The sequence below is a fragment of the Myxine glutinosa genome, chromosome 1 (genome assembly GCF_964187855.1).
Source record: "Myxine glutinosa chromosome 1, kmMyxGlut1.1, whole genome shotgun sequence".
NCBI lineage: Eukaryota > Metazoa > Chordata > Myxini > Myxiniformes > Myxinidae > Myxine > Myxine glutinosa.
In genome coordinates, this window is record NC_136261.1 from 432,687,732 (window position 1) to 432,831,910 (window position 144,179).

Sequence of the window (144,179 nt, forward strand, 5' to 3'; positions counted from 1 at the left end):
CTGGTGAAGATTGGATCACGGCTCTGCAGACCAGGTGAACAGAACTCCACCAGGAGTGGGTAAATGGGAATCACACCAATTAAATTATTGCTCAAAGGGAGGTGATAGAGCAAAATAAAAAAGATTGTCATGTGGACCGCAAGGCTAACCCCGCTCTTGCAGGGAAATGGTTTTGGGAGGCTAGTTATTTTTCAGATAATTTTTCCAGTGGGTTTATACTGATGTGAAATTCGCGTATCTAGGAAGGAAAGGAAAAAATTGTCCAGGTATTGACAGGATAACAGTGAAATTTTGAAGTGAAGTGAAGGATAACAGTGAAGAGTTAGTGTGTTCGTTGCGATTTTTGGGAATGGCAGGGTACTGTCGTACATGGATGATGGACCGACTGCGGAAAACGCCAGTAAGGCGTCGATACAATGTTGAACACCGAACGGTCCATGTGTTGGACAACAATGAAGGGTTCATAATTAATTTGGCACCTCAAGACAGACGTTCCGACATCCGCACCTACAGAGTTCGATGTAATACAATTACAAGCCGCGGCCTCAAACGTAAAACAGCAAAAATTGGATTAAATTGGGAGCTCAGTGCCCCGCAGAAGGACAAATGTGGACGATTAATGACAAACCCGTGGCACCGCGAGCTTTATTGCCATGGTTGGCACGCATGGCGCATTCAAATGGCCATGTGTGCCATAGGGGGGTGAGGTGATGAGGCAGGTCACTTCCACCTGGGCAGCACCAGGCCTTTCGACTGTGGTTACCATGGTCTGTCGCTCGTGCGCTATATGTCAACGGCATCAGCCAACAGTGGATATGGCAGCACTTGAATTACCATTCTTGACTTGAATTACCTATCATGGATGACAGACATGTTTTTAAAGTTTTGCATAGGTGCTGGTGAAGGTGAAGGTGAAGGAGATTACGTGCTGGTGAAGCATTTCACCCGTAAGACGGGGCCATACCAAGTTCTTCTGATCACACCAACAGCGGTGTTTTGTGAGGGCAAGTCGTCCTGGGTACATGCCACACATTGTAAGTTGGCCATACCCACAAACACAGACACCTCAAACGCACCACCACAGATCGAGGATGCTGCACCACCGCCTGTTAGGGGTGGCAATCACATTTAGTTTAATATACCGCTTCAGGCTAAAACAGGTGTCTGCAACAGGTGCATGGGATGCTAAAAGAGGACATTGGATTGACTTTAAATTGAAATGAAAATTGAAAGGGTGGATTAGGAAAATGAGTTTGTTCAAATAATCGTGGCATCTGTGGGATGCAACAATTTTGTGCCAGAATGGTGTATGGGAGCCGTCATCTGGGAAGCGTCGTTAAATGGCAGTAGGTTTAGACAGGTTTTGCTGCCCTCAGTCGTTTGAAGCAAGCGATTACTACAATGTGAATTCATGACGTCACAGAGCTCCCCCTACGATTATAGGCCACCATGCATTTCACACATATTAATTCCGCACCCACGGATCGAAAGCAAGAAAAAGCCAAAGGAAAATACGTATTGGACTGTGACCCGTGCAATGGCGAAAGTACAGAACCGATCACGGTGTTGGGTGTGCATGCATTTTCCCCACACCAGTACGACAGGGATAGAAATGGTAGTGCTACCCCTGTCCCTACGAGATATGTGCTCAGGACCCTTGCGTACCCCATGTCTGACCACAACCTTGGAACTGATAGGCCCAAAATCGCAGGCAGTGTGTTCCCGGGAGTTTCGATATACCCCACCCATTAAGCAGGCTTTGTTAGACAAACCACCTGATCCAGTCTGGGTGACAGAGCAAAAGGGACGGGTGTGTCTTATAGGAAAGGGACACGTTCAGATGGGAACCTCGGAATGTACCCATACCCTGCCATCCGACACCAGATGGAGAGAAAAGGAAGGCCCCCTTGTAATAACCATAGATGACCAAGCCCAGCATAACGTAACCAAGCTAACCATATCTTGGGGGACACCAAGCGCCACCCGCGTTGAGATCAGTAAATGCATGGCCTCGGCCCTTATCCCACCCCATGGAGTAATGTTTATTTGCGGAAATAAAGCATATCCATACCTACCCGAACAGTGGGGAGGGACTTGTTATCTGGGATCCATTTTTCCCAAGGTAAATTTGGTAGATCATTTTAATGAAACAGGGTACACCCCTACCCACGAGAGGAAGAAACGATTCTCTCTTTGGAACCCGGATGGAACAGTAAGACTGGACGGACGCTGGTGGCAGGTCCTATTAGGAGCATTTTTTCCCCAAGCGGGAGTGACTATGAATGATTGGCGAATAGATAGTCTCGCATTAGTAATGGAACGAATTGGAAACGAAACCCGAATCGCGGAACTACAATTGGAAGACGAATTAGTGCATATGCGAACAATGGTGATGCAGAATCGAGTGGCTTTGGATATGTTGTTAGCAGAAAAGGGAGGAGTATGTGGGGTTATTGATGGAAAATGTTGCACATATATCCCAGATCACTCGGAAGGCATAGAGGCCTCAATCAGTCGGCTCAAGGCCGCGACCCAGGGTCTCACGGATAGCCGAAAGGAAAGGGAAGAAGCCAATAATGTATGGTCCAGCATATCAGCCTGGTTCAGAGGATGGACAGGGGTCATTGTAAAATGGCTATTGACAGGCCTGGCCATAATCGTGGGAATCGTACTCACCGTGATTATAATGAAATCGCTAATCATGATTTGTGTGAGAAAATGTTTCACAGGATGGACCCCACCCACCACCACCAATGGGATGTTACTTTCACTATACGGGAAGGATCCAAAGGCCATTGGTGAACCGGCCAACTCTATCGTCTCGGACCCCCACGATTGGGTTGATGGCCTCGACGTTTCGTGGCAGGAGGATGTGGCTTTAGGGATCTATGATTCCTGGCTTGCAATCGATGAACCTATTGATGCTTGGGATTCTGATAATGATTATGATTTTAGTTGGGATGATTTAACCTGTAATTTAGAAAGTGTAGGTTCTTTTAAAAGTTATTGCTATTATACCAGCAGTGAGGAGCGGATGGCAAACATGTATCTGGGATATCCGGAAGAACCACCCTCACCACCACTTACACCACCTGTAACAACCACTTTGGGATCGTCTCAGCTCAAAACACCCAACACTTTGAATACTGACGTTGACACAGACTATGAGGAGATGGATATTGGTGATGACGAATGTGCCTCCTTGTCTTTCACAGAGCAATCACATGTACAAAGCTTGATGGCATTGGACGTCGATTGTTTGCCCTGATTCGCGAGGACCTCACCTGCATAAAGAGGGCCCTTAATCTGGCTGGCAACCGGGTCGCACCTACGCTGCAGCGAGGGTGGATTCGGAATCTGGCGGGCGGCAGCAATCTCTTAAACCAGGCGCCGTCGTCGCGAATTATGGCTAACAATTTATGCGTTGAATGTTAGACGACCAGTTAGGGCCGGTATCTCTCTCTTTGAGTATACGTGACGCTATGTCGTGCCTGGCATGTAACTAATTGATGAATTTGGTGTCTTTCCAAGGAGGTGTCTTGTCAAGACAAAGGAAGGAACTGTCAGCCATTAGGGTTTTAGCCCCATGACTCAATTGATCATAACATCTGAGATTATATATCGTGCTTCTGGAAACTGATTTGAACTCAGCTGCAGGCAGAGGCGAGTGGACAAAAAGTGGTTTCGAGGCTCAACGTGCAGGGTGGATCCTTAGCCTAGTAAATTAGTCCTTGAATGAATGTGCCAAACAGTAGATAAAATGCTCTCGACCCACGTACAGGAAAAAAGATGTCATCCAAACGCCTCCTTCACAAAGGGAATAATTAATTATATATCTTCGTAGTGTTTAGTATGTCTCCTAAACCAAGGACGTATCCAATCTTCATCTACCATTTAGCCTAGTGTATAAGAATATTTACTTCGGCCTGCGCTCGGGTCTGATATGTTTAGATAGATAGCCAAAAAAAGCGTAGCCTATCATTATGCTTACATCTTGTTGTCTAAATTTGACCTTCTATAGGACGGGACAATGGGAGGTGTTGTCCTTATTGCCCAGTAGTGCTATGTCTTTAGCGCAGATTCTTGTCTAATATTTTGCTATAAATGAAATGCCTTTCCACTTATTTTTCAGCGAGTGTCTTGAGGAATTGTCCGCTGCGTGTAGGCGGCGCATTCTTGAGCCTCGCTCCACACGTGTGTATATAATCGATTTTATTAAACATTGTTGTTCTTCTTCCTCTGATTCTTCTTCTTCTTCCTTCCCTTGAGGTCTTCGATCTCGACAGACACACACTTGTTTCGGGCTTTGTGAAAGGAAATGAGATTTCCTTCCGTTGGATTTGCTTTCCAGGAGACGAAGGCAAGTTGTTTCTGGGCAACAGCCTCACCACAAGATTCTGTGTACCATGGACGGGAGGAAGGGTATGACAACTGAAGACGAGATGGGATAAATCTGTGCATGAGAGAGAGCAATTTACTTTGGAAGAATTCCCAGGATGAGTTGATGTCAGAGGTGGAAGAGATGGGAGACCAGTCCAGATGATTGATGGCTGCTTGAAGACCGTGCCAGTTGGCCTGAGTGAAATGCCAGACTCGTCGACGCTGAGCAGGCTCCCTGAGGATGGTCAGAGAGATGTCCACTTTAACAAGGACATGATCAAATGATCCGATCGGAGCAGAAGAAGAGCAGCAGACATTTTCAGGGAAGTTAGTCATAACCAAGTCCAGAAGAGAAGATGTTCCGTTGACTGAGATCCGGGTCGGGAAATTGACAGATTGTGTCAGTCCCAGTGAGTCGCAGAAGTCTTTTGCTGAGGTACCCACAACCAGCCAACTGGCATGATGACAGTTGAAATCACCACATATGAGGAAGAGAGAGTTGGGATGAGTAGATAGAAGTTGGTCCATATCATCAGACAGCGAGATGTAGATGGAGTCATCACTGTTTGGTGGACGGTACAACACACATATGAACAAGAGGTGGGAGCGAAGGGGAAGCCGTAGCCAGAGGTATTCCTGGGGGTGAGGTGGAGAGAGTGCAGTGCAGGGCGAGTGAGGAAGAGAGTTTTTGATAAAGATAGCAACCCTGCCTCCAGGACGAGGCTCAGGTCTATCATACCGGAGGAGGGAGTAGCCCGGGAGAGATACTATGGAATCAGAGACATCATAAAGGAGGAAAGTTTCTGTTAAGCAGATCACGTCTGGTTTGACAGAAGCAACCTGTATGGAGAGATCAGTTAAGTTTGAACGAAGGCCCCGGATGTTTGAGGTCCATACCGTTAATGAAGAGGAAGGGGGAGCATCAGATACAGAACAGGGGGGAGGAGGGGTAGGGTAAGATGTGGAAGAGGTGGAAGGGGTAGGGAGAGCTGTTGAAGGTGTGTCAGAGATTTCAGAATAGCTCGGAGAAAGGGAAGGATGGGGCGGACAAAAGGTTTGATGGTGATTGGGTGAGCCACAATGAGGTGTTATTTGAGGAGGGGAAGAGCGAGGCAGAAGGTTGGGGGAGATGGAGGTGAGAGTTTGAAGGGGGAAGAAGCGGGGAGGACGCTTTGAGGAGGGGGAGTGAGAGGGGGGAAATTGAGAAGCAATGAGGGTGGGGAGATTTGAAGGGGAGGGGTGAGGGGGGAGTTTGGGAGGGAAGGGACAAGGGGAGGGATTTGAAAGGGATGGGATATGGGGGAGATTTGGAGGGGAGGGGTGAGGCAGGAGTCTAGGAGGGGAGGGGCGAGGGGGCGTCTTGGCGGGGAGGGGTGAGGGGGTAGTTTAGGAGGGAGGGGGCAAGGGGGGAGATTTGAAAGGGATGGGTGATGGGGAAGATTTGGAGGGGAGGGGTGATGGGGAAGATTTGGAGGGGAGGGGTTATGGGGAAGATTTGGAGGGGAGGGGTGAGATTGGATTTTTGAAAGTGTATGATTTATGGGAAACGAACATTTATTGCAAAATGAGTTTCTTGTGACCTTCGAGTTAAAAATACGTTTAAGGACGTTGGATGGAGGATGGAGTGCAGGAGAGTTTAGGGAATGTAGAAAAAAGGCACTATAGGAGATGGATATTTTTTTTGGGATGAATTGATTTGGTGAGCAAGTCGAAAGCAGCCTTTTAAAGAAGAAGAAGAAAAAGGTGTTATAAAATATGACGGAATACATAACTTGAGGGGAAAGTGTAAACATTGAAGGTTAATGAGTGAAAACTATCTGGGGAAATGGGGGAGAAACACGTGGTCGAAGAACGAACGAACGAATAAGAATGAATAAACGAATGAGAACAGAGAAGGAAATGTTGTTTTGTTTTTTTTTTTGAGTTGAGATTTACACAAGGAAGTAGGCTATGGGTGAAAAGACTGGGAATACAGAGAACGAAAGTTATTGGATCACAAAAGACGGACCGCTGAGAGAAAAAACAAAGCCTCAAGGTTGTACAGTGCACACTGTACAAGGCCTCAAGACACGACACGGATTAACACGATTTTCAATACAGGTATGAAAGATTTGCACCGAAAAATCTTCGTCGGGACACAATATACGTACAACACCATAAATAAATACAGTTTTAACGAAAATACAAATGGGAACAATCACTTAACTTCGATTTCAAATCGTTCGCGACGCGGCAAAGGCCTTGCTCGCGACACGGCAAACAGACGATCAATTTATGAAAGATAAACACCGAGAAACAACCAAAGTTGCACACAATAACTTCACACACCGAAAGATAAATACAGTATCGACAAAATACAATTGTGAACAGACTTAACTTCGAAAAACGTGGAGACCGTGTGGAGCTTCGAAAATCCCTCCCACCGTCTCCGAGATCTCACGAGACCTCTCTCTCGCGAGACCTTATTGCGATTATTGTTGCATTTGCATGTATTAAACTGAGTTTTTATTTTACTTAACCTGCTTTTTCTACTTATACTAACCTCATCCCCTAATTTTGTAATAGTCCTGTCCAGGTAAACATCAGGAAAACGTTTTTTCATCGATTCATCACGTGACAGTGCTTTCTTTCCTCGAGATGGAGCACTTTGTGCTGTGTTTATCACCACTCACAAGGTCATTGTTTTGTCAGCAAGGTGAGACCTACCTTCGGTCTCATCTCGAAAGATGATAAACCACCATCCGTGATCTCTCATTATCTTCCATCTCTCCTGATGTCGGGCTGCATTGGTTGCATGACGTCATTAAATTCTGTGGCCTGGGCACGTGCGTTAATTCGCCATTGCAGTGTCAGAATGAGTGTGAGGCATTGAGTCAGTCAGTGAGTGAGTGAGTGACTCCACAAACACTTCAGTCATTATTACTTGAACCAAACACGCGATTTTGACCAACCTGACCACAAGCTGCATACCTGATACCTTGTCAAGGTGGATTGATTGACCGCATCAAAATCTGCACTCATTAGGGGCGCCTGCTATGTACTTTCTTCTCCGAAACTACACACACAACTTCGAAGAAACTTGACGAGAAATGGATAACCTTCATCACCCATGATGCACCAAAGTTTGTTCACGACAGAAAAAAAATCAATGCCTGAGGTCTTTGTGGTTTGAGTGACTGTTGCTCCTGATCCAGGAAGCTTCAGGACCCGCAGTCCCGTTTTTATTTCGACGATTATTCACTTTAAATGTTGAACTGATGCATGATTTAACCAACTCGTCCATTGTTTGGATTAAATAATGTCGATGCTCGTTCGTCTACTTCTACGGTTAACCCATAACACACTGCAAACTGAATGGCATTGAGGTTCAGGCCCTTTGGGATACCGGTTCCCAGGTAAGCAATTCAAGCAGAGACTGGCAACAAGATAACTTACCAGACACCATTGTAAGACCAGTGGAAGAAATCCTACAGGATGGATTGTGATTAAAGGCTGCAAATGGAAGCCTCATTCCATTTGAAGGATGGTTTGAAGCAGAGTTCAAGCTTAAAAACGGTGGCATAGAAGGATCCATTTTAGTCCCTGCTTTGGTCTGAAAGGAACTGGTGACAGACCCAATAATTTTCCTCAGCCTAATTTCAGAGATGATGGTTGAGAACAAAGCCAAGTCTGACGATATAGTGGTGCCACCGGAGTCATTAATTTCTTTATTTCCAGAACTGAGCTGATCACAAATACAAACAGTCAACCAGACCGTGCAAATCGGGTGGAGGGACCAGTTTCCATGCAGGCCGTCACCATACTCAAATTCTTCCTGGAAGAACAACAAATATATAATAACAAATTGCAGTCAAAACACCCACACTGAGAAACTGACCAAGAACAGTGCTGGCCAGAAGAGGAGACAGTGAAACTTTTTTTTTGCATGCGTAGTCTTGGCTCCGATGAGAGCTAACACGTGGAACATATAATAATGGAGGCAGGGGGACAACATGGGGAGAGAGAGGGCAGTACAACAGCTGGGAACAGGGACATCGGGAGATCTGTGGAAGAGAGATGGTTGAGTGGGGTATGCGGGATAAACAAGATGGACATGACAGGGTGGTTTTATTCAAGAAAGAAATCGGAATTTGAAGGAGGTGGCTTTAAGGTGGATTAACGTGGGCAGAAAAGATCAAGGTTTTGGATGGGGAAAATATGAGATGGTGGTGAACACCTTTTTTAAAGACCTGGAGGGAGGAGTGGGATTGAAGAGACTGCGGATGTTTGTTCTAGAGGCGGAAAAAGAGGAATTCAAGAGTGAAAGTCAGCAGAGAGTCTTCATTGTGGCATTTCACCAGAAGAGGTTTACTGGTAGACCTGTGCATTGTGCAGGATTATTTGTGTGAAGACTTTAACGACCTTGTCAACTCAAAGAAATTCCAGCTGCTTGTCAGTGGCAATGAGATCTTCATCATGGACAACCTGAATAATGAGATGTTCAACTTCAGGAGCAGATATATTCGGATGGTTGAAGACTTGCTCATATTTATCAGGGCTACAAGGTTGGAATCCTCACCTGTCGAGCATCCGTGCTATTCTACCTTGGTTCTTTTCGTATGACAGAATCAAGAATGCAAGGTATCTGACATGGTATTGGCTTGAGATGTGCTGCTTGAGGGAGAGTCACCCTGACATCGATGCAGAGTTTCAAGATGGGAATTTTGTTGTACAGAGACAACAGAAGCATGGATTTGCTCACATTGCTTGTGACCAAGTAATTGAGCAAACTGCAAACCGAGACGCCAAGACAAAAGGAGGACTGACTGGATTCACACTCAAGAAGGGTGCAGTGCACAGATAGACATTATCAAAACGTGAAAGAGCTGCCATTACGAGAGAGTGTCAGGGGATGGCTGGTCAGGACACTTCATGTAGGGCCCGTGTTGACTTAGACAGAACACGAATAGAGCATGATGAGAAGGACATTCAGAACATCATGGATACAATTCAAAATATGGTCAACCCTTTTGATCCTTCACTAGAACAAGACAAGCTGTATCACATAAAATCAGGTCAGCTTTCATCAGACCTGTTGCTGCAGACCTTCGTGAGGCTAAGGAAAAAGGCGAAATTGCCCTCACAACATTCTTCCAGAAGAGACTTCAATCAAATGATATTGGTTTTCATGACACCATGAAGAAGATGGAGCTGAAGACTTTCAAGTATACAGTTAAGTCCACCATAACAAAAGTGAAGGGCAAAGAAATCGCCTTGACAGCTTACCGGGATCTCTCCGCAAGGCTGATTGTTGTTAGATCAGTGAGAAAGGTCGACATCAAAGAGATGCTGGTTCATTCATTGGGTCCATTGCCTGCACCACTGGCAAACCATGGCGGCTCTCTTGTGAAAACCAACAAAGCCAAACTCATGCACTTCCTGGAGGATCAGTTGATCATCACCCACAGTTGAGGAGATCCAATTTGGCTCAATGTGGGTATGGGATTCGATGGCACTCATCAGAGTCGTCAAACCACAGGCAACATTTGGACAGTTTGCTGATGAAATGTTCAAAGTCCTTGTGAAACAGGCAAAGATGAACAAGTCCAGAGTTGTGCTCTTTCTTCTGGACAGATACATGCCGAGCAGCATAAAGAATGCTGAAAGAGGAAGACGAGCAGAGGGAGGGACTCAGATCACTGAAATATTTCCTCCTGATCAGAGGACTCCAAAACAATGGTCCAAGTTTCGATCTTGTGGTGACAACAAGGAAAATCTGCTCCAGTTTCTGTTCAAACAGTGGTGCAAGACTGGGAAGCTGATTGATGACATCACAATTATTGTTGGACAAGGCATCGCGTGTCATTCTATTCGAATGCATGGCAATGATGTGGAAGTTTTTAACCAATCCCAAGTCTGTTCTCAACACAAGAAGAAGCTGATATGAGACTTCTACTTCACTCTTTGTACGCTGCAAGTAACAGTGATCACATCATCATCATCATCATCATCATCATCAGTACAGACACCGATATCTTTGAACTATGTGTGGCATTTTGCAAGGACATAGATGCAGAGATCTACTTCCACACAGGCAGAGGAAGTAATACACACACAATTGTTGTCCGTTGCATATTTGACCATTTCAGGAAAGAAGTTTGTTCTGCTTTAATAGGATTTCATTGTTTTACTGGATGCGACACAGTGACTGCTTTGTATGGTAATAGTAAACCAAAATCTGCAAAGATCTTGACATCAAGTAAAGACCACTGATCCACGTTTGAAAAGCTTGGCATGACGTTTACAGTACCGCCATCCTTGCATGAAGACATCGAAGCATACACCTGTGAACTCTATGGGCAGAAGGGCTGTCATGATGTAAATGAAGCAAGATGCAGAATGTTCAAGACTGGGGCTGTGGAGAGAAAAGCTTGCCTCCAAACAGAGATTTCATGCACAAGCACATATAGCGAGCAAACTCCCAAGCCGCCATTCACAAAATGTGCCTTATCAGCAAACCAGAAATATCATCACCAAAGAACAATGGTTGGGATATTGATGATGGTTTGCTCACCATAGACTGAATGGGTCTTCGCCCAGCACCCTCAAGTGTAATGGAACTTGCCCATTGCTCTTGCAAGAAGACACAATGTACTCGAGGGCGGTGCTCGTGTTTGCTCAACAAGCTTCCCTGTTCTGATTTGTGTTCATGTAAAGACTGTGCAAATCAGGCGTCTGTTCCTGACTTGACAGAGATTGAGGGAGAAATTGACACTCTAGAATCAGATGAAGATGCTTCATTATTTCCTTGTACTCTGGGTTTTTGTCACTTGAGTCTATTAGTCATTAATTTATTTTCATGTTTTGCTACTGAATGCACAAATGTGATTGACAGGAATGCATTATGTTATTGTATCAACCAAAATATCTGCGTTTTGGTTCTTTTTTCTTCATTTAACAACAAAGGTTTTGCCACTTTCTATAGAATGGGGTCATTTCCATTTGAAAATGAAAGATTAATTGATACAAAATTTTGTATTTCAGATGAATGTAAGACTGGGAAATTATGCATTTCATTCCAAAGTTAAAAGATTATACCTGTGTTTTCTTTTCACCAAGAACAGTTTATACTGCGGGGTAAAACAAAACGCATGTAGTTTAAGAATGTCAACTTTTGTCCTGTAGGGACGGATTTTCATATGAAAAATTACAATCAATATGCCTGCCAAGTACAATATCTATCCTTTTCCATTTATTATTGAACCAAATTATATGTGCAGTATTTAATGTGCATGAACTTGCCGATAGTCAGAGGAACTGGAGGAGTTGGATGTTTGTGTAATGATTCAAACTATGATATCCTCATACAAACTTGTTTACATCAAGACTAGTTATACGCAATATCATATGCATGTCAAAGAGAATATGTGAAACACATGAGGCGTTTATAATCTGAACATAAATGGTTTGTTTGAGTGGCTTTTGCCATTATTTCGTGCTGTTTCAGATAGGGATGCACACAGCTTTAGAGAGAGTGAGAGAGAGAGGCGGGGGGGGGGGGGTGGGGGGGGGAAGGGAGAGAGTCAAAGAGAGAGAGGATGAATTATGATTTTGAAAAATGTGACTTTGAAAATGAGTGTGTGTGTGTGTGTGTGTCTGCATGGGTGTGCATATGTGAGGGTGTGTGTGTGTGTGTGTGGGTGTGTGTGTGTTAAATGGAGAGAAAGGGTAAGGAAACAGGAAATATTTACAAGAAAGAAGAGTGAATGAGGATCCTTTGGAATATAAAAAGAATGATATGGATGTGCACATGTCATATGTGTAAAAGTATGTGTGTTTTTGTGTGTCTGTGTGTCTATATATCTCAAGAGGACAAAAATAGAGAAAGGTAGTATGGGGATACTACACAAATATAAATACCCATTAAAGTATATGTATGATAATTATTTTGGTTTTTTTGAAATATTTGTTTCTTTAATGCTTCATTTTTGTGTTCCAAGTTATAAATATAGGGATGTGGGGTGGGATCACGAGTCCCCAAAGTATACCAGTACGTCTCGAGCCTGGCTAGTCGAATTTCCATGGCAGATTTATACTTTTAGTGAATCAATTGATGCATATAAGCAGTTTGTGAAATATTGGTTGCTAGGGATATTTTTACCATAGCAACGGACACCAATAGGAATTATGTATCTGAAATAATCCACAAAATAATATCTGATAACATCAGATGATTTGCAAGATCATACATTTGCATGATCAGAGGATTGCAATGCTCAAAATCTCGATTTAGAAGCATCTATGCAACCGTTGCTAGGGAAAAGGAGGTCCTCACCAACGGAGTTTAACTTCCTCTTTGTTTTTGGCCATTGCTCATTAATGTGCAAATTTCGAACATGGGAACATTTCATTAATGGTTCATATACACTTATTAAACATATCAAGAACATATGCAGATACTTCTCATCGTAGACCACGGATTTCGAAAACCAATCAGAATTAGTGGACTCGGCCCATGGTCTATTTGTGCGGATGCTCTCATTGGTTGTTATCTTCACAGACCAGTTTTATTTAGAAGGTGGAAGGAAGTTCTCCCAGAAATCAAAATCTCCACCTCCTTTTTCGGGAAAGGATTCTTTTTCATTAACCAGTTTGTGAAACTTCGTTCTCATAGCTTTGGTCCAGGGGCTCATTTCAGAATCCTCACTGAACCTCTGACAGCTTCCACCTGTAGATTATTTGTCATGATATTCCCCGGAATGCTTTATAAGTACTTCTTTGGGATTTTCTTGATCATCTGGATTCCCTGTTGCTCTGACTATCACTGGTACAATTTCAGATTTCTTCAATTTCCAAATCCTCTTCATCTCATTTTTCATATCCTGGTATTACAGATTTCAGCTCTCCTGTATGGATCCTCAAATGTAATTTCAAACTGCTGCTATGAGAGAAACCTTTATCACATATCGAGCATTTGTAAGGTTGCTCTCCTGTATGGATCCTCATATGTAATTTAAAACTGCTGCTATGAGAGAAAACTTTATCACATATCAAGCATTTGTAAGGTCGCTCTCCTGTATGGATCCTCATATGTAATTTCAAACTGCCGTTTCGAGAGAAACCTTTGTCACATATCGAGCATTTGTAAGTTTGCTCTCCTGTATGGATCCTCATATGTGATTTCAAATGGCTGTTATGAGAGAAAGCTTTGTCACATATCGAGCATTTGTAAGGTCGTCTCCTGTATGGATCCTCATATGTAATTTCAAATCGCTGTTTCGAGAGAAACCTTTATCACATATTGAGCATTTGTAAGGTTGCTCTCCTGTATGGATCCTCATATGTAATTTCAAATTGCGGTTATGAGAGAAAGCTTTATCACATATCGAGCATTTGTAAGGTTGCTCTCCTGTATGGATCCTCATATGTAATTTCAAATGGCTGTTTCGAGAGAAAGCTTTATCACATATCGAGCATTTGTAAGGTTGCTCTCCTGTATGGATCCTCATATGTAATTTCAAATGGCCTTTTTGAGGGAAACCTTTATCACATATCGAACATTTGTAAGGTTGCTCTCCTGTATGGATCCTCATATGTAATTTCAAATGGCTGTTTCGAAAGAAACCTTTGTCACATATCGAGCATTTGTAAGTTTGCTCTCCTGTATGGATCCTCATATGTGATTTCAAATGGCTGTTATGAGAGAAAGCTTTGTCACATATCGAGCATTTGTAAGGTCGCTCTCCTGTATGGATCCTCATATGTAATTTCAAATCGCTGTTTCGAGAGAAACCTTTATCACATATTGAGCATTTGTAAGGTTGCTCTCCTGTATGGATCCTCATATGTAATTTCAAATTGCTGTTATGAGAGAAAGCTTTATCACATATCGAGCATTTGTAAGGTTGCTCTCCTGTATGGATCCTCATATGTAATTTCAAATGGCTGTTTCGAGAGAAACCTTTATCACATATTGTGCATTTGTAAGGTTTCTCTCCTGTGTGGACCATCATATGTGATTTGAAGCTGACGTTGTGAGAGAAACCTTTGTCACATATTGAGCATTTGTAAGGTCGCTCTCCTGTATGGATCCTCATATGTAATTTCAAATGGCCATTTCGAGAGAAACCTTTATCACATATCGAGCATTTGTGTGGTCGCTCTCCTGTATGGATCTTCATATGTGATTTCAAATTGCCTTTTTGAGGAAAACCTTTATCACATATCGAGCATTTGTGAGGTCGCTCTGCGGTATGGATCTTCATATGTCTTTTCAAATGGCTGTTACTAGAGAAACCTTTATCACAGACAGAGCACTTGTGGGGGTGTTTTCCTGTATGAATCCACATGTGTATTTTGATGTTATTCGTTGAAGCAAAACCCATTCTGCACACATTACACTTATAACGTATTCCCCTTTCTACAACCTTTTTGTGTTTGTTCAATTAAATATTCATCATGGTGTTGTGAGGCCCAGACATGCACTTGTATTTTAGAGGAAGCGAGTCTTGATTTCGTGATTTTTTCTTCAAAAAAGGCTTCTTCTTCACCGTCAAGCTGCGCATGGACCTTATTTGTCCCTTATTACTACTGGATTGTTCTACAGAAAGAAAGAACACAACATTTCTCTTTTATTTTTGTCAAAATCAAAATGCTAAATATTTAACACTTTTCCAAAAACGTAATATTTTCTCAACACAAAATATCTCTTCTGCAAAAAGAATTTTTTACGTTTCCATTCACCAGTTGCAAAACAGGCAGCACTTCCGTTTGTCATGTGAATATCATCTGAACCTTTGTTTGCCGAAGCACATTTTGAATCTTCTGTGACAGATGAATCATTGTTGTGTTGTCTGCCTTCGACATTTACAGGATAGACATCACCTGTGTACAAATCAGCATCAGTAGTTTAGAGGGAAATGAGACTGAGATCCATCTTGAGAGATCATAGAACATGTTACATCATGAAATGTATACTTCCATTAAAATATAAACAGAGGGGCAATACCCCCGGGCGCTCATCTGGTAGAATAAAGCAGTATACGACACTGAATAAAGGTATTTTAAACCATATCAGGGCATTTTTAACCAATTTGAATGGATGCTGGTGGACAGGGCAGCATGTACAATCATACAAACGTCATCGTAAGACTTTAAACAAACAAAAGAAAAATCAACCTCCATCCACCCCCCATAGACTACCTTAGACCCCATTTTTGTAAATGCTGGGAAAAAACGTTGGTACATCATGGGTGATGAACAGAATGTTGTGGTCAAGTTTTATTGGAATTGGATGTGTAGTTTCTGAGAAGAAAGCAAATACCTATTTTGGAGGGCAGACCCTGCCCCATGCACAACCCCAAAGGGGCAGATTTTTTTCATTCCATGAAAAACTTTGGTACAGCACGGTTGGTGAAGGTTGTGGTCAAGTGTCATCAAAATTGTGTATGTAGTTTCAGAGCATAAAGCATATATCTAATTTGAGGGGTCAAACTTGGACACACTTGCCCCGCCCGCCTCCCATTGAGCCCCTTAGACTTCGATTTTCTACGTGCCATGAACAAACATTGTTACACCAAAGGTGATGACGGATGTGGTCGAGTTTCATCAAAACAGTGTGTGTAATTTCAGAGTCAAAAGCTAATTCTTATTTTGGGGGCGTTAAACGTGGATCCACTTTGACTCCCAGAAGACCCAATTTTTTAATACCATGAAAAACTTTAGTGACAACGCAACAAATATAATTTGTGCCAAGTTTCGTCACAATTCAATCAGCGGTTGAGGCAAAAAAGTTGCAAGTGTTTCCGGAAAAACGGACAGATAGATGGACTGATGACGCACCATCACATAAGCTCCCCAGAAAATCGTTCCAGGTGAACTAATCATGAAGATAAATATTGTTAAAAATAAAAATTCCGGATGTTAAGCGCTATTGAAGCATGCTAACCTGAAGGTTAGTGGAAATAACAAGGCGGCGATTTGTGTTCAGCAGTGTTTAAGTATTTAATTCAATTTCCATGAAAGAAAGATTGAAAAATTATTCAAAACATTTTCTGGAATTTCTCGGACTCTCCCCGACCTCTGAACTAGCTTCGCAGCCTAACGGGATGTTAAGTAACGACTGACACCAATTGAGACCGCCAAACCTGGCAAGACAATTTATCTCGGCAGGTGATCCTTCCATGGCATGAACAGGTAGGCAGCTTCTCCACGGGTGCCCAACACATTCAAACAGCAGCGATTGCTCTAGAGTTCCAGCTTTTAAACCGCTTCCGCACTAAATATTCTATCCTATGTAATTCCCCCTCTGTGGGAAAGTTCTGCGGCACATCTGGAACCTGCCAATGAATTTAAATGTTCACACTCACATTTGGCGGATTCCCAACGGGAACCCGGACGTGTTCTCCACATCCACTGCTCGCGCTGCGGAACCCCCACATACGTCACACACATATGAGCAACCCCGTAACCTTCACCACGACCACACCACTTCACCACAACATGGTACATCCCCAAATCGCCTCATGGCCCAGCGTACACAACTTACACACACCAGCCATCTCATGCACACCATTGATTCACACGATCCACTCCAGTCAATCTCACTCCATTCACACACATGGGTCTCTCCATGACAGTTCACACACAACTTTAGATATGAGCCTTTCCACAGAGATCCCGCAGCTGAATTTGCCAATTGTGCCGGATGCAGCATTTGTGCCGCGCACACTCAGCCGCACACCATTTCTTGGGAATTTTTTTCAATCATCTGCATACTGGCGTTTTTCCCGACACAGACCTTTAACACACTGACATGGAGTGCCTTGAAATGTCCCCTCCCTTGGACAGGTACGGATGACAAACCTGTTCTTTTTAATCCCCCGCGCACAGGATGAGAACATATTAACATTTAAAATATTTCCCGCTCGGTAACCTCACCCCTCCCCTCAGTCAAGCTAACGGTTACCCCCGTCTGAATCGATGCATGACCCGTACCCTCGCTCGTTCATGCACTCCACTCTGCACGCTCACGGCACACACTCCATTACTCTCAGGCTCGGCACTCCAAGGAACCCCGGCTTCTTTATTCCACCCAAGCTCGTCACACACCCTTTCACACCATGAATTTGCTCCAGTTCACACAGCCTCACTTCGTCATGATCCAGTTTGATCGCTCATATCCTCTCCACCTGCACCTGACGTGTTATCCCGATCTTTACACAATGTTTCTACATATTCCATGATCTCCTCCTCAACATTCTTTGCCCTCTCGCTTATCTTCTTGTGCTTGAGATTACTTTAGTGTCTTCCATTATTTCTTTCATGTTCCGTTCTTTCGTCTCTAATCCTTCGACCCATTTATTTTATCTTCTGTGTCCGGCCATTATGTCCCATTTTAAATTCTTTTCTTACTTGCCAACATCTCTTTTTACATCCTTCCTGCTGTTCAAGTCCAAATACAGAATCTAAGGGCATTTCTCGAGCTGCCCTTAGATCCTGTATTACTTCTGATTTGCTTCTTCTGTTCTTTTTCCTCATCCACATCCACATCCTCATCCACAGTACTCCCTGTTTAAGTCCATTAACCTCTTCTTTTATCCCAATTATCTCCATCATTCTAGTCTCACCTGCTCCCATCACATTCCGGACACCATCCACATGCTCACTCACCTCTCTCAGTACAGCCTCGAGTGTTGCGGCTACCTCATTGCCCATAGCCTTCATATCAACCTTCACCTCTACCTGCCCTGCATGCATGTCATGCCTAATGCCAGCCACCTTGTCCCTCCTGCATTTTAATTATCACCTGTGCCATTAGTTGACTAATCAACAACATCATTTAGTCAAAGGCAACGGTGCCCCACTATTCTATGTTATTGGTGCTGCCTTTTACAGGGGGTGTTGGGGAAGTGGGGAGGTGGGAGGGATGGTTTGAGAGGGGGGGAGGCTTGGGTCCTCAATCGCTATCGGCACCTCTCCTGCTTCCCCTCCTGGGCCTTATCCCACAATGTTACATTCATATACAACTTCCTGGGCCATGAGCTCCTCCATATCCTTCTCAAGTAAGGCCACCAGGACCTGCTCACCTAAGCTTGACTTTTTTTTGCATATAAGATCGGGGCTTGTGTAAGAGCGAACATTAAACGCAAAACATATCAAATAAAACATGTTGAAGGGAGTGGGAGACAAGATGGGGAGAGAGAGAGAGCGAATCAAACAAGCAAAACAACAGTAGAGAACAGGGACATCCAGAGATCTGTGGAAGAGAGAGGGCTGAGGGAGGGGAGGGGAGGGAAGGGATGATACAACGTATAAAACAAATTGACACTACTAGTCAGGTTCACTATGTTTTTTCATTCAAAATCATGGTAGATTAGCAAACCTATACATTTTTGGAAACGTTATTACATCGAAAATCTGAAAATCAATGTTTACATTTGCGGTGATACCTGTGTGGGATTTTCAAAATGGCCACCATAAAAATACATATTTTGCTCTATTTCTGCCTCTAATTACCCTAAAAACTTTTTAAAATATACTAAGCCTATGTTTTCAGGTACAAGGAATCCATTGGTGACATAATCAGACTTCTGACTGTAACAGTTCTTTCTTTTTTCAGGAAATATGCATCCAGGGAGCAGCCATTGATACAAAAAAAATTCCGTTAATATGTGTAGATGTGAATTTATACTGACTGCATGTGTATATATGATTTTGCTGACTGCCTGTGTATGTTTGGTGATATGAATTATTGTGACACATTTTGATGTTATTAACTGCCTGTACAAAATGATAACATGTATTTGATTATGCAACTTATCGTGAAAATAAAGACAGTATTTTGCAATTCAAAACCTTTGATTCGTGTCTTACCATTCCCCATAGCACTATTTTGATACTTTAATTGGATTCCTTGTCCCTGAAGATATAGGTTTAGTATATTTTAAAAAGTTTTTAGGGTAATTAGAGGCAGAAATAGAACAAAATATGTATTTTACAGTGGCCATTTTGAAAATCCAAAATGGCCGCCATACAGGTATCTCTCCAAATGTAAACATTGATTTTTAGTTTCCTTATGCTATAACCTTTCCAAAAATGTATATGTTTGCTAATCTACCATGATTTTAAACGAAATATAATTTATTGACATGGTGAACCTGACTAAAATCCAAAATGGCCGCCATACAGGAATCTCTCCAAATGTAAACATTGATTTTTAGTTTCCTTATGCTATAACCTTTCCAAAAATGTATAGGTTTGCTAATCTACCATGATTTTGAAAGAAATTTAATTTATTGACATAGTGAACCTGACTATACTAAGCATTTCAAGAATGAAGTCGGAGATTGAAAGAGGTGGATTTGGGGTGTATTAACGGGGGCAGAAAAGATCAAAGTTTTGGATGGGGGAAGATAAGAGATGGTGGTGAACAGCAGTTTTAAAGACCTGGAGGGAGGATTGGGATTGAAGAGAGTGTGGGAATTTGTTCCAGAAGTGGGGAAAAAGAGGAATAAAAGAGTGAAGGTGAGCATAGAGTCTTGATTTTGGAAGTTTCACCAGAAGGGGACTGCTGGCAGATCTTGTGCATCCTGAAGGAATATTTGGGGGACAGAGCACAGACAGTGCTGGGGGACCTAGGCCAGATAGAAGATGTTAGAAGACAGAAAGACCATCAACAGAAAGACCACCAGTCTGCGGTGAGCAACTGAAAGGCCATCAGAATCAGCTTCATCGCAGGAGAATCCAATGATTCTGAAAGCTCTGGTTTCGACAGCGTGACACCGAGCGAGGTGTTAGGAAAGGAGCACCAAACCAGAAGGGAGAGCAGTACTCCATCAAGCTGTGGATGAAAGCTTTGTATGTGGTGAGGAGATCAAATGTGCCAAGGAAGGACATCACAAGATGGAGGATGCCCAATCGGCGACAGTCTTTTGAGACCATCTTAGAAAAGTGGTTTTCCCAGGAAAGATCATGGCAGATTGTGAGACCCAAAAGCTTGAGTGACAGATCTTCTTCGAGAGGATTGTTGAGAAAGTAAATGGGAGCGTTTTCCAGATGGTCTTTTTGGAGAGACTTTGTGAGAGTGAGAGATTTGTCAGAATTAAAAGACATGTTCCACTTGTTTGACCAGTTTGTGAATTTGTCCAAGTCCGTAGAGAGTGAAGAGGATGCCACCTGCCGATCTCAGGGTTGAGATATGGAGTGGCAGAGAGTGGAGTCATCAGCAAAGAGATAGAGACTGGGCCGGATTTATGAATGGGCAAGCTGGGCAGTTGCCCAGGGGCCTCCACAACTATGGGGCCTCAACAACCAAGGGGCCTCCACATATGGACGATCAGAACAAGCTGCACTCTCACTGTCTGAAAATTTTGAGTTCAGAATTTTCTTCCAGTAATTGATCAGTTTCTGAGTTCATTGGAGCAACGATTGGAAGCCTATGAAAACACCTGTTCTCTTTTCGCTTTCTTGCATGAACTGGAATCACTGGACTGCGATGAAATCGAAGCAGCTGCAGCAAAATTGGTTGCTGAGTACAAGGATGATCTTGATCAAACACTTGGTGTTGAAGTTTTGCAGTTTTCAGCCGTCTTCACTCATTTACTGGGATACGAAGATGATAACATAGGGAGAGAACATTCCTTTGCAAACTGTTTATGGACAAGAAAGTTGCGTATACATTTCCAAATGTCGAGATAATGCTACGGATGTACAGTCACGTGAAAAAGAAAGTACACCCCATGTAAAGTTTTGACTTTTTCAACATATTTCAACATACAGCTATTTGATTTTCATTTCAACAATATTGATAGATAAAGGTGATATAATATAACAAATATCATGAAACATTTACATTTTGTAGTCCATTGTATAATTTAAATAAACATAAATGCAAATTTCGCATGTGGAAAAAGTAAGTACACCCTTGGCTCTAATAGGTGGTATTGCTCCCTTTGGCAGAAACAACCTCAAGTAGGCGTTTCTTATAACTGTCTACCAGTCTCTGACATCGACTGGGAGAAATTTTTGCCCACTCCTCCATGCAGAAGTCTTTCAGCTGTGCTATGTTTGAGGGGTTTCTTGCATGCACAGCTCATTTCAAATCCCCCCACAACATCTCGATGGGATTTAGATCTGGGCTTTGACTTGGCCATTCCAGAACCCTCCATTTCTTTCTTTTCAGCCATTCCTTGGTGGATTTACTGGTATGTTTAGGGTCATTGTCATGTTGCAAGGTCCACCTTCGGTTGAGCTTCAACTTTCTGACAGATGGCGTCATATTATCCTCAAGCATCATCTGGTACAATGAAGAATTCATAGTGGATTCTATGATGGTGAGTTGCCCAGGCCCTGTTGCTGCAAAGCTGCCCCAAACCATAATATTTCCACCACCATGCTTTACAGTTGGTATCAGGTTCTTGTGGTCAAATGCTGTCTTTGGTTTTCACCAAACATGCCTTCTGGTACTGTGGCCAAATAGCGCTACCTTTGACTCATCTGTCCAGAGCACATTGTTCCAGAAGTGCTGTTCTTTGCCTAGGTGTTCATTGGCAAACTTTTGTCTTGCCCTGATGTTCTTTCTGGACAGCAAAGGTTCCTCCTGGCACACCTCCAATGTAGATCAAATTTGTGCAGCCTCTTTCTCATGGTAGACTCATGCACTTTGCCATCAACAGTGGGAAGAGCTACCAGTAGGTCCCGTGATGACATTGTGGTGTTCTTCGAGACTTCTTTCAGCATCTTGCGGTCTGCTCTCGGGCTGAACTTGCTGGGGCGGCCTGGCCTGAACATGTTGGCAGTTGTTTGGAATCTTCTTTACTTGTCGATGATCTTCCAGACAGTTGAATTATTGATTTCAAATTGTTTGGAGATCTTTTTAAATCCCTTCCCAGACTCGTAGGCATCTATAACCTTCTTTCTGAAGGCCTCAGAGAGCTCTTTTGATCTAGGCATGGTGACGCCACACACTTCAACAACAAAGAGCAAACCAAACTAAATATCTGAGGTTTAAATAAGACAGGTTCCTCCAAGAACTTCTCCAACGATGTTCTAATCATTTGCACCTGAGCTGATGCACCTGATTCTAATTTCACGAATTTGAAGTTGTGATAAATGTAGGGGTGTACTTGTCAGGTCAGGTACGCGCAGGTACCAGATAAGCTGGACAAGAGGGTAGTGACGACTACTAGGTCAAGCCAGGAAGCTCTAGACAAAGTTCTAGACAGGAGGGCAGGAAAGGAGCTAAAACTTTAGGGACAGAGGAAATAAGCAGCAGAAATCCAGGTAGAAAGAACGGAAGTGGGTTTTGAAATATTGAAAATTGAAGCAGGAGCTGCATTGTAGGAATTTGAAGCTTCAGAGCCAAAGGAAGCAAGCAGACAAAGTTCAGGATAAAACAATCAGGGAGGTAGTTGAGCAAGCAAATAAGCGGCTGATGCCTCTGGTCCAAGATCCAGACCAAGACCCCCCACCGCCCCCAAGACCTGAGCTCAGTCCCGGGGCTCTAGGCAACACCCCAACACCCCCCGCCCTGCCATACCCTTTCCACCTCAACCCACCCCGTCCAACCCGTCCAACCCGTCCCAAAAATCATTTTTCCTTGAATGAGAGACGTAATATGAATGAACAAAGATTGTACATGGGAGTGGCTGGAGGAGGGGCATGATTTGAATTTGAGTCGATCTGGTGTACGCGCGACGTCTGGGAGACTCACTGGTATACGAATGAGGAATGTATGTTATATAGGGATATTAATACTTGTATCTCATATTGGACTTTAAATCGAATTTTTGTCATTAACGTGTGTATTTGTGTTCATTGTCATTGTGTGTGTGTTATTGAATGCGGATGTGTGTCCTTAACGTGTGTATCTCGCCAATTTATTTGTCTGTATGACATATGCAAAGCAGATGGGTTTCGGTGTGAAGCTTTGTAAATGGTCTGCTTGACGTGCGGGAAATCCAGGCCGGGAATGTCGATTTTAGCGTCTATCCGAGGGACCAGGTGATGTCCTTAACTGAGTCTGGATTTTCATTTGTTTGGGAGTGTTTGGGAGCGATTTGATATAAATCGGGTCAGGAGAGCACTCGGAGGAACGTTGATATGAAGCGGTTTCTTGGAGATGGTTACAACATGGGCTGCCTTTGCCTTTCGAGCGGCAGTCGAGCAGCAATTTGGAATTTGTTGAATTAAATTCAGAATTTGAATTGAATCGTATGTTTGACTTGAATTGAAGAGTTCATTCAATGGCAGATTGAAGAATTCAGTCAATGCAACCGAATTCAGAAGTTGAATTTAGAATACGGAGTTTGCTCAGAGTGCAGGTGATAACCTGCCTACTCAAAAGGGATGTGCCCCGCACGGTGGGAGGTCCGTGAATGGTTGGCAAAGGGTTACTTGAATTGCCTGCAGGAATTATGCGATTAACGATTATATTGTGTATTGACGACTTGTGGATTGTATGAGTATATCCCTGAGGCCGATGTGACCTTGGGAGTCAATGGGTCGTGTAATGAGAAAGATTACAGTTTTGCTGGTGTGAAAATTATGTCATGGTGTGAAATGCGGTCAGAGATGCGAAATACACACCTTGATCTGGAGAGAGAGCGGAGGTTGTGGTTTCATTGCTGTGTCTGTCTGTGGAGTTATATTTCTGAGGCATGGACTTCAAGGAGGAGGTGTGTGCCCCAAGAAGATTGTGGGTCGCGGATTGGGCACTCTGGGTGGGCACTGGGGGCTGCAGTTTTGTGGGCGCGCAGGAGAGTGCAGGGAGAGTGGGCGCGAGGAGGTGTTGATGAAGTGTGCGAACGACGAGCGTGTGCAAAGGTGTGCTGTGGTCAGGTGTGTAACGAAGCCTGAGAGGGGAATGAGTGTATTTGGTGCAAGATATTGTTCCAGGTGTTCCAGGTGCAGGATTGTTCCAGGATATTGTTCCAGGTGCAAGGGAATGTGCAATGACAAAGGGCATGGAGACCTGGATGTGTGAATAAGGAACATCGAATGGTTGATGGCTATGGGGTTTAACAATAATTGGTGTTGATATCAGTTGGAGGGATGTGCGAAAGGTGTGCACCAGGTAGTGAGGGTGCTGCATGGTAGAGCACGCCTCCCACGGAAGTTCCTGGGCGGATTGTTGATGGTTGTTTGATTCATAGGGTGTTAGCATTTTGCAATGTGGAGCCTCAATAATGGTCGTTTGTCTGTCCGGATGTGGAGTTCTTGCAGGGGCGGGATGTCGCCGGACTTGTATTATTTGTGGGATGAAAGCGCTGGTTACCCCAATTCGACATTTGTACCACCTTTCTTCGTTTGAAGTTTGACCTTTTGAAGTTTATTTGACCTTTGTTCGAGATATGCAAGGGAATGAGGTCAGAGGTAATTCGCTAACCTTGGGAGGACGACAGGCTGAGTCAATCTACTGGGTGTTGCTTCAATGGCAGGATATAGAACTAAAATCCGGAAAGAAAGGACATATATTGTTGGTTAAACTGAAATTATGTACGTAATTAGTGAACAGAGAATATTGAGTTCTGGAATTTTGTTGTTGTCGTTGTGGTTGACGACTTATTTGGTGTTGCGGGGGACTCAGGAAATAAACAGACTTCCGGCGCTGAGCGGAAGCGTCCGGTACAGTATGCTTTGAATTTAATTTAACCGGGCCGAGTACAGTGACGTGTTTGATCGGGCTCTGGGGATAGTCATGTTAAATGGAGGACATGAGGGGCTTATTGGAGGTTATAGGAGGATGGATGCAAGATGCAAGAAGCATGGATCAAGTCGTGGTATCAAGAGGGTGTGTGCCCAGGTGTATTGTGGGTTATCATAACTTGCCGATTATGGGGGGGGGCACAGAGTAGAGATCGGGTTGCATGGTGGAGCATGCATGCATGGAGCATGGAGCTTGGTGGAGCTTGCAGCATGCATGGAGCATGGAGCAGGGTGGAACACCTCGTGTGGTTGGAGGTTACAATTGCGTGAAATGCAGCGAACATGCCCGACTTTTGGCCTTGCGAGGCTCCAGATAGAAGTTGGCATTTCAATACTGTGGATTATATTGTGCCTGTCTGGAGAGGTGATGTCCTGTGCTGAGGCTGGTGACACGCCTCTGTTATTTGTCTGTCTGTCTGTCTGATTGTAAGTCTGTGGTACGATGGAGGGCTAATTGAGTGCTCAGGTGTAATTGTATTAAACATCGGAATGCACCTTTGGGAGGACCACCAACTGTTCCATGGAGGTAAATATGGCAGTGTTAGCTCACTGAGGAAGAGTTACCTGTAGTAGGGGACGTGGCAGATTAGTGGATTAAACATCGGAAAGCGCAGGTCTCAGAAGGGAGTAGTCAGCTTAAATGATGCAGTGTGTGGGAAGGAGGTGATGAAAGCGTGGATGAGGGTTTCTGCAGCCGTGGAGGAGAGGGATGGACGGAGACGGGCGATGTTTTTAAGGTGAAAGAAGGCTGTCTTTATGATCTGTTTAGTGTATTTGTCAAAGGAGAGGGTTTGGTCAATGATGATGCCAAGATTCCGGATGTGAGGGAAGGTGGATACTGGGAAACCATCAATGTTGAGGGCAGAGTTATGGGTGGTTGAGGTCGTTGTTGGTTGTTGTTGATCCGAAGCCAGGATTTTATTTCAGTGATGCAGTTTGTCAGGATAGAGCGGGTTGTGGTGATTGAGCTGTTGTAGATGTCATCAATTTTGCTTTGGATGAATGAAAGGAAGGAAATGCAGTTGTCTACTGTGAATGACAGGTGGTGTATGTTATCGTTGTTGTCTTGGAAGTTCAGTTGTTGACATAGTCCGGAGTGCTCTAATGTGCACAGGGAATGGCAATTCGGATGACAATTGAAAAGAAAAAAATTGAGTAAGTTACATGTTTTGTTTTGTGGATCTGGGGACAAGCTAGTTTGATGGGTACCCTGGGGTCTTCGGCGTGTCTATGTGTTTGTCTGTCTGTTACACCGGACTCTTGGATGGGTTTTCATGAGACGAATGTCAGACATAACAACAGTGAGAATCTATTTTAAGCGAATCACAGTGGGTGGGGAAAATTGACCAGACAGTAAGACATATGCGAACTATTTTATTTCCAATAAATAGACCAGGTCATTTTTATTATTTGTTTATTCGTGAAAATAAATAAATAATAGGGGGAGGTTAATGGTGGTTTGTTTGTGGTAATTCTAGTTGAAACTCTAGCTGAAATAATTTTCGTTTTTTATTGGTTTATTGGTGTAGGAAACAGGCAAATGGGATGCTGAGAGAAGGATTAGAGAAAATTGGATCGAATTTAAAATCGAATATTGGATAAAATTGGATCCACTTGGAAAAAGTGGATTAGGAAATTGGTGACCAGGTGTTCCAGGTGTTCCCAGGGCGTTTGTGGACCAGGTGTTCCACCAGAGGAAAGACCAGGTGTTCCACCAGAGGAAAGACCAGGTGTTCGTGGAGCACTTCACCAGCAAGAACGCCCTGGAAAAGGTGGACGGGACCATTCCAGGTATTGCCGACTACACCAACCGCTGTCTTTTGCAAGGGCAAGACCTCCTGGATCCACGCCATGCATTGTAAGTTGGCCCTACCCACACCCACCGTCACACAGGATGGGGCAGGAGCTGCACAGACATATATGACTAAGTACACTTGCACTGCTAGGATTATACCACCTCGCCACCACAGCGCCCACCACCCCACCCCTCAAGTGGGCGGACATGGTGACATATGTTGAAGAATAATTATATGAAAACCTAACCTCTAAGTCTCACGTCCATTATCAAAGCGTTACTTGGGGACAGAAGATAAACGTACCATGTTGTCTAATACCACCAAAGGACCCCCCGTGGATATATATAATGTGGAGGGCGGAAAGGACAAATCCAAACGGAACGAAGTCAACACAAGTTGCCCTCTCTCGTCGGAGGCAAGTAAAACGGGGAGGAAAAGTTGGACCAACAGCAAGTTCCGCCAGAGCAGGATTCGAATGGGGGAAAGGTCCGAACACTTTAACCACGGACGCTTTACTAGAAAGAAATACCACCCTGATATTGATATGTGAAGTTACGACCATACAATTATTGACTCCCCGACCACCATGCATTGAATACACTAGGGCATGCCCGTACTATATATATATATCTAAAATTATATCCCCCCCCTCTATTTACATGAAATGGTTTGGTCCAAAGCGAACGGCTTGCGGAGTTTGGTAAAGAAATCGCCATAGCTCGGTAACTACTTCTCCGATTAATATGAAACCTTGAAAAGGCACATCCTCAGGTCGTGCCCGTACGTGGGTGCCCGTTCCTTGGTGCGGCCCAGCATCTAGTCGAGACCCAGTCACCCAGGCCGATCACCCATTCCGACCCCAAATTCCTCATCGACGATAACTAAACAATATATTATATGAATCGCACCGTACATACCTCCTTCTAGATCTTGTTCTTGTCTTGATATACTCACTCAGGCTCACTCTATCACGACTGAGTCCTCCCAGCTCCTCCAAATGGCGCCCGCTACGCCTCAAATTCACATCGGCCACGCCTACGCAACAACGTGTTCTGTGATTGGCTGGCCTACCCCGCAACCTGTTCTGTGATTAGTTTGGTAAATAAATCGCCATAACTCGGTAACTACTTCTCCGATTAATATGAAACCTTGAAAAGGCACATCCTCGGGTCCCCAGCAATATACCTGGCAAGTTTCAAGTATATCGGACTGGTAGTTGTCGAGAAACAGCGGTCACAGACAAACACACAGACACACACACACACACACACACACACACACACACACACACACACACACACACACACACACACACACACACATTACTGGAATTATAGATAGATACTCACGCCGCACCCCCAGGAAAAGGCCCCAAAGAAGGGTGAAAACACATATTGGAAAGTGGCAAGAGAGGTGGCGACAATTCAAAATAGGACACACTGCTGGTCGTGCATGCACTTCCCCCAAGCAGGCACCACAGGAATACACATGATAGTGCTACCTCTGTCCCTCAATGATCTTTGCTCACAACCTATCGATTCCCCATGTTTAGTCACCACGCTGGAAAGAGAAGGGGTTGGCAACGGCAAGAGTTGCAATCGACAATTTAATTATCGCCCTTCAATGATTGCCCATGTGGCCGAGAGGCCTGCCCCCATCTGGGTCAAACCACAGAAAGGGATGGTCTGCCTGCAGGGTTCCGGCCACTTGCTTATGGGAGAATCAGAATGCGCCTACACTCTCCCCGGGAAGCTGGGAAAAGGGAGCGCTGGGATTACACTACAAATAGTACTGCAAGATAAACACAACCACAACATAACGGCTATAACATTCTCTAGGGGGGTTAGCAGGATTAATGGGGTGACAAAGGGACTCCAGTGCTTATCCACCCACCTGGTCCCACCCCATGGGACAATGTTTATATGCGGCGACAAGGCTTACCCCTATTTACCAAATAATTGGGGTGGCACATGTTATCTTGGTTCAGTCCTTCCTGACGTTGAGATACTGGACGAGCTAGATCCTAAGTCCCTGGACAGGCGACATAAGAGGTCAGTCATGAACGAAGATGGAACCACTAAACTACATGGGAGCCTATGGGAAAAGGTGTTAGGTTTCTTCTTCCCAGGTGTGGGCACAGCCATGAACAGCTTCCGGATAGATAAATTGTCTTTGGCCCTAGAAAAGGTGGCAAACGACACCGCTACGGCTCATGACATACTATTGGACACGGTAGTTCACATGCGTACAATTGTGATGCAGAATCAGGTGGCTTTGGACATGCTCCTGGCAGAGAAAGGAGGGGTATGCGGGATAGTAGAGGGAAAATGTTGCACATACATACCTGATCCATCCGAAGGAGTGTCAGCCGCAATAGTGAGACTAAGGGAAACGAGCCACGCTCTGACGATCGATCGGATCGCGCGCGAGAACTCTTATAATTTTAGCTGGCTCACTGACTGGTTCCGGGGATGGACAGGCACTATAGTGAAGTGGCTATTGACCACACTGGCCGTGATAATCGGGGTAGTAATCTGGGGGGCACTAATGAAATCTTTAGTCCTCCTCTGTATGAGAAAGTACTTTACAGGATGGAAAACGAAGAAGCCGCCGACGACGACCATGGTTCTGACCGCAGAGGCCGTCGACCTGAATGGGTCCTTCAACAAGGCAGATGTGACCGGCGCTTCAGAAGACTGTATCAACTTTTGTGATGACTGTGATACTTGTGTTGAAAATCCCTTGCGGGAACTGGCTAATGCCTGTATTAATTTTTGTGATGACTGTGATACTTGTGTTGTAAACCCCTTGCGAGAACTGGCTAACGCCTCTTATGTATTACAAGCTCACAGCTGTACACCCCCTTTCGACCCAACTATGGATCTGATTGCGACGCTGGGTCTGGCAGTCGAGGGACCCGACATGGATATCCTAGACCCGCAAGCCAACCAGGCGTCGATGGGAGACTTTGACATAAAGGAAGTCCCTCTCTTTGCTTCAAATGTTTTGGATCTCTTTGCTTCAAATGATTCGGATTTTAACGCTCTGTACCCTGACCAGGAACATGAGACACAAGATACTGACACCATTATGTATTCCCCAGAACAGCAACACGTGAGAGATCTCATGGGCATGATCGTTGTTTAACTTCGAAGATCTGCAAGGACCGCGTCTGCAAAGGGTGGGGGGAGCAAGTTCCGCAGGGGAGGTGATGGGCCCTCTGGTGGGGCAGAACCTCATCTGGACCAGACGCCTTCATTGTGGATCCGAAACGTTAATGGCCTTTCATGTTCTGAGCCCTCAGGTTCCAAGCACGCACCACACCACACGTTCCCCAAATGCACGGGCGAGGCGCTATGGGCGCACGGTACGCCCTTGGGAGATACCTGCATTACACGATTGTCTTTCAATAAAGCCCGATGTGGCACGTTGTCTCTTGAGATACTTTGTCTTGACGAGACAAGAGGAAGGTTAATGTCAGGTAGCTGATTTGTTACTGTACGAGCTCTGTTATAAATGTTGTTTGAAACTGTTATTTCATAGTTAATAAAAAGGTTTTCACTTTGCCGTAGTTTAAAATGAGAAATACACGCTTCATCTGTGCAGAACAGATGGCTTTGTTGTATACGTGCGTTCTTTACAGGCCAGATAGCCTTGTCGTAAAACTCTCTCCTTGGCCCGCAAACGGCGTCTCGAGCCGCGGGCAGGAATGCGGATTATACGTGTGTGAAATGTGAACCTTACGTGGGATGCTTGAATTTGTAGACATAGACCTTTGCTGATAGACTGTTAAAACATTAACTATATTTCGTATAATCAAATGATGCTTGAGTTATGATAAATATATTTGACTTCCCTACTCTGGATTAAGTTTAAATAAGAAAGTGAGCTGAAAGGTACATCCAACACCTGGAACTCATCAGAACGACCTCATACATTTTATGGCCTTATCAGGACCAGGAATGCAATCCCCCTTCAGTAAGTTATATTTCTTGTCACCTCGGAGCCTTGAAAACACATCTGGTCCGGATCCTAACGGTGCGTGCTTCACTCCTCCAAGACGAAAGGACGGATGATGGTGGGGAACATGGCCCATTGGGGATGCCGGTGGGAGGACCATCAGCCCAGTTTCTTTGTCCTCTCAGACTCTAGCGGAGATTCTCTAATAAAGTGTGCCTCTATATAAATGAACTGCGAATCGATGTATCCTTAGGAAGGCTGATGATGGCACGCTGTCGATGTGTGCTGTAGAGTCAAGCTCTATCCTCCCAGCTGTGAACTTGGTGTTTAATAAACGTTTGTCATTCTCAACTGGTGGTGGAAGTCTATTACGATCAAGAAGTCACTCCCGACATACTTACTTTTTCCACATGCGAAATCTGCATTTATGTTTATTTAAATTATACAATAGACTACAAAATGTAAATGTTTAATTACATTTGTTATATTATATCACCTTTATCTGTCAATATTGTTGAAATGAAGATCAAATAGCTGTATGTTGAAATATGTTGAAAAAGTCAAAACTTTACATGGGGTGTACTTACTTTTTCACGGGACTGTAGATGCGTTAGGAGTGCTTGAATAAGTTCAAAAGGAGGAAGAGGAGAGTAGTAATCAGGCAGTTCACCGACATGCATTGTGAATCTTCGAGGATAGATGCAATCCTCTGAAGAAATATGGCAATATTAAATTTGTCCAGCATTAGACTCTCAAAGGAATCATTTTGATCGCTGTTGAATCTCATGCAAGATCACATGGATCAACCTACGATGAGAAGCAATGTGCTGAATCCCCTTTAACAATTCTATGACACTGCGATTCTATGCAATTGCATCATTTAAATTGGATGTTTGAGATATGTGCGGTGTGTCACAGGCTAATCAGATGTTTCGACACGTACAACTAATTGGCCGTTTATCTCCCTTCACAAATTGCGATCTGGACGGGTGGATTATGTGTGCACGTGCAACAATATTTACCTCTGCCACCGAAGGTGAATGGAGGTTATGTTTTCACCCCTGTGCCTTTGTCTGTCTGTTTGTCTGTCTGTGAACAAGATATCTAAAAAAGTTATTGACGGATTTGGACGATATTTGGCCGAGGTAGTTTATGTGACAAGGACGAAATAATAAGATTTTGGTGAAGATCCGGATTCGGATCCGGCTAGTAGAATTTTAAAAGTGATTCTTTACCATCGGGAGATGCGACCAAAAACGATACATAGCAAGATATCTCAAAAAGATAAGAACAGATTTGGACGAAACTTGGTGGACAGGTGTGTGCAACAAGGACTAATTGATTCGATTTTGGTGAAGATCTAAATGTGGATTCGGATACGATAATCATTTAATTCTAAAGTGATGTTGGTGGTGGTGGTTCAGTGTACAGCCACCCTGCTGCTGGTTGCATCATTTTCTGTGGGTGCGTCTGCCGCTGATGCAATGCCTCTCTATAACCAGTTATCTGGTACTCATTTTGCCGACCTCGGAAGGATGACAGGCTGAGTCAACCCCACCTGGCGTTATTTCAAGGGGATTCAAACTCAGGACATTAGGATCCCAAGCCTTCCGCCCTAAACATTTGGCCAACACCAGGTGATGGTGTGTGTGTGTGTGTGTGTGTGTGTGTGTGTGTGTGTGTGTGTGTGTGTGTGTGTGTGTGTTCAGGGGAGCTTATACAGTACAATGAAGTTCTGAATGTCCTGAACCAAGTTCACGGGAGCTTATGCAATGGCGCGTCGTCCATCCGTCAGGCAGTCCTTAAACACATGAAACTTCTTCTCCGAAACCACAAATGGGATTGTGAGCAAATTTGGCCTAAATGATATTTGTTGTATTGTGACTAAAGTTTGTTCACCGCATTAAAAATAAATCAAGGTCTAAGGTCTTCCAGGGGTCAAAGTGGATCCAGGTTTGATCCCCCAAAATAGTAATTTGCTTTTTCCTCTGAAGCTACAGACACTATTTCAATGAAGCTTGACTACAACCTTAATCACACCCATGATGTACCGAAGTTTATTTACGGCACGATGAAAATCGAAGTCAAAGGGGGTCTATGTGTGGTCAAAGTGGGTCCAGGATAGTGTGTGTAGTTTCACAGGAAAAAGCAAATTCCTATTTTGGGGGGTTAAACCTGGATCCACTTTGACCCCGGGTAAACCCCCTTAGATCCGGATTTTTTTAAATGCCGTGAACAAACATTGGTCACTACACAACAAATATCAGTTGTGCCAAATTTGGTCGCAATCCCACAGTGGTTTCGGAAAAGAAGTTTCAAGTGTTTACAGACTTACAATGCTCCATCGTATAAGCTCCACTGATCTTCGTTCCAGGTGAGTTAAAAATACCGGCCCATGAGGGGATCTACGGAGTGCGGGGGGGGGGGGTGCCCCCAAAATATGTACATGCTTTCTTGGAAGAAACTGCACATGCAATTCCGATGAAACTTGACCACAACGTTCCGATCACCTGTGATGTACCAACATTTGTTGCTGGCATAAAAAAAATTCGGGGTCGAAGGTACAGTTGGCATGTTGCCGCCCCACACCCAAAGTAGGTATTTGCTCTTTTCTCTGAAACTACATGCACAATTACAATAAAACTTCACCACAACCTTAATCACCAATGATGTTCCAATGTTTATTTGAGGCATTAGAAGAATTGGGGTCTGAGGAGGTATATGGGGTGGGGCGGGGTGAGTTGCCCTCCAAAATAGGTCTTTTTTTGTTTGTTTGTTTGAAGTCATATGATTATGTCAGTATGGTTCTACATGCTGCCCTGTCTCTCGCAAGCTTTGAAACTGGTTTAAAATACCTTTTGTCAGTGTAATATACTGTATATTACACAAGGTGAGCGCCAGGGGTATTGACCTATTTTTGGTAATGTACCCAGGTTGCGGGGTCAAAATAATACTCAATACTCTTGCACCTTATTGCCAGGTGGTGATCATAACAACCAAGTATGTGAATTTTGACTCAACCTTTCAGGAGGAGACAGAATGACTGACAGACATACGGATGGACAGAGCTGATTACAATATGACTACGATGAAGCGTCTTCATATTTTTCAAAAAGCGTAGAATAACGAGGATAAGCCTTCCATAGCTAAAGAGAGGTAACAATTTACTTCCTGCATGCAGATAACTCAAATGCACCATTAAACATGGAACACCTTGGAATTTAATGCAATTTCCAAAAAAGAAAAAAATAGGGGAAATAGACACCGATTTTTCAAATGCCTGAACAAACTTTGGTACATCACGGGTGATGAAGGTTGTGGTCAAATTTCATCGAAATCGTTTGTGTAGTTCTAATTTCGTGGTTTGGGTGGGTAAAACCTGGACCCACTTTGACCCCTGGTAGACGTAGACCCCCTGAGACCTTGATTATTTTTTCAATGCCCTGAACAAACTTGAGTTCCAACACACAAAATATAATCTTCGCCAAGTTTGGTCACAATCGCATCAGCAGTTTCAGGGAAGTTGCATGTGTTTATGGACAGACTGATGACGTGCCATCCCACAAGCTCCCCGGAAATATGTTCCATGTGAGCTAAAATGTACCTTGTACCCTACGTCAAAAATCCATTAATATTAGACAATACAAAACTGCACCAAAACAGATTACACAAGTTAAAAGAACTAGGGCATTGCCCGTACTATATATATAACTAAAATTATATCCCCCCCCTCTATTTACATGAAATGGTTTGGTCCATTCTCAAAGCCAAAGCGAACGGCTTGCGAGTACGGTAGAACCCCCCCCTCTATTTACATGAAATGGTTTGGTCCATGAAATGGTTTGGTCCATTCGCAACGCCAAAGCGAACGGCGAACGGCTTGCGAGTACGGTGACAATCCCCCCCCCCCTCTATTTACATGAAATGGTTTGGTCCATTCGCAACGACCACAGAACCCCCCCCCCCTCTATTTACATGAAATGGTTTGGTCCATTCGCTAGCGCCAAAGTGAACGGCGAACGGCTAAATCGCCATAACTCGGTAACTACTTGTCCGATTAATTTCAAACCTTGAAAAGGCACATCCTCGGGTCCCCAGCAATATACCTGGCAAGTTTAAAGTATATCGGACCGGTAGTTGTCGAGAAACAGCGGTCACAGACAAACGTACAAACACACAGAGATTACTGGAATTATAGATAGATATAAAAAAAACAATGGCAGACGATCAAGATATTGGTTAACATGCGATGTTGCATTAAAGAAAACTCACACACCAGACATGGCTCTTGATCCATCATCCTGAGAGCGGAGATTGCAGAAATCACTGAACCCGATTCCAGATAAACCAGGAACATTTTCCAGCTGCACATTTTGGGATCTGAAAATCTTTTCACAGGAACTGGAAAGTTCCGGAATAACATTCTCAAAGTTGACGAAAATACTTCCCAAAAGAGAAGAACCTGCAATCTGGACATATTGCGGCTTCGAAAAAGAATTCATAAATTTAGAGAAGTCAGCATACAACGCAAATTGTAATTTCTCTTTGGAGAGAGAGAGGAGCTCGGTCCACAATGCATTCGACTCGGTACAAGCCCGAAAAACCTGCCGATTCTCAATTCCGAGCTTATCGATCACTGCTTGGGCTGTTTCTGCTCCCAGGCCTTGGAATTTGAGTCATTCCAAGAAGTTCTCCATTTCATCGATGATCTGCCAGGGATACAATGCTTATGTTAATCACAGAAAAATTATACATGTTATTTTCTTCATTCCGTTTGGAATTTTTTGAGTTATTTCCGTTGTCAATCCAATCAATTATTATCCAAAAATGTGGGCTTTTACATCCAGTTTGTTCACCGCTGTCCCGATTTTGTAAGTTTTCTTCTCAATCAGCATCGAATGAATGAGTTTTTATATACAGAGACAAAAATAAACCCAGAGAAAACTATAGGAGACAAATCGGCCCATTATGCTGCGCCACATCAACAACAGACAAATTTTATCTGCCAAAACGATGCAATTTAATTGGGGGAATGAGGGGAGGAATGTGGATAAGACGATGTGGCACGACCAGGGATATCACAAGCGCATCAAATACAAATGGAGAAATGCATTTAATTTAATTACTAGCGTGACTTGGCGAGCTCCGCGTGCCTCACCACACCTCGTTTCAGAGGGGTAGGCATCTTTGACCATTTCGGTGTCTTTTGGGATTCATTGTGTTTTGGGTCTTCAGGGCCATTTGGGTCTTTTTTTTGTATACAGAGTCTAGGCTCGTGAAAGAGCTAACATTTATCAAACAAACAAATCAAACAAACAAGTAAACAAAGTATATAAAAATGAGAGAGGTCGACAAGATGGGGAGAGAAGGGGAGGAAGCACACAAACACAACATTTGAGGGCAGGGACATCGGGAGATGTGTGGGAGGCAGAGGGCCTGGGGGGAGGCAGGATAGGTATAAAACGCAAGGACACCAAGGACTTCCAGGCAAGAAGACAAAAGTCACCTCAAAAAAGTGGATTTGGGGTGAAATTAGCAGGGGTAGAAAAGATCAAGGTCTTGGATGGGGGAAGATAAGAGATGGTGGTGAACAGCCATTTTAAAGACCTGGAGGGAGGAGTGGGATTGAGGGGAGTGAGGGAGTTTGTTCCAGAGGTGGGAGAAAAGAGGAATGAAAGAGTGAAGGTGAGCAGAGAGTCTTGATTTTGGCAGTTTAACCATAAGAGGGTTGCAGGCAGATCTTGTGCGACCTGTAGGAATATTGGGGGGGACAGAGCACAGAGAGAGCTGGGGGAGCAAGGCTGGAGAGGAGTCGGGAGAAGACAGAAAGACCACCAACCTGCCTGCAGTGAGTAAGTGAAAGGCCCTTGGAGTTAACTTCATCGCAGGAGATTCCAATGATTCTGAAAGCTTTGGCCTCAACAGCGTGAAGCCGAGCTAGGTGTGAGGCAGGAGCACCAGCCCAGAGAGGAGAGCAGTACTCCATTGAGCTGTGGATGAAAGCCTTGTATGTGGTGAGGAGGTCAGGTGTGCCAAGGAAGGACTTCGCACGACTGAGGATGCCCAGTCGGCGACTGGCTTTGGAGACTAGCTTGGAAATGTGGTTTTCCCAGGAAAGATCATGGCAGATAGTGAGACCCAAAAGCTTGAGTGACAGAACTTCTTGGAGAGGATTATTCAGAAAGTAGATGGGAGGGTTGTCCAGTCGGTCTTTTCGGAGAGACATCGTAAGAGTGAGAGATTTGTCAGGATTGAAAGACATGTTCCACTTGTTTGCCCAGTCTGTGATTTTGTCCAGGTCTGCAGAGAGTGAGGAGGCTGCAGACTGCCGATCTGAGGGATGAGAAATGGAGCGGCAGAGAGTGGAGTCATCAGCAAAGAGATAGAGAGGATTTTCAAGAGAGTCAGAGAGATCATTGATGAAGACCAGAAAAAGCACAGGGCCCAGAACACTGCCTTGGGGAACTCCAGCCTGAACAGGAAGAGGAGATGAGAGAAACCCATTCAGGGCCACACGTTGACTTCGACTAGAGAGGAAGTCCGCCAGCCATGCATGGAGATTTCCATGGATACCATCGTAGGAGAGTTTGGTGAGCAGAGCGGGGTGCCAGACCATATCGAAGGCACATGATATGTCGAGGGAGACAGCTCTAATTTCCTGTTTGGCATTGAGGACCTCCATCCATTGTTGAGACAGCAGAAGCAGCATGTCCAGAGTAGAGTGACCTGGTCTGAAACCAAATTGATGAAACCAAGCCATTGGAGCAGAGGAAAGATTTCATATTCAAAGCAATGATGGATTCCATGACATTGCTGATAATTGGGAGAAGGCTGATTGGTCTGTAGTTGCGAGGATCTGTTTTTGCACCTTTTTGTGCAAAGCGGTGATGTTGGCTGATTTCCAAACAGATGGCAGTTGACCTTGAGCAAAAGAGAGGGTGAAGAGAACAGAGAGAGGGAGGGAAAGAGCGGAAGAACAGGATTTTAGGACCAGTGGGCTGATGCCGTCAGGTCCAGTTGCAGAACCAGAGTCGAGGGTTGACGGAAACTTTTCCACCTTGTCAGGAGGAAAAGACACTAAGTCCAGGAGCAGCTGGGTACGACAGGGTACGGTGGGTATAGAGAGGGATGGGTTTGGGACACAAGATTTTGAGGCAAACACAGAGTTGATACATTCAGCTTTTTCACGTGCGGAGTCAGCTGTGTAACCCTTTGAGGTAAGGGAGGGGATGGAGGGGGAACAAACACCAGAAACAGATTTGAACAGACACCCCCAGGATTTGGAAGAGGGAGACAGATAAGAGAGTTTGGTCTTGAGAATGGAGAGATATTGTTTCCTGGCTCTCTTGAGGGTGGACACACAATTGTTTCGGGCTTTGTGAAAGGAAATGAGATTTCCTTCCGTTGGATTTGCTTTCCAGGAGACGAAGGCAAGTTGTTTCTGGGCAACAGCCTCACCACAAGATTCTGTGTACCATGGACGGGAGGAAGGGTATGACAACTGAAGACGAGATGGGATAAATCTGTGCATGAGAGAGAGCAATTTACTTTGGAAGAATTCCCAGGATGAGTTGATGTCAGAGGTGGTAGAGATAGGAGACCAGTCCAGATGATTGATGGCTGCTTGAAGACCGTGCCAGTTGGCCTGAGTGAAATGCCAGACTCGTCGACGCTGAGGAGGCTCTCTGAGAATGGTCAGAGAGATGTCCACTTTAACAAGCACATGATCAGATGAGCCGATTGGAGCAGAAGAAGAGCAGCAGACATTTTCAGGGAAGTTAGTCATAACCAAGTCCAGAAGAGAAGATGCTCCATTGACTGAGATCCGGGTCGGGAAATTGACAGATTGTGTCAGTCCCAATGAGTCGCAGAAGTCCTTTGCTGAGGAGCCATAGCTGGTGAGAGAGGTACCCACACCCAGCCAACTGGCATGGTGACAATTGAAATCACCACATATGAGGAAGAGAGAGTTGGGATGAGTAGATAGAAGTTGGTCCATATTATCAGACAGCGAGATGTAGATGGAGTCATCAGTCAATACACACAAACATGTAGATGGATGTAGATTGAGATGGATGGAGAATGGCGGATAATAACACACATGGAAGTACAGAAGGGAACAGGGAGGTGAAAGAGAGAAGGAGTACAAGGATGATGAAAAAGGGCGAAGACTGGAAAAGGAGTTGGCAAAGAAAATAGTGGAGATGAGATTGCACCATTTTGGGAAAGACCACAACTATACGAGAAAACAACCAACGGACAAAACCGCTGTTTGGGAGACACCCACATAAACAACAAGGAATGTGGATTCATCCACCAACCCATCTGGAAAAGTCTAAATATTCCAGTTCCAGAAAACTCATGGAAAAGTTATCCAAAAGCAATCACTGAAAACAATGAAGTAATCCCTGGCTCAGGTACAACCTAATTATCACATTAAGCATAGAAAACAAAGCATTGTGACCGGATATCATAATTGGGTACAAAAAAAGAAAATAAAGCACTGCTAATTTATATGTCAGGACCCAGCCAAATTGGCCTCAACAGCACAGGACTCAAGAAAATGATGAAATACAAAGATCGCAAAAATGAAGTGAAAAGACGAAGAGCGCTGAAATTGTACCAGTGATTATTGGAGCAATGGAAATGACAAAAAAAAAACCATACAGAGATCTATAAAACGATCTCTGGGAATATGACAACAAACAAACTGCAGTTGGAAACTGTTCGGGGCTCAGTGACGATCCTCAAAAGAGGCCTCAAAATAAAACTTTGAGAACAACAAAACTTCACAACTTGGTCTGTGAAAAACTGGATTATCATAATATATGGGATTTATATTCATAGTGGGCATGATTATTCCACAATTTGGTATCATCGGTGTATATCTTCAGTAAATATTAGTGCCTGTATGTAAACATATTTATGACAAGCCATATGAATATGATCACAACTCGTTTGTGTAAACATTCAGATAATGACAACCGGGCATTCCTAGTCCCCAATGGTCCATTCTAGTCAAATAAATAGAATGAAGGTATAATTGTACACAGATGCATTTTAAAAATCACAATATAAGCCACTTGCTTGAAGTTGCTTCTCACATTATTACTGAAATAGAGGTGAATACTTCAAGACTGGAAGGACTCCATTCCACCTTCTGAAACCCGCATATGGAGACAAAAACCGACAAAACACACACACGCACAAACACACCAGTTGCACGGTGGAAGGGCTAATTATAGGATCCGCATCCGGATAGTCACCGAAATCTAACCAATCCGTCCTCGTCACACACACAACCTATCCACCAAGTTTCAACAGAATACATCCATTATGTTTTGAGATATCCTGCTCAAAGGCAAACAGGCAGGGGTGTAAACATAACCTCCATCAACCTTTGGTGGCAAAAAACCACAAATATCACAGAACAAAAAGGATACTTCTTGACATGCCACGTTGAATTTAAAAAATACGTCACGTACCACACTTGGATGTTAATCCATCATCCTGAAATTGGAGATTGCAGAAATTACGTAGCCCAATTCCATTGAAACCAGAAACATTGTCCTGGTGCACATTTTGGGATCCGAAAATCTTTTCACAGAAACTGGAAAGTTCCCGAATAACATTCTCCAAGTTGACGAAAATACATCCCAAAACAGAAGAACCTGCAATCTGGACATATTGCGGTTTCGAAAAAGAATTCATAAATTTACAGAAGTCAGCATGCATTGCAAATTGTAATTTATCTTTGGAGAGAGAGAGAGGAGCTCGGTCCGCAATGGATCCGACTCAGTACAAGCTCGAATAGCCTTCTGATTCTCAATTCCAAGCTTAACCATCACTGCTTGGGCTGTTTCTGCTCTCAGGCCTTGGAACTTGAGACATTCCAAGAAGATTTCCATTTCACCGATGACGGGCCAAGGATACAATGCTTATGGTAATCACAGAAAAGTTATACATGTTATTTTCTTCACTCAGTTTGGAATGTTTTGCTAGTTATTATCTTATCCAATTTGATCACGTATCTTGGTAAACGGTAAACGTATCCAGCTTGATCACCACATTTACACTGACAGTATACGTAAGAGACAGCCACACTCACCTTTGAGCTATGAAGCATGGTCACAAATAAATTATTTATGAGTACGTTATCCTGATGAGCTCACAATAAGGGCGTAAGCTGGATCGGCCACTTTAATTCCATGTATTTGTGACCAAAAATCTCCATCTTCAAAGACCTGAATAGCACGTGGATGCTATCCTAGTTTGAAGGTGATGTGTTGGTATAATTTATGCATACGACATCAGCATCATGTCTTGTTCAGGGTCAGAGTTGATCCTCTTGTTTAATACACACAAACATATAAAACGTGTTTTTATTTTCCTCAACGCAATTGTCTCACACCTGCACCAAGGAGTCTCCACTTTGCTGGAAGTTAAACTTTTCAGGTTCAACACACATAATCCTGACATCTCAGAAACTTAGTTATATGTAGCTGTCTGCAGCAATGGATTAAATAAAATATAATAAGAATTGAAATAGGTACATTTGCTTGGTTTCTTTGTCAAGATATTCAAGCCTTCAATATAGAGTGCTGCTTACATTAGTGGGATACTTGGTTTGCTTCTGAGAACCAATCATAAAGCCGAGGTGGGATGGGTGAGATGCCGACTCGCAGAGTATCATTCAAAGTTGCTTTCAGTTTATTCCTGCTCTTTGATTTTGTGCCAATCACAAGTGAAAACCCTGAATCACACAGGTATGTGGAGGTGAAAGGTAACAGACACTTGATTGCCCGCTCTGACTGAATCCCCTGCCACTGTAAATGCAAACTTAATATATTCGGGGTCGTATTTTCTGACCATGCGTTTCACCACCTTTTTGCAAATCCTGAAGTTTCGCCACCATCAGCGGTTTTTCTTTTCAGGTAACGGCCCATGTTTGTCAAAATAAAATACAGTAAAAGTAAAATACAGCAGCTTGCCTTTTCGTGCGAATACGAAATGCCCGAGACGTTCTCCATACCGGAAACACCTTCGATCAACCAAAAATAACCAAATATTAATGGCGAAACTGCAAACACCGAATCTGCGAATGTTACGGATGGAAACACTCACGTCATTTCCTAATTCACCTTTCAACTCAATCTCTCCACATTTTCATTTTAAACAGCATCATTCCAATCATAAATTAATACAAGAGCATTAACATAACTTTTTTTTTTTCGCTAAATTTTTCGAATACTCGTGAGGTAAACCCATCACCTGCCTTCTCAAGTGAGTACAATGCCCGTGGATCACGAGGTTGCGCCTTCCGGCCCACTGATGGCCGCGACCCACCGGTTGAGAATCTCGAGTCCAAACGACATTTTAGAGAACATAGTCCAACTTTAGTTTTGGATGAAGCAGATGGGACCGACGTTTTTTTTTTCGTACCAACGCTACATTGATCCTTCATCTATTCATCATCTACAACCTTTATAAAACCTCCTCATTTAGAGGTCACATTGGACATACAAGTTAATTACAAAAACTTTCTGCCTGGTTTGTAGTTAAAAGGAAGAATGAGGTTTGACCATCGTTGCATGAATTTTAGTGATGACGTCATATAAAACAATGCAGTGAATGAAATAAAACGAGTGAAAAACACCTCATTAAATGAACAATCAAAATCAAATACCTCAACACACATTGAATAAAAACTCGTTTAACTTTTCTTCATTCCCGTCATCAACGAACAGAAACATTATTTTATCTTTAAATAAACGTTTTACATATCTTCAGTATGAATAATAACATGAGAAACTATGAACAAACCTCTTCAAATGAGATCAGATCCGATCACGTGAACCTTCGTCAGAGTTAGTTGCAGCACGAGGTTTACAAGAAGGTAACCCGGAAGTTCTTCATCGTTATTAAATACTTCCTGTTGCATACATAGTTCTTCTTATTCTTTGTAAGAAGATTGTTTGTGATGTCAGCAATTTGTACATTACCGCCACATTACAGTGCAAAAATAAAATTGAAGATAAAGAAGAAGCAGGGATGGCTTCCGGGTTAAGAATGCACCACGTATGTGAGCAAGTGCTGCGCTGACCGCAATGGCGGATTAACGCACGTATTTAATGGTCATGTACCCGGGGCCCCCAAAATGCAATGACGTCATGCAATCAATGCAACCCGAGATATCGAGAGATGAGAGATATCGAGAGATGAGAGATATCGCGAGACCGATCGTGGTCCACAATGTTTGGAAAAGAGACCGAGGGTGGGTCTCACTTTACCCACAAAACACATCACCTTGTGAGTGGTGACAGACACAGCGTAAAGGGAATGCTCAATCTCCAATAAAGAAAACATTGTCACTTGCTTAATCGATTTTTTAAAAACGTTTTTCCCTGATGTTTAACTAGACGGGACTATTATAAAATTAAGGGGTGAACTTAGTTTTGGTAAAAACGCAGGTTTAGTGTTACAATGAATAACTCATTGAGTGTAAACAAATGCAACAATAATCACATTAATATTCTATAAATGCTATTGTTAATACATATCGATATTGTTTATCAAATGCACACCATAATATATTGTACAATGACAAAAGAAGGTTCATTAGTAAATGGAATAACCCGTGAGTTTGGCGCAACGTTGCGGTTTTTTTTAAATCAGAACTTCTGTCCCGAGGATGATGATGCAACCAAACTACCCGAGGATGATGATAATACTAAACTACCCGAGGATGATGATAATACTAAACTACCCGAGGATGATGATGCAACCAAACTACCCGAGGATGATGATGATACTAAACTACCCAAGGATGATGATGCAACCAAACTACCCGAGGATGATGATGATACTAAACTACCCAAGTAGTGATGAAAAGCGAAACATAGCTCAACGAGAACAGCACTCAGTAGAGAGCACACCTGCACCAGGTGAACAGTTTCTGTTTTGTGAGATCGGACACGAATATCACGGATCTGGATTCCACTTGAACCAAAACCGAATCGCTTGTTCTTGTCTCTTCCCAAACTCATGAACCAAGTTTTGTAAAAATCCGTCCACAGGTTTTTCACATCTCGTGCTATATATCGGTTTTTGTCCGATCTCTCAATGGTGAAGAATCTCTTTAAAATGCTCAGATCCAGATCCGGATCCAGATCTTTACCAAAATCAAATCATTTCTTCATTTCTTTCACAATAACGCACAAGATCAACCAAAATAGTTGAAAATTCTTCGATTTGGCAAGAACTAAGAAATTGCCAATGCACACACCAATTAAATTTCTGGGATGTGTTCATTACTAATCAACTCGTCCTATTCCTAGTACATGTATGTATTCCTCGATCCCCCCTCAGGAGAACAAGGGCTCCCCCTTCCCCTGAAGATTCCCAAGTGAAATTATTACCTTCGCAAAAGCGGAAGGTTATGTTTTGATCGCTGTGTATTTATTTGTATGTCTGTGTGTGTGTGTGTATGTTATTCGCATAACTCAAAAAGTATTCAACCGATTCGCATGAAATTTGGTGGGATGATAGGTTATTATCCGGGAACCATTTGATTAGATTTTGGAATCGATCGGGTCAAAGGTCAAGGTCACAGGACAGGACAGGACAGGACATGAGTAGGACAGGACGTTCACACTTACACAAGGGATATTGCAGGCAGGTAAGGGCTCGAGGTCGATTGCTGTAGAGGGAGGCAAAGTCGGAGGCAGCAGCTTTCAATTCCTCGCGGTTTTGGCGGGAAAACCTCCGTCGCGTATCCGCGGCCGTCACGCGCTGGCTCGGCACACCTGCTCCTCTTCCTGGGGTGGAGCCGTCTCCCTCCGTTCAGCGCGTCTCTCCAAAGACAGGGGATATTGCAGGCAGGTGGTGTTTGCGGTGGATTGCGCTCCTCTTGCGCTCCTGGTGTTTGCGGCGAAGGTATGCGCTCTACCGAGTGCCAGTTCTAGTTGTTGATAGTATCGTCCTCCGATGGGTCCAAAACGTTGGGTACGAATAATCCTATTAAGTTGGCGGAACGTATCAAAAAATAATTCGGCCACGTTTCGAGCACTAAAAAGTTTGAGATCTGGCGATTTATGAATTGAATATAAATCGGCGCTCAGGAGGACGAGGTGTTGAGAGGGTCGGGACATGGTGTTGAGAAGGTGGGGACATGGTGTTGAGAGGGTGGGGACGATGTGTTGAGAAGGTCGAGCCATGGTGTTGAGAGGGTGGGCACATGTTGTTGAGAGGGTGGGGACATGGTGTTGAGAGGGTGGGGACATGGTGTTGAGAGGGTGGGGACATGGTGTTGAGAGGGTGGGGACATGGTGTTGAGAGGGTGGGGACATGGTGTTGAGAGGGTGGGGACATGGTGTTGAGAGGGTGGGGAAATGGTGTTGGGAGGGTGGGGAAATGGTGTTGAGAGGGTGGGGAAATGGTGTTGAGAGAGTGGGGAAATGGTGTTGAGAGAGTGGGGAAATGGTGTTGAGAGGGTGGGGAAATGGTGTTGAGAGGGTGGGGACATGGTGTTTAGAGGGTGGGGAAATGGTGTTGAGAGGGTGGGGACATGGTATTGAGAGGGTGGGGACATGGTGTTGAGAGGGTAGAGACGAGGTGTTGAGAGGGTGGGGACGAGGTGTTGAGGACGTGGGGATGAGGTGTTGAGAGGATGGGTACGAGGTGTTGAGAGGGTGGGGACAAGGTGTTGAGAGGGTTGGGACAAGGTGTTGAGAGGATGGGAACGAGGAGTTGAGAGAGTAGCACTTTAACGAGGCTCGGGTTTCGTATCAAATTCCTATGTAGATGAGGGAGATCCTTTGAGTAATCCATGGTGTGGATCCGTCCATGGAAATTGATGAAATTAAGTGACACTTGGCGGATGGTGGAGTTGTCGACCTTCAAAGATCCTGTCGATGTCTCAGCACAATCACAAGCAAAGATCTCAACACTGGTGTCTTGTGTTCATCTTTATTTTGCTCACAATAAAACGATCGCACACCTTAAGGAAATTGCGAACTCTTACTGTCACCATATAATTATAAACTATGACAATGCAAACAAAATACCAATAGTTAGAACAATGTCACATTACCTGATAAACACCTCGATCGTTCAACTTTCCAATTGACAGAGACAAAGAGCATGATACATGAACTCAAAACCACTTGGTTTGGGCCCAGAAACACGAGGCTGAGGAAAGAACAGAAACTAAATATTTCTCAAGCTCAAAAAAAACAAAAAACCTTGAAACCACAAAATACTTTATTCCATAGATGTCCGACATATTTATACACTGAATTATGATGAAGGAATACATTGTTACCTCTTTATCCTGGGCTCTAAAGACGAGTTGCCGTGCTGAGATGAAACGACTTATCTTCCGTTCAAAGACGTTTGGCGGATGAATAAAAGACGTTAGACCTATTTTCGAACATGGTCTAAATTATCACACACGTACATCACAAGGTATTCCAATACATAACTCTGGGCTTGACAAACACATCTTGTGCTGACAAAGTGTTCAAACTAAAGTATATCAATACAAATCAGGTGTAATATGCAGCACTATTTCCTGATTACGTATGTACACATTCTTGTGAGTTGTGATGCGGTCCTCGCCAAGAACACTGCGCTGTATGACCGGAAGTGCGTCAGAAATAAATCAAGATACCGGTTGATTAAATTTAACATTACCAGTTGCAGTACCCAAAAAATTAAAATCTATCATATAATGAAGTTATATTTAACAACCAGTAACAGCAAATATAATTATGCGATGTTATCATTTACACCTAATCCCTCTGAACCCACGTGTGGTGAGACGCCCGCGCCACGTCAGTTTAATTGAAACTTTGATTGAGGGATCTTCAAACAATGAAGCATTTCTTATGACTGTCTCCATCCACCCTAAACCTGGTGTTGGTTTAACGGTTATGGTGGAGATCTTGGGATCATTGGGTCCTGAGTTTGAATCCCGATCAGCTGTTGAATTAACACCAGGTGGGTTGATTCACCTGTTATCCTTCCGAGGTCGGCAAAATGAGTACCAACTCACTGGGGCCTCTCTCAAGGAGGTTGGTGGCAGGATTTGCACTCCGGCTGCTGTAAAATACCTCATTGCGTAATACACACAGTGGTATGTGTCGGGATGGTGCTGAGGTCACTTTGATGGTGTTGGCTAACTCATCAACATCGAGAATAAACCAGGGTCTCAATGCAATCCCTTCGTTTCCATGGCGACAGACAACTTCGAGACTTAGAGTACTTCAAAATAATTGAAAACTTTACATTATTTACGAACTGGTATCTCCACCCAGGTCATACTACCTTCTTCAACTAAATCATCAAACACGGCCGGTTACACCACTGTTAGACTGGTTCTTGTTTTATTTATTTTTGTTTCCATAGACGAGGCTAATGGAAGAACAAAACGTTTATTGTGGAGTGCTCGCCAAGTGGTTTAAGCACACAAGCAAGAACTTCATCAAAACCGTTGGTAAGGAACGGCTGGCTTGGCAAGCGATAGCAAGCTGCTTGGTAACTGAACACACAAGCTCGACAGACCGAAGACCCTTTTGTGATTCTGCCGTTTGTGTAATGAACAAAGTTAATTTCAGTTGATGTTTAACCATTTTCACCTTTTGTTACCTCCGCAACCGAAAGTGGATGCAGGTTATGTTTTTCACCCCTGATTGTCTGTCTTTGTTTTTGAACAGAATATCTCAAAAAGTTGTGGACTAATTCAGACGAAATTTGGTGTATGAGTTGCTAAGCGACAACAACAAGCGATTCGATTTTGGTTCAAGTCGATTCCAGATCCAACCTTTCAGTGTCCGACCCAACAAAACATAAGGTGTTCACCCGGTGCAGGTATGCTCTCCTCCGAATGCCGTTCTAGTTAGTTAGGCAGCTTAGCAATTTATGGGGGAACGTCTTTACAAAAGTACCATTTTTATTTTAGTGGTTCATTGGACCATATGCAATAGAATTAGGACCGGAGGCAAGACATATACAGTGTTTGACTTTTGCGCAAATACGACACGCACAGCATAATATCGAGCAATACATTTATGCAAATAAATCATCAGCTATTGGAGTTAGACTAAAATCGTAAATACATAAATTGCTGGACAAATTACCTTGAACAACATGTTGTCTGTTCTAAAGCTATATTGTCATTACATCCTTGTAGTTGCGTACATGTTAGATATATGAGAGGTGCGCGAGTCACAAGTATAACACATTTGTATAAACACTCGGTATTATATTGCTAATTATTATTACATGGAAGCGTAAGATTTATTATGCAGGCATGCATAAGTTTTACAAATAACACTGCACGTAATGAAATAAAAGTTAGCCTCCTTGTTGAAAATATATACATAATTGGTTTTTGTCCTTGGTTTTTGTCCCAATAAAAAGGTGACGAACACTGTATATTTCTTGCCTCCGGTCATACATCTATTGCATATGGTCTAATGGACCACCAAAATAAAAATGGCGCTTTTGTCAAGCCGTTCCCCATTTTCGATTAATATGCTGCCAAGCTGCCTGACTAAGTTGAGCTGTTCCGCTTTTCAACATCGCTGGAGTAGTTTTGTTTCACCTTGGGACAGGTGTTCCGATTTTAAAAACCGCAACGTTCCGCCATGATCACGGGTTGGTCCATTTACTAATGAGGGGTGTTTTGTGATCGTGTAATATATTATAGTGTGGATTTGAAAAACAATATCGATATGTATTAACATGAGGAATTATACAATTTTTATTGCGATTATTGTTGCATTTGCATGTACTAGGGCATGCCCGTACTATATATATATCTAAAATTATATCCCCCCCCCCTCTATTTACATGAAATGGTTTGGTCCATTCGCAAAGCCAAAGCGAACGGCTTGCGAGTACGGTGACAATCCCCCCCCTATATTTACATGAAATGGTTTGGTCCATTCGCAAAGCCAAAGCGAACGGCTTGCGAGTACGGTAGAACCCCCCCCCCCCCTCTATTTACATGAAATGGTTTGGTCCATTCGCAAAGCCAAAGCGAACGGCGAACGGCTAAATCGCCATAGCTCGGTAACTACTTGTCCGATTAATATGAAACCTTGAAAAGGCACATCCTCAGGTCCCCAGCAATATACCTGGCAAGTTTCAAGTATATCGGACCCGTGGTTGTCGAGAAACAGCGGTCACAGACACACAGACACACAGACACACACACACACATACACACAGAGATTACTGGAATTATAGATAGACTAGGGCATGCCCGTACTATATATATATGCCCGTACTTCTATATATATATGCCCGTACATGCCCGTACTTCCTAGGGCATGCCCGTACTATATATATATCTAAAATTATATCCCCCCCCCCTCTATTTACATGAAATGGTTTGGTCCATTCGCAAAGCCAGTAACGACCACAGAACCCCCCCCCCCCTCTATTTACATGAAATGGTTTGGTCCATTCGCTAGCGCCAAAGTGAACGGCGAACGGCTAAATCGCCATAGCTCGGTAACTACTTGTCCGATTAATATGAAACCTTGAAAAGGCACATCCTCGGGTCCCCAGCAATATACCTGGCAAGTTTCAAGTATATCGGACCGGTAGTTGTTGAGAAACAGCGGTCACAGACAAACAAACAAACAAACACACAAACACACATACACACATTCACACAGAGATTACTGGAATTATAGATAGATTAAACTGAGTTTTTATTTTACTTAACCTGCTTTTTCTACTTATACTAACCTCATCCCCTAATTTTGTAATAGTCCTGTCCAGGTAAACATCAGGAAAACGTTTTTTCATCGATTCATCACGTGATAGTGCTTTCTTTCCTCGAGATGGAGCACTCCCTTTGTGCTGTGTTTATCACCACTCACAAGGTCATTGTTTTGTCAGCAAGGTGAGACCTACCTTCGGTCTCATCTCGAAAGATTATAAACCACCATCCGTGATCTCTCATTATCTTCCATCTCTCCTGATGTCGGGCTGCATTGGTTGCATGACGTCATTAAATTTTGTGGCCTGGGCACGTGCGTTAATTCGCCATTGCAGTGTCAGAATGAGTGTGAGGCATTGAGTCAGTCAGTGAGTGAGTGAGTGACTCCACAAACACTTCAGTCATTATTACTTGAACCAAATACGCGATTTTGACCAACCTGACCACAAGCTGCATACCTGATACCTTGTCAAGGTGGATTGATTGGCCGCATCAAAATCTGCGCTCATTAGGGGCGCCTGCTATGTACTTTCTTCTCCGAAACTACACACACAACTTCGAAGAAACTTGACGAGAAATGGATAACCTTCATCACCCATGATGCACCAAAGTTTGTTCACGACAGAAAAAAAATCAATGCCTGAGGTCTTTGTGGTTTGAGTGACTGTTGCTCCTGATCCAGGAAGCTTCAGGACCCGCAGTCCCGTTTTTATTTCGACGATTATTCACTTTAAATGTTGAACTGATGCATGATTTAACCAACTCGTCCATTGTTTGGATTAAATAATGTCGATGCTCGTTCGTGTACTTCTACGGTGAACCCATAACACACTGCAAACTGAATGGCATTGAGGTTCAGGCCCTTTGGGATACCGGTTCCCAGGTAAGCAATTCAAGCAGAGACTGGCAACAAGATAACTTACCAGACACCATTGTAAGACCAGTGGAAGAAATCCTACAGGATGGATTGTGATTAAAGGCTGCAAATGGAAGCCTCATTCCATTTGAAGGATGGTTTGAAGCAGAGTTCAAGCTTAAAAACGGTGGCATAGAAGCATCCATTTTAGTCCCTGCTTTGGTCTGAAAGGAACTGGTGACAGACCCAATAATTTTCCTCAGCCTAATTTCAGAGATGATGGTTGAGAACAAAGCCAAGTCTGACGATATAGTGGTGCCACCGGAGTCATTAATTTCTTTATTTCCAGAACTGAGCTGATCACAAATACAAACAGTCAACCAGACCGTGCAAATCGGGTGGAGGGACCAGTTTCCATGCAGGCCGTCACCATACTCAAATTCTTCCTGGAAGAACAACAAATATATAATAACAAATTGCAGTCAAAACACCCACACTGAGAAACTGACCAAGAACAGTGCTGGCCAGAAGAGGAGACAGTGAAACTTTTTTTTTGCATGCGTAGTCTTGGCTCCGATGAGAGCTAACACGTGGAACATATAATAATGGAGGCAGGGGGACAACATGGGGAGAGAGAGGGCAGTACAACAGCTGGGAACAGGGACATCGGGAGATCTGTGGAAGAGAGATGGTTGAGTGGGGTATGCGGGATAAACAAGATGGACATGACAGGGTAGTTTTATTCAGGAAAGAAATCGGAATTTGAAGGAGGTTGCTTTAAGGTGGATTAATGTGGGCAGAAAAGATCAAGGTTTTGGATGGGGAAAATATGAGATGGTGGTGAACATCTGCTTTAAAGACCTGGAGGGAGGAGTGGGATTGAAGAGACTGCGGATGTTTGTTCGAGAGGCGGAAAAAGAGATATTCAAGAGTGAAAGTCAGCAGAGAGTCTTCATTGTGGCATTTCACCAGAAGAGGTTTACTGGTAGACCTTGTGCATTGTGCAGGATTATTTGGGTGAAGACTTTGACGACCTTGTCAACTCAAAGAAATTCCAGCTGCTTGTCAGTGGCAATGAGATCTTCATCATGGACAACCTGAATAATGAGATGTTCAACTTCAGGAGCAGATATATTCGGATGGTTGAAGACTTGCTCATATTTATCAGGGCTACAAGGTTGGAATCCTCACCTGTCGAGCATCCGTGCTATTCTACATTGGTTCTTTTCGTATGACAGAATCAAGAATGCAAGGTATCTGACATGGTATTGGCTTGAGATGTGCTGCTTGAGGGAGAGTCACCCTGACATCGATGCAGAGTTTCAAGATGGGAATTTTGTTGTACAGAGACAACAGAAGCATGGATTTGCTCACATTGCTTGTGACCAAGTAATTGAGCAAACTGCAAACCGAGACTCCAAGACAAAAGGAGGACTGACTGGATTCACACTCAAGAAGGGTGCAGTGCACAGATAGACATTATCAATACGTGAAAGAGCTGCCATTACGAGAGAGTGTCAGGGGATGGCTGGTCGGGACACCATGTAGGGCCCGTGTTGACTTAGACAGAACACGAATAGAGCATGATGAGAAGGACATTCAGAACATCATGGATACAATTCAAAATATGGTCAACCCTTTTGATCCTTCACTAGAACGAGACAAGCTGTATCACATAAAATCAGGTCAGCTTTCATCAGACCTGTCGCTGCAGACCTTCGTGAGGCTAAGGAAAAAGGCGAAATTGCCCTCACAACATTCTGCCAGAAGAGACTTCAATCAAATGATATTGGTTTTCATGACACCATGAAGAAGATGGAGCTGAAGACTTTCAAGTATACAGCTAAGTCCACCATAACAAAAGTGAAGGGCAAAGAAATCGCCTTGACAGCTTACCGGGATCTGTCCGCAAGGCTGATTGTTGTTAGTTCAGTGAGAAAGGTCGACATCAAAGAGATGCTGGTTCATTCATTGGGTCCATTGCCTGCACCACTGGCAAACCATGGTGGCTCTCTTGTGAAAACCAACAAAGCCAAACTCATGCGCTTCCTGGAGGATCAGTTGATCATCACCCACAGTTGAGGAGATCCAATTTGGCTCAATGTGGGTATGGGATTCGATGGCACTCATCAGAGTCGTCAAACCACAGGCAACATTTGGACAGTTTGCTGATGAAATGTTCAAAGTCCTTGTGAAACAGGCAAAGATGAACAAGTCCAGAGTTGTGCTCTTTCTTCTGGACAGATACATGCCGAGCAGCGTAAAGAATGCTGAAAGAGGAAGACGAGCAGAGGGAGGGACTCAGATCACTGAAATATTTCCTCCTGATCAGAGGACTCCAAAACAATGGTCCAAGTTTCGATCTTGTGGTGACAACAAGGAAAACCTGCTCCAGTTTCTGTTCAAACAGTGGTGCAAGACTGGGAAGCTGATTGATGACATCACAATTATTGTTGGACAAGGCATTGCGTGTCATTCTATTCGAATGCATGGCAATGATGTGGAAGTTTTTAACCAATCCCAAGTCTGTTCTCAACACAAGAAGAAGCTGATATGAGACTTGTACTTCACTCTTTGTACGCTGCAAGTAACAGTGATCACATCATCATCATCATCATCATCATCATCATCAGTCCAGACACCAATATCTTTGAACTATGTGTGGCATTTTGCAAGGACATAGATGCAGAGATCTACTTCCACACAGGCAGAGGAAGTAATACACACACAATTGTTGTCCGTTGCATATTTGACCATTTCAGGAAAGAAGTTTGTTCTGCGTTAATAGGATTTCATTGTTTTACTGGATGCGACACAGTGAGTGCTTTGTATGGTAATAGTAAACCAAAATCTGCAAAGATCTTGACATCAAGTAAAGACCACTGATCCACGTTTGAAAAGCTTGGCATGACGTTTACAGTACCGCCATCCTTGCATGAAGACATCGAAGCATACACCTGTGAACTCTATGGGCAGAAGGGCTGTCATGATGTAAATGAAGCAAGATGCAGAATGTTCAAGATTGGGGCTGTGGAGAGAAAAGCTTGCCTCAAAACAGAGATTTCATGCACAAGCACATATAGCGAGCAAACTCCCAAGCCGCCATTCACAAAATGTGCCTTATCAGCAAACCAGAAATATCATCACCAAAGAACAATGGTTGGGATATTGATGATGGTTTGCTCACCATAGACTGGATGGGTCTTCCCCCAGCACCCTCAAGTGTAATGGAACTTGCCCATTGCTCTTGCAAGAAGACACAATGTACTCGAGGGCGGTGCTCGTGTTTGCTCAACAAGCTTCCCTGTTCTGATTTGTGTTCATGTAAAGACTGTGCAAATCAGGCGTCTGTTCCTGACTTGACAGAGATTGAGGGAGAAATTGACACTCTAGAATGAGATGAAGATGCTTCATTATTTCCTTGTACTCTGTGGGTTTTTGTCACTTGAGTCTATTAGTCATTAATTTATTTTCATGTTTTGCTCCTGAATGCACAAATATGATTGACAGGAATGCATTATGTTATTGTATCAACCAAAATATCTGCGTTTTGGTTCTTTTTTCTTCATTTAACAACAAAGGTTTTGCCACTTTCTATAGAATGGGGTCATTTCCATTTGAAAATGAAAGATTAATTGATACAAAATTTTGTATTTCAGATGAATGTAAGACTGGGAAATTATGCATTTCATTCCAAAGTTAAAAGATTATACCTGTGTTTTCTTTTCGCCGAGAACAGTTTATACTGCGGGGTAAAACAAAACGCATGTAGTTTAAGAATGTGAACTTTTGTCCTGTAGGGACGGATTTTCATATGAAAAATTACAATCAATATGCCTGCCAAGTACAATATCTATCCTTTACCATTTATTATTGAACCAAATTATATGTGCAGTATTTAATGTGCACTAACTTGCCGATAGTCAGAGGAACTGGAGGAGTTGGATGTTTGTGTAATGATTCAAACTATGATATCCTCATACAAACTTGTTTACATCAAGACTAGTTATACGCAATATCATATGCATGTCAAAGAGAATATGTGAAACACATGAGGCGTTTATAATCTGAACATAAATGGTTTGTTTGAGTGGCTTTTGCCATTATTTCATGCTGTTTCAGATAGGGATGCACACAGCTTTAGAGAGAGTGAGAGAGAGAGGCGGGGGGGGTGGGGGAGGGTGGGGGGGGGGGGGAGAGTCAAAGAGAGAGAGAGGATGAATTATGATTTTGAAAAATGTGACTTTGAAAATGAGTGTGTGTGTGTGTGTGTGTCTGCATGGGTGTGCATATGTGAGGGTGTGTGTGTGTGTGTGTGTGTGGGTGTGTGTGTGTGTGTGTGTGTGTGTGTGTGTTAAATGGAGAGAAAGGGGAAGGAAACAGGAAATATTTACAAGAAAGAAGAGTGAATGAGGATCCTTTGGAATATAAAAAGAATGATATGGATGTGCACATGTCATGTGTGTAAAAGTATGTGTGTTTTTGTGTGTCTGTGTGTCTATATATCTCAAGAGGACAAAAATAGAGAAAGGTAGTATGGGGATACTACACAAATATAAATACCCATTAAAGTATATGTGTGATAATTATTTTGGTTTTTTTGAAATATTTGTTTCTTTAATGCTTCATTTTTGTGTTCCAAGTTATAAATATAGGGATGTGGGGTGGGATCACGAGTCCCCAAAGTATACCAGTATGTCTCGAGCCTGGCTAGTCGAATTTCCATGGCAGATTTATACTTTTAGTGAATCAATTGATGCATATAAGCAGTTTGTGAAATATTGGTTGCTAGGGATATTTTTACCATAGCAACGGACACCAATAGGAATTATGTATCTGAAATAATCCACAAAATAATATCTGATAACATCAGATGATTTGCAAAATCATACATTTGCATGATCAGAGGATTGCAATGCTCAAAATCTCGATTTAGAAGCATCTATGCAACCGTTGCTAGGGAAAAGGAGGTCCTCACCAACGGAGTTTAACTTCCTCTTTGTTTTTGGCCATTGCTCATTAATGTGCAAATTTCGAACATGGGAACATTTCATTAATGGTTCATATACACTTATTAAACATATCAAGAACATATGCAGATACTTCTCATCGTAGACCACGGAATTCGAAAACCAATCAGAATTAGTGGACTCGGCCCATGGTCTATTTGTACGGATGCTCTCATTGGTTGTTATCTTCACAGACCAGTTTTATTTAGAAGGTGGAAGGAAGTTCTCCCAGAAATCAAAATCTCCACCTCCTTTTTCGGGAAAGGATTCTTTTTCATTAACCAGTTTGTGAAACTTCATTCTCATAGCTTTGGTCCAAGGGCTCATTTCAGAATCCTCACTGAACCTCTGACAGCTTCCACCTGTAGATTATTTGTCATGATATTCCCCGGAATGCTTTATAAGTACTTCTTTGGGATTTTCTTGATCATCTGGATTCCCTGTTGCTCTGACTATCACTGGTACAATTTCAGATTTCTTCAATTTCCAAATCCTCTTCATCTCATTTTTCATATCCTGGTATTACAGATTTCAGCTCTCCTGTATGGATCCTCAAATGTAATTTCAAACTGCTGCTATGAGAGAAACCTTTATCACATATCGAGCATTTGTAAGGTTGCTCTCCTGTATGGATCCTCATATGTAATTTCAAACTGTCTTTTCGAGAGAAAACTTTATCACATTTCAAGCATTTGTAAGGTCGCACTCCTGTATGGATCCTCATATGTAATTTAAAATGGCCGTTTCGAGAGAAACCTTTATCACATATCGAGCATTTGTTAGGTTGCTCTCCTGTATGGAACCTCATATGTAATTTCAAACTGCTGTTTCGAGAGAAACCTTTATCACATATCGAGCATTTGTAAGGTTGCTCTCCTGTATGGATCCTCATATGTGATTTCAAATGGCTGTTATGAGAGAAAGCTTTGTCACATATCGAGCATTTGTAAGGTCGCTCTCCTGTATGGATCCTCATATGTAATTTCAAATCGCTGTTTCGAGAGAAACCTTTATCACATATTGAGCATTTGTAAGGTTGCTCTCCTGTATGGATCCTCATATGTAATTTCAAATTGCTGTTATGAGAGAAAGCTTTATCACATATCGAGCATTTGTAAGGTTGCTCTCCTGTATGGATCCTCATATGTAATTTCAAATGGCTGTTTCGAGAGAAAGCTTTATCACATATCGAGCATTTGTAAGGTTGCTCTCCTGTATGGATCCTCATATGTAATTTAAAATGGCCTTTTTGAGGGAAACCTTTATCACATATCGAACATTTGTAAGGTTGCTCTCCTGTATGGATCCTCATATGTAATTTCAAATGGCTGTTTCGAGAGAAACCTTTATCACATATTGAGCATTTGTAAGGTTGCTCTCCTGTGTGGACCATCATATGTGATTTGAAGCTGACGTTGTGAGAGAAACCTTTGTCACATATCGAGCATTTGTAAGGTCGCTCTCCTGTATGGATCCTCATATGTAATTTCAAATGGCCATTTCGAGAGAAACCTTTATCACATATCGAGCATTTGTGAGGATGCTCTCCTGTATGGATCTTCATATGTGATTTCAAATTGCCTTTTTGAGGAAAACCTTTATCACATATCGAGCATTTGTGAGGTTGCTCTCCGGTATGGATCTTCATATGTCTTTTCAAATGGCTGTTACTAGAGAAACCTTTATCGCAGACAGAGCACTTGTGGGGGTGTTTTCCTGTATGAATCCACATGTGTATTTTGATGTTATTCGTTGAAGCAAAACCCATTCTGCACACATTACACTTATAACGTATTCCCCTTTCTACAACCTTTTTGTGTTTGTTCAATTTAATATTCATCGTGGTGTTGTGAGGCCCAGACATGCACTTGTATTTTAGAGGAAGCGAGTCTTGATTTCGTGATTTTTTCTTCAAAAAAGGCTTCTTCTTCACCGTCAAGCTGCGCCTGGACCTTATTTGTCCCTTATTACGACTGGATTGTTCTACAGAAAGAAAGAACACAACATTTCTCTTTTATTTTTGTCAAAATCAAAATGCTAAATATTTAACACTTTTCCAAAAATGAAATATTTTCTCAACACAAAATATCTCTTCTGCAAAATGAATTTTTTACGTTTACACTCACCAGTTGCAAAACAGGCAGCACTTCCGTTTGTCATGTGAATATCATCTGAACCTTTCTTTGCCGAAGCACATTTTGAATCTTCTGTGACAGATGAATCATTGTTGTGTTGTCTGCCTTCGACATTTACAGGATAGACATCACCTGTGTACAAATCAGCATCAGTAGTTTAGAGGGAAATGAGACTGAGATCCATCTTGAGAGATCATAGAACATGTTACATCATGAAATGTATACTTCCATTAAAATATAAACAGAGGGGCAATACCCCCGGGCACTCATCTGGTAGAATAAAGCAGTATATGACACTGAATAAAGGTATTTTAAACCATATCAGGGCATTTTTAACCAATTTGAATGGATGCTGGAGGACAGGGCAGCATGTACAATCATACAAACGTCATCGTAAGACTTTAAACAAACAAAAGAAAAATCAACCTCCATCCACCCCCCATAGACTACCTTAGACCCCATTTTTGTAAATGCTGGGAAAAAACGTTGGTACATCATGGGTGATGAACAGAATGTTGTGGTCAAGTTTTATTGGAATTGGATGTGTAGTTTCTGAGAAGAAAGCAAATACCTATTTTGGAGGGCAGACCCTGCCCCATGCACAACCCCAAAGGGGCAGATTTTTTTCATTCCATGAAAAACTTTGGTACAGCACGGTTGGTGAAGGTTGTGGTCAAGTGTCATCAAAATTGTGTATGTAGTTTCAGAGCATAAAGCATATATCTAATTTGAGGGGTCAAACCTGGACACACTTGCCCCGCCCTCCTCCCATTGAGCCCCTTAGACTTCGATTTTCTACGTGCCATGGACAAACATTGTTACATCAAAGGTGATGACGGATGTGGTCGAGTTTCATCAAAACAGTGTGTGTAATTTCAGAGTCAAAAGCTAATTCTTATTTTGGGGGCGTTAAACGTGGATCCACTTTGACTCCCGGAAGACCCAATTTTTTAATGCCATGAAAAACTTTAGTGACAACGCAACAAATATAATTTGTGCCAAGTTTCGTCACAATTCAATCAGCGGTTGAGGCGAAAAAGTTGCAAGTGTTTCCGGAAAAACGGACAGATAGATGGACTGATGACGCACCATCACATAAGCTCCCCAGAAAATCGTTCCAGGTGTACTAATCATGAAGATAAATATTGTTAAAAATAAAAATTCCGGATGTTAAGCGCTATTGAAGCATGCTAACCTGAAGGTTAGTGGAAATAACAAGGCGGCGATTTGTGTTCAGCAGTGTTTAAGTATTTAATTCAATTTCCATGAAAGAAAGATTGAAAAATTATTCAAAACATTTTCTGGAATTTCTCGGACTCTCCCTGACCTCTGAACTAGCTTCGCAGCCTAACGGGATGTTAAGTAACGACTGACACCGATTGAGACCGCCAAACCTGGCAAGACAATTTATCTCGGCAGGTGATCCTTCCATGGCATGAACAGGTAGGCAGCTTCTCCACAGGTGCCCAACACATTCAAACAGCAGCGATTGCTCTAGAGTTCCAGCTTTTAAACCGCTTCCGCACTAAATATTCTATCCTATGTAATTCCCCCTCTGTGGGAAAGTTCTGCGGCACATCTGGAACCTGCCAATGAATTTAAATGTTCGCACTCACATTCGGCGGATTCCCGACGGGAACCCGGACGTGTTCTCCACATCCACTGCTCGCGCTGCGGAACCCCCACATACGTCACACACATATGAGCAACCCCGTAACCTTCACCACGACCACACCACTTCACCACAACATGGTACATCCCCAAATCGCCTCATGGCCCAGCGTACACAACTTACACACACCAGCCGTCTCATGCACACCATTGATTCACACGATCCACTCCAGTCAATCTCACTCCATTCACACACATGGGTCTCTCCATGACAGTTCACACACAACTTTAGATATGAGCCTTTCCACAGAGATCCCGCAGCTGAATTTGCCAATTGTGCCGGATGCAGCATTTGTGCCGCGCACACTCAGCCGCACACCATTTCTTGGGAATTTTTTTCAATCATCTGCATACTGGCGTTTTTCCCGACACAGACCTTTAACACACTGACATGGAGTGCCTTGAAATGTACCCTCCCTTGGACAGGTACGGATGACAAACCTGTTCTTTTTAATCCCCCGCGCACAGGATGAGAACATATTAACATTAAAAATATTTCCCTTGGTAACCTCACCCCTCCCCTCAGTCAAGCTAACGGTTACCCCCGTCTGAATCGATGCACGACCCGTACCCTCGCTCGTTCATGCACTCCACTCTGCACGCTCACGGCACACACTCCATTACTCTCAGGCTCGGCACTCCAAGGAACCCCGGCTTCTTTATTCCACCCAAGCTCGTCACACACCCTTTCACAACATGAATTTGCTCCAGTTCACACAGCCTCACCTCGTCGTGATCCACTTTGATCGCTCATATCCTCTCCACCTGCACCTGACGTGTTATCCCGATCTTTACACAATGTTTCTACATATTCCATGATCTCCTCCTCAACATTCTTTGCCCTCTCGCTTATCTTCTTGTGCTTGAGATTACTTTAGTGTCTTCCATTATTTCTTTCATGTTCCGTTCTTTCGTCTCTAATCCTTCGACCCATTTATTTTATCTTCTGTGTCCGGCCATTATGTCCCATTTTAAATTCTTTTCTTACTTGCCAACATCTCTTTTTACATCCTTCCTGCTGTTCAAGTCCAAATACAGAATCTAAGGGCATTTCTCGAGCTGCCCTTAGATCCTGTATTACTTCTGATTTGCTTCTTCTGTTCTTTTTCCTCATCCACATCCACATCCTCATCCACAGTACTCCCTGTTTAAGTCCATTAACCTCTTCTTTTATCCCAATTATCTCCATCATTCTAGTCTCACCTGCTCCCATCACATTCTGGACACCATCCACATGCTCACTCACCTCTCTCAGTACAGCCTCGAGTGTTGCGGCTACCTCATTGCCCATAGCCTTCATATCAACCTTCACCTCTACCTGCCCTGCATGCATGTCATGCCTAATGCCAGCCACCTTGTCCCTCCTGCATTTTAATTATCACCTGTGCCATTAGTTGACTAATCAACAACATCATTTAGTCAAAGGCAACGGTGTCCCACTATTTTATGTTATTGGTGCTGCCTTTTACAGGGGGTGGTGGGGAAGTGGGGAGGTGGGAGGGATGGTTTGAGATGGGGGGAGGCTTGGGTCCTCAATCGCTATCGGCACCTCTCCTGCTTCCCCTCCTGGGCCTTCTCCCACAATGTTACATTCATATATAGCTTCCTGGGCCATGTGCTCCTCCATATCCTTCTCAAGTAAGGCCACCAGGACCTGCTCACCTAAGCTTGACTTTTTTTTGTATATAAGATCGGGGCTTGTGTAAGAGCGAACATTAAACGCAAAACATATCAAATAAAACATGTTGAAGGGAGCGGGAGACAAGATGGGGAGAGAGAGAGAGCGAATCAAACAAGCAAAACAACAGTAGAGAACAGGGACATCCAGAGATCTGTGGAAGAGAGAGGGCTGAGGGAGGGGAGGGGAGGGAAGGGATGATACAACGTATAAAACAAATTGACACTACTAGTCAGGTTCACTATGTTTTTTCGTTCAAAATCATGGTAGATTAGCAAACCTATACATTTTTGGAAACGTTTTTACATCGAAAATCTGAAAATCAATGTTTACATTTGCGGTGATACCTGTGTGGGATTTTCAAAATGGCCACCATAAAAATACATATTTTGCTCTATTTCTGCCTCTAATTACCCTAAAAACTTTTAAAAATATACTAAGCCTATGTTTTCAGGTACAAGGAATCCATTGGTGACATAATCAGACTTCTGACTGTAACAGTTCTTTCTTTTTTCAGGAAATATGCATCCAGGGAGCAGCCATTGATACAAAAAATATTCCGTTAATATGTGTAGATGTGAATTTATACTGACTGCATGTGTATATATGATTTTGCTGACTGCCTGTGTATGTTTGGTGATATGAATTATTGTGACACATTTTGATGTTATTAACTGCCTGTACAAAATGATAACATGTATTTGATTATGCAACTTATCGTGAAAATAAAGACAGTATTTTGCAATTCAAAACCTTTGATTCGTGTCTTACCATTCCCCATAGCACTAATTTGATACTTTCATTGGATTCCTTGTCCCTGAAAATATAGGTTTAGTATTTATTTAAAAGTTTTTAGGGTAATTAGAGGCAGAAATAGAACAAAATATGTATTTTACAGTGGCCATTTTGAAAATCCAAAATGGCCGCCATACAGGTATCTCTCCAAATGTAAACATTGATTTTTAGTTTCCTTATGCTATAACCTTTCCAAAAATGTATAGGTTTGCTAATCTACCATGATTTTGAAAGAAATATAATTTATTGACATAGTGAACCGGACTATATTAAGCATTTCAGGAATGAAGTCGGAGATTGAAAGAGGTGGATTTGGGGTGTATTAACGGGGGCAGAAAAGATCAAAGTTTTGGATGGGGGAAGATAAGAGATGGTGGTGAACAGCAGTTTTAAAGACCTGGAGGGAGGATTGGGATTGAAGAGAGTGTGGGAATTTGTTCCAGAAGTGGGGAAAAAGAGGAATAAAAGAGTGAAGGTGAGCATAGAGTCTTGATTTTGGAAGTTTCACCAGAAGAGGACTGCTGGCAGATCTTGTGCATCCTGAAGGAATATTTGGGGGACAGAGCACAGACAGTGCTGGGTGACCTAGGCCAGATAGAAGATGTTAGAAGACAGAAAGACCATCAACAGAAAGACCACCAGTCTGCGGTGAGCAACTGAAAGGCCATCAGAATCAGCTTCATCGCAGGAGAATCCAATGATTCTGAAAGCTCTGGTTTCGACAGCGTGACACAGAGCGTTGTGTTAGGAAAGGAGCACCAACCCAGAAGGGAGAGCAGTACTCCATCAAGCTGTGGATGAAAGCTTTGTATGTGGTGAGGAGATCAAATGTGCCAAGGAAGGACGTCACAAGATGGAGGATGCCCAATCGGCGACAGTCTTTTGAGACCATCTTAGAAAAGTGGTTTTCCCAGGAAAGATCATGGCAGATTGTGAGACCCAAAAGCTTGAGTGACAGATCTTCTTCGAGAGGATTGTTGAGAAAGTAAATGGGAGCGTTTTCCAGATGGTCTTTTTGGAGAGACTTTGTGAGAGTGAGAGATTTGTCAGAATTAAAAGACATGTTCCACTTGTTTGACCAGTTTGTGATTTTGTCCAAGTCCGTAGAGAGTGAAGAGGATGCCACCTGCCGATCTCAGGGTTGAGATATGGAGTGGCAGAGAGTGGAGTCATCAGCAAAGAGATAGAAACTGGGCCGGATTTATGAATGGGCAAGCTGGGCAGTTGCCCAGGGGCCTCCACAACTAGGGGGCCTCAACAACCAAGGGGCCTCCACATATGGACGATCAGAACAAGCTGCACTCTCACTGTCTGAAAATTTTGAGTTCAGAATTTTCTTCCAGTAATTGATCAGTTTCTGAGTTCATTGGAGCAACGATTGGAAGCCTATGAAAACACCTGTTCTCTTTTCGCTTTCTTGCATGAACTGGAATCACTGGACTGCGATGAAATCGCAGCAGCTGCAGCAAAATTGGTTGCCGAGTACAAGGATGATCTTGATCAAACAATTGGTGTTGAAGTTTTGCAGTTTTCGGCCGTCTTCACTCATTTACTGGGATACGAAGATGATAACATAGGGAGAGAACATTCCTTTGCAAACTGTTTATGGACAAGAAAGTTGCGTATACATTTCCAAATGTCGAGATAATGCTATGGATGTACAGTCATGTGAAAAAGAAAGTACACCCCATGTAAAGTTTTGACTTTTTCAACATATTTCAACATACAGCTATTTGATTTTCATTTCAACAATATTGATAGATAAAGGTGATATAATATAACAAATATCATGAAACATTTACATTTTGTAGTCCATTGTATAATTTAAATAAACATAAATGCAAATTTCGCATGTGGAAAAAGTAAGTACACCCTTGGCTCTAATAGGTGGTATTGCTCCCTTTGGCAGAAACAACCTCAAGTAGGCGTTTCTTATAACTGTCTACCAGTCTCTGACATCGACTGGGAGAAATTTTTGCCCACTCCTCCATGCAGAAGTCTTTCAGCTGTGCGATGTTTGAGGGGTTTCTTGCATGCACAGCTCGTTTCAAATCCCCCCACAACATCTCGATGGGATTTAGATCTGGGCTTTGACTTGGCCATTCCAGAACCCTCCATCTCTTTCTTTTCAGCCATTCCTTGGTGGATTTACTGGTATGTTTAGGGTCATTGTCATGTTGCAAGGTCCACCTTCGGTTGAGCTTCAACTTTCTGACAGATGGCCTCATATTATCCTCAAGCACCATCTGGTACAATGAAGAATTCATAGTGGATTCTATGATGGTGAGTTGCCCAGGCCCTGTTGCTGCAAAGCTGCCCCAAACCATAATATTTCCACCACCATGCTTTACAGTTGGTATCAGGTTCTTGTGGTCAAATGCTGTCTTTGGTTTTCACCAAACATGTCTTCTGGTACTGTGGCCAAATAGCGCTACCTTTGACTCATCTGTCCAGAGCACATTGTTCCAGAAGTGCTGTTCTTTGCCTAGGTGTTCATTGGCAAACTTTTGTCTTGCCCTGATGTTCTTTCTGGACAAAAAGGTTCCTCCTGGCACACCTCCAATGTAGATCAAATTTGTGCAGCCTCTTTCTCATGGTAGACTCGTGCACTTTGACATCAACAGTGGGAAGAGCTACCAGTAGGTCCCGTGATGACATTGTGGTGTTCTTCGAGACTTCTTTCAGCATCTTGCGGTCTGCTCTCGGGCTGAACTTGCTGGGGCGGCCTGGCCTGAACATGTTGGCAGTTGTTTGGAATCTTCTTCACTTGTCGATGATCTTCCAGACAGTCGAATTATTGATTTCAAATTGTTTGGAGATCTTTTTAAATCCCTTCCCAGACTCGTAGGCATCTATAACCTTCTTTCTGAAGGCCTCAGAGAGCTCTTTTGATCTAGGCATGGTGACGCCGCACACTTCAACAACAAAGAGCAAACCAAACTAAATATCTGAGGTTTAAATAAGACAGGTTCCTCCAAGAACTTCTCCAACGATGTTCTAATCATTTGCACCTGAGCTGATGCACCTGATTCTAATTTCACGAATTTGAAGTTGTGATAAATGTAGGGGTGTACTTGTCAGGTCAGGTACGCGCAGGTACCAGATAAGCTGGACAAGAGGGTAGTGACGACTACTAGGTCAAGCCAGGAAGCTCTAGACAAAGTTCTAGACAGGAGGGCAGGAAAGGAGCTAAAACTTTAGGGACAGAGGAAATAAGCAGCAGAAATCCAGGTAGAAAGAACGGAAGTGGGTTTTGAAATATTGAAAATTGAAGCAGGAGCTGCATTGTAGGAATTTGAAGCTCCAGAGCCAAAGGAAGCAAGCAGACAAAGTTCAGGATAAAACAATCAGGGAGGTAGTTGAGCAAGCAAATAAGCGGCTGATGCCTCTGGTCCAAGATCCGGACCAAGACCCCCCCACCACCCCCAAGACCTGAGCTCAGTCCCGGGGCTCTAGGCAACACCCCAACACCCCCCGCCCTGCCATACCCTTTCCACCTCAACCCACCCCGTCCAACCCGTCCAACCCGTCCCAAAAATCATTTTTCCTTGAATGAGAGACGTAATATGAATGAACAAAGATTGTACATGGGAGTGGCTGGAGGAGGGGCATGATTTGAATTTGAGTCGATCTGGTGTTCGCGCGACGTCTGGGAGACTCACTGGTATACGAATGAGGAATGCATGTTATATAGGGATATTAATACTTGTATCTCATATTGGACTTTAAATCGAATTTTTGTCATTAACGTGTGTATTTGTGTTCATTGTCATTGTGTGTGTGTTATTGAATGCGGATGTGTATCCTTAACGTGTGTATCTCGCCAATTTATTTGTCTGTATGACATATGCAAAGCAGATGGGTTTCGGTGTGAAGCTTTGTAAATGGTCTGCTTGACGTGCGGGAAATCCAGGCCGGGAATGTCGATTTTAGCGTCTATCCGAGGGACCAGGTGATGTCCTTAACTGAGTCCGGATTTTCATTTGTTTGGGAGTGTTTGGGAGCGATTTGATATAAATCGGGTCAGGAGAGCACTCGGAGGAATGTTGATATGAAGCAGTTTCTTGGAGATGGTTACAACATGGGCTGCCTTTGCCTTTCGAGCGGCAATCGAGCAGCAATTTGGAATTTGTTGAATTAAATTCAGAATTTGAATTGAATCGTATGTTTGACTTGAATTGAAGAGTTCATTCAATGGCAGATTGAAGAATTCAGTCAATTCAACCGAATTCAGAAGTTGAATTTAGAATACGGAGTTTGCTCAGAGTGCAGGTGATAACCTGCCTACTCAAAAGGGATGTGCCCCGCATGGTGGGAGGTCCGTGAATGGTTGGCAAAGGGTTTCTTGAATTGCCTGCAGGAATTATGCGATTAACGATTATATTGTGTAATGACGACTTGTGGATTGTATGAGTATATCCCTGAGGCCGATGTGACCTTGGGAGTCAATGGGTCGTGTAATGAGAAAGATTACAGTTTTGCTGGTGTGAAAATTATGTCATGGTGTGAAATGCGGTCAGAGATGCGAAATACACACCTTGATCTGGAGAGAGAGCGGAGGTTGTGGTTTCATTGCTGTGTCTGTCTGTGGAGTTATATTTCTGAGGCATGGACTTCAAGGAGGAGGTGTGTGCCCCAAGAAGATTGTGGGTCGCGGATTGGGCACTCTGGGTGGGCACTGGGGGCTGCAGTTTTGTGGGCGCGCAGGAGAGTGCAGGGAGAGTGGGCGCGAGGAGGTGTTGATGAAGTGTGCGAACGACGAGCGTGTGCAAAGGTGTGCTGTGGTCAGGTGTGTAACGAAGCCTGAGAGGGGAATGAGTGTATTTGGTGCAAGATATTGTTCCAGGTGTTCCAGGTGCAGGATTGTTCCAGGATATTGTTCCAGGTGCAAGAGAATGTGCAATGACAAAGGGCATGGAGACCTGGATGTGTGAATAAGGAACATCGAATGGTTGACGGCTATGGGGTTTAACAATAATTGGTGTTGATATCAGTTGGAGGGATGTGCGAAAGGTGTGCACCAGGTAGTGAGGGTGCTGCATGGTAGAGCACGCCTCCCACGGAAGTTCCTGGGCGGATTGTTGATGGTTGTTTGATTCATAGGGTGTTAGCATTTTGCAATGTGGAGCCTCAATAATGGTCGTTTGTCTGTCCGGATGTGGAGTTCTTGCAGGGGCGGGATGTCGCCGGACTTGTATTATTTGTGGGATGAAAGCGCTGGTTACCCCAATTCGACATTTGTACCACCTTTCTTCGTTTGAAGTTTGACCTTTTGAAGTTTATTTGACCTTTGTTCGAGATATGCAAGGGAATGAGGTCAGAGGTAATTTGCTAACCTTGGGAGGACGACAGGCTGAGTCAATCTACTGGGTGTTGCTTCAATGGCAGGATATAGAACTAAAATCGGGAAAGAAAGGACATATATTGTTGGTTAAACTGAAATTATGTACGTAATTAGTGAACAGAGAATATTGAGTTCTGGAATTTTGTTGTTGTCGTTGTGGTTGACGACTTATTTGGTGTTGCGGGGGACTCAGGAAATAAACAGATTTCCGGCGCTGAGTGGAAGCGTCTGGTACAGTATGCTTTGAATTTAATTTAACCGGGCCGAGTACAGTGACGTGTTTGATCGGGCTCTGGGGATAGTCATGTTAAATGGAGGACATGAGGGGCTTATTGGGGGTTATAGGAGGATGGATGCAAGATGCAAGAAGCATGGATCAAGTCGTGGTATCAAGAGGGTGTGTGCCCAGGTGTATTGTGGGTTATCATAACTTGCCGATTATGGGGGGGGGCACCGAGTAGAGATCGGGTTGCATGGTGGAGCATGCATGCATGGAGCATGGAGCTTGGTGGAGCTTGCAGCATGCATGGAGCATGGAGCAGGGTGGAACACCTCATGTGGTTGGAGGTTACAATTGCGTGAAATGCAGTGAACATGCCCGACTTTTGGCCTTGCGAGGCTCCAGATAGAAGTTGGCATTTCAATACTGTGGATTATATTGTGCCTGTCTGGAGAGGTGATGTCCTGTGCTGAGGCTGGTGACACGCCTCTGTTATTTGTCTGTCTGTCTGTCTGATTGTAAGTCTGTGGTACGATGGAGGGCTAATTGAGTGCTCAGGTGTCATTGTATTAAACATCGGAATGCACCTTTGGGAGGACCACCAACTGTTCCATGGAGGTAAATATGGCAGTGTTAGCTCGCTGAGGAAGAGTTACCTGCAGTAGGGGACGTGGCAGATTAGTGGATTAAACATCGGAAAGCGCAGGTCTCAGAAGGGAGTAGTCAGCTTAAATGATGCAGTGTGTGGGAATGAGGTGATGAAAGCGTGGATGAGGGTTTCTGCAGCCGTGGAGGAGAGGGATGGACGGAGACGGGCGATGTTTTTAAGGTGAAAGAAGGCTGTCTTTATGATCTGTTTAGTGTATTTGTCAAAGGAGAGGGTTTGGTCAATGATGATGCCAAGATTCCGGATGTGAGGGAAGGTGGATACTGGGAAACCATCAATGTTGAGGGCAGAGTTATGGGTGGTTGAGGTCGTTGTTGGTTGTTGTTGATCCGAAGCCAGGATTTTATTTCAGTGATGCAGTTTGTCAGGATAGAGCGGGTTGTGGTGATTGAGCTGTTGTAGATGTCATCAATTTTGCTTTGGATGAATGAAAGGAAGGAGATGCAGTTGTCTACTGTGAATGACAGGTGGTGTGTGTTATCGTTGTTGTCTTGGAAGTTCAGTTGTTGACATAGTCCGGAGTGCTCTAATGTGCACAGGGAATGGCAATTGGGATGACAATTGAAAAGAAAAAAATTGAGTAAGTTACATGTTTTGTTTTGTGGATCTGGGGACAAGCTAGTTTGATGGGTACCCTGGGGTCTTCGGCGTGTCTATGTGTTTGTCTGTCTGTTACACCGGACTCTTGGATGGGTTTTCATGAGACGAATGTCAGACATAACAACAGTGAGAATCTATTTTAAGCGAATCACAGTGGGTGGGGAAAATTGACCAGACAGTAAGACATATGCGAACTATTTTATTTCCAATAAATAGACCAGGTCATTTTTATTATTTGTTTATTCGTGAAAATAAATAAATAATAGGGGGAGGTTAATGGTGGTTTGTTTGTGGTAATTCTAGTTGAAACTCTAGCTGAAATAATTTTCGTTTTTTATTGGTTTATTGGTGTAGGAAACAGGCAAATGGGATGCTGAGAGAAGGATTAGAGAAAATTGGATCGAATTTAAAATCGAATATTGGATAAAATTGGATCCACTTGGAAAAAGTGGATTAGGAAATTGGTGACCAGGTGTTCCAGGTGTTCCCAGGGCGTTTGTGGACCAGGTGTTCCACCAGAGGAAAGACCAGGTGTTCCACCAGAGGAAAGACCAGGTGTTCGTGGAGCACTTCACCAGCAAGAACGCCCTGGAAAAGGTGGACGGGACCATTCCAGGTATTGCCGACTACACCAACCGCTGTCTTTTGCGAGGGCAAGACCTCCTAGATCCACGCCACGCATTGTAAGTTGGCCCTACCCACACCCACCGTCACACAGGATGGGGCAGGAGCTGCACAGACATATATGACTAATTACACTTGCACTGCTAGGATTATACCACCTCGCCAGCACAGCGCCCACCACCCCACCCCTCAAGTGGGCGGACATGGTGACATATGTTGAAGAATTATATGAAAACCTAACCTCTAAGTCTCACGTCCATTATCAAAGCGTTACTTGGGGACAGAAGATAAACGTACCATGTTGTCTAATACCACCAAAGGACCCCCCGTGGATATATATAATGTGGAGGGCGGAAAGGACAAATCCAAACGGAACGAAGTCAACACAAGTTGCCCTCTCTCGTCGGAGGCAAGTAAAACGGGGAGGAAAAGTTGGACCAACAGCAAGTTCCGCCAGAGCAGGATTCGAATGGGGAAAAGGTCCGAACACTTTAACCACGGACGCTTTACTAGAAAGAAATACCACCCTGATATTGATATGTGAAGTTACGACCATACAATTATTGACTCCCCGACCACCATGCATTGAATACATACTCACGCCGCACCCCCAGGACAAGGCCCCAAAGAAGGGTGAAAACACATATTGGAAAGTGGCAAGAGAGGTGGCGACAATTCAAAATAGGACACACTGCTGGTCGTGCATGCACTTCCCCCAAGCAGGCACCACAGGAATACACATGATAGTGCTACCTCTGTCCCTCAATGATCTTTGCTCACAACCTATCGATTCCCCATGTTTAGTCACCACGCTGGAAAGAGAAGGGGTTGGCAACGGCAAGAGTTGCAATCGACAATTTAATTATCGCCCTTCAATGATTGCCCATGTGGCCGAGAGGCCTGCCCCCATCTGGGTCAAACCACAGAAAGGGATGGTCTGCCTCCAGGGTTCCGGCCACTTGCTTATGGGAGAATCAGAATGCGCCTGCACTCTCCCCGGGAAGCTGGGAAAAGGGAGCGCTGGGATTACACTACGAATAGTACTGCAAGATAAACACAACCACAACATAACGGCTATAACATTCTCTAGGGGGTTAGCAGGATTAATGGGGTGACAAAGGGACTCCAGTGCTTATCCACCCACCTGGTCCCACCCCATGGGACAATGTTTATATGCGGCGACAAGGCTGACCCCTATTTACCAAATAATTGGGGTGGCACATGTTATCTTGGTTCAGTCCTTCCTGACGTTGAGATACTGGACGAGCTAGATCCTAAGTCCCTGGACAGGCGACATAAGAGGTCAGTCATGAACGAAGATGGAACCACTAAACTACACGGGAGCCTATGGGAAAAGGTGTTAGGTTTCTTCTTCCCAGGTGCGGGCACAGCCATGAACAGCTTCCGGATAGATAAATTGGCTTTGGCCCCAGAAAAGGTGGCAAACGACACTGCTATGGCTCATGACATACTATTGGACACGGTAGTTCACATGCGTACAATGGTGATGCAGAATCAGGTGGCTTTGGGCATGCTCCTGGCAGAGAAAGGAGGGGTATGCGGGATAGTAGAGGGAAAATGTTGCACATACATACCTGATCCATCCGAAGGAGTGTCAGCCGCAATAGTGAGACTAAGGGAAACTAGCCACGCTCTGACGATCGATCGGATCGCGCGCGAGAACTCTTATAATTTTAGCTGGCTCACTGACTGGTTCCGGGGATGGACAGGCACTATAGTGAAGTGGCTATTGACCACACTGGCCGTGATAATCGGGGTAGTAATCTGGGGGGCACTAATGAAATCTTTAGTCCTCCTCTGTATGAGAAAGTACTTTACAGGATGGAAAACGAAGAAGCCGCCGACGACGACCATGGTCCTGACCGCAGAGGCCGTCGACCTGAATGGGTCCTTCAACAAGGCAGATGTGAACGGCGCTTCAGAAGACTGTATTGACTTTTGTGATGACTGTGATACTTGTGTTGAAAATCCCTTGCGGGAACTGGCTAATGCCTGTATTAATTTTTGTGATGACTGATACTTGTGTTGTAAACCCCTTGCGAGAACTGGCTAACGCCTCTTATGTATTACAAGCTCACAGCTATACACCCCCTTCCGACCCAACTATGGATCTGATTGCGACGCTGGGTCTGGCAGTCGAGGGACCCGACATGGATATCCTAGACCCGCAAGCCGACCAGGCGTCGATGGGAGACTTTGACATAAAGGAAGTCCCTCTCTTTGCTTCAAATGTTTTGGATCTCTTTGCTTCAAATGATTCGGATTTTAACGCTCTGTACCCTGACCAGGAACATGAGACACAAGATACTGACAACATTATGTATTCCCCAGAACAGCAACACGTGAGAGATCTCATGGGCATGATCGTTGATTAACTTCGAAGATCTGCAAGGACCGCGTCTGCAAAGGGTGGGGGGAGCAAGTTCCGCAGGGGAGGTGATGGGCCCTCTGGCGGGGCAGAACCTCATCTGGACCAGACGCCTTCGTTGTGGATCCGAAACGTTAATGGCCTTTCATGTTCTGAGCCCTCAGGTTCCAAGCACGCACCACACCACAAGTTCCCCAAATGCACGGGCGAGGCGCTATGGGCGCACGGTACGCCCTTGGGAGATACCCGCATTACACGATTGTCTTTCAATAAAGCCCGATGTGGCACGTTGTCTCTTGAGATACTTTGTCTCGAAGAGACAAGAGGAAGGTTAATGTCAGGTAGCTGATTTGTTACTGTACGAGCTCTGTTATAAATGTTGTTTGAAACTGTTATTTCATAGTTAATAAAAAGGTTTTCGCTTTGCCATAGTTTAAAATGAGAAATACACGCTTCATCTGTGCAGAACAGATGGCTTTGTTGTATACGTGCATTCTTTACAGGCCAGATAGCCTTGTCGTAAAACTCTCTCCTTGGCCCGCAAACGGCGTCTCGAGCCGCGGGCAGGAATGCGGATTATACTTGTGTGAAATGTGAACCTTACGTGGGATGCTTGAATTTGTAGACATAGACCTTTGCTGATAGACTGTTAAAACATTAACTATATTTCGTATAATCAAATGATGCTTGAGTTATGATAAATATATTTGACTTCCCTACTCTGGATTAAGTTTAAATAAGAAAGTGAGCTGAAAGGTACATCCAACACCTGGAACTCATCAGAACGACCTCATACATTATATGGCCTTATCAGGACCAGGAATGCAATCCCCCTTCAGTAAGTTATATTTCTTGTCACCTCGGAGCCTTGAAAACACATCTGGTCCGGATCCTAACGGTGCGTGCTTCACTCCTCCAAGACGAAAGGACGGATGATGGTGGGGAACATGGCCCATTGGGGATGCCGGGGGGAGGACCATCAGCCCAGTTTCTTTGTCCTCTCAGACTCTAGCGGAGATTCTCTGATAAAGTGTGCCTCTATATAAATGAACTGCGAATCGATGTATCCTTAGGAAGGCTGATGATGGCACGCTGTCGATGTGTGCTGTAGAGTCAAGCTCTATCCTCCCAGCTGTGTACTTGGTGTTTAATAAACGTTTGTCATTCTCAACTGGTGGTGGAAGTCTATTACGATCAAGAAGTCACTCCCGACATACTTACTTTTTCCACATGCGAAATCTGCATTTATGTTTATTTAAATTATACAATAGACTACAAAATGTAAATGTTTAATTACATTTGTTATATTATATCACCTTTATCTGTCAATATTGTTGAAATGAAGATCAAATAGCTGTATGTTGAAATATGTTGAAAAAGTCAAAACTTTACATGGGGTGTACTTACTTTTTCACGGGACTGTAGATGCGTTAGGAGTGCTTGAATAAGTTCAAAAGGAGGAAGAGTTCCCCTATGGGCTGGTGCTCCTGCCTCACACCTGGCTCGGCTTCACGCTGTTGAATCCAAAGCTTTCAAAATCATTGGAATCTCCCGCGATGAAGCTATCTCTGAGGGCCTTTCACTCACTCACCGCAGGCAGGTAGGTGGTCTTTCTGTCTTCTACCGACTCCTCTCCGGCCTTGCTCCCCCAGCTCTCTCTGTGCTCTGTCCCCCAAATATTCCTACAGGTCGCACAAGATCTGCCAGCAACCCTCTGATGGTTAAACTGCCGAAATCTCGGCTCTCTGCTCACCTTCACTCTTTCATTCCTCTTTTCTCCCGCCTGTGGAACAAACTCCCACACTCCCTTCAATCCCTCTCCTCCCTCCAGGTCTTTAAAACAGCTGTTCACCACCATCTCTTATCTTCCCCCATCCATAACCTTGATCTTTTCTACCCCCACTAATTCACCCCAGATCCACCTTGTTTGAAATTCCAACTTATTTCCTGGAAATCCTGGCAGTGTCCATATGTTTATACCTCTCCCACCCCCCCCCCCTTCACATGCCTCCCCCCCCCCCCTTCACATGCCTCCCCCCCTTCACATGCCTCCCCCCCAAAGCCCTCTCCCTCCCACAGATCTCTCGACGTCTCCATGTCTCTCGGTCCCTGCTCTCAAATGTTGTGTTTGTGTCCTTCCCCCTCTCTCCCCATCTCGTCTACCGCTCCCGATGTTATTTGTTTTATGTGTCTGTTTGTCTTTCTGTGTGATTAATGTTCGCTCTTTCACGAGCCTCGATCTTGTATACAAAAAAAAAAAAAAAAAAAAAAAAAAAAAAAAAGAGGAGAGTAGTAATCAGGCAGTTCACCGACATGCATTGTGAATCTTCGAGGATAGATGCAATCCTCTGAAGAAATATGGCAATATTAAATTTGTCCAGCGTTAGACTCTCAAAGGAATCATTTTGATCGCTGTTGAATCTCATGCAAGATCACATGGATCAACCTATGATGAGAAGCAATGTGCTGAATCCCCTTTAACAATTCTGTGACACTGCGATTCTATGCAATTGCTTCATTTAAATTGGATGTTTGAGATATGTGCGGTGTGTCACAGGCTAATCAGATGTTTCGACACGTACAACTAATTGGCCGTTTATCTCCCTTCACAAATTGCGATCTGGACGGGTGGATTATGTGTGCACGTGCAACAATATTTACCTCTGCCACCGAAGGTGAATGGAGGTTATGTTTTCACCCCTGTGCCTTTGTCTGTCTGTTTGTCTGTCTGTGAACAAGATATCTAAAAAAGTTATTGACGGATTTGGACGATATTTGGCCGAGGTAGTTTATGTGACAAGGACGAAATAATAAGATTTTGGTGAAGATCGGATTCGGATCCGGCTAGTAGAATTTTAAAAGTGATTCTTTACCATCGGGAGATGCGACCAAAAACGATACATAGCAAGATATCTCAAAAAGATAAGAAGAGATTTGGACAAAACTTGGTGGACAGGTGTGTGCAACAAGGACTAATTGATTCGATTTTGGTGAAGATCTAAATGTGGATTCGGATACGATAATCATTTAATTCTAAAGTGATGTTGGTGGTGGTGGTTCAGTGTACAGCCACCCTGCTGCTGGTTGCATCATTTTCTGGGGGTGCGTCTGCCGCTGATGCAATGCCTCTCTATAACCAGTTATCTGGTACTCATTTTGCCGACCTCGGAAGGATGACAGGCTGAGTCAACCCCACCTGGCGTTATTTCAAGGGGATTCAAACTCAGGACATTAGGATCCCAAGCCTTCCGCCCTAAACATTTGGCCAACACCAGGTGATGGTGTGTGTGTGTGTGTGTGTGTGTGTGTGTGTGGGTGTGTGTGTGTGTGTGTGTGTTCAGGGGAGCTTATACAGTACAATGAAGTTCTGAATGTCCTGAACCAAGTTCACGGGAGCTTATGCAATGGCGCGTCGTCCATCCGTCAGGCAGTCCTTAAACACATGAAACTTCTTCTCCGAAACCACGAATGGGATTGTGAGCAAATTTGGCCTAAATGATATTTGTTGTATTGTGACTAAAGTTTGTTCACCGCATTAAAAATAAATCAAGGTCTAAGGTCTTCCAGGGGTCAAAGTGGATCCAGGTTTGATCCCCCAAAATAGTAATTTGCTTTTTCCTCTGAAGCTACAGACACTATTTCAATGAAGCTTGACCACAACCTTAATCACACCCATGATGTACCGAAGTTTATTTACGGCACGATGAAAATCGAAGTCAAAGGGGGTCTATGTGTGGTCAAAGTGGGTCCAGGATCGTGTGTGTAGTTTCACAGGAAAAAGCAAATTCCTATTTTGGGGGCTTAAACCTGGATCCACTTTGACCCCGGGTAAACCCCGTTAGATCCGGATTTTTTTAAATGCCGTGAACAAACATTAGTCACTCCACAACAAATATCAGTTGTGCCAAATTTGGTCGCAATCCCACAGTGGTTTCGGAAAATAAGTTTCAAGTGTTTACAGACTTACAATGCTCCATCGTTTAAGCTCCACTGATCTTCGTTCCAGGTGAGTTAAAAATACCGGCCCATGAGGGGATCTACGGAGTGCGGGGGGGGGGGGTGCCCCCAAAATATGCACTTGATTTCTTGGAAGAAACTGCACATGCAATTCCGATGAAACTTGACCACAACGTTACGATCACCTGTGATGTACCAACATTTGTTGCTGGCATAAAAAAAAAATCGGGGTCGAAGGTACAGTTGGCATGTTGCCGCCCCACACCCAAAGTAGGTATTTGCTCTTTTCTCTGAAACTACATGCACAATTACAATAAAACTTCACCACAACCTTAATCACCGATGATGTTCCAATGTTTATTTGAGGCATTAGAAGAATTGGGGTCTGAGGAGGTATATGGGGTGGGGCGGGGTGAGTTGCCCCCCAAAATAGGTCTTTTTTTGTTTGTTTGTTTGAAGTCATATGATTATGTCAGTATGGTTCTACATGCTGCCCTGTCTCTCGCAAGCTTTGAAACTGTTTTAAAATACCTTTTGTCAGTGTAATATACTGTATATTCCCCAAGGTGAGCGCCAGGGGTATTGACCTATTTTTGGTAATGTACCCAGGTTGCGGGGTCAAAATAATACTCAATACTCTTGCACCTTATTGCTAGGTGGTGATCATAACAACCAAGTATGTGAATTTTGACACAACCTTTCAGGAGGAGACAGAATGACTGACAGACATACGGATGGACAGAGCTGATTACAATATGACTACGATGAAGCGTCTTCATATTTTTCAAAAAGCGTAGAATAACAAGGATAAGCCTTCCATAGCTAAAGAGAGGTAACAATTTACTTCCTGCATGCAGATAACTCAAATGCACCATTAAACATGGAACACCTTGGAATTTAATGCAATTTCCAAAAAAGAAAAAAATAGGGGAAATAGACACCGATTTTTCAAATGCCTGAACAAACTTTGGTACATCACGGGTGATGAAGGTTGTGGTCAAATTTCATCGAAATCGTTTGTGTAGTTCTAATTTCGTGGTTTGGGTGGGTAAAACCTGGACCCACTTTGACCCCTGGTAGACCCCCTGAGACCTCGATTATTTTTTCAATGCCCTGAACAAACTTGAGTTCCAACACACAAAATATAATCTTCGCCAAGTTTGGTCACAATCGCATCAGCAGTTTCAGGGAAGTTGCATGTGTTTATGGACAGACTGATGACGTGCCATCCCATAAGCTCCCTGGAAATATGTTCCATGTGAGCTAAAATGTACCTTGTACCCTACATCAAAAATCCATTAATATTAGACAATACAAAACTGCACCAAAACAGATTACACAAGATAAAAGAATATAAAAAAAACAATGGCAGACGATCAAGATATTTGTTAACATGCGATGTTGCATTAAAGAAAACTCACACACCAGACATGGCTCTTGATCCATCATCCTGAGAGCGGAGATTGCAGAAATCACTGAACCCGATTCCAGATAAACCAGGAACATTTTCCAGCTGCACATTTTGGGATCTGAAAATCTTTTCACAGGAACTGGAAAGTTCCGGAATAACATTCTCAAAGTTGACGAAAATACTTCCCAAAATAGAAGAACCTGCAATCTGGACATCTTGCGGCTTCGAAAAAGAATTCATAAATTTAGAGAAGTCAGCATACAACGCAAATTGTAATTTCTCTTTGGAGAGAGAGAGGAGCTCGGTCCACAATGCATTCGACTCGGTACAAGCCCGAAAAACCTGCCGATTCTCAATTCCGAGCTTATCGATCACTGCTTGGGCTGTTTCTGCTCCCAGGCCTTGGAATTTGAGCCATTCCAAGAAGTTCTCCATTTCATCGATGATCTGCCAGGGATACAATGCTTATGTTAATCACAGAAAAATTATACATGTTATTTTCTTCATTCTGTTTGGAATTTTTTGAGTTATTTCCGTTGTCAATCCAATCAATTATTATCCAAAAATGTGGGCTTTTACATCCAGTTTGTTCACCGCTGTCCCGATTTTGTAAGTTTTCTTCTCAATCAGCGTCGAATGAATGAGTTTTTATATACAGAGACAAAAATAAACCCAGAGTAAACTATAGGAGACAAATCGGCCCATTATGCTGCGCCACATCAACAACAGACAAATTTTATCTGCCAAAACGATGCAATTTAATTGGGGGAATGAGGGGAGGAATGTGGATAAGACGATGTGGCACGACCAGGGATATCACAAGCGCATCAAATACAAATGGAGAAATGCATTTAATTTAATTACTAGCGTGACTTGGCGAGCTCCGCGTGCCTCACCACACCTCGTTTCAGAGGGGTAGGCATCTTTGACCATTTCGGTGTCTTTTGGGATTCATTGTGTTTTGGGTCTTCAGGGCCATTTGGGTCTTTTTTTTGTATACAGAGTCTAGGCTCGTGAAAGAGCTAACATTTATCAAACAAACAAATCAAACAAACAAGTAAACAAAGTATATAAAATTGAGAGAGGTCGACAAGATGGGGAGAGAAGGGGAGGAAGCACGCAACCACAACATTTGAGGGCAGGGACATCGGGAGATGTGTGGGAGGCAGAGGGCCTGGGGGAAGGCAGGATAGGTATAAAATGCAAGGACACCAAGGACTTCCAGGAAAGAAGACAAAAGTCACCTCAAAAAAGTGGATTTGTGGTGAAATTAGCAGGGGTAGAAAAGATCAAGGGTTTGGATGGGGGAAGATAAGAGATGGTGGTGAACAGCTGTTTTAAAGACCTGGAGGGAGGAGTGGGATTGAAGGGAGTGGGGGAGTTTGTTCCAGAGGCGGGAGAAAAGGGGAATGAAAGAGTGAAGGTGAGCAGAGAGCCTAGATTTTGGCAGTTTAACCATAAGAGGGTTGCAGGCAGATCTTGGGCGACCTGAAGGAATATTGGGGGGGACAGAGCACAGAGAGAGCTGGGGGAGCAAGGCCGGAGAGGAGTCGGGAGAAGACAGAAAGACCACCAACCTGCCTGCAGTGAGTAAGTGAACGGCCCTCGGAGTTAACTTCTTCGCAGGAGATTCCAATGATTCTGAAAGCTTTGGCCTCAACAGCGTGAAGCCGAGCTAGGTGTGAGGCAGGAGCACCAGCCCAGAGGGGGGAACAGTATTCCATTGAGCTGCGGATGAAAGCCTTGTATGTGGTGAGGAGCTCAGGTGTGCCCAGGGGAGTTTAAAATTAAGATTACAACTTTGATGAGCTGAACCTCCATATTTACCTGTAAGATGACAATGATCTCGAACCTTTTCTTCTTCATCTTCATCAATTTTCTCATCACAAATATGGCATATATTATTATCTCCAAACATAATTTTCTCTTCTTTTTTTGAGCACATTGGTATATTGGTTTTTTCCATTAGCTTGGTTAATCGAACACAATCCCTTTCCACTCGCCTCACAAACTCCTCTGAAGCATCTTCTCCTCTATAAAGTTCTAACTTTTATTTATCACCTGCGGTTGATTTGATATAATAACAGAAACCACAAGGAGTATGTTTTTGATAATAACTCGTGTATGATTTTTTTTGGATCTGGAGAAGTAGTATCTATCTTTTCAAGGATACTTTCAAAGTCAGCATATATCATGAATGGATGTTTCAAAGTTTTGTTGAAATCTTTGAATGATACGTTTGAACCTACATTAGGCATATTAATTACGGTGAATTTATGTTCGCTACAGTATTTTGAATGCTGGTTTAATCTTTCTTGAGTATGAAAGAAGTTAAGACAACACTTACAGGGGTGTGTTTTATTAGTTCTATGACACACTTGTGACGTGGTTAATCTTGATAAATTTTGGATGAAAGCATAATGTGAATTTTCTTCCAAATTATAATATAGAAGGTCAATTTGAATTTCATCATTTTTATAATTATTAGAATGTTTCAAAATCTGAATTTTGTTTCTATCTGTTAATCCAAATACATGAACAGATAGATAATGCATCTTTTCAAATTTAGGAATATCTTTTAATGATACTGGGAATTTTCAATCTAACATTTAGCGTATTGTCATATTTCTTATAACGAGATACTCTTTCTTGATTCTTATTGAGGACAAAGGTGGGCAAGAGCAGACCATAGGAAACATTTATAATCTTTGTTTTGAATATTAACAACCGCCTTTAAGCTTTATATCCCTTGGTAAATCAATGTAAGAAGAAGATTTAAGAGGGTCTGATTTTAGAACGTGTATATCTCGGAAAATTATTTTAGTAATAATATATCCACCACCTACAAGTCTATTATCTCCATCCTGCTCCTGTTTTACAAGCTCACCATAAACACCCGATGATAAGAAATCTTGAAATGATGCGATAAAGTGAGGGGGTGTTCTCATATAGGGAGTTATTTCAATACCCTCTTTTACGATACCCATTTTTACTCCCACATAAAACTTTAAAGGATTCTTCTCATTCAACGTATCTTTTACAAATATTTCAATAGCAGGTTTAAACTTCTCAATCGCCTCAGCTATTGATTTTGGTCCCGGAGTTCCAAACTCAACAATCCTTATCTTAATATTCCCATTAAATGCTCCATCAGAGTTTTTAATAGAGTATCCAAGTAGCTTCTTATATTTTTGTGATTGAAGATGTCAAGGAAAGCTCTTCTTCAAGACAACCTTAGAACAAACATCACAATGTTTTGTTTCTCATTCAAGTGGGGACATCGGCTGAAAAAGCTTGAATGTGTGTTTGTTGGTTTGGAGGTGTTTTTTGTAATATTTATATTCACAAACATCGAAATAAGTTGTATTCATTTCTATTTACATAATATAATTGATTCTTTATACGAAAATCTTTTTTTTTTTGGCTCACATTATTATTTTAAGCATTGCTTTGTTAGAATGCTTTTTTAAATATATAAAATGAATGATTTTTTACCTGTTTGGGAAAATAAGATAAAATTTAACACCCATAAAAATCTCCCAAATTCATTAAGTTGCCTAATAGTTGATTGAAGTGGATGCGGGAAAACCTGTTTGCTTTTAAAGATGCTCCTTATTCTCAACTTTTTAGATTATGAAAATTTAATAATTTGCACAAAGTCAAGTTTTCAGCCAGAGCATGAACTACTATCACAAGGTTTTAATGCGAGGGTTCAAAAAGAAGATATAATTGGTTTATTTTAACTTTTAATTTATTTAAGTTTATTTAAACACATATAATTTTTTTTCTCATAATAAATAAATGAGTAAAGTATCAACTGATGTATAGGTTAATCAAATCAAGTGATAAATTAACATCTTGTATTCAAAATCAAATCCTTGTATGATCGACATTAAAACAATTCAGAGAAAAGGAGATATTGATGTTTTGCTCACAAGAGAGCAGGTGAAATCCTTGAATGATGTTGGTTCACTTTCATTTAAAATATCCAAACCTATGTTGAAGAAATATTCAATAAAGGAGACAAGGAGGATTTCTTCCATTTCTAATTCCTTTATTTGCTGGTTTAAGTGCGGCGGGAGCTTTGACGGGTCTATTTCAGCAGCAGTAAAAATTGCTAACAAAAGGAAGGCACAACTAAAAGCTCAAAAAGAATTGGAAAGACATAATAAGGAGTTGGAGAAACAAATGAGTGGAAGTGGTGTACTTGTTGATTTCGCTGAAAAGCTTGAACGCCTACCTGATAAAGCAGAATTGTTAGTTGGAGATATGCTTTCTTCTATCGCACAGGTAGGGGTAAAACTAACTAAAAGGAGTAATGGATTATATCTTTCTTATAAATAAATGGATAAATGGTTTAAACAATTTGGAAAGAATACAACATCAAATATAGAACTTTCAAAATATTGTAAAAAACTAAAAATTGATAATGTAATTATTTGTATGAGAGATGAATTAACAAAGCTGTCTGAAAATACAAAGAATATTGTTCTGAATTTCGAAGATATTAATGGGAATGGGTCTCATTGGATTTGTATTCATAATAGTCAGGAAAATTTTTATCTCGATAGTGTTATGAAATTTGGGTAGAGGAATATCTCGATCCAGGTAGATCTGCATAGCGAGGTGCTCGACTGTCATGATAGGGAATCTATATGTAATAAGTTCTATGTTAAGCCGTTTGTCTGAATAAGTGCGTATGTGTCCCCGCCACGAGATGGCGGGGCATACTAATTAGCACAGGAATTATGGGTAAAATTCCCTTGTTTGTTGTTCCCTCTGTGAGCAACCCAGTGTCCCTTTTGGCAACGCACTCCCATAGACACTTACATAGGCCCTTAGTGCACCACGTTAATTAAATCCCCTCCCTTACAAGAAAACAAACCGGGAAGACGAGCAGGCAGCAGCTGCGCAGTACGCCACCAGGGGCGACAAACATGCCAGGCTGGCAATAGCCATGCCCAGGAGAACGTGCGATTGGTTGGGGCAAGAAGCTGGCCACTGATTGGTGAAAGGAAGGTGGAAGGAAGCAGCACACTGATTGGCCACCGACTGTTGACACCTCGGCCAATCATTGCGGAAGGCGCGAACATTTGGCTAATCAGTGCGGAAGGCACAACAACACTACTTAAAAGCAGGGCGCTGGTTGGAGGACAAGTGCCGGTAGCATTTGAAGGCGCGAAAAGACCACCAAGAAACAAGGGACTGATTGGGAGAGAAAGGGCTGACGTCACACCGTGGCTGACAAAACGGCTCATTCGCTGGCATTTTGTCTCTTGGCTCTCTCTCTTCCCTGGGGTTCTTCGCGCTCTCTTCCCTGGGTTCTTCGAGAGGGCCTTTGGTGCTTGGGCTTGGTCTTGTCTTGGTGCTGTTGGTGCTACGAGCAGATGGGACCTTGCGTGCAACGGACGAGCGGGCGAGCGAGGCATGCCGCTGAGCAGACGAGACCGGGGTGAGCGGGTGGCTCAGGGCGTGGCAGCGGGTGAGCGGGGGCACATCGAGGCCTTTCTTTGCAGCACCGGAGCCTGGAAGATTCCTGATGACGCTACACTGCCAGTCGGATAAGCTCGCACCCACAAACATGCACACAACGGGTTTCTTTATTTAATTCATTCCCCTGTGCTGTTGTTGAAGTGAGGTGTGCGGGATCCCAAATTAGAATTGGTTTTTAACCGTTGCATTTCCTTTTATCGGGTTCCGCATAATAAATCGGTTATTTTTGTACATTTTAACCTGGATTCCTGTGTGAGTTCATTCCCTGCAGGATTGGAGCTGCCGGTGAGATCACTACAGGTAAGAGCTTTCGCTGCTTCTTCTTCTTCCTTCTTGCTCCCGTGCATGTTAGTCAAATCCACAATTGATCGTCGCATCCATTAAGCCCCGGTTGGCCATCCGAGCGACAATAGTTATGGCCTTCCACCACCTCTTGAAGTAATTACTTTCTTACAGAATGGTGTTTATCAAACATACCAAGTCCAAGACATTAATTTCATATGTTGTGGTCAATTATGTTTATCCACATTATATCAACTCAACAATCATGTAAATTTTTATGATATTATTTTGAAATCTTATTTTAAAAATGACTTATGTTGGAAAAGATGGTTCTATCTTTGGATTATCTGGAGAGTTGGATATTGATTTTTCAAATTATTATACAAAGGTACAGGCTGAGCGACAAAAATATTATATAACAAAAAATATTAATATGAAGAATCGTTATAAATTAATCAATTATCCAAGCCCCACAGATAACAATGCCTTGGTTAGATTCAGTGATTTAGCAAAATACTCCACAGCACGTTTTGTTAAACAAGTAGAATTTACAGCCACAACACCTGGTTCTACAAACCATACACCCTTTTCTTATTAAATTTAACTATCTGCTTAAAATAGAATTTTATAAAGAAGGACATATAGTTAACATGCGAATAGATAAATGGGGGTATGATATGTTTGATTTCAGGTATAATTCGTTCTTTTCAATAAACTTAGAATACCCATATGATTTTAATTGGTCTCATAAAGAAGACTATTACCCACATGGTGGGTATAATGAGATATGTGGAAGCACAATTTGCAAACAACAAATACACGATTTCAAGAATAATAATAAAAAATGATAGCAAAGCGATAGTTTATGTGACAAAGAAGGAAGAAAATCAGATAAATATACAAAGCCTAGGAATACAAACCGATTTGGCAGTTGGAAGATGGGGCAGCATTACCTGTCATAATATTAATTACTCCCACTAGGGAGTAATGCATTCGATCGTGTCTGTCCGTGTGTGTGTTCGTGAACAAGATATCTGGAAAAGTTCTGAATGGATTTGGATGAATGTTGGTGGGATGATTGCCCTTGGGATAAGGAAGAATTGATTAGTTTTTGGTGAAGCTCAGGATATTATTCCAGATCCATGAATTTTTTGAAGGATTGTTTTTACCATTGGAAGATAGGGCTCATTTTTTTTTTTTCAAACATCATCTTCTATATATTCTTCTATATATTTTTCTACGTCTATCTATCTATATCTATCTATAATGCCAGTAATCTCTGTGTGTATGTCTGTGTGTGTGTATGCGACCACTCTTTCTCGACAACTACCGGTCCGATATACTTGAAACTTGCCAGGTATATTGCTGGGGACCCGAGGATGTGCCTTTTCAAGGTTTCATATTAATCGGACAAGTAGTTACCGAGTGATGGCGATTTAGCCGTTCGCCGTTCACTTTGGCGCTAGCGAATGGACCAAACCATTTCATGTAAATAGAGGGGGGGGTTCTGTGGTCGTTGCGAATGGACCAAACCATTTCATGTAAATAGAGGGGGGGGGGATTGTCACCGTACTCGCAAGCCGTTCGCCGTTCGCTTTGGCGTTGCGAATGGACCAAACCATTTCATGGACCAAACCATTTCATGTAAATAGAGGGGGGGGGGGATTGTCACCGTACTCGCACCCACGTACCCACGTACCCACGTACGGGCATTGCACCCACGTACGGGCATGCCCTAGTATATATAAAAGAAAGTTTTTGTTTGTTTGTTTGTCTGCGCAAGCTAATCTCCTGAACGGTGAAAGATAGGATGAAACCTCTAATTCAAAAAATATCGGAACGGGCACCGGCAAGGCTTTAGGCTAGGTGGCGAGGCCGGTTGAGGCCCACTTCGGCAGGACCGGGCCCATTTCACAATTAAAAGCTGAGCTGAACTATAGAAGTCAATCTTCTACGGCCACGAGTAAAAGCTGAATTATGGCAGTGAATTCATTTTAAAATGAACCAAAAATGTCAGGACGGGCCCCGGGAAGGTTATAGGCTAGGTGGCGAGGCCGGTCGAGGGCCCTTTAGCCATGCTGGGCCAATTTCACAATTAAATGCTGAGCTGAATTATAGTAGTCAATCTTCTACGGCCGTGAGTAAAAGCTGAATTATGGTAGTAAATTCATTCAAAAAGAACCCGGGCAACACCGGGTGCTTTCGGCTAGAAATATATATATATATATATATATATATATATATATATATATATATATATATATATATTGTTATGGTTCACGGTTAAGGATGTAATGTTTGCCGAGCGGAGGCCCCGCGACCTAACAGTTTCCCCGATTCACCCGATTCACTCGAACGTTGGCCGTATCGCGCCCCAGATATTCAATATGGAAAACTCTAAAGTGACCGAATGCAAAGAGGAAGAGGAAGACGTACAGAAGAGTAACGGGATTTATTATTTACACACACAAGCAAAAGGAGCAGTCACAGTTATGCAGGGGACATGAAAAAGCAGGTGACACAGTGAAAATTACTAGCTTATCTAACAGGCTTAACTTATTCCCAGGGACAAGACAAATGACAGACTACGAACACACTTACACGGGGAATGATGGTAGGGATGGGCAGGTGGGTGGCTGGCGGGATAGGGAGGTCCAACTGGTCCTGCAGCACGATCGGCTCATTTGGCAGCCGCCGTTCCTTCGCGGCCCTGCTCCAAACTGCCGTCCAGGCCCCACGCGGCTGTTGAGCGTTGTTGCTGCTGTGGCCGCCGCTGCTGCTGCTGCTGTGGACGCTGCTGCTGGCGAGCAAGGCGGCGAATAGCAGGCTTTGTGCTTCCCTGCATGATCTCTTCTCTCTCTTGGACCTCACAACCCAGCTCTGCCTTGGACCCTTTCAACTCAGCTCAGCTCTGACGACCCAGCTCTTTTCTTTGCACCTCACCACGCAGATCAGCTCACCTCTGATGACCCAGCTCTTTTCTTTGCACCTCACCACGCAGCTCAGCTCAGCTCTGACGACCCAGCTCTTTTCTTTGCACCTCACCACGCAGCTCAGCTCAGCCCAGGTCAGTCTTGCGCGCGCGCTTTTATAACGCCGCCGGCGATTAAGCCGCCGGCCTTCAGGACACGCCCATCGGTGTGCTCACCTCGGCCATGGTTGGTCGCGTGACCCTCTGGCTCCGCCCTTGATGACGACGGGCGGGCACGCCTTTCTTCCTCAACCCCGAGCATGTGTTCAATGGCGGCTTTGGAGGGGATGTAATTGCCAAATTGAGGCTTGTCCATGACGAAAGGGGAAATGGAGGTTTTGGGAATGGGAATGAAGGGAATCTATCTATTTCACTTGGTGCAATGGAGTGTCATGTTAATGGAAGACAAGGCCTTACCCTAAAACACAATGAGGATATAAACTACTGAACAAGGGTATTATAGTGTCCTTCAATGTGGTGTTTCATGGAATTAACTACCGGGACGCCCTTTTTACCTCTACACAACTCTGGAGGCAGGAGGGGCCATATTCAAACAATGTTACACAACAATTTCCAATACAATACACACAATCAAAAAAATACAATCCTTATATCCGCAACAATATATATATATATATATATATATATATATATATATATATATATATATATATATATATATATATATATATATACATATATATATATATATATATATATATATATATACATACATATATACTGAAACGCAAAAGAAACTTCCCACTTTTGAAACCTTTAAATATCAACAATAACACTGCGTGTAGTAAATGTGTGAACTTATTTGTGGACAATAGTGTCCTCACTGTCAGACAAAACGGTCACGGATGGTCACTTGAACCTTCAATGGTCACTTCAGAGCACAGCTGTTGAACAGCCGTTTTGACTGTCAGTGATTAGTCAAGGGGTACGGGATGATTTTAATGAGCTGCACGTGATGTCGTGATATTGGCTTTAAAAAGGCCAGTGCAAAATGGGCATTTCAATCAACATGCCACGATTGTCAAGGGATCAACGGCAGCGTGCCCTGGGCATGCTGCAAGGCGGACTGAGCTACCGTGAGGTGGCACGTCGCCTTGGCTGTCCACACCAGACGATATCGACCCTGGTGGACAGAGACACCCTCCACAACTCTGCAGATGACAGACCTCGATCAGGGAGGCCAAGAGTCACCACTGCAAGGCAGGACAGGCAGATGGTCCGAAGTCGCCTACGGGATCGATTCCGTCCAGCATCCCACACTGCGGCAGAAACTCCGGGGCATGCAAACCCACGGATCTCCAATGATACTGCACCAAGACGACTGCATGACTATGGTCTGACTGCCAGAAGACCATACAGAGGCCCCGTGATGACGGATGCCCATCGCCGCAACTGACAGAGATGGTGCCAGCAGCATCAGCGGTGGACCTTGGCGCAGTGGAACGAGGTCGCTTTCAGCGATGAGTCAAGGTTCTGTGTGGACAGTCCTGATGGGCGTGAGCATGTCTGGAGAAGAACTGGCGAGTTCTCTGCGAGGGTATCCTCACGGTAGATCAGTCCACCTTGCAGCATGCCCAGGGCATGCTGCCGTTGATCCCTTGACAATCGTGGCATGTTGATTGAAATGCCACAGCAGGGGGGGGCTAGCTGGCGCCAGGAAGGCGACCGGTGACGTCGGCGGAGAGGAGATTACGAGTTCAGCGGACAGAGGATTAAGTCGAGTTGGTCCATATAAGCGGGAGCTGCGGCTGGAGTCGAGAGGACTTGCTGCGAGGAGCTCTGACGAACGGGACCATGGCGGAGGAACATCAGCCGAACGAAAAGGACCATGGAAAAGAGTTAATCTCAGCCATTGAATAATGCGGTATTATTTGGTAAATGGAATCAAGTGAATAACCAGTTAATAAACCAGACCTTTTGTAAAACCTGTTTCCGACCATTGGCGTCTTGAGTCTCACCCTCCACGTCCAACCAGGATGGAGGCACCGCTGGGATTTCGAGTGGACGTCGCCAAGGTGAGCATGTAAGCATGACGTCTTGGGGATCTGTCCATTATGAAATATGAACTCTGAAGATGGAGGATTTGGTGTGTGGGACTTGCATTCCGTAGGTAATCCAAGGAGTGTAAAAGTATTTTTGTCACGACCGTCCAAGGTAAAAGTCACGGATGGAACGGTTTAAATGATTCTATTATTCGTGTGCTTGCATATGCGTACGGTATACGCTGGGTGTTAAGAGCCTTACTCTGGTCTGCGGGCAAGTCGGCTCATGAAGTGCACCATGAGTAGATTTGTTTGCCGGTTCGGTAAGGTTCGGTAAGGTCCGTATACGTGTACAATTGTGTACACCCGTTTTAAATAAAGAAATAAATAATTTTTTTTCAGTTTTCCCGCCATTTCTAAAAACTCGTTCGATCGACTAATAAATTCATGACAGACAATCCCACCTCATGCCGGTCCAGAATTATTGTGAAAGATGGCGATTGAATGAAAATTGCATACCAATTGGACGAAACTTGGTGGACCGGTTGTGTGTGTGACAAGGGCGAATCGATTCGATTTTGGTGAAGATCTGAATATGGCTTCGGATACGAGAATTATTTAATTTCTCAGTGATTCTTCACCACTGAGAAATCGGGCCAAAAGCGATATATAGCATGATATTTAAAAAGGTTGAATGAATATGACTAAACTTGATGGACGAGGTGGTTAGGTGACAAAAAAAAACACGCCGATTCCATTTTTGGTTCAGGTCCGAATCCAGATCCGGCCTATCAGTGGGATACAAAACATAAACTGTTCACCAAGGCGGAGATATAATAATAATAATAATTCTGTATTATTTAGTTAACCAGTTTGTGTGAAACCTCAACCGATATATAAAAATTTATCCTGATTATGAGAGATAATTACAGGAAATGGAATTATTTAAAGTGATTCTTCACCATCAAGAGATCGGGTGAAAAGCGATATATAAAAATTGATCTGCTTGATGTTAGTTTAAGGGCTGTTCCAAATTTATCCTGATTATGAGAGATAATTACAGGAAATGGAAAGATGGTGTAAATGGTGGGATAAATGTAAATGGTGGGATAAATGTTTGATAATGGTCCTGGTAATTTTAGTCTGGTAAGGTAAGGTAAGGTTAGTCCTGGTAAGGTATATTGCTGGGGACCCGAGGATGTGCCTTTTCAAGGTTTGAAATTAATCGGACAAGGGGGTCCCAAGGTATGGTCACCGTACTCGCAAGCCGTTCGTTTTGGCTTTGCGAATGGACCAAACCATTCCATGCAAATAGGAGGGTGGTTCTGTGGTCGTTCGTTTTGGCTTTGCGAATGGACCAAACCATTCCATGCAAATAGGAGGGTGGTTTTGTGGTCGTAACTGCCACGTGGTTTCAAAGTTTTTGTTGTTGCTTGCACGTGTGTTTTTTTGCAAGCACGTACGTGCGGGCACGCCCTAGTATATATAAATAGAGGTAATATTGAGTTACGGAATTAATTACTTTCAAGAATACACAAGGACAACCAAGAAGTTGAATGATATGATTGGATATTCTTCACACTTATGGAAGAATTTGAATGATATGATTGGATATTCTTCACACTTATGGAAGAAGTTGAATGATATGATTGAATATTCTTCACACTCAGGAAGAAGTTGAATGATATGATTGGATATTCTTCACACTCAGGAAGAGGTTGAATGATATGATTGGATATTCTTCACACTCAGGAAGAAGTTGAATGATATGATTGGATATTCTTCACACTCAGGAAGAAGTTGAATGATATGATTGGATATTCTTCACACTTAGGAAGAGGTTGAATGATATGATTGGATATTCTTCACACTCAGGAAGAATTTGAATGATATGATTGGATATTCTTCACACTTATGGAAGAAGTTGAATGATATGATTGAATATTCTTCACACTCAGGAAGAAGTTGAATGATATGATTGGATATTCTTCACACTCAGGAAGAGGTTGAATGATATGATTGGATATTCTTCACACTCAGGAAGAAGTTGAATGATATGATTGGATATTCTTCACACTCAGGAAGAGGTTGAATGATATGATTGGATATTCTTCACACTCAGGAAGAGGTTGAATGATATGATTGGATATTCTTCACACTCAGGAAGAGGTTGAATGATATGATTGGATATTCTTCACACTCAGGAAGAAGTTGAATGATATGATTGGATATTCTTCACACTCAGGAAGAAGTTGAATGATATGATTGGATATTCTTCACACTTAGGAAGAGGTTGAATGATATGATTGGATATTCTTCACACTCAGGAAGAATTTGAATGATATGATTGGATATTCTTCACACTTATGGAAGAAGTTGAATGATATGATTGAATATTCTTCACACTCAGGAAGAAGTTGAATGATATGATTGGATATTCTTCACACTCAGGAAGAGGTTGAATGATATGATTGGATATTCTTCACACTCAGGAAGAAGTTGAATGATATGATTGGATATTCTTCACACTCAGGAAGAGGTTGAATGATATGATTGGATATTCTTCACACTCAGGAAGAAGTTGAATGATATGATTGGATATTCTTCACACTTATGGAAGAAGTTGAATGATATGATTGGATATTCTTCACACTCAGGAAGAGGTTGAATGATATGATTGGATATTCTTCACACTCAGGAAGAAGTTGAATGATATGATTGGATATTCTTCACACTCAGGAAGAAGTTGAATGATATGATTGGATATTCTTCACACTCAGGAAGAAGTTGAATGATATGATTGGATATTCTTCACACTCAGGAAGAGGTTGAATGATATGATTGGATATTCTTCACACTCAGGAAGAAGTTGAATGATATGATTGGATATTCTTCACACTCAGGAAGAGGTTGAATGATATGATTGGATATTCTTCACACTTATGGAAGAAGTTGAATGATATGATTGGATATTCTTCACACTCAGGAAGAAGTTGAATGATATGATTGGATATTCTTCACACTTAGGAAGAGGTTGAATGATATGATTGGATATTCTTCACACTCAGGAAGAATTTGAATGATATGATTGGATATTCTTCACACTTATGGAAGAAGTTGAATGATATGATTGAATATTCTTCACACTCAGGAAGAAGTTGAATGATATGATTGGATATTCTTCACACTCAGGAAGAGGTTGAATGATATGATTGGATATTCTTCACACTCAGGAAGAAGTTGAATGATATGATTGGATATTCTTCACACTCAGGAAGAGGTTGAATGATATGATTGGATATTCTTCACACTCAGGAAGAAGTTGAATGATATGATTGAATATTCTTCACACTCAGGAAGAAGTTGAATGATATGATTGGATATTCTTCACACTCAGGAAGAGGTTGAATGATATGATTGGATATTCTTCACACTCAGGAAGAAGTTGAATGATATGATTGGATATTCTTCACACTCAGGAAGAAGTTGAATGATATGATTGGATATTCTTCACACTTAGGAAGAGGTTGAATGATATGATTGGATATTCTTCACACTCAGGAAGAATTTGAATGATATGATTGGATATTCTTCACACTTATGGAAGAAGTTGAATGATATGATTGAATATTCTTCACACTCAGGAAGAAGTTGAATGATATGATTGGATATTCTTCACACTCAGGAAGAGGTTGAATGATATGATTGGATATTCTTCACACTCAGGAAGAAGTTGAATGATATGATTGGATATTCTTCACACTCAGGAAGAGGTTGAATGATATGATTGGATATTCTTCACACTCAGGAAGAGGTTGAATGATATGATTGGATATTCTTCACACTCAGGAAGAGGTTGAATGATATGATTGGATATTCTTCACACTCAGGAAGAAGTTGAATGATATGATTGGATATTCTTCACACTCAGGAAGAAGTTGAATGATATGATTGGATATTCTTCACACTTAGGAAGAGGTTGAATGATATGATTGGATATTCTTCACACTCAGGAAGAATTTGAATGATATGATTGGATATTCTTCACACTTATGGAAGAAGTTGAATGATATGATTGAATATTCTTCACACTCAGGAAGAAGTTGAATGATATGATTCGATATTCTTCACACTCAGGAAGAGGTTGAATGATATGATTGGATATTCTTCACACTCAGGAAGAAGTTGAATGATATGATTGGATATTCTTCACACTCAGGAAGAGGTTGAATGATATGATTGGATATTCTTCACACTCAGGAAGAAGTTGAATGATATGATTGGATATTCTTCACACTTATGGAAGAAGTTGAATGATATGATTGGATATTCTTCACACTCAGGAAGAGGTTGAATGATATGATTGGATATTCTTCACACTCAGGAAGAAGTTGAATGATATGATTGGATATTCTTCACACTCAGGAAGAAGTTGAATGATATGATTGGATATTCTTCACACTCAGGAAGAAGTTGAATGATATGATTGGATATTCTTCACACTCAGGAAGAGGTTGAATGATATGATTGGATATTCTTCACACTCAGGAAGAAGTTGAATGATATGATTGGATATTCTTCACACTCAGGAAGAGGTTGAATGATATGATTGGATATTCTTCACACTTATGGAAGAAGTTGAATGATATGATTGGATATTCTTCACACTCAGGAAGAAGTTGAATGATATGATTGGATATTCTTCACACTTAGGAAGAGGTTGAATGATATGATTGGATATTCTTCACACTCAGGAAGAATTTGAATGATATGATTGGATATTCTTCACACTTATGGAAGAAGTTGAATGATATGATTGAATATTCTTCACACTCAGGAAGAAGTTGAATGATATGATTGGATATTCTTCACACTCAGGAAGAGGTTGAATGATATGATTGGATATTCTTCACACTCAGGAAGAAGTTGAATGATATGATTGGATATTCTTCACACTCAGGAAGAGGTTGAATGATATGATTGGATATTCTTCACACTCAGGAAGAAGTTGAATGATATGATTGGATATTCTTCACACTTATGGAAGAAGTTGAATGATATGATTGGATATTCTTCACACTCAGGAAGAGGTTGAATGATATGATTGGATATTCTTCACACTCAGGAAGAAGTTGAATGATATGATTGGATATTCTTCACACTCAGGAAGAAGTTGAATGATATGATTGGATATTCTTCACACTCAGGAAGAAGTTGAATGATATGATTGGATATTCTTCACACTCAGGAAGAGGTTGAATGATATGATTGGATATTCTTCACACTCAGGAAGAAGTTGAATGATATGATTGGATATTCTTCACACTCAGGAAGAGGTTGAATGATATGATTGGATATTCTTCACACTTATGGAAGAAGTTGAATGATATGATTGGATATTCTTCACACTCAGGAAGAAGTTGAATGATATGATTGGATATTCTTCACACTCAGGAAGAGGTTGAATGATATGATTGGATATTCTTCACACTCAGGAAGAAGTTGAATGATATGATTGGATATTCTTCACACTCAGGAAGAGGTTGAATGATATGATTGGATATTCTTCACACTTATGGAAGAAGTTGAATGATATGATTGGATATTCTTCACACTCAGGAAGAAGTTGAATGATATGATTGGATATTCTTCACACTCAGGAAGAAGTTGAATGATATGATTGGATATTCTTCACACTTAGGAAGAGGTTGAATGATATGATTGGATATTCTTCACACTCAGGAAGAATTTGAATGATATGATTGGATATTCTTCACACTTATGGAAGAAGTTGAATGATATGATTGAATATTCTTCACACTCAGGAAGAAGTTGAATGATATGATTGGATATTCTTCACACTCAGGAAGAGGTTGAATGATATGATTGGATATTCTTCACACTCAGGAAGAAGTTGAATGATATGATTGGATATTCTTCACACTCAGGAAGAGGTTGAATGATATGATTGGATATTCTTCACACTTATGGAAGAAGTTGAATGATATGATTGGATATTCTTCACACTCAGGAAGAAGTTGAATGATATGATTGGATATTCTTCACACTTATGGAAGAAGTTGAATGATATGATTGGATATTCTTCACACTCAGGAAGAGGTTGAATGATATGATTGGATATTCTTCACACTCAGGAAGAAGTTGAATGATATGATTGGATATTCTTCACACTCAGGAAGAAGTTGAATGATATGATTGGATATTCTTCACACTCAGGAAGAAGTTGAATGATATGATTGGATATTCTTCACACTCAGGAAGAGGTTGAATGATATGATTGGATATTCTTCACACTCAGGAAGAAGTTGAATGATATGATTGGATATTCTTCACACTCAGGAAGAGGTTGAATGATATGATTGGATATTCTTCACACTCAGGAAGAAGTTGAATGATATGATTGGATATTCTTCACACTCAGGAAGAAGTTGAATGATATGATTGGATATTCTTCACACTCAGGAAGAAGTTGAATGATATGATTGGATATTCTTCACACTCAGGAAGAGGTTGAATGATATGATTGGATATTCTTCACACTCAGGAAGAAGTTGAATGATATGATTGGATATTCTTCACACTCAGGAAGAAGTTGAATGATATGATTGGATATTCTTCACACTTATGGAAGAAGTTGAATGATATGATTGGATATTCTTCACACTTATGGAAGAAGTTGAATGATATGATTGGATATTCTTCACACTCAGGAAGAGGTTGAATGATATGATTGGATATTCTTCACACTTATGGAAGAAGTTGAATGATATGATTGGATATTCTTCACACTCAGGAAGAGGTTGAATGATATGATTGGATATTCTTCACACTTATGGAAGAAGTTGAATGATATGATTGGATATTCTTCACACTCAGGAAGAAGTTGAATGATATGATTGGATATTCTTCACACTTAGGAAGAGGTTGAATGATATGATTGGATATTCTTCACACTCAGGAAGAAGTTGAATGATATGATTGGATATTCTTCACACTCAGGAAGAGGTTGAATGATATGATTGGATATTCTTCACACTCAGGAAGAAGTTGAATGATATGATTGGATATTCTTCACACTTAGGAAGAGGTTGAATGATATGATTGGATATTCTTCACACTCAGGAAGAAGTTGAATGATATGATTGGATATTCTTCACACTTATGAAAGAAGTTGAATGATATGATTGGATATTCTTCACACTCAGGAAGAAGTTGAATGATATGATTGGATATTCTTCACACTTATGGAAGAAGTTGAATGATATGATTGGATATTCTTCACACTTATGAAAGAAGTTGAATGATATGATTGAATATTCTTCACACTCAGGAAGAATTTGAATGATATGATTGGATATTCTTCACACTCAGGAAGAGGTTGAATGATATGATTGGATATTCTTCACACTCAGGAAGAAGTTGAATGATATGATTGGATATTCTTCACACTCAGGAAGAAGTTGAATGATATGATTGGATATTCTCCACTCAGGAAGAAGTTGAATGATATGATTGGATATTCTTCACACTCAGGAAGAAGTTGAATGATATGATTGGTTATGCTATGAGCCAATTGATTAAGGAAAATATTTTGTGATGGCCATATTCGTGGCAACTCAGTTAGTGCCACTGCACCTTTAAAATGCATCCCTGCGTTCATTTTTCGATCGATTGAGTTGAAATTTTGAACAATCGGATCTGGACTGTCGTTGTTAACGACTCTAGCACGCACTCGTCCAACCAGGATGGAGCGGTATGGTCCCCGGATCATCACTGCCCGCAGTTTTAATTAGTTTTACTTTTTCTTGGTCATATAATTTTGAAGACATGCATGTCATGATATTAGGAAATGTTTGTTCTGTTGATCGGAATAAATGTTGTTTATTTGTGTGGGTGTGTATTTTTTTGTGTATTTTGGATATATTTTCACGGCTAATTCCAGTTAACATCCTGCAAAATTTGCTCGTTTTCTGGCCAAGTCGAAATTGCGTTGAGTTCCTATGGCAGGCGCCATTAAAAGCGCTGTGTAATAGTTGAGCTCCCTTTATTTCGTTTTGGTCATGCGGATGAGCAAACAAAGTGACAAATGCTGCGGCTGGAGCAGTAGAAGCGATGTTTTTTAATGGAAACGATGTAATGAGGAATTAAAAGTGGGAGGGGGCAACACCACGCATACCTCTTTTAAGGTGTGTATAAACCCTGGAATATTTCAGCAATCAATACGATGCTGAAATGATGTAATTTATTGTGTAATATGGTCGACCTTGGGTTTGTTTGGGTTTGTTGTTTATTTTTGTGGGTGTCTATTTTGAGTATTTTGGATATATTTTCACGACTAATTCCAGTTATCGTCCTGCAAAAGGTCTGCTCGTTCTTTTCCTTTGAGTCGTAAATTCCTGTTGAACTCTCATTAAAAAGCGGAATTAAGTACGCTGTGTGATGATGGAGATCCTTGATGACGAATCAGGAATAGTGAATGAGCAGACAAATATCACGGATGGTACACCAGATAGGGAAAATGTAGATGAAACCCCTTTTGCTCAGGTGCTGTGTAGCGCTGCACAAAGATCCATATGAGCGGGGCCTGGGTGCTGTGTAATTAGTACACAAAGAACCAATTACTAGGGTGCTGAATAAACACAAAGATCCATTTTTGGAGCTGGTTCTCCCGGTGCTGTGATTTATTCAAAGAACCAAATCTTGCAAGAATTAAGATATGATTTGTCGACATTAGAAATACTTTAATATATGTAACGATTTTGTAACGATCATCCTGCAAAAGGTCTGCTCGTTCTTTTTCCTTTGAGTCGTAAATTCCTGTTGAATTCTCATTAAAATGCGGAATTAAGTACGCTGTGTGATGATGGAGATCCTTGATGACGAATCAGGAATAGGGAATGAGCAAACAAATATCACGGATGCTGCGGCTAGAGCAGTGGAAGCGATTTTTGAATTGTTCAATGATTATTCGATATTGTTATGACTTTTTGTCAATAGGTATACTAAGTGGCCATGAGGTAGCCTGTTGCTATGTACAGTTTTATTCTATTGTTGATTATACCACATAGCTGTGGTGATAAAGGAAATGTTCGTTTAAATAGATGATTATGATAGGACCATGACTATAAAATCATGATGATTATTATGAATGATATCATAGGGTTCAAATGCAGAATGATTGCATGAACTTGGGAAAGAACTTTCAAGCCCTATGGGATAAATTGGGTATTACAAGCGATGGAGTTTCAAAATTTAGCATGATTGAAGGAATTTGACAGTCCCATTACAGGAGTTTTACGAAATTTATATTGCCAAGAGATTTTGGGTACTATTAAAAGGAAAATGATGAGATATTTTTCCTAAAGAACTTTAATATCTGGCATCCATTTTGGCTGTCTCACGAATGAAGGATGAGTTGCCTTTAGTGGTTGCAAAGAAAAATTTGTGGAGACCAGGCAAAATGGGAAAATATGTCAGATATGACCCTAGGACAGGACGGCGATTCATCAATTGACATGAGGTACGAATCCGAGGTGACGACCGATGAAATTCGATCTCAGTCAATGGATGGACCTGTCCTGACATCATTGGGGAAAGGGCTTATGCAAGGAGTCATTCAAAATGATTAATTTGATTTATTGATGAATATTGATGAATTAATTGAAATTGAATAATTGATTGAATTGTTAATTGATTGAATCTAATTGATTGAATTTAATTGCATAAATTGAACTGAATAAATTGAATTGAATATATTGATTGTTTGATTGATGAAAATGCGGTCTCAAGAAAGAAGCTTTGATATCTTTGCGAGATATTATCAATGTGGAGACAACCTGGGAAAATTGAGCAAGGTGGTGAGTTTATATACAGATATATATGTGCGGTTACCATTGTGTGATTTCCCCGTCAAACAGAGCGGACACCTGAGGATTCACCCACTTCATACTGACCCTCCGGCTCATCTGCAAATACTGATCTGTGAGATTGGATTGTGCAAAAGCCACAGCTGAGGGAGATTCTCTGGAAATCACCGTGCGAACAGGTGGAGAGATCCTTCCTGGAGGTACGAGTGAAGCTTTAGAGGAACCTGGAACAAGCTACAACACATCCAACGCTACTTTGATAAAAGGCAGAATGGGAAATGGAGCCTGCAAGAACACACAAGGACAACCAGAGATTCCACAAAAAGGTACTTGTACACATCATATGTACGACCGTTATGGTGCCGAAGCTATAAGGCAGGTCGAGAATTGGTATTTGTGGACAAAGGGACATGATGAGGAGTTTCCAAGAGATGGTACATTTGAGCGAAGTCGATTGGAAAGATTGGAACAAAGATTGAAAGCCAGGAAGAGACAGAATCTAACGGTAGACTGGCTTGCATTCCATCTTTGGGATGGTGAATCCAGACAACGGGAACAGCAAGAACGGATAACGGAACTAGAACTTAAAATAAAAAGGATACAGGATACAGTGGAGGAGACAAATGCACAACTGCCCTCGAAATTAGGAATGAAAGTCACAGTTGTCCCATCTGATTTCCAGTTGTCTCCCCAAAAAGGACGGTACAGAGAATTTTTTCGTGTTTCAGGAGATAACGAGAGATTGCAGTGGCAACTCAGGGATGTAGAGATGCAGCCCAGCAATACAAGTGCACAGGCGCACAGATCAGACAACGACAGAAACCGGTGTTTCGAGTGTGGAAAGATGGGACATTGGAGAAGAAGATGTCCGTATGTCAACAGGAAGACAAGGTCATGGGGCAAACCAAGATCAAGGGTACCAGTGCTTACCGGTACCTCAGACAATGATTAGGCCTTCATTGCTGCAAATCCCAAATGATGATTGGCCTCAACAGATTCGATTACTGGACAAACATGAACAACTGTCAATGATTCTTGTGTCTGAAAAGTTTTCAGAGCAAGAATGATTCATTTTTCTTTTTGCTTGTTAACAAATTAATAATTAATTGATAAAATGCCAAAATTGGATCTTCTATTTTGGGCACAGCAATTTTAAATTTACAAAGTTTGGAACAATTGCGTTGCAATTGTTGGCAAACCAAGTAACAAGAGTCACATGATGATCAGGTGGGAATTTCGGACTATTGTTCCGCACGATTGATAGGTCAATGGTCGACTGACATGCAAATGGGTGTGTAGTCAAAATTTGGATAGATTATTGTGAAGGCAGAAAGGGTAATTTCAATATGACATCATAAGGGTTTTCTAAGAATGGACTTCTGGTTTATTTGTCTATAAGCATTTTGAATTTGATTGACAAATTTTATGAAATTGAAATAAAATTGACACCCATCTGATCTGTAAATAATGGTTCCAACGCAAACAAATATGCATAATGCATGTGTGTGTGTGTTTTTGTGTATCAATCTTACAAGATTGTTGACACCGACAGTGTGCCTGTCTGGAAATGGATAGTTATATGTGGATGGGATTGGGATATGTGGATGGGATTGAATATCCAGAGAATCCGTAAAATAAAATAGAAATATAATTTGATTATGAACATTATCTCTTTTGTCAAGGGAAATGGAATATAAAAAAAATTTGATGTGCTGGGTTATGAGCAGCCATTAATTAATAGTAAAATTGTGAGTAATTTTGGGATTCCATTTTTGATAGAATGTATATGAGAATAACATCTATTTATGGATATGAGCTTCATAAAAGGAAATGAGGAAGTACAAAATCATCCAAATTTGGGAGAGGTCTTACACTGACTTCCCAGAATACTCTGCTCATGGATTTTATATATATAAACTTGAATTTTATCAGCATATAAATTGTGCTGTATGTATGGATGTGTTTTAGGCATAGATGATATGGGAAAAGAGTAAAGAAAATTTTGCTGGTTTGAACTATTGTGGGTTTTTCAGTTCTGGAGTTTAAACAAAGTCACTGGTTAACAGATGAGAAAGGATAGTAAATAAATTATTCTCTGCTGGGCAAATTAAGTACGATATTACTAAGACTTATGAGAGCTATTGTTCCGCCTTACAGCAGTGGAAAATTATTGGAAAAAATTAGATCCAACATAATGAATCTATAAAAGAATGTGATAGGGATAATATCCTCAATTTGTACTAATTATTTGATTGTGGGTAAAGGAATTAAGTCATCGTAGTGGATTGTTAACAGCAGCCTGAAAATGTCCTGAGAGTGTGCATCCATGTAATCAGAAATCCCAGATTTGTTTTTACAAACAACATTTTGGTAGAGGTCTTGTGTGGAACACTTCCTTGGTAGATAAAAACGGTACTGCATGCTGGCAGCCACTTTTGCGGCCAGTTAGGCCAAACAAATTGAGAGGAAATTGTAGTTAAATACGTAAGTTACACATGGCTATTTGTAAAAAAGGAAATTTGTTGAGATGGGAAACATTTTTTCGAAGGTTTATTAAGGTGTTATAATATGACATGTGGCAAGGCAAACTATTGGATGGGAAAATTAGATCTGGCTATAGAATAAATTTATTGACCCCTTGAAGTTAATCCTTCGAATCATTGTTTCACTGGCATTTTTGTTCAAATTGGAAATAGTTTGGTAGAGCTTTGGTTAAAACCTTTGGTTGCGGTATCTTGGAACGAATTGATAAACCATAGGAGATTGATAAGAATAGAAACAAATATGGACCCAAAATAGAAAGTTGGATTCATGCCTCTCATTGCAAGCAAGCACATGGGGCTAAGGTGGACGATCCCACAGAAAATGAGGCTGCACCTAGCAGCCCAGCAGAACATTCAGTGGTAGAAAAATGATAGTCATGATTTACAGTCATTTGAATTACATTTTAACACCCCTTGCATTGATAAACATTACATTTTCAACATGTGATATTCCTACTTGGAATAGTGACATTTATTTGCCTACATGACATACAATTACCTGCTGATATTAATACAGCATGAGTGAAAAAATGTATCACAACTACACTCATGATCAGGGGATTGAGTTCAACCCCGGGAGATAGGGGGATCAGGGTAAGACAAATAATCTGATTATGTTACATATTAAGGGATTTTCTTTATTTACCTTTTAGGAAGCTTGTTAGTTTGGTATATAATGTTAAATGTCATCGACATATAACTATGTCATAGATATGAATATATACAAGGAGTAGCAGACTTGTTTGTTGGTTTAGTAGTTATATTGGCAATTGTTTTAGTGGTGGCTTGCTTGAAAGCCTTAGTGACGGTGTGTTTGAATAAGGTAACCAACAACACGATGATAACGCATGAAGTGACAAATGAGGAAAGAAATGTGGAACCAGAAAAGGAAGACTTTTATGGCGACATAAATACTGAGATTAAAAGACTAAATCAAGTGATGTTGCAAATGAATACAGTAGAATTAAGATAATGGCATAACGACAATGTTATGAGTTGTGTCAATTACAATATCAATGAACTCATATCACCACGAGTGACACACTGTTAGGAAAAAAAAAAAAAAAAAAAAAAAGGGAAAAGAAAAAGTGGAGAGGAATTATGGTAATAATACATTATGCTTAATTTGTTGGTTTGGGAAAATTGTTGTTGGGAATTAGGTATTCCCGTGTGTGATTGTAATCATATACAATGCTATTCTTAGTTTAGTAATAAAATACATACCTGATTGAATATTATTTGTGTGACGCATATAAATGAATATAACTTTTTGTGTTAAGGAAAAACAACAAATTGTTGAATGTGAAACTGTCGGAAGATATACATGATTATGCTGATTTCATGGTAAGATGTACCCTATCTGATTCAGTGTGTGCGGAAAGCAGATTCAGATATGACTGAGCATAAGGATAAGACGAGATCACATTTTGGAGGGATTGCTAACGGAATTGGGAAGAAGAAAGAAAGAAAATTTGTGGCTAAAAAATGAAGTTAATCGTGGCATACACCCTCTTTCTCAAAGAATGATGAAGACATTCTCCCGTGTAACTTGGAGATGAATGCTTACCTTCACCAAGGAAATTTATGTGACCATTTGCCTGGATCACACTGCAACATATGAAAGAAAGGCGATCACTTACTCTTGTTCGAAGACTTCGAACATTCACCACATCAGAAGTTGCAGGACAACGACATTTTACCTGCAACCTCTGTGAAATGCGGGGACATATGTTTTTACTTCACCAACGTCCGGGGAACCAGCATGGAGCTGCAAAAAACGGCTGTGCCCTTGTCACAACAGCTGTGCACGATTCTGCTGGATTGCTCCTGGTAAGGACCATGAATGACCTGAACACCATGGTCCCAACATCATTGTGGATGCATCCGGCATCCCTGTTCCACATCTTGCTGGCCAATCAATGTCACACCAATACTTGCTGCCCACTCACAATAAGGGAGGAGGCAAGTCAACTACAACTGGGTGAAGGCCTTGTTCAGGAATTACTATGGTTTACAGCAAAAAGTGGCAAGAATGCTACAAGGAGAGCAGGGTCAGTCTATGACTCCGCAATGTTACCACAACAGCGAAATCCTACACGAAGTAGTGCAGGAGCTATGAAGACATTAGGAGAAAATGTTTCATACCTGGATTCAAACACAAGTGATCAGCCCTTCCTTTCAAACAAAGTCAACATTTGTGTGGAGGCAAACGTTTTTGCCAGATGGTGCAGATGCTTTACAAAACTTGAAAATGAAGTGAAATTGTTGTATCTTGGTGATGGTGAAGTGTTGTTTTGAAAATATATTTGTGATGCAAATGCAATAGATTGAACAATATGGAAGGAGTCAATGACCAACGAAATGTTTTGTGATTCTTGCAGGATGACGGTGTATGCCTAAGGGAATTTGATTACCAAAGTTATGATTATTTACTTATACTTGTAATGATGTTTACTTGTAGTGATTGATTGTTTACTTATATTGATGTTTAGATTAATGGTTAATATAAACAAAAACAAAAAGATGAGGGAATTGTGGAAGTGTAATTCAGTGTAACTTATTAATTGGCACTGATAACTTATTGGTTGACCTAGTAACAAAGCAGATGCATTTTACATGCAAACTCTGTGGGGGACGGGTTTGTAAATGAGTTAGGAATGTGCACGAACATGATGGTCTCTTGAAACACCTGGTCACAGCCCCAGGCTGGAGCACCCCCCTATTGTTTGATAAAAGGAACTCACAGCAGGGGGGGGCTAGCTGGCGCCAGGAAGGCGACCGGTGACGTCGGCGGAGAGGAGATTACGAGTTCAGCGGACAGAGGATTAAGTCGAGTTGGTCCATATAAGCGGGAGCTGCGGCTGGAGTCGAGAGGACTTGCTGCGAGGAGCTCTGACGAACGGGACCATGGCGGAGGAACATCAGCCGAACGAAAAGGACCATGGAAAAGAGTTAATCTCAGCCATTGAATAATGCGGTATTATTTGGTAAATGGAATCAAGTGAATAACCAGTTAATAAACCAGACCTTTTGTAAAACCTGTTTCCGACCATTGGCGTCTTGAGTCTCACCCTCCACTTCCGCGACAATGCCCATCGCCGCAACTGACAGAGATGGTGCCAGCAGCATCAGCGGTGGACCTTGGCGCAGTGGAACGAGGTCGCTTTCAGCGATGAGTCAAGGTTCTGTGTGGACAGTCCTGATGGGCGTGAGCATGTCTGGAGAAGAACTGGCGAGTTCTCTGCGAGGGTATCCTCACGGTAGATCAGTCCACCTTGCAGCATGCCCAGGGCATGCTGCCGTTGATCCCTTGACAATCGTGGCATGTTGATTGAAATGCCCATTTTGCACTGGCCTTTTTAAAGCCAATATCAAGACATCACGTGCAGCTCATTAAAATCATCCCGTACCCCTTGGCTAATCACTGACAGTCAAAACGGCTGTTCAACAGCTGTGCTATGAAGTGACCCTTGAAGGTTCAAGTGACCATCCGTGACCGTTTTGTCTGACAGTGAGGACAATATTGTCCACAAATAAGTTCACACATTTACTACATGCAGTGTTATTGTTGATATTTAAAGGTTTCAAAGGTGGTAAGTTTCTTTTGCGTTTCAGTATATATATATATATATATATATATATATATATATATATATATATATATATATATATATATATATATATATATATATATATATATTGTAACGGATTTGGGAAACCATGCACTTGGTGTAATTGTTGTAAATATCACCCACTGTAAATAACAGTAATTCTTTGTAAATACCTCCATTTGTGTGAAGGTCAAAGGTCATCCCCTTAGCTAGTCCATGTACAAGCACGTAGCCAATCATGGAACCTCTCTATCGTTATTTCTTTATTATGTGTATCAGTTAAGGCTCCGTTTTCCACTAGTTAAAATTGCATTGCACCAAATGAAATAAGATAGGTCCCTTTCAGTTCCCCAATCATCTCTTCAAAGTGCCAGTAACAGTTGGGCTGTTTAAGTTGGCATTCGTCGCCGTTGCATTGGGCTGTTTTTGGCGGCGTTTGCCACCGTTGCATTGGGCTGTTTTCTTCGCCCTAAACTCCATTACGCATGCGGTCAACTTGGGGAAGAAGGGCGTGGCCCACCCATCGTCATCAGGAGGTGGAGCCAGGAAGCCCTTGCGCCCAACCAGGACTCGGTGGGCACGGCTTGGGAAGGTGTGGCAATGGCTTGGTAGGGCGTGGCTATATAACCCATCGAGGGAAGCCCCCACCGGGCAGATGATCGAGGGAGACAGAGGCGTGTCGTGCAACGAAATATGTGTGCCTGCCGCGTGGAACGAGATACGTGTGCCTGCCGCCGCCTTTATCGCTTCCAGCCTGGAGCGGACCTGCTTGCTGTGCCACCCTGCCAAACCTTCCAGCCCTGTGGTCCCACCTTCTTCTCCCTCCAGCCAATCCAATGTGCAATTCCCTATTCGTGTGAGTGAGTTCTGTCTGTATTGTCCTGGGTATAAGTAAGCTTGTTTAAGTTAACCACTGCACTGTGTATCTGCTTTTCCATTGTCCCTGTAAATTACATTTCTTTTCTTCTCTTGCTTTGGTTGTGTGTAAATAATTAATAAATACCTGTGTTCTTTCTTTACCCCTTTCGCTTCTTCACATTCGGTCACTTTAGAGATTTCCACATCGAGTCCCTGTAGTGCGATTTCAGCCAACGCATATGAATCGGGTTTAGTCCTTGTTAAATGGCTCGAACCGCGGGCTGCTAAAAACCGCTCGGCAAATAACATCTTGTCCGGGGTTCGAGCAGAGCTCGCCCCTGCCTTGTGGAGCGGGGTAGCTTCAGGAGCGGAGATGGCCAGTGCAAATAGAAGGGGGATTAACTCCCACCCCCCCCCCCCCCCCCATTTGCAAGGAGCAGGCACACATATCTCGTTCCACGCGGCAGTGCGAGGATGCACGCTTGGGATTGACGGTGAGTGTGCGAGAAAGCACACCTGAGTTGGTTGTGGCGCGGGTGTGGGAGAGCCCATTGAAGCGTGTGAGTGGGTGGATGCGAGAGTGCACGCCCATGGTGAGTATTACGGAGGACGTAACGGAGGAAAGGTGTGGAATGAAGTGTGCGAACGATGAGTGTGCACAAGAGGGTGCGCGAGAGGTGTGGTGTGTAACAGGGAGTGCGGTGGTGGAATGGACAGAGTGTGTGGAATGTATGGGTGGCGTTGGAACGCCGGGCTTGGTGAGTGTAAAACGGGTCGTGTATGCATGTGAGCATGCAAGTGAAGCATCAACGTTAAACGGAGCAGTGGTTAGATCGACGGTTAGCCGACGCAAGCCCTCGGTTCGTGCCGGGCTTTGGGTGTGGCAGGAACCAGCGGGGATTGTAATCACGGCGGTTCCTTTGAAACTGCCGTGCGCGATCCGTGCCGGGCCTCACTCTGAACGGTCGCATCCTTGCTCCACTAAGCGGAGCGACCGGTCCGGTTCAAGGGCAGGTAGGAGGGACCGGAGCGGCACCCCCTTGTGGTTGCGGTGTTCCGGCCGGGCGGGATCGAGCCATCGGGCCAGAGACCGAAAGGTTCCGTGCCGAGATGGTGCGTGGAATCTCGGGCCGAGCATGCCGCCTCCCCAGAATCGTAAATGCCGGACGCACCCAATCTACAGTAGACAAACCACCCGAATTCATTGCTCGGCTTTGCGAAGCCGAGTTTTAATGAGGTAATGACGTACCGAGAGGCTCAGATATAGCGGACTGTGATGATGATAGTGTTTTTGATCCGAAATTGGGAATAGTGAATAGGATTGGCAGTAATGATTGGCAAATTGATGATTGGTAAACTGATTGGCAGTGATTGGCAAATTTTGATTTGCAGGAATTTGATGGCAAAATTGATAGTGGGACATGCCCAATGTGGTGGGATGGCAACTCTGCCATCCCTCACAATACGGGGCACATGAGCACTAGCTATGGGGTTTATGGCAGTGTAAGCTCGTCAAGGGAGGGTTTGGATAATGTATAGGGATCTAGAGAAATGACCATAGGTGACATAAGGAGTAAGTAGTGACATTGTACAGGTAGTCGGGGATGTAGGTAGATTAGCTGGTTGTTAATGACGTAGTATGTGCTTAGTTTAAAGGGAAGACGGGGAGCACCAAGTTAAAAGGGCACCAGGTAGATCAGATGATGCCGTGTGTGTGAGAATCTTGATATTGTGCAAATGAGGAATTGAGGGGCAATGCTCGGGAGAGATGTGTGTATGAGCGTGGGAGAATTTGGGTGGCTGAGGCAAAGGTTTGGAGAGTTAGAAGTGTATTGTGAAAAGTGTGAGGTGATTGTGAGTTGTATTGAGCATGGAAGTGTATGGAGCAGCGTATGAGGAATAATTGTGATTGTGCGTTGTATTGTATTGAATGAAGAAGCCTGGGAGGAAGGAGGGTGCAGGAGTTGCCAGGTGTGATTGCACAGGTGTGCAAGTGAACAGGTGTATGGAGCAGTGTATGACTGAGTAATGGTGATTGTGTGTTGTGTTGAGCAAATGGTCCTGGAGGAAGGAGGGTGCAGGAAGCACCAGGTGTAGGAGTGATGGCACCAGGTGTGATTGCACAGGTGTGCAAGCGAAGCACAGGTGTATGGAGAATGGTTTTCGGAATGAATGGTATGGAATGCATGGAGTATAGAATGGATGGTGTGGAGTGAGTATGGTGGAAACTGTTGTTTGGAGTAGTTGGTGCGAAGGGAGTGTATAGGGAGGATGGACCCCCATCACGAATACCTGGGGAGGGTAGTTTAAGAGTTAGGTAGAGGGTATAGGTAAATTGTGGTTGGATATTGGCATCTGTGGTGCGTGTGGAAGAATGGTGTTTGGATGGGTGCATTAGTGACGTGGAAATGGCTGGGCGTGTGGCCTGTTAGTGTGTGTAGTTGAATGGGCACTCCGCCACTGTGAGGATGTCGGCCAGGTGAGGCCGCAGGTGGGCTCTGGGAGCCAGTAGAGTTGTTCAGTGGGGCCCGAGGATCCAGAGGACGGACCCGGGTAGCCCAGTGCCAGAGAGGGCACTGAGTGGGGAGAGCGCCAGAGGGCTATCCTCAGGTAAATAGGTTAGGGTAAGGAGCAGGTAAGCTCAGAGGCAACTGCAGTGGCGGAGGTGTGCAGGTGAGTAGACCTGCTGGGAGAGCCACACGACCCAGTCCTGAAATTGTGCAAAGGCACAGGGAGTTGAACCGGGGGAGTGAGACCCCAAATTGATGAAGCACCACAGTTTGGTCAATGGGAATTTGGTTCTTAAAACCGCATAGAGTGTAAGATGGCCAATGGATTGGCAGGGAAAGACCGCGGGTAGGGTAAAGTGTATTAAAGTCATTTAGAGGATAGTTAGGATTAAGAATGTCCTCGCACCATCTACATCCACTCACCTGAGGTGACGTAACTCCACACCATGCCATGTTTTGGTTATTTTTGTGCAAATGTTTGGATTGTGAGATGCATCATGACGTGGGTGTGACATTGTGCTTAATGTTCCATATCTTCCTCCTTAAGAGGAATTGATGAGAAATTTGAATTTATGGCAAATTTGGTGAGAGGGATTGTGGTGACGAATTTGGTATTAGGGGAAATATGGGGAGGACGAGACAGTAGTGACGAAATGGTATGTGTGTAGATTTTGTAAATATGGGGAGGGGCAAGGGGGGCAGTGTAGGTCACATGTGGGGGGCGTACGTAGGGACGAACCTTTCTCAGCTCGATCCGATGCGCCCCTCATTCTGCATTGCCTTGTTTGATGTGTACCCTTGCACCCTGACCCATGACTCACCTGTCTTCTCTGTCTTCCTTCTCCCGACCCATGGATCGTGTTCTCTGGGCACTGAGGGGAGCGTGCAGGAGGGCCGCTTCTGTGTGCCCGAAATTCCCGCAACCACCTGCTTGCATCGATGCACCACTTTATGGACCACGTTGTTGTGGCCGAGCACCACCATATGGACCACGGTACTGTGGCCGAGCACCACTGATGGACCCCACGTTTTGGGGCCTGGCCCCTCTGCTGGGACCGGCCAGGTTGGCCAGAGGAAGATCTTGCTTGCGGACCTCGGTGAGGTGGCACCAAGCCATACAGGTGAACCACCCATAGTCGGCCCCTGTTGGCCATAAATAAAAAAATGGATGCGTTGTGTGCCTTTTTATTATTGCAAATAGGCCGCAAGCAAGAAGAACAAGAAAGGCAACATCAGGAAGAACAACGGCCAGCAGAGGGAGCAGAGAAGAACAAGATCATCAGTGTGTTGTTTTTATTGTGATGAAATATGTGCAATGAGCACTGGATGGTGCTTTGGTGTTTTTCTGGTGCTAATTGGTGCTTTTTGGTGCTCTTTATTGGTATTTATTGGTGCTGGTGCATCGATGCAGTGCATGCTGTCTCCTCCCTCCCACAGGATTTTCTTTTTGTTTCTCCCGAAAAAGAAAATGACAGGTCCTGGGTTGCGTTTTGTAAATAGTCCAAGTAACGTAACTTGTAAATAATGCTCCCCACCGTTCATGTTTAGTTTGAGAATTAATTCCGCAATTCGGTTATTCTGTGGGTGTGAATCTGTTAGGTAGGGTGCAATGCAGCAGCGGGACATACTTATTTGTGTTTTAAAACTGTCACACTCAGGGTCAGGTTAGTTGTAGAGGGAATTACACCTACGTGCCACATTAAGTTAAAGTTTTATAGGCCCGGGATGTGCCTGGAGGATGAGGGTGCAGTGTAACGGATTTGGGAAACCCTGCACTTGGTGTAATTGTTGTAAATATCACCCTCTGTAAATAATAGTAATTCTTTGTGAATACCTCCATTTGTGTAAAGGTCAAAGGTCTTCCCCTTAGCTAGTCCATGTACAAGCACGTAGCCAATCATAGAACCTCTCTATAGTTATTTCTTTATTATGTGTATCAGTTAAGGCTCCGTTTTCCACTAGTTGACATTGCATTGCACCAAATGAAATTAGATAGGTCCCTTTCAGTTCCCCAATCATCTCTTCAAAGTGCCAGTAACAGTTGCGCTGTTTAAGTTGGCGTTCGTCGCCATTGCATTGGGCTGTTTTCGGCGGCGTTCGCCACCGTTGCATTGGGCTGTTTTCTTCGCCCCAAACTCCATTACGCATGCGGTCAACTTGAGGAAGAGGGGTGTGGCCCACCCATCGTCATCAGGAGGTGGAGCCAGGAAGCCCTTGCGCCCAACCAGGACTCGGTGGGCACGGCTTGGTAAGGTGTGGCTATGGCTTGGTAGGGCGTGACTATATAACCCGTCGAGGGAAGCCCCCACCGGGCAGATGATCGGGGGAGCCAGACGTGTCGAAGCAAAAACCAGCCCTGCCGCGTGCAACGAAATAGGTGTGCCTGCCGCGTGGAACGAGATACGTGTGCCTGCCGCCGCCTTGCTCGCTTCCAGCCTGGAGCGGACCTGCTTGCTGTGCCGCCCTGCCAAACCTTCCAGCCCTGTGGTCCCACCTTCTTCTCCCTCCAGCCAATCCAATCTGCAATTCCCTATTCATGTGAGTGAGTTCGTTCTGTCTGTATTGTCCTGGGTATAAGTAAGCTTGTTTAAGTTAACCACTGCACTGTATATCTGCTTTTCCATTGTCCCTGTAAATTACATTTCTTTTCTTCTCTTGCTTTGGTTGCGTGTAAATAATTAATAAATACCTGTGTTCTTTCTTTACCCCTTCGCTTCTTCACATTCGGTCGCTTTAGAGATTTCCACATTGAGTCCCTGTGGTGCGATTTTGGCCAACGCATATGAATCGGGTTTAGTCCTTGTTAAATGGCTCGAACCGCGGGCTGGTAAAAACCGCTCAGCAAATAACATCTTGTCCGGGATTCGAGCGGAGTTACCCACCTGCCTTGTGGAGCCGGGTAGCTTCAGGATCGGAGACGGCCAGTGCAAATAGAAGGGGGATTAACACCACCCCCCCCCCTCCGCTAAGGGGAGCGCCGTACTCCGTTTCCGTAACAATATATATATATATATATATATATATATATATATATATATATATATATATATATATATATATATATACATATATATATATATATACATATATACATATATACGTATATATATATATATATGTATATATACATATATACGTATATATATATATATGTATATATATATATATATATGTATATATATATATATATATATATATATATATATATATATATATATATATATATATATATATATATATATATATATATATATATATATATATATATATATATATATATTGTCGCGATCCCGGCTGTTAAATGCTTCCAGCACGGAATACGGACGTGAATGTCCGGGCTTCAAGCAGTCCACGGAGTGGACAAAGAGAACTCAATAAACACAATTGTGTTTCCATCGGCCTCTAGGGGTAGGCACGATTGATTTATTGGCTCGATCACAAAAACCATGAATGGTAACAGAATGGAATACACTGCACAAAGCCTGCGGGAACTGTCGTCACCAGAAGCTCCAAACAGGACGCAGGTAATATCACTCACAGTTCCAATCTACGATCTCCGGGACTCGGATGGTAACAGAATGGAATACACCGCACAAGGCCTGCAGGAACGGTCGTCCAGAAGCTCCAACACGACGCAGGCAATATATGACTCACAGTTCCAATCTACGATCTCCGGGACTCGGATGGTAACAGAATGGAATACACCGCACAAGGCCTGCAGGAACTGTCGTCCAGAAGCTCCAACACGACGCAGGCAATATATGACTCACAGTTCCAATCTACGATCTCCGGGAATCACTCGTTTTCTTCCGGAGTTACTCACTCGTAAAATACAGAACTATAAACGATCAGCACAAGTCGGCTGTCGTGAGGCTTAACGAAAGTCCCTCGCCTCGAGGCCTCGAGCCTTCGAGCCGCGTCCGCGCCATAAGATGGCGGCCGCGCTCTTTGACCCTCCACCAATCGCGTGCCGAATCGCCACCCAATCGCGTGAGGCTCAAAGGAGGTCACGTCACGTGGTGGGCGGGGCACTAATTTGGGTGAGAACAAGGGGGTTTCTCACAGTCCTCCCCCCCTAAGTAAAAACCCCGTCGGATAGACGGTGTTTTGAAACCAGTATTTGTAGTAGGTGCAAATCACATGGCAATATGATGGCGGTAATCGTTAACAGGCTTATACCATGAACAAGGTTTATCCACACACCATATTAAACACAATACACCACATTAACATCTACCCCACAAGAGTTACACTTCACACAAAGCACAATAGAGAGGCAAGGGGGCCAAACTCAAGTTGGGGAATAGAGAAGAAGAAGAACCTTTAGTGAAAGAAAGCACCAGGTGAGCCATGGATGCACGTTTACTTTTCATACTCGCTTGTGCACACAGGTACGAAATGGGGTTTCCAATAGAGGTACGAATTGGGGATTCCAATAGAGGTACGAATTGGGGATTCCAATAGAGGTACGAATTGGGGATTCCAATACAGATACGAATTGGGGATTCCAATACAAGTACGAATTGGGGATTCCAATACAGGTACGAATTGGGGATTCCAATACAGGTACGAATTGGGGATTCCAAGAGGTACGAATTGGGGATTCCAATACAGGTACGAATTGGGGATTCCAATACAGGTACGAATTGGGGATTCCAATAGAGGTACGAATTGGGGATTCCAATACAGGTACGAATTGGGGATTCCAATACAGGTACGAATTGGGGATTCCAATACAGGTACGAATTGGGGGTTCCAATAGAGGTACGAATTGGGGATTCCAATACAGGTACGAATTGGGGATTCCAATAGAGGTACGAATTGGGGATTCCAATACAGGTACGAATTGGGGATTCCAATACAGGTACGAATTGGGGATTCCAATACAGGTACGAATTGGGGATTCCAATAGAGGTACGAATTGGGGATTCCAATACAGGTACGAATTGGGGATTCCAATAGAGGTACGAATTGGGGATTCCAATAGAGGTACGAATTGGGGATTCCAATAGAGGTACGAATTGAGGATTCCAATACAGGTACGAATTGGGGATTCCAATACAAGTACGAATTGGGGATTCCAATACAGGTACGAATTGGGGATTCCAATACAGGTACGAATTGGGGATTCCAAGAGGTACGAATTGGGGATTCCAATACAGGTACGAATTGGGGATTCCAATACAGGTACGAATTGGGGATTCCAATACAGGTACGAATTGGGGATTCCAAGAGGTACGAATTGGGGATTCCAATACATGGGACGGCAATTCACCCAGGGGAGGCAAACAATATTGGGGTGGTACACGTAATTCAAACACAACGCTCTGTTGGGGAAATACGACACGAACTACACAATATCACCACCGCACATCAAATTGCCAATGAGAAAAATACCACGTACAAATACTCACGTTTTTTTTTTTTTTTTTTTTTCGGTTTGTTTGGAGGGATCCGGAGCTATCCACCCATTCGGCAGTGAAGCACCACACAAGACAGCGTCCTACGGCGAGAAAGTTCCTCCAAGACGGCACCTGCTGGCGAGAAGGCTCCTCCAAGACGGCGTCCGCTGGCGAGAAGGCTCCTCCAAGACGGCGTCCGCTGGTAAGAAGGTGTCGGTGTCGTTGGTGGAGTCGATCCGAGACATTATAGAGAAGAAGAAGAACGTTTTTTTTTTTTTTTTTTTTTTTCGGTTTGTTTGGAGGGATCCGGAGCTATCCACCCATTCGGCAGTGAAGCACCCCACAAGACAGCGTCCTACGGCGAGAAAGTTCCTCCAAGACGGCGTCCGCTGGTGAGAAGGCGATGAGCAGATGCCAGAAGATGTCGTCCACTGCAGAATTCCCGTCTCAGTTCGAATGTCTCTTACTTGAATGATCCTTGGACGAGCAACCCATTTGTCGCGATCCCGGCTGTTAAATGCTTCCAGCACGGAATACGGACGTGAATGTCCGGGCTTCAAGCAGTCCACGGAGTGGACAAAGAGAACTCAATAAACACAATTGTGTTTCCATCGGCCTCTAGGGGTAGGTACGATTGATTTATTGGCTCGATCACAAAAACCATGAATGGTAACAGAATGGAATACACTGCACAAAGCCTGCGGGAACTGTCGTCACCAGAAGCTCCAAACAGGACGCAGGTAATATCACTCACAGTTCCAATCTACGATCTCCGGGACTCGGATGGTAACAGAATGGAATACACCGCACAAGGCCTGCAGGAACGGTCGTCCAGAAGCTCCAACACGACGCAGGCAATATATGACTCACAGTTCCAATCTACGATCTCCGGGACTCGGATGGTAACAGAATGGAATACACCGCACAAGGCCTGCAGGAACTGTCGTCCAGAAGCTCCAACACGACGCAGGCAATATATGACTCACAGTTCCAATCTACGATCTCCGGGAATCACTCGTTTTCTTCCGGAGTTACTCACTCGTAAAATACAGAACTATAAACGATCAGCACAACTCGGCTGTCGTGAGGCTTAACGAAAGTCCCTCGCCTCGAGGCCTCGAGCCTTCGAGCCGCGTCCGCGCCATAAGATTGCGGCCGCGCTCTTTGACCCTCCACCAATCGCGTGCCGAATCGCCACCCAATCGCGTGAGGCTCAAAGGAGGTCACGTCACGTGGTGGGCGGGGCACTAATTTGGGTGAGAACAAGGGGGTTTCTCACAATATATATATATATATATATATATATATATATATATATATATATATATATATATATATATATATATATACAGTGAAACCTTGACATACGAGTGCACCAACTTACGAGTTTTCCGAGATACGAGCCGTCGCTCGGTCGATTTTTTTGCTTTGTGATGCGAGCCGAGATCTGAGTTATGAGCGAGCGAGCTTGGATATAAAACACGTAATCGTCGAAAAACATGAGCGAGGTGTGCGTGTTGTCGACTTGGTGAGGCAGTACGATCGTAGTACTTCTACGATATGTACGATTTTGAAGCAGAAGGAGTCGATGAAGGCTATAACGCCAGCCAAGGGCGTTAAGATTTTTTCAAAGCTCCGGACCTCTGTCCATGAAGAGATGGAGAAGTTGTTGTTTGTGTGGTTGACGGAGAAGCAGCTCGCAGGAGATACCGTAACCGAGAGCATCATCTGTGAGAAGGCACGAGACATTTACGGGGATTTGGTGCAGCAGACGGTGGGAACATCAACGGATGAGGCATCGGAAGAGTTATTCAAAGCCAGTCGGGGATGGTTTGATAATTTTAAGAAGAGGACCAGCATTCACTCCGTCGTCAGGCATGGTGATGCAGCAAGCTCGGATGTGAAGGCAGCTGAAGATTTTATTATAACTTTTGCCGAATTGATAGAAGCCGAAGGATACATCCCCCAGCAAATCTTCAACTGTGACGAGACAGGGCTCTTCTGGAAAAAGATGGCGAGGAGGACGTATTTAACGGCAGAGGAGAAGAGCATGCCAGGCCACAACTTGTTCAGAGTGCCGGCGATAGCTCGCCTTCTCTTTGTGGAAGACACGGTGAGATCCTTAACATCCAACAACTAATGGGATGCAAACGGGGCGCCCAGTTTAGCGGTACACACATTGATGAATCACCCTGCCTGTGAAACACCGACATGACAGGTTATAGCTGGGTCGGGATTCAAACCCAGGCTGGACAGTTTAGAGTCAAGTGTGCGTACCTCCAGTCCAGGCCATCCTGCCAACTTGTATGCTGCATACAGGTGAAATATAAAGCGCGAGATATTTATATATATATATTTCAAAAAAAATTGGGGTGGTTTTTGGGGGCTGGAACGGATTAATAGCATTTTAATTCATTTTAATGGGGAAATTTAATTTGAGAAACGAGCAAATTGAGTTACGAGCTCAGTCACAGAACGAATTAAACTCGTAAGTCAAGGTTTCACTGTATATATATTGTTACGGTTCGCGGTTAAGGATGTTGTTTGCCGAGCGAAGGCACCGCGGCCGAACAGTTGTTCCCCGACTAAACCTGATTCACCCAAACGTTGGCCGTATCGCGCCACAGATATTCAATGTGGAAAAGACTAAGACGACGAATGCAAAGAGGAAGAAGAAGAAGACGTACAGAAGAGTAACGGGGTTTATTATTTACACACACATAAGCAAAAAGAGCAGTCACGATTATTTACAGGTGACATGAAAACGCAGGTGACACAGTGAAAATTAATGGCTTATACAGACTTAGTTTACTACCCAGGACAGCACGAACAAAACAAACTCACGTACGCAAATGGATGGAAGGGTAGGAATCGTTTGGAGGGATGAGCAGGTGGAATCACAGGGCACAGCGAGCGGGTCCACTCCGGGCGGGAAGCGGGGAGCCGGCAGCTCCTTGTATTTGGCTTTACAGCGCACGCCGGCAGGGTCACTCGCTGCCCCGTCAGGGCTTCACGCGGCTGGTTGAAACGGGGCTGGTCTCATCTGCCGTATCTCTGGTGTATCTTCTTTCTCTCTCTTGGACCTCCCAACCCAGCTCTCTCTTGGACCCTTTCTTTGTCGTGTACCTCTCCACGCAGGCTCAGCTCGTATTCCCTACCTCTCACTTCTCTCTTCAGGGAATGTCCCGCTGCGGGTTATATAGGCCCCGCCCCTCAACCTTCGCGAACCTCCTTGCTGTTCCTTTCCACACCCTCTCGAAGTCCAACCCCTTGTTCGTGGTTGGTTGAGTGAGGCCGACTCACTCCTCCCCTCTCTGACGAGGTGGGGACCCGCCTTTCTTCTCCAAACCTGCCTCGTGTTCAATGCCGGCTTTGGAGGGGATGTAATTGGCAATCGTGGTTTGGCAATGACGAAAGGGGAAATGGAGGTTTTGGGAATGGGAATGAAGGGAATCTATCTCTTTTACTTGGTGCAATGGAGTGTCATGTTACTGGAAGACAAGGCCTTACTCTAAAACACATAATAAAGATATAAGCTACTGAACAAGGGTCTTATCGTGTCCTTCAATGTGGTGTTTCATGGAATTAACTACCGGGACGCCCTTTTTACCTATACACAACTCTGGAGGCAGGAGGGGCCATATTCAAACAATGTTACACAACAATTTACCACAATACAATACACACAATCAAAAAAATGCAATCCTCATATCCGCAACACTGCACCCTCCTCCTCTTAGGCACGTCCCGGGCCTATAACTTTAATTTAGTGTGACACGTAGGGGTAGTTCCCTCTACTTTTAACCTGACCCTGAGTGCTACAGTTTTAAAACATAAATAAATATGTCCCGCTGCTCCATTGCACCCTGCCTAACAGACTCACGCCCACAGTTAACCGAATTGCAGAATGGTCTTCAAACTACACACTGACGGTGGGGAGCATTATTTACAGTGACGCTACTTTATTTACAAAGCGCAACCCAGGACCTGTGATTGTTCTTTCTGGGGGGGAGACAGTCTGCTCGGCATCAATGCACCGTGAAAGCACCCAAAACGCACCAAAACACCCTCAAGCACCAATCGGTGCAGTCACCACAGTTCACTGAATAAAATAAATCGACAACCCCTAACCCTGCAGGTGGTCTCTTGCTCTTCGGCTCCCTCTGCTGGCTATTTACTTTTTTCCAGATGTTGTCTTTTTCCTTTGCTGGCGGCCGATTTGCAATAAAGTAAAATGCACCCAACGTGTCCATGTTATTTTCTTTATTTATGGCCCACAGGGCCGACTACGTGTGGTTCACCTGTGGGGCATCGGGGCCCTGGGGCCAAGGTCCGCCAGCAAGATTTCGGGCCCTCCTGGCCGGTTCCAGCAGAGGGGCCATGCCCCAACCCATGGAGTCCATAAGTGGTACTCGGCCACAGACATGTGGTCCATAATGTGGTGCATCGATGCAGACAGCTGGTTCTGGGAGTTCCGGGCGCACAATGGCCGACTCACGCATGCTCCCCTCGGCGCCCAATGGCGCACAGGTCATGTGGGAGACAAAAGGGGGGAAGACAGATGAGCGAGGGGTAAGGTCACAAGGGTACACATCAACAAAGGCAATGCAAGGCGAAGTGCGTACGGAGAGCGAAGTGAGAAAGCTCGTCCCTACCGTATGTCACCCCCCCCCCCCTGTCACCTACACTACCCTTGCCCTTACCCCATATTTACAAAAATCTACACATTTACCAATCCGTCGCTATCGTCACGTCTTCCCATATTTCCCTTATACCAAATTCGTCTCCACAATCCCTCTATCCAAAATTTGCCATCACCAATTCATCATCAATCCTCATAAGGAGGAAGAGATGGAACATCAAGCACAATGTCACACCCACGTCATGATGCGTCTCACATTCCAAACATCTACATCAAAAATAATTAAACACAAGGCATGGTGTGGAGGTACGTCATCTCAGGTGAGTGCATGTAGATGGTGCGAGGAGACTTCAATCCTAGCTATCCTCTAAATGACTTTAACACACTTTTACACTACCCGGGGTCTTTCCCTGCCAACCCATTGGCAATCTTACTCTATGTGGTTTTAAAAACCAAATTCCCATTGACCAAACTGTGGTGCTTCTCAATTTGGGGTCTCACTCCCCCGATTCATCTCCCGGTGCCCTTGCACAATTTCTGGGCTGAGACGTGTAGCTCTCCCAGCAGGTCTACCCACCTGCACACCTCCACCACTGTAGTTGCCACCCGAGCTTACCTAGCTCCTCACCCTAACCTAACTAACTGGGGAAGGCCCCTCCTGGCTCTGTCACCCCTTGGTGCCCTCTGGCACTGGGCTACCCGGGTCCGTCCTCCAGATCCTCGGGCCCCATCCACAACTACCGGCTCCCAGAGCCCACCTGCGGCCTCACCTGGCCGACATCCTCACAGTGGTGGAGTGCCCAAACCAACTACACACACTAACAGGCTACACGCCCAGCCATTTCCACAACACTAATGCACCCATCCAAATACCATTCTCTCACCCGCACCACAGATGCCAATATCCAACCACAATTTACCTGTACCCTCTACCTAACACTTACACTACCCGCCCCAGGTATTCGTGATGGGGGTCCACTCTTCCCCCATTCACACCTTCGCACCATCCACTCCACTCCATAGTTTCCACCATACTCACTCCACGACCATCCATTCCAATACTCCATGTATTCCACAGTCCATGTATTTCACACTCCATGTATTTCACACTCCATGTATTCCACCCAACCATTCTCCATACACCTGTTGTTGCACACCTGTGCAATCATACTTGGTGCCACCTGCACCCTCCTTCCTTCCTGGACCATTTGGTCAACACCACACGGAATCACCACTACTCCCTCATACACTGCTCCATCCACCTGTTCAGTTGCACACCTGTGCAATCTCACCTGTTCCTTCACACCTGTTCCTCACACACTTTTCACCATACACTTCCAATCCTCAAACACACGGCATCATCTCATCTAACTACTCCCCTCTGAAACTTGCGCTTCCCAGTCGCCCCTTTTAGCTATTGTGCTCCCACGTCATTATCATCCACACTACCCTCTCTGCGTCCCCACTACAGGTGTCATTGTCACTACCTCATCTTAACGTCACCTAAGGTCATCTTCTAGGTCCCTACACATTATATATACTAACCCTCCCGGGCTAGTTTTCACTGCCATCAACCCCATAAACCTAGTGCTCCTTTGCCCCCCTGCTGTGAGGGATGGTGGATTGGCCATCCCATCACATGGGGCATCTCTTACTATAAATTTTGCTCGTCCAAATCCAACAAATCAAAAATTTGCCAATCATCTGCAAATCACTGTACCATTACCAATCATCACTCTGCCAATCCTTTGCCAATCATCAAATTTTGTTTTTCTAATTTCGGGTCCAGACCACTATCCTCATCATTACAGTCTACTCACTAGTGCCTCTCGGTGCGCCAATTCACTTCCACAGCCCGGCTTCGTAAAGCCGAGCAATGAATGCGGGTTGTTTGGTGCCGGCAGCTGGATGCGTCCGGCACTCGGTGCAGGGAAGGACGCTTACCCGGGCCAAGAACCCACGCACCACCTCGGCACGGAGCCATCCCATGGCCCGATCTCGACCTGCCGGAACGCCTCAACAAAAGGGGGTCGCCATGATGACCCTTCCTATCGGGCTGCCCGTTCCGCCTAGCGGAGCATGGATGCGGCCGTTCCAAATGCGGCCCAGTGTGGATCACGTACGGCGGTCCTTTCGAACCCGCCGTGGTTCGGATCCCCGCTGGTCCTCGCGGCACGCGAAGCTGCCCGACGTGCACCGAGGGCCCGCTTCGGCTAAATGTCATTCTAACCGCTAACCCGGTTACCGTCGATGCCTCACCTGCATGCTTACACGCATACGCTACCCCTTTCACCCTCACTGAGCTCGATGCTACAACGCCGCCCGTACACCCCGCATACTTCGTTATTGCACTCGTTCTTTCGCTCACAGACTTGGTCACACACCTGACCACCGAACACCTTGGCACACACTCGTCGTTCGCTCACCTCACCAACACACCTCTTCGCGCCCCTCCTCGGTCACCTACTCTCTGACAATCACAGGTGTGCTCTCACTCGCACACCCAACCACGTGCCTCACGACCAACTCCAGCGTGCATTCCCATACGCGTTCTACCATTCCAGTTGTGCATCCCTCCATTCCAGGTGTACATCCTTCCATTCCAGGTGTACATCCTCTCTCACCTGTCACAACCAACTCACGCTCCGTGTCACTCTCACTACTTTCACCACCACTCTTGACAGCGCACTCACCCTTACTCTTGACAGCGCACTCTTTCCTCATGCACCTGTCCGTTACACACCTTTCTCGCGCACCCTCTTGTGCACACTCTCCCATTACATCCTCTGTAACACTCACCACAGGCGTGCATTCTCCCTCACTCTTGACAGCGCACTCTTTCCCCATGCACCCGTCCATTACACACCTTTCTTGCGCACACTCTTGCGCCCACTCTCACGTTACATCCTCTAACACTCCACTCCGCGCTTCCATGTGCCCCCTCGCACATGCGCAACGACCGACTCACTCTCGACAGCACACTCACTCCTTGGCGCGCACTTTTTCCTCACTCACCCTAGAGTCGGACATTCTCACACACCTCCTCCTTCGCACACCGTACCTGTCGCACACTTCACCAACGGCCTCTCACGAACACCCGGGTCCACATCAACCCCCAAGCCGACTGAAGCTCCCCTCACATCATGTACATTTCCTCGTATATCGCCACTCACCTTGGCACCTCGTCTCCGCACCTCCTTCGCCACCTGCAAACTCTTTATTTGGTTAGTGAGCACACCATTATGAGTTGAGCACCGCCCTTGTACATATTCCATCACCTCCTCCTGTATTTCTCTCTTAGTTTCTGTCCGTCTCTTCTTAATTTCACTCACCCCCTCTTCCACCTCCTTTATCTTTTGCTTCACCTCTTTTATTTCCCGGTGCGCCCCCTCTGTCTCTTCCTCTAACACCACTTTAACGGTTTCTATGTGCGTCCTCACCTCTCGGTCCTTCGTCTCCATTACTTCTGTCACCTCTTCCAACTTCTTCATCAACCCCTCATGTACCATCTGACATTCCTTTTGTGTCGCTATTAATTCGTTCTTAATGTCTTTTTGTGTCGCTTTTAACCCCCTGATTATTGCAGTGTTCTTTTCCACTTGGTCCACTAGTTCCTTTTGTCCCACTGTCAGCTGTTCTACTCCCCTCGTCAGACCCTCTATTCCCCCTTGTAACCTCGCCATATTATTCCTCACTTCTTTCTCCATACGCTTTTCACCTCGCTTTACCTCCTCGCGTACCCCCGAGACCTCCTCACTTACACCTCGTCGTATCTCCTCTTTCATCTCCTCCCTCTCTTTTGTAGATGCCGCCCTCTTCTGTCCCAATTCATCCCTCTGAGCATCCAATTTGGTTTCTACCCCGATTTTCACCTCCTCCATCTGCTCTCCCATTTGTTTAATTTCTCGGGCGGATTGCTCCCCTATTTCCCGCAATATGCCTTCCATTCTATTTTCTAACCCCATTAACCCCTTCTTTACCTCTTTTATCCCGTTGTCTAACCCCTCAAATTTTTTGTCTAATCCCTCACCAGTGCCCCTCGCTTCATCCCTCATTACCCCCAATTGCTCACCCTGAGCATCCATCCGGTTCCCCATTTCACCCCCCAATCGCTCACTATCAGCCCTCGCTTCGTCCCTCATTCGCTCACTATCAGCCCTCAATCCCACAATTTGGTTTCCCAACCGCTGACCCTGAGCATCCATCCGGTTCCCCATTTGTCCCATTTTGGCTTCGAGCCTCTCCATAAGGGCCCCCATTTGTAACATAAAAAGGTCCGAATCCACCGGTGGCGCTACTACGGTTGCGGGCGCGGTCGCCGTAGCCATGTGCGAGGTGCCATTTTGCGCGCCCGTAACCTCGTGCGCGAGAGCGCCATTTTGCGCGCCTGGAACCCCCTCAACCACCTCCTCCATATACATTTCCCTGAGGTCCTGGGTCGATTCTACCCCGACGTTCTCTCCCACCGGCATCCCGTCGCCTTGACCAGCCATGGCGCGATTTCAAAATTCGGGTTTTGTAAAACAAAAGCAATTTCGGTACTTTGTAATTTTGAGCGCGTTAAACGCTTCAGGTCCGAATCCGACACTTCTGACACCAATTGTTACGGTTCGCGGTTAAGGATGTTGTTTGCCGAGCGAAGGCACCGCGGCCGAACATTTGTTCCCCGACTAAACCCGATTCACCCAAACGTTGGCCGTATCGCGCCACAGATATTCAATGTGGAAAAGACTAAGACGACGAATGCAAAGAGGAGGAAGAAGAAGAAGACGTACAGAAGAGTAACAGGGTTTATTATTTACACACACATAAGCAAAAAGAGCAGTCACGATTATTTACAGGTGACATGAAAACGCAGGTGACACAGTGAAAATTACTAGCTTATACAGACTTAGTTTACTACCCAGGACAGCACGAACAAAACAAACTCATGTACGCAAATGGATGGAAGGGTAGGAATCGTTTGGAGGGATGAGCAGGTGGGATCGCAGGGCACAGCGAGCGGGTCCACTCTGGGCGGGAAGCGGGGAGCCGGCAGCTCCTTGTATTCGGCTTTACAGCGCACGCCGGCAGGGTCACTCGCTGCCCCGTCAGGGCTTCACGCGGCTGGTTGAAACGGGGCTGGACTCATCTGCCGTATCTCTGGTGTATCTGGTTTCTCTCTCTTGGACCTCCCAACCCAGCTCTCTCTTGGACCCTTTCTTTGTCGTGTACCTCTCCACGCAGCTCAGCTCGTATTCCCTTCCTCTCACTTCTCTCTTCAGGGAACGTCCCGCTGCGGGTTATATAGGCCCCGCCCCTCAACCTTCGCGAACCTCCTTGCTGTTCCTTTCCACACCCTCTCGAAGTCCAACCCCTTGTTCGTGGTTGGTTGAGTGGGGCTGACTCACTCCTCCCCTCTCTGACGAGGTGGGGACCCGCCTTTCTTCCCCAAACCTGCCTCGTGGTCAATGGCGGCTTTGGAGGGGATGTAATTGGCAATCGTGGTTTGGCAATGACGAAAGGGGAAATGGAGGTTTTGGGAATGGGAATGAAGGGAATCTATCTCTTTTACTTGGTGCAATGGAGTGTCATGTTAGTGGAAGACAAGGCCTTACTCTAAAACACATAATAAAGATATAAGCTACTGAACAAGGGTCTTATCATGTCCTTCAATGTGGTGTTTCATGGAATTAACTACTGGGACGCCCTTTTTACCTTTACACAACTCTGGAGGCAGGAGGGGCCATATTCAAACAATGTTACACAACAATTTACCACAATACAATACACACAATCAAAAAAATGCAATCCTCATATCCGCAACAATATATATATATATCAATATATATATATCAATATATATATATCAATATATATATATCAATATATGTATATCAATATATGTATATATATATATATATATATATATATATATATATATATATATATATATATATATATATAAATAAAACACAGTTTGTGTGTGTGTGTGTGTGTGTGTAATGTTACCGATAGACTCCTAAACGGAGAGGCTCACGTGCTTGATATTTGGCATAGACATGGCCATCAAGCCTGGGAAGAACATGGCCGACCTAAAAAAAATTATTTCATAATATTTTTTTTACCATATTTTTACCTCAGTGCATTTCAGCGAGGAATATTATGAATGGAATCTGAGGCGGTGGCAGAGCAGCGCGCTGATTCGCTCAGAGCGATCACGTGGTGTTCCTTGCCGCCATAAACTCACAGTTACGCGTTCGCACGTAATTCAGAGCGAAAAGCGATTGCCTTTTTTCACATTTCAGCGAGGAACATTGCCATTCACACCACATAGGTTTTTTTTTCTTTCATCTTTAGATCCATATTTTTTTTCAGCGAGGAATATTATACACGGAATCTGAGGCGGTGGCAGAGCAGCGCGCTGATTCGTTCAGAGTGATCACGTGATGTTCCTTGCTGCCATAAACTCACAGCAAGTAGCATAGATTTAAGCATGATTAGCATTTAGCATGATTTAGCATGATTTAGCATAGATAGTAGCATGTTTCACGTAAAAAAATTTCAGCGAGGAATATTATACATGGAAGCTGAGGCGGTGGCAGAGCAGCACGCTGATTCGCTCAGAGCGATCACGTGATGTTCCATTCCCGCCGCCAGACCATTGAACATAAAACACAATTTGTGTGTGTGTAATGCTACCGATAGACTCCTAAATGGAGAGGCTCACGTACTTGATATTTGGCACAGACATGGCCATTGAGCCTGGGAAGGACAAGGCCTACCTAAAAATATTTGACGAGATCCATATTTTTTTTATTCATATTTACCTCAGCGCATTTCAGCGAGGAATATTATACACGGATTCTGACCTGGTGGCAGAGCAGCGCGCTGATTCGCTCAGAGCGATCACGTGATGTTCCATCCCCGCCGCCAGACCATTGAACATAAAACACAGTTTGTGTGTGTGTAATGTTGTAATGTGTGTAATGTATGGGTCTCCCTTCCCCCACCCAGCAACGCCGGTACTGGAGGGCGTCACAGGATCGGTGAGTCTCCAAAATCCGCTTCGTGCTGTTGCGAAGATGCAGGACGATGTCGCGATTGTTGTGCTGCTCTCCGACCATGAGAATTGCAACGTCATTGTTGACTGGTCCTCCCCTTCCCTCCCCCCTCCCCCCTCCATCCCTCCCCCTTCCCCCCTCCCACCCCTCCCACTCCCTCTTTCCCCTCCAATGCCGGGTACTTCTGCTAGTATATATGTGTATATATGTATATATATATATATATATATATATATATATATATATATATATATATATATATATATATATATATATATATATATACATATATATATTGTTGCGGATATGAGGATTGCATTTTTTTGATTGTGTGTATTGTATTGGAAATGGTGATGAACATTGTTTGGATATGGCCCCTCCTGCCTCCGGAGTTGTGTAAAGATAAAAAGGGCGTCTCGGTAGTTAATTCCATAAACACCACATTGCAGGACACGATAATACCCTTGTTCAGTAGCTTATATCTTATTATGTGTTTTAGAGTAAGGCCTTGTCTTCCATTAGAATGACACTCCATTGCACTGAATCAATTAAGAATAGCTCCCCTTCAATAATTCCATTTCCCAGCCAAACTCTCCATCTGTGGGTAAAGCAGTTGACAAGCGTGGGGTGCACGCCCTCTCAATTCGCTGCTATAGTGAATATGTGCTTTGTGCTCTGTTTGAACAGGAGGGGCGGGGTCGCCAGGGAGAGGCAAGCCCAGGGCGCGCCACGAAGGGCGGGGCTGTGCAGCCCCATGCCCAAATAAGGAAACAAGCCCGTGGCTCGCCACGAGGGGTGTGCCGTAGGCGCGATGCCCAAATAAGGAGACAAGCCCGTGGGATTACCATACAAGGTCACGAAACAGAGCACGGGGGAGAGGGCGGTACCGAAACCGTGGAGGGCATGTCAGTCCCGCGCTGGAGAGAAGTGAGAGGATGGGAATACGAGCTGAGCTGTGTGGAGAGGGACACGAAAAAGAAGGGGTCCAAGAGAAAGCCGAGGAGCTTTTACGAAACAAGCTACACGAGAGATACGGCAGAGGAGTGCAGCCCCATTTCAACCAGCCACGTGAAGCCCTGACGGTGTGCGCTGTAAAGCCGAATACAGGGAGCTGCCGGCTCCTCGCTTCCCGCCTGGAGTGGACCTGCTCGCTGTGCCCTGTGATCCCACCTGCTCATCCTTTCCAGCCATTCCTGCCTGCAAGTTCTCCATTTGCGTATGTGAGTGTTTTGTTCGTGCTGTCCTGGGTAGTAACTAAGTCTGTATAAGCTAGTAATTTTCACTGTGTCACCTGTGTCTCATGTCCCCTGTAAATAATCGTGACTGCTCTTTTTGCTTATGTGTGTGTAAATAATAAACCCCGTTACTCTTCTGTACGTCTTCTTCTTCCTCATTGCATTCGTCGTCTTAGTCTTTTCCATATTGAGTAGCTGTGGCGCGATACGGCTAACGTCTGGGTGAATCGGGTGAATCGGGGAAGAACTGTTAGGTCGCGGTGCCTTCACTTGGCAAACAACATCCTTAACCGCGAACCGTAACAAATTATATATATATATATATATATATATATATATATATATATATATATATATATATATATATATATATATATATATATATACACGGTGTCTGTCTTGTTTTGTCTTGTGTTGTCACTGAACTACTCCCTCAAACCTTTGTGAAATCGTACCAAACTTCTGGTATGCACGTATCTCTCCGTCGGTATATCCTCAGGGCATTTTTTGGGAAAATCTTCCACAATATATTTTTTTTTTGTGAATTTTTTTGGGGATTTTTTTTTTTTCACCTTAGCTTTATACTTCAATTGTTTATAAAATGTGATATCACGTATATTACAAATACATTTGTGCATTGTGATTGTTTGAATTAAGATTGGTGTAAACCATAACAAAACAGCAACTCAGGTACATTCATTTATCTATATATCTACATATCTGGGCAGTCTGTTGTCACTGAACTACTCCCTGAAACTTTTGTTTCCGTGGTTGTGAAGTGTTTTTAATAACGTGGTGGTGGTTTTGAATCACGTGGTGGTGAGGTATTTTTAATTATGTGGTGGTGTTTTTAAATCACGTGGCTGTGAGGTGTTTTTAATTTTGTGTTTTGTGGCTGTGAGGTGTTTTTAACTACGTGTTTTGTGGCTGTGAGGTGTTTTAAATTACGTGTTTCGTGGCTGTGAGGTGTTTTTAATTTTGTGTTTCGTGGCTGTGAGGTGTTTTTAATTTCGTGTTTCATGGCTGAGGTGTTTTTAATTTAGTTTTTCGTGGCTGTGAGGTGTTTTTAATTTCATGTTTCGTGGCTTTGAAGTGTTTTTAATTTTGTGGCTGTGAGGTGTTTTTAATTTCATGTTTCGTGGCTGTGAGGTGTTTTTAATTTCGTGTTTCGTGGCTGTGAGGTGTTTTTTAATTTCGTGGCTCTGAGGTGTTTTTAATTTCGTGACTGAGGTGTTTTTAATTTTGTGGCTGTGAGTTGTTTTTATTACGTGTTATATGGCTGTGAGGTGTTTTCAATTTCGTGGTGGTGAGGTGTTTTTAATTTTGTGGTGGTGAGGTGTTTTAAATTATGTGGTGGTGAGGTGTAATCGTCCCAAAACATTCAGTCTGCACCTGCCCCTATGTATGTGCTGAGGGTTTCTTTTAATTTTTTATTTTTTTTCAACTTAAATCTTCAACCTAAATTGCTTATAAAAATGTAATATCACAAACACTACAAAAAAATTTGTGCAAAATAATTGTTTGTATCATGATTGGTGTAAATCATGACAACACAGCAACTCAGGTCATAATTATTATCCTCAGCTAAAATAAGCCCGCTCCTCAGTAACGACGCGTGGTGAGGCGAGCGTGGTGAGGCGAGCGCAGCGAGCCGAGCCAAGCTAGTATATAATATCTAAAAGTTTTCAACGGATTTCAATGTACTTTGATGGGATTATTGTCCTTGGACAAAGGATGGCTATAACATTGAGAGGAAATCCGGATTGCATCTGGATTAATGCGGATTTTTTAAATTATTTTTTTGTATACAGAGTCAAGGCTCGTGAAAGAGCTAACATTTATCAAACAAACAAACAAACAAACAAGCAAACAAAGTATATAAAAAGGGGAGCGGTCAACAAGATGGGGAGAGAAGGGGAGGAAGCACTCAAACACAACATTTGAGAGCAGGGACATCGGGAGATGTGTGGGAGGGAGAGGGCCTGGGGGGGGGGGGGGGGGGAGCAGGATAGGTATAAAACGCAAGGCCACCACGGACTTCCAGGAAAGAAGTCGGCACCTCAAAAAGTGGATTTGGGGTGAAATTAGCGGGGATAGAAAAGATCAAGGTTTTGGATTGGGGAAGATAAGAGATGGTGGTGAACAGCCGTTTTAAAGACCTGGAGGGTGGAGTGGGATTGAAGAGAGTGAGGGAGTTTGGTCCAGCGGCGGGAGAAAAGAGGAATAGAGGAGTGAAGGTGAGCAGAGAGTCTTGATTTTGGCAGTTTAACCATAAGAGGGTTGCAGGCAGATCTTGTGCGACATGCAGGGGTCGAATTACTCTGTAGGGAGGGCACAGCAATGTTTGCCTTTGATGACTTCAAAATTTTTGGGGCACCAAAGCATTTTATTTTGGGTTTGGGGGGCACCAAGGCATTTTCTTTTGGGTTTGGGGGGCACCAAGGCAATTTAGAATTATTCATGTGGGCACAAAGGCAAAGTGTGTCGGTAACTTAAACAGGCACGGAAATGTTACTGACAGAACAAGTAAATCAACTTAAACGTTTTAATAATGTATTTTTAGAATATAAACAGTTTCAGAAAACTGAACAACTCAGAACTGCATTGTCATCATGGCCATGTAACAAAGTTTAACTTTTGTTTGACAGAGTTGAACTTTTTTCATCATCATCATCAGACATCATCTTTACTCAATACTGACTCAGTCTTGAGTCAGGTATGCATGATTACAATTCAATCACCCTTGGGGGAGAGGGGTGTAGTATCAGGCCTACGTCCAAATGCACTCATAGAATGCCACCTGGCAACGCTACGCATAGGATCAAAGTCGTCGGGGTCGGGCCCTTGTGCGCTGATGCGCAGGTGTTCCTGCATACCCAACCCCAGGTTTAGCCTCCAATCCCCAAGAATACGCTTCACTGCTGAGAACTGCCTCTCTACATGTGATGTGGCCACTGGGCACACAAGGCAGATCTGCACCAGATGAAGTATATTAGGGTATTTGTGGCCCTTTTCTCTCAGAATGGTCTTCCATAGACCTAGGAAATTGGACTCCTCTCCATGATTTCTGCTGATGTCAAGCTTCAAGGACAGCCATTCTCTTTGTATTTGACATGGATCACCACCATTTCTTTCAATGATTTTCTGAAAGTGATTGCTAAGGTAAGTGACTTTGGCATTGCCATAGGCAGCAAGTGTGTCCTTGCCCTTTGGCATGTTGCTGGGGTCAATCACCTCAAACGCAATCAGGACCTCATTCTCATAGAACTCGTTAAATCTCTTGTCCAAACAATCAATCACTTTGTCAACTACAGTTTTCAAGGGTCCAGCCTGAAACTCCTCAACAGATGGTACTCTAGGACCATAACGCTCCAGATCCCTGTACTTCAGCCTCTTGGTCTGATTGTCCCCATCCTCAGTGTCAGTCAGTGTTGGCTTCCTGCACTTCCCTCTCAAACTTCTGTACATGAGTGCCTGGAGTTTCCAGTTGTGCCTTCAGGGCAAGAGCAGCAACCTCAACACTGGCTCTCACAGAGGTGATGGGGATGTCCTCTGCCTGGAATCTATTCGACAGAACTGAAAGTTCTTGCAACAAGTCCTGATACACTGCCAGATACAATGCAAATTTATGGGTTTTCAAGTCTTTGATGCACCCCTTCATGGTAGCAGACACCGTTGCAGTTGTATCTTCTCTCTCACCAGAGCCCAGGTCGTCAAAAAGCATACGGAGGGTCTTGTAATCCCTGTCCAAAGCCTTTACAGCAAGCAGTCGGTGACCAATCCATCTGGTTCCACATGCTTTTGTTGGTTTAAGCTGATTTTACGTTGCTGAATGTGTTCGCAAATCATTTGACATCCACTCTCAAGATGATCAAAATCATCATTTTTTGCAAAATTGTCAGACTAACATCTGAATCATCCATATTATGCGTGATTGTATATCCACGATCAATATTTTCATACTAAATATCGAGCGACAATTGGCGAAAAATTTCAACAGTGTAAGTACATCGTATCACACAGGTCGCCATCTTTTCTCAATGTTGCTCAACATGGCAAGGACCATGCCCGATATCGGGGCCAAAATATCTTACTTCGCATCATCAGATTGCAATGAAATTCCACCACAAACTAGACAACATGTTGGAAAAACGTCCAACATACCTTTTATTTTGTCCAGAACATTCAATCGTTGATTTGAAAAGTGCTGAACACAAGCCAAACTTTCGAGTCGATCGTATGACAGAAATTGAAGAGGTCTCGTGTAAATTCGAAAACGAGGTTAGAAGCGCGAACAATTCCACTACGTCATCGGCTATGACGTACGCGGAAATACCCTCCAACAGCCAATGAAAAACCTGCATTTCTTGGAGATCCCTACAGCCTCTCGTAGACATGTGCGCACAGGAACAGCGGCAGATGTACACCACCGCTGACCTTGCGGGATTGTAACATACCTATAGTCGGGACGGAAGCAATCGGAAGGCCGTCCCAACCATGAGTATTACCCCCGCTAATACAGCGCGGTTGGTAGGCAACGACGTGGGTGTGCAAACATCGGCAATAATAGCCACGCTGTAATTTATGCGCTCATAGTAGCCCATAATGCTTTGCGTTTCATTGATGATGCTGGATGACGTATGGGATGACGAATGGTCGTAGGCGGGACCAATATAAACTATGGGCTGGCCTTGAACCTCGTTGTTATTTTTTTGTTGTTGTTGTGTTTATTTATTTATATATATATATATATATTTTTGTGTATACAAGATTGAGGCTCGTGAAAGAGCTAACATTAATCACACAAAAAGACAAACCGACACACAAAACACAAAAAACAAGGGGAGCGGCAGACAAGATGGGGAGAGAGGGGGAGAGAGGGGGAAGGACACAAACACAACATTTGAGAGCAGGGACATCGGGAGGACTTGGGGGGAGGTGGGAGAGGAATAAAACATATGAACACTGCAAGGACTCTGGGGTGAATTACCGGGGTAGAAAAGATCAAGGTTTTCGATGGGGGAAGATAAGAGATGGTGGTGAACAGCTGTTTTAAAGACCTGGAGGGAGGAGTGGGATTGAAGGGAGTGGGGGAGTTTGTTCCAGAGGCGGGAGAAAAGGGGAATGAAAGAGTGAAGGTGAGCAGAGAGCCTAGACTTTGGCAGTTTAACCATAAGAGGGTTGCAGGCAGATCTTGTGCGACCTGAAGGAATATTGGGGGGACAGGGCACAGAGAGAGCTGGGGGAGCAAGGCCGGAGAGGAGTCAGTAGAAGACAGAAAGACCACCAACCTGCCTGCGGTGAGTGAGTGAAAGGCCCTCGGAGTTGACTTCATCGCAGGAGATTCCAATGATTCTGAAAGCTTTGGCCTCAACAGCGTGAAGCCGAGCAACGTGTGAGGCAGGAGCACCAGCCCAGAGGGTGGAACAGTATTCCATTGAGCTGCAGATGAAAGCCTTGTATGTGGTGAGGAGCTCAGGTGTGCCAAGGAAGGACTTCGCACGACGGAGGATGCCCAGTCGGCGACTGGCTTTGGAGGCCAGCTTGGAAATGTGGTTTTCCCAAGAAAGATCATGGCAGATAGTGAGACCCAAAAGCTTGAGCGACAGAACTTCTTGGAGAGGATTGTTGAGAAAGTAGATGGGAGGGTTTTCCAGTCGGTCCTTTCGGAGAGACATTGTAAGAGTGTGAGATTTGTCAGGATTGAAAGACATGTTCCACTTGTTTGACCAGTCTGTGATTTTGTCCAGGTCTGCAGAGAGTGAGGAGGCTGCAGACTGCCGATCTGAGGGATGAGGAATGGAGCGGTTTCCCATACCGAAGGATGATAGTAGGACTGCAACATTCTGTATTCAGTAAGAGAACGGGAAACGAGGTAGCCTAGACAATGTATATGCTTACTACTCTAATGTTCCGACATGCACTGAGAAAACGAAAGCCGACGAAGTCAGTTTGTTGTTTTCATCATTACTTTATTCATACTTTGGTCTCTATTATTATGCTTTATTGACGAAAAGGGCACTGCAGCAACTGAAGAAAAAGGGCACTGCAACTCTCTGCCACAGTGATCATGAAAAGTTCGGGGTCAGCACGGCAAATAGCTTGGGCACGCCGGCTTTTGCCATCGATGCTGTTGATAATTTCGACCCTGGACCTGTAGGAATATTTGGGGGACAGAGCCCAGAGAGAGCTGGGGGAGCAAGGCCAGAGAGGAGTCGGTAAAAGACGGAAAGACCACCAACCTGCCTGCGGTGAGTAAGTGAAAGGCCCTCGGAGATAGCGTCATCGCGGGAGATTCCAATGATTCTGAATGCTTTGGTTTCAGCAGCGTGAAGACGAGCGAGGTGTGAGGCAGGAGTACCAGCCCAGAGGGGAGAGCAGTACTCCATTGAGCTGCGGATGAAAGCCTTGTATGTGGTGAGGAGCTCAGGTGTGTCAAGGAAGGACTTCGCACGACGGAGGATGCCCAGTCGGCGACTGGCTTTGGAGCCCTTCTTGGAAATGTGGATTGTATCCAGAGTGGGGTGATTCTGAACCCAGATTTTAATCCTGATTGTATCTGGCTTGATATCATAAATCCACATCTGGATTCGATTCCTGTATGGCATCTGGATTAGTCCGGATTGCATCCAGATTGGGATTCTGAATCTATATTTGATTCCTGATTCCTGATTGCAACTGGATTGCGATCATAAATCTGCATTGGCATTCTGCCACTTGAATTAATTCCTGTATCTAGATTTCATCCTGCCGGAATAGCGATTTATCCGGATTGCATCCGGATTTTGATTCTGAATCCAGATTTGAATCCAGATTTTATCTGGATAGCAACCGAAAACCCACATTTGGATCCTGACTCTGGATTTCGTTCCTGTATCTCGATTGCATGCGGAATATCCGCATTGCATCCGGATTGTGATCCTGAATCTAGATTTGAATCCTGATTGTATTTGGATTGATTTTTATATTTACTGCAGTATTTATTCATTCCTCTATGTAATCATATATAGGCCTATATAATTATATATTGAAATAATTATGTACATGTTTAGGAGGAGGGCTACATTTATGACACACAGAAAATGTGAAATTAAATATATAGGCCCTATATAGAAATTTAAGGGGCCCGGGAAGGTGGCCTCCACTTTGCATTCATGGGAAGGTGCATATCATACTCGCTAGGTAGCATGACAGGTCTCGTAGGGATATAATATACAATACTGATTCCACAAGGTGTCACCACCAGCTAGAGCTACTTCTATCAACTATTCCCACTAGGGAGAACACCGTCATCATGTGATCTGCAGAGGCACTGTAAAAAGCGGACCGGACGAAAGATTTAGGCCTATATGTGCATTCATTACATGATTACACATCATCACCAGTTTAACAACTTTTATTTTTTATTTATTTATTCTGTTATGAATATTATTATCTTCATTATATATATATTATTAAATGCTAACTTAACGGTTTCATACTTGTTGTCTCTTTTTTTTTTTTTTACTCATTATTTGTATTTTATTATAATACCATTGTTAAAATACATTGAAATATTTATAAAAAATTATTATCTCGATGTGTGATAACGAAAACCTTTTTTCTCCTTATTTTATGTTACCCATGTAAAATATAATGAGTAAATAAATAAAAAATACAAAGGATTTCATCAGGTCTTAATATGACCTCTTAAAATTCAAAGGCAGAACTTTTAAAGGAAGACTCCAGACCCCAAATTTTATTTTTAGTTAAATGCTTCTACATAATCTTTGATCAGTACATAACAACATCATCTATTTAAAAAAAAAAAAAAAAAAAAAAATCGACCCCTAAAGTCGTTTCCTTGTAATCCGACCTTAAATGCACCAATAAATAGACCATCGACGAAAAAGCTTCTGCAAATCTTAGACCACGTGCCCATGCACAGCATGACGTCACACGAGGTGATCGGAGAAGCCGGAAATATTTTACAAATGGTTTACAATACAATATAATAGTGTGGAGTGTTTCTATTATAGTTATATTGTCCTGCATATCGGATTCTAAATGGTTTATAGTTGTGTTTTGTACGGGTGCAGCAAAGTCTCGGAGCCTTTTGTGTGAACACTGGATGAATTCCCGAAGGATGTTGCCAGTAATAACACTTGGAAGAGGTTTGTCCGATGAACTCGAGCACGATGGAAAGGTCCTACGAGAGTCCCTGTATAAAGAGAGTTGCGCCATGCGCTGACCCGAGATTTCTGGTCACGTGATTTCGTGGCGCCATTTTGTGTCTAACTTCACCGTGCGTGACCGTCAGCTTGGTACGGGAATGTTGTTTATTGCCAAACAAAATGACTGGTTGTTCTGCTTTTGGTTGTTCAAACCAATCTGGGAAATATAAGATGTATAGATTTCCAAGTGATAAAGTCAGAAGACAAATTTGGGAAGCGAAAGTCAGACGAAAGAGCTGGAAAGCGATCGACTCCTCGAGACTCTGCCAGGTAGGCCCACGCCGCTTGATGATCGATGTTCAAAAGCAATTCTATCTGCTCGGTTTTTTTTTGGTTGTCTGTCCGTTGAAAACCCTTTTAAAGGGAAGTGATTTGTGTTTGTTTATAATCTTCAAGGAGCTGACCAAAAATGCATTTCCGTGGGAAGAACCCTGCTCAATGTTTTTCGGGTAGTCCTAGCGGACCGCATATTGTCATTGATTGATGAAATGTCCCAGTACAGTGACATTGCCTGGTCTGCGGTTGGGTAGTCTGCGGGCAATGTCACTGTACTTTTTCAGAGGGAATTAATTTTGATTTTATAGGGGTGGGAAACCCATGGTCCGTTTTGTTTTCAGTTGTCTGTCCGTCCATTCAAAACTTATTCCGAGGCAAGTTATTTTTTTGGTTTAAAATCTTTAGCCTAATCGGCAATCATAAAAGCAATTTTAGGGGGGGACCTGCTCAATTTTTTTGCGGGTTGTGCAGCCAAGTCGCCAGCTATGAAACATATTAATCGATCAGGCAATATCCATCAGAGTTCTGGGCAAGGGTGTAGTAATAAATGAACGTTTCAATCTTACTAGATGCCGATGACGTTTTCCTTATGTCAGAGACAGAAGCTGACTTGCAGCTTGTTAAATCATTACAATGGAAATTGAATATAAATGTCGATAAAACTAAAGTTGTACACTATAGAAATATGGCAATACCACGTACAGAATTTGTTTTAAGTGTGTTAGACTATATGTCGGCTGGAAGTCCTACACCGGAATTGCTCTCGGCACCCTTTAAAAAATATTGGATATGCCCACACTCCTTTCTAAAAGTTATTAAAATTCAGAGAACGACAGCATTGGTTTGTCTTACTTATAATGTTAGCTCTTATATGCAGTGTTGGCTTGTAATATGCATTGCCATACCACTTCTAATATCACCACACTGCTCTTTTTCACGGCAATAGCTGAGTTTTTGACAAAACAAATATCACCTGTATGTAATAATAAGACTAAATATGTGTAGTAAATTTTTTTTTAGCAGGTTTAGAATATATCACCCCATATTGCGAATGTACATGTATATCTAATCCGACACACTTAGACACAAAATGGCGTCCAAATTTGAGTTGACACAACTCTCTATATACAGGGACTCTAGGTCCTACCAAGTCGACGCGGCTTTGCAGTGAACATTTTGAACCTGTAGAACCGTCTACAGGCCGACCGGACTGGAGTGGCATGGCACGTCTTCGTTTATCTTTGTTTCTTCTCGTTTTCGTTTAGGTTGTTCAACATCATCCTCCCCTCCCATTCTTCCCCGGTAAGATAGATGATGCCAACAGCGAGGGACCATGGGGCTCAGGGTAGGAAGATCCTTCAGGCCACTAGGGGCCATGCTGCAGATGCGTAAAGGTGGGACTGGGCAGCCTCAGCCGACTCTAAAACAAAAATCCATACGGGGCGGACTTCAGAAAACCGCCGGGACACGGCCGTATGGGAGAGTCATCGGAGGGACTGGTGCCTAGGCTGTTGGCCCAGACGAGCAGCTAAAAATTCTTCCTCCCTTCCCCCTCTCCGTCAGTCACCTTGCCCTCCCACTCTTCCCCTGTACCCCTGGACATCAATGACGCAGGCAGCGAGGTTAACCACATTTGCTGGGACGAGCTTGGAGAGCCCTGGAAGAAGGGACTAATGGTGGTGATCGCACGCCACCAGTAGCCTGGGTCTGGGACATGGGGTGGAAGGGGTGACCGTCTCCGTGAGAGGTGGCCCTTGAGACTCGATTGCTCGTATCGGGAGTCAGCGGGTGTGGGTGTGGTGGCTGCTGCGCTCGGTCGGTCTGGTGTGACGTCTGCAGGTGTCATCGTTGTGCACTCTGGGGCCGGTGGCTTGGACTGGGCATGGGCCTACTCAGTGTCACACCAACCCTAGGCCAAATTAATGAACAATAATTAATGAACTTTGAAGTAGGCCAGCCCAACACATACCAGTAATCTAAATCTGTGAGCCATTCAGCATCATCTTCGTCGTTTTCCACTTCGACCTCCATATTGGCCTCTGGATCTTCGTCAGCGTATTCCGGCTCAAACTGATATGGTTGAACACCAAATTCTCTCCGATATACAGATATTGCTAAACCCACAAATAGAGACTTGATTAAAATTTTAATCTAGAGGTTACAGGGAACCTGAACTCAACTGGTCTATATCAATATGGTTAGAATATGCATAATATAACCACAAACTATATAGTATATATGTGCTAAAGAGGTACAGTAACGTTGAAGGTTGAAAAATTGATTTTTCAATATGGCCGCCCTGCCACGCCCATTTTTGGGCGTGCAACACCCAAATGCAATCCGAAACTAGTTTATGTCTTATAGATGCTGCATAACAAGTTTCATCAAATATAATCAATATTTGTGACTTTTAGAGCATAGATGTCGAATTGTTTACAGACGACAGATAGACAGACAGACAGCCAGATGACAGACGATGGACACTGGGTGTCAGCAAAAACTCAGCGGGACATAGTTCAGTTGAGTTAATAAAAATCAACTTCTCAAAGTTATGAAATATAAAACTCTTTTAGAAATAGTCAACAAATCCTATTGGTATCCTAATATGAGAAAAATTATACATACAAGAATATCTCAAAATCCAGATGAATATATGTATAATATTCTATGGTGAGATGCTTTAAGGGCAGCAAGGGTCGAGGATGGAGTTGAAGAAGGGAGTGGGAGGGAGGAGGGGGAGAAAAAGGAGAAAAAGGAGAATGAGGAATGGTTGAAAAGACTCATGGTACCGGGAGTTAAAGGCGACCAAGGAGTACCGGGAGTTAAAGGCGACCAAGGAGTACCGGGAGTTAAAGGAGACCAAGGAGTACTGGGAGTTAAAGGCGACCAAGAAGTACTGGGAGTTAAAGGCGACCAAGGAGTACCGGGAGTTAAAGGTGATAAAGGTGATCAAGGCGACCACGGCGACCAAGGCGACCACGGCGACCAAGGCGACCAAGGAATACAAGGAATACAAGGAGTTAAAGGTGAAACAGGAGGAGAAGGAAAAATAATTCAAAGGGTTTTGGCTGTAAGAGGTGATAAAGATGACCTGGGTAGGATGGGAATTCAAGGTAGACAAGGACCTCGAGGTGCCCGAGGATATGCGGGAGAAAAAAGTAAACAGGGAGAAAGAGGAGAAGAATGCCAGGCAGCTATATAGAGCTTACAGAATTTGAGCTTAATAAAAAATAAAAAATAATGTAATAAAATAAAAACAATTTAGCAATAAAATAAAAAACTAAAATATACAAGTCAGGAGATGACGATGGTTCACGAGCGAGCGGTATTCAATGACAACGGACTGACTATAACCGAAACAGGCCCGGACAGGCCAGGCCCAGAAATGTCAAAACGAAGGTTACTGACCTTGAAATGAGATATAAAATAATGTATAATCAGTTATGAGGTTAGTAAGCTACACAATACCGAAAATTCGGTTCGATTCTGACAACTTTTTAACTTTGACCTTTGTGACCTTCAAAGGTCAAAGGTAAAAGATTCTGAAATTTGTTGGAAAACTTGTATTTCATGATGCATGTGATAATATAAGATCATGTGCGACATTTCACCCTATCAGGAAGCGAAAAATGTAATAAAACCATCAAAAATCGAATTTTCTAAATTTTGTGGCCTTGTGACCTTGTGACCTTGACGCGAAAATGAAAAATCGAGCTCCGTGGGGCTAGACACATGACATTGGCCTAACCAAATATCAAAACCCATCAGATTCCACCAAACCCCTTGGAGAAGATGTAGCTTTAAATTGATTACCCCCGATAAAGACATCTTTTTCGGGTGTGGCTCCGCCCACAATGGGCGCAATATGCCCACTCTAGGCAGGACACAACTAGATCATGATATCAACCTCCCACCCAAGTTTCATCAAGATCAGATGATATCATCGGGTAGTTATGCTGCAGACAGACAGACACACAGACACACACCCATGATGAGTATAGTGGTCACCCCGTTTGATAACTCGTGAACCAATAATTCACAAATTATATATTTCTCAAAATAATTGAAAATTATATAATTGAATTTTGGGGGGGGGGGATGGTGGATGGGCTCCTGCCCCCTATCAGTAAGCAGTTGAAATATGTTATGCTTGACTGGCGGACGAGGGTGGTGCGGGAATTATGCGTGGCCGCTGACCAATTGCCAGCCCGAATGGAACGGAAAGTTGAGGTTGAGGAAGAGATGTTGCAGATGTTAGTGCAGGAGTGATTGGCTGGTGTGGCGGGGAAGGGTGGGGCCCCACATATTGGCAGGGACAGGATGAGGGGTCAGACGAGGGGACGGATACTCCAGGGTTTACACCCCGGAATTTTGGCCCTGGGTGGCCAGAGGTTGGTGGCGGCATGCCAGTCCCATGGACTAAGGCCACAGCAGGGTACCCTGTGGTGCCCCTGCAGTGGCAGGGACAAGTACCAGGGCCGGGTGGGCCCTCTGCACCTCCGGTGCACGGGCAGGGACAGGGACAGGTGCCTGGGCGGGTAGGGCCCTTCGCACCTCCTGCACAGTAACAGGGGCAAGGGCCGGTGGTGCCTGCAGAGGGAAAACAGACCTGCCTTACAATCGTGGACCGAGTGAAAATACCAACGAAATTGAATGGGATGAAAATGATGTTGTTGAAGGAGCTGGGGCTCCCACGTCGATCGGAAGAATGGACGCGACAAAAAGCTGGAATTCATCCGAGTTGCTTTATTCAAACCAAACACTCAGGCACTCTGAAAAGCCCGTTTATCGGGCAGCAATATATATACATATTATCCCGGAGCGTTTGCCCAGGAAAGGCGAGAGGGGGCGTGGCCCAGCGTCCTGGCTGCGGCCTGGCAAGTTGAGCGCGGGCCTGCCCGGGCGTCCTGGACGAGCCCGGCATGGTGATCGCTCCGCGTCCTTGATAGGTGCAAGGCGATTGTGAAAACCCAGCGGTAGCCGCTACACACGTCCCCCCAGAATCGACTTGCACCGGCAGGGTCAATTTGAGGGGGGTCCTGATGACCCGGCCGAAGCGACCCCTGGCGGGTCGTGGGAGGGGGTCCGGTGTGGTGGTGGGCGGTCGAGTGGGGGGCACCGTGGACGGGGGACGGCCTCGCCGTGGTGGAAGGGCCACCGTGGTGGGTGGTCGACGTCCACGTGCGCCGGCTTGAGGCGGTCCACCGCAATCCGGTCCGACCTGCCGCCGATGTCGATGACGAACGACTTGTCGTCCCGTCGCAGCACCCGGAAGGGCCCGTCGTACGGCGGCCGGAGTGGCCCCCGATGTGCGTCGTGACGCACAAAAACATACTCCGCTGTGCGAAGTGCTGGGGGGACGTAGGACTGGGGGTCACCGTGGTGGGATGTTGGCACGGGGGCAAACCGTCGGGCGGCCTCCTGGAGGTCCGAGCGCTGGTGAGCTGCGGACCAGGGACTGGTAGCATCGGGCACGAATTCGCCCGGGACGCGTAGCGCCTGGCCATAGACAAGCTCGGCGGTGGATGCCTGGAGGTCCTCCTTGGGGGCCGTGCGGAGGCCCAAAAGGACCCACGGCAGCCGGTCGGCCCAACCGCTGTCTTGAAGGCCGGCCATGAGCGCGGCCTTCATGAAGCAGTGGAATCGCTCGCACAACCCGTTTGCTTGGGGGTGGTAGGCCGTAGTACGGTGGAGCTTGACCCCCAGGTTGCGGGCGACCACGCCCCACAGCTCGGAGGTGAACTGTGGTCCGCGGTCTGACGAAATGTCCGCCGGTGCGCCGAAGCGGGCGACCCAGGTGGCGATGAAAGCCTGCGCCACGTCAGCGGTGGTGGTGGAGACGAGGGGAACGGCCTCCGGCCACCTAGTAGTCCTGTCCACCATGGTGAGCAGGTGTGTGAACCCCCGTGACGGGGGGAGGGGGCCCACCAGATCCAAGTTGACGTGGTCGAAACGTCGTTCGGGCACGGTGAAAGGTGCCAGCGGGGCCTGGGTGTGTCGGTGGACCTTGGCCCGTTGGCAGGCCGTGCAGGTGCTGGTCCAATCGCGGACGTCCCGACGAAGGCCGTGCCAGACGAATCGCGCCGACACCAGCTTCTGGGAAGCTTTCCGGCCTGGGTGGGAAAGGCCGTGGAGGGAGGCGAAGATGCGGCGTTGCCAGGTGACGGGCACGATGGGGCGAGGCTGGCCTTGGGAGACGTCGCAGAGCAGGACAGTGTCCACGAAGGGGATGTCGGCCAGGCGGAGGCCCGTGTCCGCCGCCCGGAGGGCTTGCACCGTGGTGTCGGTGGTTTGGTCCGCCGCCATAAGCGCAAAGTCCACGCCCAGGTGGACCGCGTTCGCGCTGGCCCGGGAAAGACAGTCGGCCACGGCGTTGTTTTTCCCGGCGACGTGCCGGATGTCCGTGGTAAACTCCGACACGGCGGAGAGGTGGCGCTGTTGGCGGGCCGACCACGGCTCCGTGACCTTGGCCATGGCGTAAACCAACGGCTTGTGGTCGACGAACGCCGTGAAAGGTCGGCCCTCCAGGAGGTGGCGGAAATGGCGGACGGCCAGGTGTAGACCGAGGAGCTCCCGGTCAAACGTGCTGTATTTGAGCTCGTTCGGCCGGAGTTGCCGGCTGAAAAAAGCGAGTGGCTGCCAAACCCCGTTCACCCATTGCTCAAGTACGGCGCCCACCGCGTAGTCGGAGGCATCCGTGGTGAGGGCGATGGGAGCGTTGAGCACCGGGTGAGCGAGCAGTGTTGCATCGGCGAGGGCCCGCTTTGAGCTTTGGAAGGCCGCATCCATTGCTGCGGACCAGGCGATGTCGTGCTTGGCCGGCTTGCCCCAGAGGGCTTCGTAGAGGGGCCGCATGAGTTGAGCAGCGCGGGGCACGAAGCGGTGATAAAAATTCACCATTCCCAGGAATTCCTGCAGGGCCTTTATGGTGCGGGGACGCGGGAACGTGGTGATGGCCTCGACCTTGGTTGGCAGCGGCACGGCCCCGTTCTTGGTGATGTGGTGGCCCAAAAAATCAACGGCCGTCGTGCTGAAGTGGCATTTGGCCGGGTTGACGATGAGGCCGTGCTCGCTGAGGCGCCCGAACAGTGTTCGGAGGTGGAGGAGGTGCTCGGCCCGGGACGTGCTGGCGACGAGGATGTCGTCCAGGTAAACGAAAAGGAACGGCAGGTCACGCAGCACGCCGTCCATCAAGCGCTGGAACGCCTGAGCCACGTTCTTGAGACCAAACGGCATCCGCAAGAATTCGAATAAGCCGAACGGCGTGATGACTGCCGTTTTAGGGACGTCGGCCGCCCTGACAGGTACGTAGTGATATCCCCGTATGAGATCAATTTTCGAAAAAATGACCCATCCCGCCAGACGGGCGGAGAAGTCTTGGATATGCGGGATCGGGTACCTGTCGGGGGTGGTAGCATCATTGAGACGGCGGTAGTCACCACACGGGCGCCATCCACCCCCTGGCTTTGGCACGATGTGCAGTGGCGAGGCCCACGCGCTATCGGAGCGCCGCACGATGCCGAGGTGCTCCAACACGTCGAATTCGGCCTTCGCCACGGCGAGCTTGGCTGGGTCGAGGCGGCGGGCCCTGGCGTAGACCGGCGGGCCCGTGGTTGGTATGTGGTGCTCGATCCCATGCCGTACTGCGACGGCCGAAAACGTCGGCCGCGTAAGGGCCGGGAACTCCGTGAGCAGGAGAGCAAACTCGTTCGCCGCCGGGACGGCGCATGCCAGCTCGGTCGGCGCGGAGCTGCTCAATGTGCATACCAGGGAGCTGAAGGTTTCGGCGTTGATTAAACGACGCCGTTGGACGTCCACCAGCAGTCCGTGTGCGCAGAGGAAGTCGGCGCCTAGCAGAGCCATGGGCACGTTTGCGGTTACAAACGTCCAAGCAAAGCGTTGGCCACCGAAGCAGAGGGTGACGTTGCGAGGGCCGAAGGTGCGGATGGTCGATCTGTTCGCCGCAACCAAGGAGGGGCCGCAAACCGCGGATTGCCTGTCCTGGTCAGAGGCGGGTATGATGCTCAGTTGGGCGCCGGTGTCACACAGGAAGCGCCGTCCGGACGCTTTATCCGTGATGAACAGTAAGTTGCCCGTGTGGCCGGCGCTCATGGCTGGTAATGAACGCCGGCCCGGCCGTTTCCCGGCCTGCCGAAGGTGCACGGGGGTCGGCATGTCCGGGCCTTCTGTCCGAACCTGGCATGATAGTAACACCACGCTTGGTCAGGTGGAGGCCCCGGTCGTCGTGCTGGAGGTGGTCGGCTCGGTGTAGCGGCCACCAATTGCGTCGGCAGTTCGGTCGTCGACCATGCCGGGTGCTCGGGCGCCATGGGTGTTGCATCGGACGGCGGTGGGTCCCATGTCGCCGCTGCGATGCGCTGACCTGCGGCGGAGATCTTGTCGGCTTCTCTGGCAAGGGCCCGGGGATCTGTGATCGTCGTGCTTGCCAGGGCGAGGCATACCGGGTTAGGCAGCTGATGGAGGAACAGCTCCCGGAACAGGAATGCCGGAGAGTGCTCGCCGAGCAGTGAAAGCATGTAGTCCATTCGCTCGGAAGGGTACCTGTCGGTACTCCTCTCCGGCCTTGCACCCCCAGCTCTCTCTGTGCTCTGTCCCCCAAATATTCCTACAGGTCGCACAAGATCTGCCAGCAACCCTCTGATGGTTAAACTGCCGAAATCTCGGCTCTCTGCTCACCTTCACTCTTTCATTCCTCTTTTCTCCCGCCTCTGGAACAAACTCCCTCACTCCCTTCAATCCCACTCCTCCCTCCAGGTCTTTAAAACAGCTGTTCACCACCATCTCTTATCTTCCCCCATCCAAAACCTTGATCTTTTCTACCCCCGCTAATTCACCCCAGATCCACCTTGTTTGAAATTCCAACTTCTTTCCTGGAAGTCCTGGCAGTGTCCATATGTTTTATACCTCTCCCACCGCCCCCTTCCCATGCCCCCCCCCCCCAAAGCCCTCACCCTCTCTCAGATCTCTCGATGGCTCCATGTCTCTCTAGACGGGTCAATATACAACCAGAACAGCCGTACCCCAAAAAAATTGCAAATTTTAGTTTTATTGCATTTCCTTATATTTTAAGACTTACTTAGGAACATATCAAAAGTTGGACAGAAATGGACCATGGGAAAGTAAAAATTTTTGACATGATAAAAATGTCACAAAACCATGCACGATTCACTACGTCGAAAACGTCTTTGGTTTTTTATTTTTATTTCTTTTTGTTTATATATCATCACTACCCAATCCATAATGCAGTGCTACTGCTTGGGAGCTTCCACACATTAATGAATTTGTTGGGTGCCATTGGAAGTTTGATGGATGGAAGTGGACTGAAAGAGATCCTGGAAACAGTGTATGGTCAAAATGCTGTTGTGCACATGCTGAGTGGGAAGGCGGTGCAACGTGCTTTTCGTGGCCATTTGCTTGTGGATCAGTGTCTTACACGTCAGGTTGTTGGCAAGATTGTGGAAGTTGACCCTGGGTTTCAAGAACAAGTGGCAGAACTGGAGCGACTGTACATTTCCCTGGAGACTGTCGAAAGTGACACTATAGAGTCTGTGTTGCAATCAGAGTGCATTCATTTCATTGACAATAGATTGAATCAGGAAAGGAATAAACTTGCAAAGGACTCGAAAACCAGTGCACTTTGGATCAACTACCAGCGTATGTTGGGAATTGCAAGGGCACTTGTGGCAGCTGATCGGACGGGGTCCTGGGAGATGCATCTCCAAGCCATATCAGCTTGCTTGCCGATATTTGCAGCTGCTGGCCATCCCAATTACCTGAAGTCAGCTCGACTCTATCTCGAGAAGATGCTTGCGTTAGAGGATGACAACCCTGAGGTTCATCAGAAGTTCCAATCTGGTTATCATGTAATCCGGCGCAGTGACCAATACTGGGCTGGCCTAGGCTCTGATCTTGTGATAGAACAGACATTAATGCGCTCACTGAAAAGCCAAGGGGGGCTGACTCGAGGAAGTGGGATGTCAGAGCACCAGAGAGCAGTTTGGACTCTGTCTTCAACCATATCGTCCTCCTACAACCTTGCTATGCAAGAACTGACCTCGAGTAGCTACTCAACAAGTGAACAACATAAGGAGTTGACAACATCCAGGGTGAGTCGAGATGAAGCTGATCGTGGCAAAGTTGCCGAAAAACTGGACAGCTTCACACCATTTTCTGATGACAAGTCATTGCGCAATATCATCACAGGGGTTACTGCAAATGAGGATGTCAATGTTCATGACCTATTCAAAGTAGGTAGTGACATTGTCAAGAAGATGGATGA

At 44.1% G+C, this 144,179-nt stretch overlaps 1 protein-coding gene across 1 annotated transcript; it reads right to left on the reverse strand.

Moving 5' to 3' along the window:
* Positions 1-10,311: 10,311 nt before the first annotated feature.
* Positions 10,312-56,731, reverse strand: LOC144888364 (uncharacterized). Its single transcript, XM_078766069.1, is given in 6 exon segments — positions 10,312-10,401; positions 10,551-10,712; positions 10,934-10,992; positions 13,296-13,598; positions 13,601-14,488; positions 55,990-56,731. Coding segments are annotated over 6 exon segments (2,244 nt in total).
* Between the last annotated feature and the right edge of the window lie 87,448 nt (positions 56,732-144,179).